General features: G+C 37.2%; 2 protein-coding genes and 1 long non-coding RNA gene across 5 annotated transcripts; 2 read left to right on the top strand and 1 right to left on the bottom strand.

The window, feature by feature from the left end:
- The first annotated feature begins 7,481 nt into the window (after positions 1 to 7,481).
- Positions 7,482 to 54,094, top strand: SESN1 (sestrin 1). Of its 3 annotated transcripts, none has more exons than XM_070953472.1 (10): positions 7,482 to 7,788; positions 37,901 to 37,966; positions 39,503 to 39,703; positions 42,932 to 43,114; positions 44,023 to 44,262; positions 45,804 to 45,951; positions 48,712 to 48,824; positions 49,538 to 49,728; positions 50,629 to 50,773; positions 52,551 to 54,094. In XM_070953472.1, the coding sequence occupies exons 1-10, from the start codon at positions 7,501 to 7,503 to the stop codon at positions 52,635 to 52,637; spliced, it is 1,662 nt and encodes a 553-aa protein (XP_070809573.1). In that variant the 5' UTR covers positions 7,482 to 7,500; the 3' UTR covers positions 52,638 to 54,094. The 3 variants fall into 3 exon arrangements, with proteins under 3 accessions (XP_070809573.1, XP_070809591.1, XP_070809582.1); XM_070953490.1 differs by having other exon boundaries at positions 7,652 to 7,687; XM_070953481.1 differs by lacking the exon at positions 7,482 to 7,788 and adding an exon at positions 33,183 to 33,314.
- Positions 54,095 to 54,535: 441 nt separating this feature from the next.
- Positions 54,536 to 98,722, bottom strand: ARMC2 (armadillo repeat containing 2). The gene is made up of 18 exons (XM_070953501.1): positions 98,700 to 98,722; positions 93,776 to 93,997; positions 92,400 to 92,472; positions 90,622 to 90,793; positions 89,075 to 89,273; positions 85,812 to 85,888; positions 78,466 to 78,558; positions 77,234 to 77,409; positions 75,333 to 75,435; positions 72,993 to 73,213; positions 70,503 to 70,648; positions 67,999 to 68,098; positions 65,385 to 65,694; positions 64,183 to 64,305; positions 62,424 to 62,537; positions 56,898 to 57,030; positions 56,575 to 56,735; positions 54,536 to 54,673 (listed from the first exon to the last, which is right to left on the bottom strand). The coding sequence occupies exons 1-18, from the start codon at positions 98,720 to 98,722 to the stop codon at positions 54,555 to 54,557; spliced, it is 2,565 nt and encodes an 854-aa protein (XP_070809602.1). The 3' UTR covers positions 54,536 to 54,554.
- Positions 98,723 to 125,052: 26,330 nt separating this feature from the next.
- LOC139323932 (uncharacterized) lies at positions 125,053 to 133,193 on the top strand. The gene is made up of 3 exons (XR_011601031.1): positions 125,053 to 125,249; positions 129,001 to 129,103; positions 133,022 to 133,193. It is a non-coding gene; the product is annotated as an uncharacterized lncRNA (long non-coding RNA).
- The last annotated feature ends 10,986 nt before the right edge of the window (positions 133,194 to 144,179 follow it).

Genomic DNA, 144,179 nt, shown 5'->3' on the forward strand with positions numbered 1-144,179 from the left:
GCCAACTATGCTGGCTGGAGAATTCTGGGAGTTGAAGTCCACAAGTCTTAAAGCTGTCAAGTTTGAGGACCCTGGTCTAGAATGACGCAGATCTGCTAAGAAAGGGTTAAAAAGAGGGAAGGGGACTTTTCTAGTTTCTGCTAAACCATTGTGATTAAACTCTGGTTTGTTGACTAACTGCTCCCAGTTTGATATGTCATATGAAGCGTTTGGCGCTTTCTGCGGTTCAAGCTCTGTTTTCTCTTTCTACCTTTATGTTATTTTTGAAGGGTTGTTTTTCATGTGTTACAGTAAATTACAGTTGTGCATTGTAACTTTTAAAATCACGGGCCTTCATCCAAATCCATTACCATTCTGAATAGAAATAAAAACAGTTTTATACGCTAACCACTAGTAATGAATCAGAATAATGTAAACCGCTTGTTTACACAGTCGGTTTGATGAAATTTACTCCCAAGTAAATGTACGTAGGAGTTTGGTCCTGACATTTATTTTTCTGAATTCTACAATCAAAGGCTACAATTTAAAAAAAAAACTTGCCTTAGAGCAAAATGCAAACCAGCTATTTGAGGATCATGTATTCAAATTCTGAGTTTAAAAGTACCGCATATCAACGTACAGTACAGGAAAACATTCCAGGGGTCTGAATGAAGCATATGGAAACAATATTATTTTCACTAATAACCCTAATTTTGACGATTGAGGGCTCAAAAGAAATTCTGATTTTAAAATGTATTTTATAAAATCTTATCTCAAAATATAGGATAAACCAAACTTTCTGAAAATGCTGAACCCAATAAATATGCTTTATTATTCAAATTTCCTTTTAGACTTTCTGATACTTATTTTAAAAAAGTTTGAAAAATGCTATTATGCTTTGCCTTTCAAAAAAACTTGTATCAAACCTTTTGAGATACTTTATTGGACTATGCACAAAATATGACCATATTTCAACCTTCAGCATTCTGAATCATTCACAGTTCCTGACCGCATTCCAAACAAAATTCATGTTAATAGTTGCAATATGAGCAGCAATATGAGGAAACTCCCTTCTCTTTTGGCTCTTGTTCTCAGGATCCAATACAACTGGCAATGAACTGTTTAGAAAGACCAGCTTGGAATGTGAACTTTTAAAACTTGTTTTCTATCCAGAATACTTGGCTGAACATCTGCACATATTATTTCAGTGGATACTTTAAGAATTCCTCCTGATAGGATAATTACTTGTTAGCTTGAGGAAACAAACAGTGTAAAACTTTGTTCTCTTCTTCTTTTCCTGTTTCCCAACATTTTCAAAACCACCCCCACTATCTTCATCTATACCATCTTAAATCTTCATCTGATCATTCAGTGACTTTAAAAGGCCATTTATATAATGTAAACATTTTATATAATCACAACTATACTGAGAATTCGTCTGAGAACAGTTGTGCCTATTTAGGACTCTTACATCAGTGTGAAACAAATCATATTACAGTGCAATATATTAGTAAATAACTAAAAAGTGGAGTATTGGACTTTTGGCATCCCCTTATTTTCTGAAGCAAGCTTGAAATGTCCTTATAAACAGTCCAGTTTTCTGAGAATATGTTCTCAACAGATTGCTTTTGGGGGCATCTAATAAGAAAAGTCACATGCTTGAAATATGCATTTAATAACACAAAACTATTAGTGCTACCCAAAATGCTTTTTGTTTTTTAAGCTCCTTTCATGCATCCAATGATGTCATAGAACTTGGGGAAGCTAAAGCAGTTAACTCAATCTAGCTTCTGCTTCATAGGGTATACTTTTATAGCATTTCCTTTAGGGTTATGTTGTAGGCAGGTTCCCATTGGAGGAACTGTACTGTAGGCAAGAAATTTGGACACCTTGCCATTATCTTCTCATCAATTCCTTTGAAGGCAACTTGCCAACACACACACACACACACACACAGCAACCACTCCAAGCATTTATTTTCTTTTTTATACCTTTGCAGCAAAAAAGAAGAAAAGAATAAGTGGAGTACTGTACTGGCTGACAGCCATTTGTCTGCTGACTAACTCCACGGGAAGAAAGAATATAGCAGTGAGACCACTAGTGTGGCAGCACAAAACTTTTTCCAAGAAGTTGAGGTTTTATTGAAATGTTCTTATTTTAAAGCAGCTTTCTCCCACTGGTATCCTTCAGATGTGTTAGTCTGGACATTTAGTTCCTTCCAAATGTAGCATATCAGTCATGCTATCTTGGAATCAAAAATACCAGACTAGGGAATGCTGTGCTGTAGTCAAATCAATTATTGGAATTCTGTAAAAGAAAATAAAAGAACTGAAGTTGAAGACATGGATGAGATGAAGACAAAATTTGTCCTCCCGTCTTGTATGTACAAATAGATTCTTTTTTTCCCTTAATTACAGCCCTCGAAGGAAGGGTGTTTTGTTTATTTAATCCTAACCATTAAAAAACAAATAATAGTAAAAATAAACCAGAGCAGCAAGCCTGAACCTAATTACCTGAAGTTATGCAACTTATTGGCACTTGTATCTTAGCAAATAAGTTTAGAATTGCACTATTGTTCAGTAACAGCATTAGAAATGTCTATATCAATTGAAAATAATTGGTTTAAATGAGCCTAATTCCAAATATTTGCTAATTAAAAAGTTGTCTTTAGATTTAAAAGAATCTACAAAATACTTCTTTAGTGTAAGGAATGAAAATGGTAAAGAAGGAACCAGTTGTTCTCAGGCTAGAGAAAACCATTATAATAAATGAATGGCCAGAGTTATCCAGGCCCATGGCAACCAATGTCATGGTACCTGTGTTTGACGGAGCAGAATGCCCACAATTAATCAACATCCACCATATAATCATTTTACTTTCAATTATTGGAATGTTTGTAAATTTAATGTTTCTACAGAAATCCCTCGTACACTGTGCCATGATGTTGACATTCTCTAGGCGTTTATTTTTTTGCTTTAGTCTTCCTGATTGATATTCATGGTAATTGCCATATGTTTCTTAAGCCTAATATTGCTTTCATGTTCTTTAATTTTGTTCTTTATGGAAAAGCCAGTTTGTTCAATATAATGCCTTTTCTTTATGGAAAAGCCAGTTTGTTCAATATAATTATATAAACACTAGGTTTCAGGACTAATCTTTATTAGAAGACAATAGTTGTTGCAATACTTGTCCACTGTCCCAAATCTTATCCTATACTTTTTTTGTCCATTACTTTTCTTCTCTTGAGGTGACAGAAGGTTTGTATATATTTCATAATATGTCCATTATATTTTTGTATTTTGTATTTTTGTAGTTAAATCCTATAACTGGAAGGGTATTGAATATATTTTGTTTGCTAGTTTTTAGCCATATTACTTAATGACCTTTTAGATTAGTGATGTACAGTATATGTTCTCTTTCTATATATGTTCTACAGTAGATAGAATAGAATATTCATTTACTAATGACTGCCAAACTATTTAGCAGGAAATCCTGGCTTTAAAATTAATAGGGCTTATATACCCTCATTTATTTTGAATACATGTTAGTTTTGGTTTATTAGAAGTATTAAAATAGTTATTTTAGTAATAATTGAAGTTTTACTTTGGAAAAATACAATTATATTAAATATCTGATTAATTTTAGAAACTGAAGCTATTATCTCCAGACTGGAAGTCTACTTGTACAGCTATTTTTCTGAATTCAATTTGGAATTTACATTAAAAGGGATGAAATGTGTGGTCCTTAAGATGTTGCTGAACTTCACCTCAGATCAGCCCCTAGCCAGCATGACTAATTATAATGCTTGCATGAGGTTTAATCAAACATGGAAGATTATATGTTGCTCACACTTGACTTTAAAAATATTTTTTTCATAATGTAGCCACCTTGATCCTATCAGAAATGTTTTCATGTGGTTTGGCAGGTTAAGTACTAGGATGGTAAACTGTCTTGCTATTTAAGCTTTAAGTTCTGGAGGAGCTAAAAGTTAACAGACAAATCATATGGAATACCACGAATGCAAATCTGATCACATAAATATCAAAAGAAATTGGCTTCCTTTACCTCTGTTATGAATTTATCCTCTCTCTTACTTATGCAATATAGAATATTTTGTTTGGATAATTTAATTCTCAGAATCTTATATTTAAAATGAAGGGGGCAAATAACATATTCTATTTTTAACTTTTTGGAGGAAAACTATCACATTTAATAGCAATAGCAATAACCCTTAGACTATATACTGTTCCATGGTGCTTTACAGCCCTCTCTAAGCAGTTTGCAGAGTTAGCATAGTGCCCCAAACAATCTGAGTCATTTTACTGACTTTGGAAGGCTGAGTCAACCTTGAGTCGGTCAGGATCAAACTCTTGGCTGTGGGCAGTGTTAGTCTGCAATATTGCATTCTAACTACTGTGTCACAATGTCTCCTATATATATATTATGATTAGTAATGTAATGTAGAGATTTTTAAAAAGGAATCTCAGACAGATCAGTACATGCATGTATTTCCCAACTGATGGGATATATTGGCTTGCAAGGTAGTTTCCGTATTAGAGATCCTCTCTTTCATAATGTGAACATGCTTGAATAAATCTGTGCTTTGGTTGTACAGTACTACCACTTCGGTAGCCTGCTATCTACAGTGTGCTAAATTTAACCTAAATTTAGGTTATACTATTTTTATTGTTAGTCAGGAATGTTGCAAATGGTATACATATCTCTAAAATTTGTAATCTAATCTACTTTTCTCATACAAAAAGTCTGTGGCCTGGGGGTTAGGGACTCCTGCTTTAAAATGTGTATAATGCAAGAGTAAATGGTGCCAAGAATGAATGGATGATGAATGAATGAATGAATATGACTGAATAGAAACCTGAGCAACTGGTATAAAATTATTTTGAGTTAATTTACATGAGAGAAAAATTGAGGCTGAATTGAAGAACAATCGTTTGTATATGAAGAAAAATGAATGAGTTGAGAGAAAGGAGAAACCTCAGAAAATCATGGCTGGAATTGATGAAATCCTTGAAACGAAAAACAAAAGGCAATATATAAACTGATTCATGATTATGATGGAAGAATGGTTTGCACTAGAAAGATATGAAAAGGTACACCAACCTATGATGGAGAATAGTAAAAATTACTATTTATTTTCTTTTGTTTTTAATTTGTGTTATTCTGTACTGTTCATTCTCTGTCTAGCAAATTGTTGCTTATCCTACCAATCATAGGTTATATATTTACAGTATTTTATTTTATATATTTATTTATAGGTTAATAAACTGTAATTGAAAATTATAATAGTTTTGACAGAAACTATTTCCTGTTCTGTCTCTTCCTACATACTCTATTTTTTTAAAAAATGGTAATGCACATATATCTGTTGATCATTATTGCACCCGTATCCCCAACCCATGGCTCTTACTACCAGATGTGCTGCAAGACGCTTCCTAGACATTTATTGTAATAGATAAACTAATATTATGTAATACTATCATGTTGATACAAAAACAGTCTTGCTTTTCTGCTGTTAACTTGGGCAAGCATACACTCCACAGTTGTGATGATGTATCAGAAAAAAATCAGCATTTGGTGATATCACCCACCTACACCCAGGCATGCAATGATTAAGTGAGAACCACAGTAATGAAGCTGAAATTATTCAAGACAGTTTACAGTGTCAGCCAAACTGTATTAGAAAATGAGAGGCTACTTAATTCTTCGCTTTTTCCCACTTTTTGATTAACAATCCCTGCATAGAAAAAGGACTGGACAGGCCTGACAATGATTTTATTAAAGTACTCTTTTCAAGAGCTCAATTATTATTGTTCTATTTCTATAGTATTTTAAAATTCAGATTCACAGTAAAAGTTTAGCCTGGTGAACTGATGAACGGGCCTGGTGGCTCAGCAGACTGATAGCATTGTGATTAACACCAGCTGTCTGCAATTACTGTAACTTCGAATCTCACCAGGCTCAAGGTTGACTCAGCCTTCCATCCTTTCTAAGGTAGGTAAATTGAGGACCCAGTTTGTGGGGGCAACAAGCTGACTTTGTATAAATATACAAAAGTATGAAAGCTATTGCTTAACGCATGGTAAGCCGCCCTGAGTCTCCAGAGAAGGGCGGCATATAAATTAAAAAAAAAAAACTTCCATACATTCAAACTGGTTCTTCGTGTTAAGGTAATATAGTCTCTGTATAATCTTCATTATCTAAAGTTTAGATTCTAAACCTTTCCATTAAACTTCTTAGAAACAGAGAATTACAGAATGTAAAGAGTACCTTTCCTGCTAAGCTTATTATATAAATGTCCCTTATAAAAAAATTAGCAGAGGGTACAATTATTTCTGGTACTTTAAGGCTAATACTTTATTAAAGAAAAGTTACAGTGAACTTGAAAGTTTTGAGAAAAACTTGAGTGAATTCGCCGGCTTCATCCTAGGCATTTCACTCAGATCCAAAAACGCTGACACTACCGAACAACAAAAGAAACCCATCCTCATTTTTAATTTTATACGCCCACGTGATTGAATCATGTACTCTATCCTCCCCGCCCCCTTTCCTCCCCTTTTTAAGGGATTTTTTTTTTCCCGGCCTCGGGTTTAGGGACTTTCTGGTTCGGCCCGATTGGCACTACAAATCCCAGATACCTCGGGAATACTTCACGTTGATTGGTTACTTCTAAAAAAAACGGGATTGGCTGGGGCGGCTCCCTGTCGCGTTCGCTCAGAGGCGCGTGTAACTTTAGGAGGGAAGGCGGCTCCCGGGCTCTTTGGCTGCCGCCTTCGGGGTCGGGGAAGAGAACCAGGGACTCCTGGAAACGGGTGCGGGGCGCGTAGGTTCGCCTGCTCCCATGCTTGCAAATCTGCTCAGGTAAAATTTCGTATCAGGTTCACACACACACACACACACACACACACACAATCCGCTTTCACACTGGTCTTTGCATGCTTGGCTCCACCCCACCTCCCGACTCCTATCTCCACTGTGCTGCCAAGGGCGAGAAGTAGAAGGGAGAGAATTTAAAAGGGGAGTTCGGGCTTCATTTTTTTTCTTCCCCCCGGAGGGTGAGAGTGGCTAGCAGACATAGGAAGGAAGGAAGGAACTAACTCTGCCGCATCTGGAGTCGTGGAAGCCAGCCGCTTTTTCATCCCCCTCCTTTCTGCGACGGGGGAGGGGGGGGAGCAGATTTCTCAGTCATTCCCCATGAAAGTTTGTAGTTGGCCCGGGATTATGGAAATCGAAGTATCCGCTGCCTGACAGTGGCAGAAAATTCGGCGCTTTGCTCCGCCGCCTACTTGGCCGAAAGCACCGCTTGGTGCTGCTCAGCCATGCAAAGGGACGGATTGTCTAGGGGTTGACAGGTAAACCCGGTGGTGGTGGTGGTGCCAGCCTCCCCTGTTCTTTAGCCGTTCTCCTTTTTTGATTTTTCCAGAGAAAGTTCACCATGAGGACGGTGCCCACAAACTGAGACTGGGAAGAGCGGAGGATCGTGGTTTTTTTTTTCCTCTAAGAATGGCTGAAGGAGATGGAGAGGTGAGGTGGGACGGGCTGTGCAGCCGGGATGCCAACGCAAGAGTCAGCGCCTTGGAAAACATAAAGCAGGTGGTCCTGAAGAAAAGCGAGGCAATGGCTCTGGACCAAGGCAGTGCGTCTCCTCCAGCTGCAGAAGGGCTCCTGCCCTCTGCAAATAGCGCCCCAGGTGAGCTGAACCAAATGCTTGCTCGTCTGCTCACGCTTTCCAAGAGGTGTCCCTTCAGAGATGTGAGAGAGAAGACCGAAGCCATTCTGAAACACGTTCAGGTAAAAGCATGGTTTATAACCTTCTGCTCTTGATTACGCTTGGTTTTCTTGCCTTTCTGACTTGGCACAAAAACATAATGGGAACTGGAGTGGCAATGATCAAACAGAACAATGACCTTGGGGGGGGGGGGGGAAATGTCGCAGAATTATAGAACAATGGTCACCCCGGAATGCAACTACTCTGAAAGGGTAAAATCCATTTTGGGAATCGTACAAAAATGTGCAGCTTTGTTATGGGACATGAAAATCAGTTTGACTTATCAGAATTGATCGTGTATTTATGTTATATTGCCCAGCCTATCATTCTTAATATTTTGGGATAGTTTTTTTTAAACATATAAATGATGCTCCCTTTAATGTTAGTTACTTTGCTACTGTATACCAACTGCCAAAAAAATAGCTTAGCTTGCCATTCATACAATCACCACCTGGATTTGTACAGTACTTGCGCATTACCTTCATACTGCCATTTCTCACACTGTTTTTTTAAGTAAGTTGAGAGCTTTATCATCTGAATCTGAAATAGGCATCAGTTTGGATTTGTACCACTTAGGTTTTAAACAATATCTTGTAAGGCGATAAGGCCTGGGTTGCAGAAGCCCAAAATGTTTTCAATTACTCTTGAGTAGGTAAGCCTCAAATCATGATTGAATTGCGGTACATGATGGGATAGCAAATGGAAAGTGATGGTACACACATGCTCATTAATATGGAAAGTCAGCATATAGAAATATAACCTGCAAAAATCTGAGAGATAAAGCTTTTACTTCATTGTTTAGCATCAAATGGAATTGTAAGTTGAGGAATACAAAGCTTTTATCTCATTATTTTCTGTCCCAGAAAAGGATAACTATCATTATAAGCACAACGTAAGGAGTTGATTCAAATTGTAAGTTATATAATTAAACTTGCAACACGTTCAGTATATGAACTTTTACATATAAGGTACAGGTAAAGGTTTCCCTCGCACATACGTGCTAGTTGTTTCTGACTCTACGGGGCGGTGCTCATCTCCATTTCAAAGCCAAATAGCCAGCGCTGTCCGAAGACGTTTCTGTGTGGCCTGCACAACTAAACGCCAAAGCCACACGGAACGCTGTTACCTTCCCACCAAAGGTGGTCCCTATTTTTCTACTTGCATTTTTTACGTGCTTTCGAACTGCTAGGTTGGCAGAAGCTGGGACAAGTAACGGGAGCTCACCCCATTACGCGGCACTAGGAATATTTCACTGAATAAATATTAGAGATACACTGCATCCCATGGTGATATGCCTGAACATTTCTGGGTGATTATTAACTTGTTGAAGATTTACAACAAAAATGTATTAGAATTGATCTACTTTTTTTCCCTAGTAGGTATGAGGTTTAGAAGTCTTTTGGATGAGAGATTTACCTAATTCATCATCCCATTCTCACATGGGAAATCTAATTAACAGTTCATGGGTAAAATAGCAAATGTGGAAGGACTTTAGTTCTGCAGATTCTATTTCCTAGAATATTGAGATATAACAACTGAAGAACAAAATAATGGATTAAAAGGTATATATATTAGTTCTGTAAAATACTTTGGAGCACGTGGAGGCACAGACATTTCACTTTTCCACAGCTATTTAAAGCAGTTTTTTCCAGGACTGAATGGCTGCCCTTTCAACCCACCACATGAGCTGGCAAAAATGTGTTTGTTTTAAGGTACTGCTGTCAGGTACTATGTTTGCACTCTGATGTGTTCCAGAACACCTTTGGGGATTCAGATTCAAAGTACTGCATTGCTCCAGCAGAGAGATATTTGGAATTAAGGAATCAAACACAGTTAACAATAATTCCAGGTCTATAGTTCCTTGGAAACTATTCAGTACTGAGAAAAGGAAGTGGCTGATTTTCTGATATGAGTAGCTATTCTTCCTGAAATTAACTTTTCTCCATAAGCCAAAGTTGTGTTTCTGTGCCACTATACATGAAAGAAAAATGAAAACTAGTTTAAAATGCTTATGTCAAGAAAAATGCATTAGCTAGTCAAATTGCACAACAAAGTACATCTGTCAGCAGGCTTTTATGTCCACTACAGCAACCGAAAGTGTATCACTCATAAGCAAGAGAATGCAAGTTAGGGGTTAGCATAGTAAGTAAGTAATGGTAGGTAGTTAATACCCCATTTAGAGTGTGGAATGCTATTAATTGTCAAGTTTAACCCAACAAGCAAGACTGAAAATATGTATGCAAATTGATATATTCATTTCAGAACTTCTAATAAGTAATTTTTTTATTAAGGAAAGTTTTAAAAAACTATATAAAAACCCCCCCACATCTCTCACCTTCAGTATTGCCTCCTGGCACATTCAGAGCATGCATGTCTGATATAGTTAGTTCACACAGTTAATCTTCCTCCTCCACTGATCCTGCACTATTGTTATTAGAAAGGAAAAAGGCACCTGATTTTGCAAGAGTAAAAGGTTCAGCCATATTACCCAATTGCTGAGCAGATTGTAAGCCGCCCTGAGTCTTCGGAGAAGGGCGGCATATAAATCAAATTAAAAAAAAAAAAAAAAAAACTGAGAAGATGCAAGTCCAGGTAAACAGTGACAATTGACCTGTTATTTATTTAAGAATTGCTCTTGAATAAAATACCAGGTGATCTACTTTCCCAGGTTTCCATAGTTATATTGTGGGAGTTCCCCATGGTGACATTTCCAAATAGTCTCTTTACTGTGTAGAATGTTTCTACATAAGTGATTTCCATGTTGAATGACATTGTGTATCAGGCTTACTTTTCAGATAAGTTATTTTTGGCATTGATGTGTACTCCCCACAATTTAGTTTGCCAGTTTTCTAAACAGGGAATTAACATGTAATTTCCACTAAATGAGCCAGGGTAGCGCAGTGGAGTACTGCAGGCTACTTCTGCTGACTGCCGGCTCACTGCAATTTGGCAGATCAAATCTCACCAGTTTCAAGGTTGACTCAGCCTTCCATCCTTCTGAGGTGGATAAAATGAGGACCCAAATTGTTGGGGGCAATATGCTGACTCTGTAAACCACTTAGAGAGGGTTGTAAAATACTGTGAAGCAGTATAGAAGTCTAAGTGCTATTGCTAAATGGCATGAAGTATCCTGATAGCCATTGTCATATACAAAGCTAACTCTAGACAGTTTGTAGCGATACAAGGTATAGTACTATTTAACAGAAAAATAATTGGGAGAAAAGAAAATCATATGCATATTCCTGAAAAGCTGATGTTTCAGAAAATGGCTTGTGTGTGTGAAGGAAATATAGAAGCATTGAACTGTGGAGCATGCATAAGTATATGTATTCTCTTTATAAGAAAGTGATTGGTTAGTGTTCCTGTTGTTGTCTACCCCAATCAGGAGAATATTTATGTTTCCATAACAGAGAAATCAGAACTGTTGAAGCTGAAGAGCTCTCTGATATTCCATGATATGGTTTAGAATCTAGATTGTTCACAATGGGGATTTTATGTTGGGATAAAGAAGAAATACTTCTTTTACACTGCAACACTTAATACTACTTTGGCTTCTTTCAGCAATAGGCTAGTGATACATAACTGGATTTACAACTGGATTACTTTGAACATACTTGCTGTTTTAACTCTTGTTTTTTTCTATTTTTCATTCTACATTTCAAGATCATCATTCATTTTTTATTATTAAATGAACCTTATTGGAATCATTAGCATTAGAACATTAGCAGCAAATAGAAATAAATGGTGAGGTTTATATAATAATGAGGATGGATTTTATATTACCACAGCAATAACTGAGTGAAACTTAGAAGACTCTGGTCATTTCCCCATTAGACTATCTTCTAGAGTCATTCAACCATGTTTGTGCCAAAAAAGTAATAATGACAACAACAGGATTTATATCTTTTAAGCAATAATTCAGTGATAATATGGAGATGTTCTAAAATCTAAATTACTATCAGTGAAATAGCCTATATGTTATTAGTAGGGATTTTGTGTTACTGACTTCACTGCTCATTTGTTACTTATCTGTGAGCAAGCTAATAAACATGAGTTTTAATACAGATCCCTGGGAAGTTCCACTGTATAGTTCAATCTTTCCAATCTTTGTTTCCTATTCTTCAGCTAAATACCAGTTCATGAAAGAACTGCTAAATTTTTCAGGCATTTTACTGAGAGACCCTTAGAAATCTCTACCTCCTCATTCAACCCACCTCATTGCACTGGAAATTCCCATCCAGAACAATTGCCTGGATTTCATGGTCCAAATAGACCTGGGGCAGATTCTGAGCTGAGATACAAAAGCAGCTCTACCTTCTTGAGATTAATTTTGAATTTGTTTCTACCCGTCCAACCCTCAGCTTTGTCAGATATTGAGTTTGGACTTCCACAACAGGTCTCTGGTTTGGCATGGAATAGTGGTGATAAACTGCCTATTACCAGCATGCTGCCTCACTTGAAACTGAAGAATTTACCTACATAAAAGTTCAATTTTGCTTTGATATATAGGGAGAGGTTCAAGATGGAGTATGGGTTGATTAAGGCCTCTTATATTAAAGAAGCTAAACCTGCTTTCTCATTTGAGAACATGTGGAATGTTTTGCTGGATAAAAACTAGGAACTGACTAGTCCAGCTTGCTTAGGAAAAAAGATACACACCTTTTGAGATTTTGAGCAGATGAGGGAAATTCTGGTAATTATCAGAATGATTTCTGTCCTCTAAAAAATTCAGATATTTTCTGGTAAATAATATCAATAAACTACTTTAAGCCTGGACTTATCAATGAACTGTAATCTTCTGTCTGCCCAGATTTCTTTTCTACTTTATTCTATTCTTGAGAGTTTTTGACAAGTGTCAGGTGAAAAGCTTTAAATCTTGCAAATATTCCTGCTGTTGTGATGCACAAAGGATTGCTGGAGAAAGTATGTTCAAGTGGCACTTATTGTTAGGATGGCACAGGCAGGAAGTGATAAAGAAAAGGGTATGTGTAAATCTAAATTGAGAGCAGAATTTTCCAAGCATTCTGCCAACTCAAAGCATTTTGTTTAATGTGGTACATTAACTTTCCAAATGAAACATTCAAGAATATGAAAGAACAGTCAACAGTATCTTGAAGTGTATTTTTATGAGTGGTTTCTTTCAGTACCCTAGATTCTGTTTTAAGTCTTGGCTATCTAATCCTGGCTAAAGAAATGTTTTTATTCAAAATAAAATATTTGCAGAAATGTAATATTCACTAGATTAAGCTCCTATCTTTTAGTTATTCTATACAGCATTAATTTTTCCAACTATTAATGGTTGATGTGTTAACCTATAGCATGTATTCCTTACATTTTTTCACAACTCAGAGCAAAAATCAGATATATTATGTAGGACATGGGTTAAAGCTATGTAATTTACTGAATGTATATATAGATGTTTAAAGCTGCCATTTTGTGCATACATAGTGTAAAAATGTCAAAAGTGTTCATATCTGCTTACAGATCTCTCCTGCTTCCATGCCACTGCTTCCATGATTTCATTTGAGAAAATACAGTTTTCAATGCAGTCGAATAGTTGCTTGTTGGGAAAATTAGTTAAATTGGGGAAATACATGGAGACAGATAGAGAAGACTATATATAGCTGTGACTGAATCATGTGCTTTCTTGCCTGCAAAGAAAGAGTGGTGCAGAGTGATATCACCACAAAGGGAAAGATAATGTAAACCTTCTCTGTGTACACTGAAGAGTATACATGAAAGAATAATGGGAGAATTTCTGTCTGCATAGAGTCAACTACCTCTATACACTCCCTAGAACATGTATTTTGAGGCCGACCACTTTCATTGCCTCCCACAGCAATTGTCAAGCTCAAGGACAAAAAGGGTGCCAATTGACTAAATCATTGACAGTTAAAGGGTTTACTTAAGAAAAAAGGGCACTGCATTTCTAGTTGCTAGTTCATAGTCATTATTATTTCACAGAGTTTGTGTTGTCTTGTTTTACCATCTGCTGGTTGAACTGCTGCCAAATATTGAAACGTGTTTACACAGCAGTTGGCTATTCTGTTCAAAAAGGTTTTGTCAGCTCCAATTCTCTTCCTGTTCCTGCTGAGAGGAAGAGGATTTCCACTCTTCCATGAAAGAAGAACATGTTGGGTTATCACATTGGAGAGACCATATTTGTCCATCACAAAAGGACAATTTCATCTTGAAGGGTTTTTATAGTTACAATACTCAAGAAATCATATAAAATGCTCTTCTTCCCATCCTCACATGAATAATAATAATAAAAAGTACCGGGGAAGGCACCGTGTCACCATAGGAATTGCTGGCTTGTATTGCAAGTACCACATTTCAAGAAAAGACAAAATTAAGGAATCCCTTTGAAACTATCCAATTGCACCTGCAATAAATATTCATTTATTCTGATCAGGGAATGTTGCTCTTCAAATGTTGCTTCTTGCAGAGGTTTTGTCAATAGATAACTATTCTTGTAATATTACAAGAATTATTATTAGAACTATTCTTCTAAATTAGATTCAGAAATTTTAAAAATATTCTTAATATCCCTAATGAATTTTGCAAGTTTAGATTCCTGTTTATGCCACTAGTCTGAAATATGTATAATTGAGCTTAGAAATACAGTAGTTTTTTGGCTGCTTGTGAGGTAAATGCTGTTGTTATCTAAACTAATATATGATTTTAACTTGAAACCAAAAATTATTTCTGCCTAGATTCCTTCTTAATTGCACTGAATATAGATTTCTAAGACAGACACAGAGAGTGAATGTAAGTTTTCCTTATAAACTAGTGAATTTGAAAGAAGTTTTCAAAAGATATGAACATCTTATCATAGAATATCCCATTGTATAATACAGTTTAAAGTAAATATGTGTACTTATTGAACCCTAATCCTAATCTCTGAACATTAGATAGTGAAGCAGATGCATTAAGAACCACCAGTGAGAATTACAGTTAGATGGATAGAACTGGATAGATAGACCAGTTTTATCCTGGTCTCTGATAAGACTTATGGATGTTCTATGAAAGTGGCATATGATCTGCCGGGGTATAATATAAGCTTCTAATCTGATATGGCAAGGATGAAAGGAAGCCAAGGCCATTTTACAACACAATAGAAGTACCGCAGCTTCCTTCTCAAACTTTATGTTGTCCTTTCCTATTCAGATTCTAATGATCGTTAAGATATGCTAAGAATACTTTTGATTCTAAAAAAAACAGTGTTAGGGCCAGGAATTATTCCCCAACCAATCAGCATGGGAACCATATAACTCCTAAGTTTTAGATTCTTGGGATGGATAAATTAAAGTGTTTGTAAGATTTTGTTTCTAAGACTTAGAAGGAACATTTGTGTGGTTATGGCAATCATAAATATGCAGAGTTCAGGGTATGTTTTGTATTACTGGTACAATAAATATAACTCTATGGCCATGTTTAGAGAGAATAGGAATAGTATTCACAAACATTTGGAGACAACCAGGTTGTATACTTATAGCATATACAGTGTAGAGCAAAGAAATTTGTTTGTTGCAGTAGTTAAGATGATGGCCTAGAAACCAGGAGACTGTGAGTTCTAGTCCCATTTTAGGCATGAAACCTGACTGTATAACTTGAGCCAGTCTCTCAGCCTAACCCACTTCATAAGATTGTTGTTGTGAGGAGGAAGAAGTATTATTATGCTTACTGCCTTGAGTTAAAATAAATAGGTAAGTAAAAACTTAGTCCTTAATTACAGATCCTAGAGTGGGATATTAAGAATTAACTATTTCCTAAATTGGACTAAAACTATTGTAGCTCCAACTTCTAATTAAATAAATAATGCTATTTGGGAATCCAAACTGTTATTTATGTTTATCGTGCTAAAACCTGTTTTAAGTGCTGCACATGTTTAAATATGTTTTTAACTTCAGATAAAGAATTTGCCTGTATAGGCAAGGGATACTTCATTTGTTCTCTCACTTGGCTGCACTGATTCTTTCTTTTTAATGAGGTGTTCCTTTTGTGTTTGTAAGATGTGGCCTGCCCTAGGTTTTCTTATAAATATTTTATTTAACAGTGTGAATGCCCACTGTATTTATGTTGTAAAATTTTAACATGCACTGGCATGCAAAGAGCTACCATAAGCTACATTGCCACTGTTGTGCAATACTGAATATTTAGTCTATGACTCACTTGAGAAAGAAGTAAGGTCAAAATTATGGTGAGACAAGCCTGAAGATTTGATTCCTTTGAAACAATATAAAATATGCATATATGGAATGATGAATGGGAATTTGGGTTTTTTTTTATTCTAGATAAGAAAAGTTAAATCCATGGCAATTGAATGGAAATTGTGAAAAGATATTCACATATATCCAATTCTAATATAAAATTAGTTTGTGACACACTAGTATTAAGTCACTTTGTTCATATTTAACTTGTAGACTATTTCAAAGTCTGAACATTTTGAGGTTGGATTCAAAATAGATGAGTTCCCACCTTAGCACAGAAATGTTCCTACTATATCAAAACTGTTTTAGGCTACTTGGAACATTGCTGTTATGGTCAGAGGAACATTGGAACATTTCCATTAAAATTGGAAAAACTTTTCAAAGTTCAGAATGGTTTGTACACCCCCACAATTTAGCCTACAATCATTGGTACAGTCACTAGTAATTGTAGGAACAAGGTCAACATCTGGAAAAGAAAAATGGTGTAAACTGTGCAGTTGGTGTAAATAATTAAAAGCTATTATCTAATACTTAAGAAGTTGAAGAAGAGGCCAAAACCAAAATAACAAAAGTAGAAAGACAAAAATCTAGACTAAAATCCACCCTTGGGTAGATCTGGGTAAAGATTCTGAAAAGACTTTCTTTGCTTAGTCTTTTTGCAATCTGTAGTCATCTGTTTTATGAGTAAAACTTGTCACTATCGTGAAAAGAAAATAACTGAGTTCATTCAGTTTCTCTTTTTTTCTTGGTAGCACTTAGACATCTTGGTTAATTTTGAAAGTGAAGCCGGTCAGCTTTGGTTAATTGGAGACTAAAAGGAAATATAAGGACTGTAAGCTAGACTTGAAAAAGTTGAAAAACCATTGCAGAAGAATGCAATGACAAGCAACTTCAGTATTATTGGGAATTAAAAGTACAGTATATGGATGAGTCCATGAACTAACAAAGAGTCCAGGTTGAGTCAAAGCATTTGAACTGACCTTACCTTCCATCTCTTAGGCTTGAAAACTCACTGGGTGACTTTGGGTCAGTCATTCTTTCTCAGCCCAGCTCCTTGCCTCATAGAGTTATTGTGGAGAAATGGGAAGCAAGACCACTGTGCATGCTTGAGTTGTACAAAATAAAAAAAGGGTGTGTGTGTGTGTGTGTCTTTCTATTAGCTGATACGTGAGTTGGTTAAGTTTAATAGGTCTCTGAAAATCATTCAAGCAAAGTAGACCTAGTTACTCAAAGGCTTGGTGCATCAAGGCTTCCTTAGGTGTTTGTATAAAAGACATGAAAACCAAGAGGTAATGTTAAGAATGGACCCAAAGTGAAGCGTCTTATCAAATGATCTGCATGCTTCCATTTTTTAACAATCTGGACAGCATTATGGACCTGTACAAATAATAACCCATGCCCAGAGCAATTTAAAACATGTTTACTGACTTTCTAAAAGGCAGAGTCATTATTGTGAGATAGGAGGCTATATGAATTTCTTATATAAATAGATAAATAAGATATGAACAAAGGGAAAAGGAATAGGGAAGAAGAAGAATAGTCAAATATAGATACTGATTTTTAAATATATAAAACTTACGAACTAACTTGAAACATTGTAGTTGTCCAGATGGGAATGACTACTAATTAGCAACAGATGAGGAAAAAAATAAAAATAAACAGTTGGTTTCCCACCAGAACCAATGGAATAAACTCGCTTTCCCTCCCTCCCTTTTTCCTTCCTTCTGTGGCAATGTTACTGTAATTGACGCTGCTAGTTAACAATATTGCCCTAATTCTTACTTAAATTTTCTAACCCTTAATAGTCAGGGGGAGGAGAGGGGGGAATGTGAATGTGAATCTTTTAGAAGTACTGCATGGTTCTCATGGTGAAAATTTGTATTTTGCTCATAGATTTATTTCTTTTTTAAAATTTGATTTATATGCCGCCCTTCTCCGGAGACTCAGGGCGGCTTATAATGCGTTAAGCAATAGCCTTCATACTTTTGTATATTTATACAAAGTCAGCTTATTGCCCCCACAAACTGGGTCCTCATTTTACCTACCTTAGAAAGGATGGAAGGCTGAGTCAACCTTGAGCCTGGTGAGATTCGAACTTACAATAATTGCAGACAGCTGGTGTTAATCACAATGCTTTTAGTCTGCTAAGCCACCAGGCCCTAATTAAGAGAGCCGCAATAGATTTTGCATCGATTCCTCATCTGTATGAATCCTGCTTAACTACTTAACAAAATACTTTCAGCTTTATCATATGGGAAGTATTATCTGCGCTGAGTGCTTCTGAAGGTCAACAAAAATGGATAACCAAAAAGGACACAAGTTCTATGACAAGTGGAAAGCTTCCTGGTGAAAAGAATCCAGTTCAATAACATTTTACTGATGGCCGTGAGGTTACTTAGAATGAAGCTTATTCTCTATTTTAAAAGTTTTGATTTTACATTCTACTATCTATCTAGAAAACAAAATCATTTTCATTGATTTACTGTAATAGTATAAAGGCCTTTTCTTTTTCTGTTTCTTTTTGCAACAAGCTCCTGGGTGGGGGGGGGCTTTGTGAAAATGGGGAGGGGGAAGCCAAAAGCAGCCTTTCTTTTTCAATTTTTTGCAGTGCGAAGCCAGCCCCTTACAGCTCAGGAACATGGTACAAAGGGGAGTGTTAGTTGCTGCATCCCTTCCTGCTGCTTTGTGCTTTTTTTTCCTTCTTATTTGCCGCATGAAACCAGTCCCGTACGCCCCAACGGCCAGGCCAGACATGCCTCATCAGCAGGAACAAGAAGATGGTGGTGAAGATTAGCAGGGATGGCAGGGGTCACCAGGTGCAGGGTAGCAAGGATGACTTTGATTGAGTGGGGTAGCTGCAGATTCCTGAGTTGTAGCATGTAGTCCCAGAGCCAAAGGGGCAGTAATATGGGGGAAATAGGTGGCTAGGGGGAATCAATCGGAGGCAGTTCCTTACTGGGTTCAGGGCTGGAAGGGACCAAGACATAAATGGCTTTGATTGAGGTGGATCATCAGCTAACAACTGATAAAAAAGGTAAAGGTTCCCCTCGCAAATATGTGCTAGTCGTTCCCAATTCTAGGGGCCGGTGCTCTTCTCCATTTCAAAGCCGAAGAGCCAGGGCTGTCCGAAGACGTCTCCGTGGTCATGTGGCCAGCATGACTAAATGCCAAAGGTGCACAGAACGCTGTTACTTTCCCACCAAAGGTGGTCCCTATTTTTCTACTTGCATTTTTTACGTGCTTTCGAACTGCTAAGTTGGCAGAAGCTGGAACAAGTAACAGGAGCTCACCCCATTACGCGGCACTAGGGATTCGAACCGCTGAACTGCCGACCTTTCGATCGATGAGCTCAGCGTCTTAGCCACTGAGCCACCGCATCCCTTTTAACGACTGGTAGATTACCTTAACAAAGGTAGCTAGGATTGCAGCTACTAGGCGATGAAGTCACATGACATTTTTTTGTTCAGCAACCCAAATTTCAGTCCTAATTATGGTTGTAAGTCAATACAGGTAGTCCTTGACTTATGACCACAATTGGGATCAGAATTTCCATTGCCTAAGTAAGATGGTTGTTAAGTGAGTTGTGATGATTTTACTACCTTTCTTGTCATGATTATTAAGCGTATCACTCCAGTTCAGTGAATCGTGTGCTCTTTAAGTGAATCCAGCTTCCCTTATTGACTTGACTTGTTGGCAGCCAGCATATGGCAATCACATGACCCCAGGATGCTGCAATCTTTGTACATGTATGCTGGTTGCCAAGGGTCTGTATTTTGACCATGTGATCCTAGGGATGCTGTAATGGTCATAAATGCAAGGACTAGTCGTAAATCACTTTTTTCGGTGCCATTGTAATTTTGAACGGTCAATAAAGGAATGGTACAGGACTAATATAGGACTACCTCAGTGGTGGGTTCCTCCCGGTTCCGCCCGGTTCCGCCGAGCCAGTAGCGGTGACGATATGACGTCACCGAACCGGTTCTGCCCCCCCACCCCCTGTGTTATTCTTACCTTTTATTTGGCCCCACCCCAGACTATTGCTGCCTCTTGAGTCCCAGCTGATGGCTAGAGGGAAAAAAACTGTTTAAACTCTTGCCCCGGGGCTTCAAAGGGCCGCCCTACAGCTGATCAGTGGTAAAAGAAAATAAATGGGTAGACCAGTGCCTGCAAAAATAAATGGGTAGACCAGTGCCTGCAAAAAGAGCCTGGTGGCACAGCAGACTAATAGCCTGTTATTAACATTCAGCTGCCTGCAATTACTGCAAGTTCGAATCTCCCCAGGCTCAAGGTTGACTCAGCCTTTCATCCTTTCTAAGGTAGGTAAATTGAGGACCCAGTTTGTGGAGGCAATAAGCTGACTTTGTATAAATTTACAAAAGTATGAAGGCTATTGCTTAACGCATTGTAAGCCGCCCTGAGTCTCCGGAGAAGGGCGGCATATAAATCAAATTTAAAAAAAAATAATACATGAGTAGATCAGTGCCTGCAAAAATACATGAATAGATCAGTACCTGCAAAAATAAATGGGTAGACCAGTGCCTGCAAAAATACATGAGTAGATCAGTGCCTGCAAAAATACATGAGTAGATCAGTGCCTGCAAAAATACATGAGTAGATCAGTGCCTGCAAAAATACATGAGTAGATCAGTGCCTGCAAAAATACATGAATAGATCAGTACCTGCAAAAATAAATGGGTAGACCAGTGCCTGCAAAAATACATGAGTAGATCAGTGCCTGCAAAAATACATGAGTAGATCAGTGCCTGCAAAAATACATGAGTAGATCAGTGCCTGCAAAAATACATGAGTAGATCAGTGCCTGCAAAAATACATGAATAGATCAGTACCTGCAAAAATAAATGGGTAGACCAGTGCCTGCAAAAATACATGAGTAGATCAGTGCCTGCAAAAATACATGAGTAGATCAGTGCCTGCAAAAATAAATGGGTAGACCAGTGCCTGCAAAAATAAATGGTAAATCGGTACAGCTCTGCAAGCAGTTAAAAGCCTGGTAGACCAACTAAATCCTAAATAATTGTCACATGACCATTCAGCCACGCCCACAAAATAAGTCAAGCCCACAGAACCGGATTAAAAAAATTTAGAACCCACCCCTGGACTACCTGTATGTGCCGATCTATTCAATATGCTGATAACCACTGGAAGCACCACTGCCAATTTATAATATAAAATTTCAACTTACATTTTCAAATGTTGGTCCTCTGATTTTCCCCATTTGTGTTGTACTCTACTGTCCCCTGGTATTGTTACATCAATTATCCACACTTTCTTCTATTACTATATTATTATCCCAGTATTTTGACTTTCTGTAAATTGTCAAAAACCTGGTTGTTCTCCCAGGTCTTGGGCTAGAATGATAGTTGAACCCTTTTGGGTTTTATATCCCCTATTTTGGTCGTCTGTATTCTTTTTCACTGATTGTTTTCATTCAAATTTATTTTACATTTTTAATTTAAGTTGCGCAAAGCTGCTGGGGAGCCAGGTGGCCTGAAATTGAATGAAGGCATTAAGTTATTACATATCCTAAAGGCATGCAAAGTTTCACAAGCCCATCAGTAGGAAATTTAATATAGAAATGTTGTGATGTATGAAGTAATAGCAAGAAAAAATATGAAAGGATTTGGGGTGATGAAGGAAGCGAATTATCAAATTTTTAGCTAGCAAATTCTTAGATGGATGGGAGATATCAAGGCAATCCAGGGTCAAAAATCCCAGAAGAAGGCAGCGGGTAGTCATTGGTATTGTTATCAACAAAGCTACAGTAGTCTTTGACTTACAACCACAATTGGAACCAGAATTTCCATTGTAAGTAGTTGTGGTCATAAATTGAGTCAGACCTGATTTTACAACAATTTTTACAGTGGTGGTTAAGCAAATCAACAAGGTCATTAAGTGAATATCATAAATACAAGCTAATTGCCAAGTGCCCAAATTATGGTCACGTGACCATGGGGGTGGTGGTATGACAGGCATAAATCTGTGTACAGGTCATAAGTCATTTTTTCCAAAATGTTACAACTTTCAACAGTCATTAAATGAATGGTTGTAAGTGGAGGACTACCTGTAATGTATTTGTTTATCTCAGTTCACCAGGAATCAAGCTAGACTCCGAGGACCCTTTACCTTCACCTTACATATTTATTCAGGGCAGCCAAAAGTGTCACTATGTCATGTAAATTAATGTGTAGACAGTAGACACCATTTTCAGTTCAAGTGATGACCTGCTTTTAGTATCCTAAATTATGTTTGTAAAAAATCATACTCTGGTTGTTTTCCTTGGCAAGAGAGGACTGGCAAAAGTAATGCACAAGCCACATCCTCTGCAAAGTATGTTTGCAAACTTTGTCAAGAAGAGTATCAGTGGAAGTGAGAGCTCAGTTTTTCCTTGTATTTGCTTTTTTACTCATAATTACTTGCTTTCAAAACCTTTTCTCCAGAGAGAATTCTGTCTGGGCATGGAAAACAACCCTGTTTTTAGAAAGAAAGAAAAAATATATGCCCACTTAAAGTAGTTTTGTGGAGGAAGGGTGAACAGGAAATTCAGCTCTTCACATTTTGGCCATATTATACTTCAAATTGTTCCTTTCCCCCACCTTCCTAGAGATTTAGCCACTGATCCAATTTTGCTGCTGTCATGTCTAATTTGGTCACAAAAGTTCATGTTGGAATATTACAGATCCTGAGGTAAAGTATGTTCTCTTTCTGAAATTCGGATGTATTTTAGAGGTATTATTCTATTAACTGTTGCTGTTTCTTTGTTTCATCGGTTTTTCATAATAAGCCTTAACAACACTGCTTAATCTTTTCCCTGAAGCAGCCATTCATCATTAAGGTTTCAGACAAAAGCAGAAAAACAAGCCTCTCTTTGCTGTAATAGGACATGAACGAATGGCAGCATTGTGGCTTAGATTTGTGATTGGCTGAAGGAGATCACACCCTTGGAATCTGTTTATCCCTAAAAGCAAGATAGAATCTTCTCTGAATTTCAGAGAACCTTTTATGCAATGCTTCATATTCAAACAAACATGATTACAGTATTTGCAAATTATTTGGGTGGGTTAGTAATGAATAAGGGGAATGAATAAGTGTTTCTTTTGAGAACAGTAAGTCCTTTGACTTGTTTGACAGTACAGTTGTATACGTGTGTACTTGAAAATAAAATCTATTCATTTCATGGTAATTTGCTTCCTGGCTATCACATATATAGGATTGCAGCTTCATGTTTTGGATAGGGGGTGGTGATATAAGCATGCTAAGCTTTCTTTATTTTAGAAAGAAATTTAAGATTATTTCTCAAATAGTAAAGATGGCCAGAGAGATACGGCAGTATAATAATTTACAAAGAACATAGTTGGTTACATTTTTGTGTATTCATGCACAAAGTTTAAGCCTCCGCTATTTACTAGCAAATAGTGCATTTGTAGAAGCAAGCAAATAATACAAACACTTTATTAATATTCTTAATTGGAAATTTTATGAAATTTTCTGATTGTGGGTGGCTAGTGTAGGCTGCAATTTCTCAAATATCCCTTATTATGCTTGATTTTAAAACAAGTGTTTTTATAAAATGCTAAAGTAATACTGCGATTGTGTGAGTGAACAGTGTTAGGTTTTTATAAACTGGCCTCTTTTTAATAATATGGAATTGTTTAGATAGCCCATAGCCCAGGAGGAGGCTTTGGTTATGATTCATGTTGTATACATGAGTGGCAAGTATTACAATTCTGTAGTTGTTTTTAGGGACACAGCTTCTTAAATTTCTCTTGCATTTAAAAAAACAATTTAGGAATAATAGCTGTCTAGGGAAAAATAACTGCCAATGGGCGCATATTATTTTTCCACTGAATTTTATTTAAATTGTTCTCACTCCAAGTTTCCAAATTGTTTCTGAGAATAATGCAAGTAAATTTTGTGCATAGTGACAGTGGTCTAGAATTCAGAAGGTTGCACATTTAAGATTATTTTCTTAAAAGTCTCAAATTTCAAGGCCAGACTTTGTTTGCTGCCATATAAAAAAACCTGGATTACAGGCATTGAAATATAGAAAAAGAATTGTGTATTGGTGCATAGAATATATTAATATTCTAGAATATATTAATAAAAATTATTTTTTAAAAAAAAAGAAATATAGAAAAAGAAAAAGAAAGGGAAAGGTGAAAAAACTACTTTTCTATTTTCTTCTTCATATTCTGCTTTAGAGAAGCAAAATAAGTATTTCCCATTTTATTCTGTTTTAGAAGCCAGAATATAAGTATGTATTTGTAGCAAGCAGAAACACTGATGCAGTGTTCTGTTACAAAATTATCAGATGCCATTTTGTAAGAGATTCTCTGTTTTACTGATACCATTAAAAAAAAAAAAGCTCAGGCCTTTTTTGATTGTCATACTAAATTTGTAGATCTCTGCTGAAGGAAGTTGTGCATTTTATTTTTCATTGAATTAAATTCTTCCTTAGCACAACTCCACTAAAACTGAGGGGCCTACCTCAAGCACACTTCTCTAGGACAAAATGTAAACATTACTGTGATATCTTTGTCCTACATATGCTAAGTCAACCCAAGTGGCTTGGACAGCTGTCTCTTAAAGACAAGTTTTCTGAAGCTTTTAGGACCATGGTGAACCATGTCCTGTGAATCTGACATCAAAGAAACTGCTCTCCTTGGAAGCTCCTTGGAGGGAGTTTGTAGTGGTAGAATTAGGGCTAAGAATTTGGAGTTTTAGTTACTTGCATATCTAATAATTGAATTAATTTTCTTTCCACTTTCAAAAACCCTTTATTCTAAAAATATTATCCCCTCCCCATTTTCTGTAAATGATGTTTTGTTTCTTACCTTACACTGTTCAAATATAAATGTACTTTTACTCATTTGATTAAAGGATTCATTCCCATTTTCTGTTGTGATCCTACTAGATTAAAATGTAAGTTTGTTAAAACGCTTTGAATTTTGGTGGCAAGCAATAAATACTGTTTATTATAATCTGCCTATATTTCCAAATTAATTAATTAATTAATTCTTCCATTCTCCCAAGGTTGGTAAAATGAGGACCCAGATTGTTGGGGCAACATGGTTAAATTACTTAGAGAGGGCTGTAAAGCACTGTGAAGAGGTATATAAGTCTAAGTGCTATTGCTATTGCTATTGCTATTGCTATTGCTATTGCTATTGCTATTGCTATTGCTATTGCTATTGCTAAAAGTCTATAGAAAAATTCTTTGGATATCAATATGATACCACATGATACTTTGAACATCAATACAATACAGTATAATTCTCTTCCCTCAGTATCAATATACCTTCCTCCCTGTCTTTCCCACCTTTCCTTTCTTCTTTCTTCCTTTTCAAAGCTTAATACATTCTTCAAACCAAAAGCAATACATAAGAGTTGAAAGGTTAAAAAAAGAAAGTGAGCCGCTTTTTCCAGATCTTAGTGGATGGGCAAATCTCATTTCAAATAGTGGTCTTTAGACAGCAGAATCTAAAGTCATGTAGGGTCTTGGAGATGGCAACAGCACATTAAATTGCACCTGGAAATCCATTGGTACACTTCATGTTTGGCCAGATGTCCAACTCTACACCCAATGGCTTCAAGTAAATATTAAAATACAGAGGTAGAAGTGAATTCAACTCCCAAAATTCCCCAGCCAGCAAGTTGAGGAGGCACACCTGAACAAAAACATTTCTCTTTTCCCAGGCATTTCAATTTATAAACATTTTGACTTGAAATACTCACTACCATGGTAGAATGGATTTTACAGTTTCAAATATTAATAAACATGTCACTTATTTATTAATTGTATTCTGCTGTTTTACAGATGTTAGTTTTTAGATAAGGTTTTAAATAACTTTATCTATTTACAAAATTTTCAGAAGGAAAAAGCATTGCAACTTTTTATTTATTAAGGAAGAAAACACACATTTGAAACAAAATTGGAAGCTTTATGAAATTTAATCTCATTGATGTGCACAAAAGGAATTTTCATTTGTCAGCAGAAGCTACTCATAGAGACCATAAAGTTATGTAAACCACAAACACTGTTGCAGATTGATGAATGGTGAATATTTATAGAATGGAGAACTAGAAAAATGCTTGTTTGGCTAGTAACATATTTGCTTTCTCCAAACTAAATGTGCCTCATTTTGAATTTCTAATGTAGTTTTAAATAACCTTTATTGTAATTCGTTGGCTTGCTCATTTCAGTAGAAAGTGTCTAAAGTGCTTACATTCTAATTAACCCTGTTAAAACCCTCATCACCATATAAATACTGTTGCAAAATCCTAATTAAGAAATAATTTATATTCTTACCCTTGTCTTAGCCAATGCTAGTTTGAGGTTTTAGAGTTCATTTAGAGTAGACCAGTTGAAATCATGTATCTTAAGATGTGTTAATGGAATTTAAATAATGATCTTCCTTGTTTAGGTAGACATCATTTGGATTTTTGATGCCATATTGATATGGATGCGACCTAGGATTAAGTTTCACACATTTGACTCTTGCTTACCTGATGAACCAGCAAGAACCTCATTTTTTTCACATATACCATTGACCACTGTTGTACCTCATCCTTTACTCATACCTTTAATTTATCCTACCCAAATGTAGCACTTTGCCTTTGTCTTTAAGCTCAGTTTGCTGGGTTTTGTCTATTTTTTCAGCTTATTCTCTATTTTTGTGTTGGCTTCAAATATGATATCCATATTTTTGAACCCCTCATTCAAGTCATTAATAAATATGATGAATTGCAGAAGGCCAAGAAGGGAACTCTGCAGTGCACCACTCAGCACTTCTCCCCAGCTTGACCTTGGACCCATTAATGTACAGTCAGATACAACTGTTTAACTAGTGCTATACTGATCAAATGGTAACACATTCCAGATATTTCTACCTGTCCATTCTTTCTGGACTGAGTCTTGCTCCCCCCAACAGTTCTAGCAAGAGAATAGAAGGTTGTCTGACTAGTGTTAAGCTATTTCCTTTGGCCCCGGGACTAAAGGATCTACTTAGCTAGCCCCTGGAAAACAAGGCAGTTCCCACCAACCTCTTCTTTCTTCTTCAAGCTCCCACCCTCTATTTGGGTAGAGGAAAGATGGCCAGACAGCAGCAGAATGAGAACTTCAGGAGAGGGCAGGATTTCCCCTTACTGGCATTGCCATTTCCTGACTGAGCATACAGATAGCTTATCATTGGGTATGCATGGAGGAAGAAGTTGAACCTCCGTCTGGATTTGATTCCATAAATACGGCCTAGAGCAGGGGTGTCAAACTTGATTTCATTGAGGGCCGCATCAGGGTTGTATTTGACCTTGGGGACCCAGGGTGGGAGTGTCCAGCTTGATGTCACTTGGGTCGGGGGCGCCGGTGGCGGCCCTGAACGCTCTGCCAAAAATGGGCTCCCGAGTACTGCCCGTGGTCCTCGCAAGCTCCATTTTCGGCTGTGATGGCCTCCTGCAACACACTGCCAGTGAAAATGGAGCTTGGGAGGGCTGCATGCAGCCTTCCCGAACTCCTCTTTTCACTGGCAGAGGGACCACAGGCCAGTCCTTTGCTTTCCAAGGGCAGCCCCGGTGGTTGGTTGGCCCCAGTTCGCACTGGCTCTATAGAACCAGTAGTAAAACTGGGAGGAGGCTCCGCACACTGACCCGTCACCAAAATACTTCTGCGCATGCACAGAAGAGCGCAAGTGAGCCAAGCGCAAGCACGCAGCCCCGCTGCAAACCAGTAGTAAAGTAGAACCCACCTCTGGGCGGCCCCCATGGGCCAGATCTAAGCAGCCCGTGGGCCAGATTCATCCCCCAGGTCTTGAGTTTGACACCTCTTGCCTAGAGAGAATTAGGCACCAATGAGGGATCAATAATCCTGGTGTATGGAAAAAAATGGTCTGGGATATCACTAATTGCTTCTGAATCCTTTACAGTTATAGTAGCTTCATCTGTCTCTGAAATGCTTAGGAAAACAGGGTTCCATAGCCCAATCACAGTACTCTGTGCTATCTACACAGTACTGTACTGCTACACAGTACTATCTTATCCTTTTTCTGTAGCACATGAGTTCTGTGAACAGTCTGAATGTAACACTAATCTCATTTCTGAAAACAAAAAAGAAGGAATCACTTTTCTCTGCCTATTGTATGTAGGTAGACTGAATATTTTAGAATTTGACCTTCAGTAACAGTTTAAATTTTTGTGTGAGATGCTTAGGCTGATGGTTTAATTTTTTTTTTTAAATTATAGGTTTTTAAGTTTTATATTGATCATTAATTATTTTTAAGCAAACACTCTGCTTTATTGCCATAAACATGTTTTCTAGAAAGTAAAAGTGGGTGTTCCCCACTTAAAATAGCTGCAGTGCTAAAGAGGAGTGGCTGGACAATTATACTGCAAAGTGTCAAAAAGATTCTGTGCAGTTTTACTAAATTTCAGTGGAAGCTGATTATAAACTGGTTGGAGAGAGAAAACTCGATTCATATTGTATAACTGATTCTGAAACTTTTTGTTTCCTAAAGAGCTTATGAAACTGGACTACAAAAATATAAACATTGAAGTGTCTAGGAACAAAGTACAAGTAGGTGTGCAATGAGTTAACTACTGAAAATGAAGAGTTTGAAAAAAGAAAATATTCAGAGGAATGAAATGAGTACAATGAAACAGTAACTTTTGTTTGCTAAGGTCCAACAGAAACACACACAGGGAGTCTTAATCAAAGGGTGGTTAAAGAAAGAGACTGCAGTTTTAAAAAGCTCGATTAAAAATCAAATAGTCTTGATTTTGCAGGCAGAGGAGACTATCTCTGAAGATTGGTAAGTTTGTATCCCATTTCAGTTTATGAAACTGCAGTTCTTTTTTCGTTGCAAGGCATTGCTAAGAAACTATTGGAGGAGGCTGGTTTTTGTGAGGTTTTGAGCTGAGCCTTGTACCTGTATCTCTGATTGGATAAGAACTGTTGCTAGGCTCTTAGTTCCTGGGCAAATTAGGAAGTTGAACAAGATCTGTTTGAAGGGCTGCCTTGTTTTTCTCAGTTGTCTGCCTCTCTTTCTTGCCTTTGTTCTTTCCCCAGAAGGTACGGTAAATGAGATATGTTCACATCATTTTTTAAAGTTGCAACACATATAGTAAAGCTGAGTAGTCTCTAATCACTAAACATTAAATACATTAAGCTTTAGAGCTGTAAATCAAAATGAAAAAAAATGTTTATTTCACCTGGCAAGGGCACTATTTAAGTTAAATATTTTTTTTTTCATTTTATAGCATATTTATAGGCTTGTATAGTTCTTTAAAGAAGAATAAAATTTTGATTGCATAAGCTGTTGAGGATCACTCACCACCCATTTCAACAGAGTTTTTATACATCTGATGAAGTGGATTGTGATCCACAATAGACTACACAATTGTATTTTTTTTTTTTTACACTTTAAGGGTTCTTTGTTCTTTCTGTTGGAGAATGCTACTTTGATTCTCCCTTTGAAAACTACTGAAAAGTATTTCTGCCACATACAAAAATATAGTGACTTAAAAAAAGCAGCTGATGGTTATTATGAAAGCTAGCCTTTATATGGAGTGGGTTTACATGGCTCAGAAATATATCAACACTAGGCCAAGGTAGCAATAATTACAATAATGTTACAATTATAACAATGCAATTAGATGGTACATATAATTAAGGCTATTAGAATACATAGAAACATGGCTGTCTCTTAGGAGGGCATGGAAATACAAACAATTTAATGAATATTATTAAATAGTTAAGCTAGTAGGTTTAATTGTGGCTCTAAATTTTCCAAATAAAATGTATTCTATAGGGATCATGGGGAAGGACGAACCATTATTGCTGAAAGCAGCTATCTCAAATTGAAATAAAATACAGGACTTTTGACAAATAAACTAAAAATGAATTATAAATAAGGCAGTTATAGATCTTAACTAATAAAAGAACTGTAAACTCAAACTGTTTGCTGCAGAATGAATCTTTACGCTTTCTGACAATAATACATTTTCCTAATTTCCCCAAATTTACATTCTATTTCTATAAGATGAACAACATTAGAATTTACTCTGGAGTTATTAAGAACAAGCCGTGTATACAATTTAGGATATGCTTTATACCCCACTCTCCTGTCCTAAAGGAAGATAAGATTTAGTTTATGATATGAGCTTTCTAAATTCTGCTTTCTAGATTATGGGTAACCGTTTTCTTAGAAGAAGAAAAAGAAAACATCCCTGTAAAAAACGACCTCTGTTATTTCCATAAATTAATAGTGAAGGAGCTAAGCTTTTTGTCTTCTTAACACATAATCTTGGCTTTTCCTTACTTTAACTATGCTGAATTAAGTTTTAAGTAATTATTGCATTAAACTGTAGTAACTGCATGAACATGGAGTAGTATAACTAAAGGTAATCCTCGACTTACAACAGTTCATTTAGTGACTGTTCGAAGTTACAACATCACGGAAAAAAGTGACATGACCATTTTTCACACTTATGACCATTGCAGCATCCCCATGGTCACATGATCAAAATTCAGATGCTTGGCAACTGACTCACGACGGTTGCAGTGTCCAGGGGCAACCTTCTAACAAGTAAAGTCAATGGGAAAACCAGTTTCACTTAGCAGCTGTGTTACTAATTTACCAACTGTTGTGATTCACTTAACAACTGTGGCATGAAAAGTCATAAAATGGAGCAAAAGTCACTTAACAAACTTCTCACTTAGCAACAGCAGTTTTGGGCTCACTTGTAGTTGTAAATTGAGGACTACCTGTATAAGAGGAAAATCTGACAATTTAGTACCTCTAAAATACTGTGGTCTCTTTTGTAGTGAGCTGCCAAACATTTTAGTCTATTTACAGAACTTTTCAGTATTAGAAGTTAAGCAATAACTTAAGCAATAACATGGGCATTTTTTTAAAGTGATGCTACACTTGCTCTCAAAAAGGAGAAGCCTACCTCAAGATGAGGATTTTCCTCACGGCTTTTCACACAAAATGATTGAGAACATTATCTCTCTGCTGTTGATTAATGGAGTCTGGCTTTTTCCAGGCTTTCATGGAAGCCTGGAAAATGGGCTGCTTAAATGTTTTCCTAACTTTAACAAATAGATTATTTAAAGGTGCTACATATTTTTCAAATTCTATTAAAAGCATGGAAAGAATCACCAATTAGTAGAGAGGTTCTATATTCGGGAAAGAACCAAAGCATTTCTTCTGAATCCTTTTTGAAGAATGTGCAGCTCTAGTTTCCATGCCCACTGTCTTTGTACATCTCCAAATCAGCTAAAGGAGGGGATTAGGGTTTCCCCCCCTAAAAAAACCCCATATGTTCCCGGAGTTAAAGCAAATGGAAATGAAATTCAAAGGGGAATTGTGGATGTGGTCTGTAGCTGCCACATAATGATCTGTTCTTAGAATACTTAAACACAAAGTATATAGCCGCAATCAAATAGATGCTTTCCCAACTCATCCATAGTGGTGGTGTTGTCTGAGGCAGCCCTAATAAGTAGCCACATTGCTCTGTTGAAACAATAATAATAGCGAAGTTCTCTTCTCATGTCACACTAAATCCAGCAATTTCCGGAATACATGGTTAATTCTATGTTTTAAAAACGTACATGTAAAAGATAATAATATTTCAATTTTGCAGTTTAAATAGTTCCCTTTCTTGGGAGAGAAAAGTGTTATTAATATTGTCCACTAACTATACAGAAACCCTCGCACAGAGTTTATGCGAGAACAAAGGAAATATGTGTTAAGTAAACTGAAATTTTAATTTCTGTAATTTATGTATTCTTTAAGCACGAAGAGACATGGCTCAGTTAATGAGCCCAAGAATTATTAAACAGATTGTCAAGAAATTTAGAGCACTTCTTAAATAAGATAATGTGAGCAGACCCATTGGTATGTACACCAAATATGTTTTTTAGTTAAGAGGGAAAAAGATGATCAATTTGATCCACAACGCTACATGTAAAATGATTGGTCTAAAGATATATGGGAATTCCCATTAGGTTGTTCGTAGGAAATTTTTGCTATGGCTGACAAAAACATAATGATCCTAACAACAATGTATTTTGCATATAAAACATCCTTTGGCATTCTCTAGGACAGGCTGGGAAAGATTCTTGTCTAAAATGCTGGAAAAGTGCTGCTGATTGGACCGATTTGCTATAAAAGTTGTTATTGATTTCAGTTGCATCATATAATGCAGGTGACATTTTATGAGGAGAAATGCTCTCTGGCCTGGAATACAGAAAGTTGTGGGACGGCCTTTGGGCAGAGTGCCAGGGGAATTCCCAGCAAATGCTCTTTCTTCTGCATCAGGTGTAGGTGGAAGAAACTGGTGCTTGGAAGTCACTTGCAAAGGGTGTGCTAAGTATATTATGGGCCTTGTTTGGTAGCAGGATCACCTTCACTATGCATTCCCTTAGCACTTGCTTTACATGTATTTTTTACCCCCCAACAAACATCTGCACTGGATAAAACCGAAAGATTTTCCATTCTTTCTTACTAGACGGTTTGGAGGTTGTTACGATCTCCAACACATTTTTTGGGATCCAAATCAAATACTTCAAATATTGCTACAAGCATACAGTATTTTTTTTTTTTTTAAGATGGGGTATTGATATTGTCTCCCAACCCAGCACTCCTGTATTTGGAGAATGCTGAAGCCCTTGAGATAATTTAACAGATCTGGACACTGGAAGGCTGGGGAGAAGAGTCCTTTTTTTTACTCTTCCGCTGTTGCAAACAATTCTTCCCTTTATTTGCAGAAGGAGCGGCCAAGTGATTCTCATCAGAGTCGGGCTTCCTCGCGCTGTACTGCAAAGAGGCCGTTTAAAAATAGCCTGCTCTTAATGTTGCATAGGAACAGGAGAGGAGGACTAAAAGGACCAGAGGCCTTGCTTGCCGCGTTTCTGCAGCTCTCGGCCGGCCTGCTTGAGAAGCTGCTTGAAAGCTCCACAGGCTTCTCCGCCCTCATCCCGGAGCCTTCTGCTCATTCGCTCCCCTCCCCGCCAAGGTAGCCTGTCGGGCCCCGCCCCAAAACCCTCCGGGCCCGCTCATTGGTGGGCGGCGGGCCAAAAGGCGGGGCTCCGTTTCTCTTGTTTGTACCCGGCTCGGGATGCCCCGCCCGCCAGCTGTTTTTAAAGTCTCGGCCGGCTTGTGCTCTGGAGCTCTTTGGAGTGCTAAGCGGGGCTCGTCGGTGGGGAAGGGAACGACGGCGGCATCCCCGACTCGCCTTTAGGCATGAAGCTGGCGAACAGCCCCAACCCAACTCGGCACCGCGAAGTAGGACGACCGTTTCGCTGTACTAGCCGTGGGAACAAGGTAAAAAGACCCGAGCCGGGACAGAGAATCCGGGGAAGCGCCGTGTTATCGTTTGAGGACTTGGCAAGGATCAGTCTTGTATGATTTGATGCCCTTTGGGTTTTTCGCTAGAGAAGCTTAATGGAGATGACAAATGCAGAAGGCAAGCATCAAATATTGAAAAAATAACCCAGACCAATTAGAAAGTTGGTTGGCAATGAAAGGGTTCAAAAATGACTGTTGACAGATTTGGACTCTGGTGAATCAACACCGGTATAAATCCAGGAATGGATATAGGGAGAGAATGAAATTGGTCCCTAGGATAGAAAGGTATGGTCTTGTTAGAATCTTTCTAAAGTATTTGAAATATTATGATTTTAATATTCTTTTTTATCATGAGGTTAAAAATATATCCTTAAACTGGTGGTTCATCATAAATAATGGGGATAGCAGTGAGGATGGGTAGCTTGGCTTAATTGGTAGTGCATTCCTGTTTCCCTGGTTTACAGGAAGATTTTTCCATACTGTTGCTTGTTTTGCCATCTAGTTTGCTTTTGGCTTAAGGCTGAACGCTACTTGTTCCTATACATAAAATATAATGGTACAATTGGAAGTGTAATGCTACTCAGATTTGCTTTGATGGTAATTTTGAAAATCAGATTTTTTTTTCCTAGTTTATGCTGTTAAAGCTCCTAATTCAGTACCACTTTTGATCCTTGTTGCCATTAAATACCTACTAACCAAGGAGAACAGACTGGGTTAATGCTTTTTTGCCATTTCAAATCCTAAAACGAGTGATTGGAAATTGCAGAGAAATAAAATGCAGTTAAGCCATGCAAATAACTTATTTGTGAGTAGAGCTTCTTGGCAGCAGACCAGACTGCTGTAAAAGATGGTGGGTTGTTTGTGCAGGAGCTTTGCAAGCAGCAGCTAAATGCAAGAATACTGTAAACTCATCCAGGGCCTCTAAATGTCCTTATTCTTTTGATAACCTGGACTTCTAATAATTAGCATTCTATACATTGTAGTCTCATGTTCCTTCTGTAATTGAAATGTTTAGTATGTTTTGTTCATGGATATCACTTTTGCAATCTGAAATGAGTTGCCAGTTCCATGAAAATATGACATATTGGGCTATAATGGTGTTATGAATGGGTGCTTACCATTTTCAAGGTGTCTATGTATAGTGTGGGTTGTTAATCAAAAAGCCTAGAAATAAGATTTAAGGACTTGTACATTAATTTTGGAGTGAAATAAGAAAAAAATAGAACAGGCGAACTCTACTTATGAAGACCTTTTACTAGGAAATTTAACATGTTATATGAAGTCAGTGGTGTACCTCATAACATTTTTTATAGACAATATCAGTTTTGTATAATCTCTTATACAATTTGGCATCAGCTCACTTCCTCAATTGGTTGTTTGGAGGCTGACTCAAGGAAAATCTCCAGTTGTGTTGTTGTCCAGTTGTAAAATAGAGAACAGTATGTGGGTGGAAATGGTTTCTGTGAATGTTCCCACCCCTAAAAATATTGCTTAGCTCCAGAGATCCAACTTGCCTGTCTTGTCCACTTCAGTAATAAGAGTAGAGAAAAATCTAATTGTTTTAGCCATTCATTGTACTTAAAGGGAAATGTACAAACCACCAATACAAATCTTACCACATGAAAGCATAATATGAAATCATTTATTAGAAACTGAAAAGAACCACAGAGATTTAAAGATGAATGTTGTTGCATGCCAATTTAAATATCTAAATTGACCAGAAAATGTTTCTGAGAGAGAGGATGAGGGGAATAAGGATGGATCCTTGTCCCAAGTGGATAAACATTTAAAAAAGGTGAGTAGGCAGGTATAAATGATGGGGGGGGGCATATATTGAATGCAGATGAAAGCCGCATATGAATTAAGGGGTTATTAAAAGTCTCATGGGAAACATAGTTTTGAGGGAAGAATTTTAAAAACTGGAAGATCTTTCAGAGCGTAAATATAAACATACAGAGAGAAAGGGCAAAGTTGTATGAGGAAACCAACACCTACTGAGGAAGGTAGTGGAGGAAATGAAAGTTGAGAGATGGTACAGCAAACCTTTTATAGTTTTAATTGTAAAGACAATAGATTCTGAACTAGTTAGAAGTTCAGTGCATGGACTAAAAGAACTGTGTTATGGGAAGTAATGAAACAGTTCTGGATGAAGGTTTAGCAATAGAAAACAAAAAGCAAGAAGGCTTCAAGAAGTGTAGATGAGAGACAGGCAAAACATGATAAAAAGTACAATACAATACTGTACTGTACTGATAAGACACCCCGAAGAAAGCTTTAAAGCATAACTATTTTGGGCTGAAGAATCGAGGTGGGGTCCAAAACCTATGTACTGATTCTCTAACGTTTCTGTATTTTTGGCAGCCTTTGACTTTTGTCTGTAGTGAAGAACTGCTATTCTTGTACAAACTGATAAAACCTGAAAGTAGAATAAGGAACATTGAAATAACGGGGCATTTCAATGTTTGCCCATACTGGTTTGAGAGAGGCTGCAGAAAAGATTGGGCGTCTCATGTTGCTTATATTAGACCTGCATATTGTCTTGCTTGCCTGTTACATTTATTCAAACTGATCAAAGAAAAAAAATAGCAATGCATTTTATCAAGTAGATAGACTACATGCCATTAAAAGATAAAGGATGTGCGCCTGTATTTTTTCCCCCCAATTCAGAAAGTCTGTGGATGCCAATGATTCTGTTAAGTGTCCTGCCACCAAGCTTATGTTGACCCTCTGCTTCAGAGTAGGAATCTTAACTGCATGATGCTTTCTGATATGGACGCTTGCAGTGCTGTTAGCCATTGCTGCTGGTGTCCAGTATTGGCACAGCTAGTAGATGCAGTGATGACCATTCTCTAGTCCTCCAGGTACTTTAGTGGTGCCATCAAAGTTCAAAAAGCAGTCGCTGACTGCCATATTTATAAACTCCAGCATATATTTGCACAAAGAGTAAGGATCCAGACTGGGATTCTGGAGCAAGGAAGTTGTTATATTCCCATAAAAAGAAAGCTGCTGCTACATGGCTTTGCCAGGGTAAATGAGCAGTGATGGTGGCAGCTGTGGTTGTGGTAACCTATTGGGATGCTTATAGCTACATCACAAATGCCATGTTTTCATTTATTGTAAATTTCTAAAATAATTGGTGTGTGTGTATGTGTCTGTGAGAGAGGAAATAATGTATAATTCATTTAACCATCCAATCGTCCTTTTTAAAAAAAAAATTATCCTGCCTTTATCATTTTAATAAATAACTCAAGGCAGCAAATATATCTAATATTCCTTCCTCCTCTTTTTTTCTCACAACAGCCTTGTGAGGTGGGTTGGACTGAGAGAGTACGACTGACCAAAGTCACCCAGCTGGCTTTTATGCCTAAAGCAGAAGGATTAGAACTCACAGTCTCTTCTGGATTCTAGCCTAGTAACTTAACCACTAGACCAAACTGCCTCTTGGGTCAGTCTTTCTTTTGATTATTTGGTAATTGACCAGAAGAGGGCTTGGTTCCTGTTTTCCAGAACCTGTTGTAAGGTAATAACTTTGCCCACATATTCATTTTGCTTTTTCAGTGGGCAGCCAAAGCTCCAGCAGTGCTTTTCAAAGGCCAAGTCTTGCTTTTTTTAAAAAATTGCTGGTCTCTACTACTTATTATTTTTTAATGGGTGAAGATACTTATATATCATAACTTGATATATATTTTTCTGAACGCAGGAGAAAAATAGTTTGTTCTGACACAGAACTTCTTTTCTGGATGAAGTGATTCTGCACGAAAAAAAAAAAATGATTATGTGACTTAGGTCTTGTTCACAATAACAAAGGCAACCAGCTTTAGTTTTGTGAATTCCATAAGGTTATCTTTTTAACTGCATTATCATACAATTGCAAAATTGGTTCATGCAGTGTGTGTATAAAGGTGTTTTTAAAAACGCCACTTGGGTAATCTTGGGTAATTCACTGCTTTTGTAATATGTTTAAAGTATCATAGCTGAAAACATTTTAGTTGTGCAATGGGGCTTGAAAATTAATTCAGCGAAAGTTTTGCGGTGGATAAAAGTTTCAAGTTGACTATAAATTCAGTCTAAGAAATTACTGTTTGTTCTTTGTCATTTTTAAATAGACATATAAAAAATCCTATTGCATGTATTCTCGTGGCTTCCCCCTCAAGCCCTGATAAAATTACAGCCCTGTTAACTTCCTGAAAGATACTGAGAGATTTCATACATACTCTGTTTTGCGGATATGCAGATGTACTTCAAAAGCCTCCAGTATCGCTGACATTACCCTGCTAGCAGCTGTGTACTGAACTCCTTGTTCTTGACCCTTTGCCAAGTACTTTATGCAAAACTAGGTTTTTTACTGAACCAGGTTTCATTGTTTTTAATGGCAGCAGAATGGTGCACTGTAAACAAGTGTGGCTTGTTATGAAGCATGGGCAGAACATTTCCACTGATTGCACTTTTGAAATACAAGGCTGGTTCTGTTTCAGTGGTGAAGCATTAATTGCTCTCAAAGCCGCAGCTGAAATGTTTATAACTAAAAAGTTCAGGTACTGTAGTATAATATTCTTTTCTAGGAACTTGGAATTAGGATCCCCAGACCACTGGGACAAGGACCAAGCAGATACATCCCAGAAATGGAGGTATTTAAGGCTTTCTGTTTTGCATGAAAACAATGAAATTGTGACATTTTTGCCAGGGTTGGAGGGGATTTTCAAAGTTTAATGTTGACTGAAGAACAGCTGTTAATCTGCAAATCTGTATTGGCCATCCGGAGTGCAACAAATCATTAGTAGTGTTTGGCAGCAGGAAAAGTTGTTCATGTAGAGCCTTGGTGGCGCAGCAGACTAAAGTGCTGTTAAGTAGCACCAGCTGCCTGCAATTACTGCAAGGTCAAATCTCAACAAGGCTCAAGGTTGACTCAGCCTTCCATCCTTTCGAGGTAGGTAAAATGAGGACCCGGTTTGTGGGGGCAATAAGCTGACTTTGTATAAAAAAGAACACAGCTTGGGGGGGCCCGAAAGCCCTACTAAGCAGGTATATACAAAAAGTATGAAAGCTATTGCTTAACGCATTGTAAGCCGCCCTAAGTCTCCAGAGAAGGGAGGCATATAAATTGAACAAATAAAACAATAAACAATAAATGTAATTTTAATACAGGTAGTCCTTGACTTACAGCAATTCACTTAGTGACAGTTCACAGTTACGACAACACTGAAAAAAGTGAGCTTCACAGTTACAACCATGCAGCATCCCCATGATCATGTGATCAGAATTCAGATGCTTGCTAACTGGTTCATACTTACGACGGATGCTGTGTCCCAAGGTCATGTGATGATCTTTTGCAACCTTCTGACAAGCAAAGTCAATGGGGAAGCCAGATTCACTTAACAACCAGGTTACTAACTTATCAACTGCAGTGATTCACTTAACAACTGTGGCAAAGAAAAGTCATAAAATGGGACAAAACTCACTTAAGAAATGTCTCATTAATAACAGAAAATTTGGGCTCAATTGTAATCATAAGTCGAGGACTACTAGTATTTAATTGGCCATTTTAAACTGGTTGCCCAATTCTTTTGGGCATCAACTATTGTTTAACCTGATCCATAATTGTAACAGACATACATGTTAAATAAATATAATTAGCTGGTGAACTTTAATTCCAAATTAAGATTCACAAGTGGCCTTCTGAGAGTGATTTATTTTCCACTACTTAGCAATTTGGAAGACTTTATTGACTATACATTGTTGATAATTAAAATATGCTTTCTATTTTTTTCTCAGCTAAAATGTGCCTCCAGATAATTAATCAGTCACATTATTAATTTGTAGTTCGCATACTATTTGCCATGTTTGGGCAATGATAAATTTCTAGAATCTCTTCTGTGCCCCAACTCAATGTGTGCACAGTATATAGACTTAACAATTTATTTGGACTATTTTTCTCATTCTCAAAAGACTTTGAAGATATATGGACTTCAACTCCCCGCATTCTTCAGCCAGCATTTCTGGCTGGGGAATTCTGTCAGATGAAATCCATACATCGTAAAGTTGCTGAGGTTGAAAAACACTGGCTTTGAATTATTAAATAATTTACAATTATTTAAAATATGTTATTTTTGCTCCTAGAAAATATTGTTGTTGTGGTTTCTCTCTCCCCCCGCCCTTTCACACAGATTCTTCAAGTGAGCGCTGAGGATCCTCAGATGTCTTCTTTGTTTGCTGAGTCTTTCACAACTTTAGGGCATTTGGATAACATTACATTGGTGATGGTTTTTCATCCACGGTATCTGGAGAGCTTTTTGAAAACGCAGCATTATCTATTGCAGATGGATGGTCCACTGCCTCTTTGCTATCGACACTATATAGGTATAATGGTATGTTGAATATGACCCATGAAACATTTTTCTTACAGCATTAGCGTTTCTCTTTAAAGTATATGACTATGTGGTTAGAGAATCTCAGGATCTCTGTGAATTTTATTAATTTGTAAAAATAACAGCATTCTATCTCGGAAATATTGTAAGATATCCTAATGAGTTTCTATCTGCACTAAATATTATACTCAAAATTACACAGTATCATACATGCAAATTCTTTATTGACATGAGCAACAAACAAGTTGACTTTTGTTTACATTGTCATGTTCCATAAAAGCAGCCAATTTAGTATCAGTGGTACTGAGCAAAGTGGTTTTCTCATTCCCTCTTCAATCTTTCTTGATCTAAATCTAAATCTACATGCCCTTTCTCATATTACTCACTTTTTAGCACTTGCTGAATAGAGAGCACATACAGCTCTAAAGCACCAAAGCAAAACTAATTTAAAATTAAGTGGACTTTTAGGAAAATGGATTTAAAATTATTAGATAGATTTAAATAAGAGAGTTCAAGGGGAAAGTTTTAAACGATTCCTAACTCAATACTGATGTTTTATGGCTGCATTTAAATTAAATCAAAAATGTTGTCCCACAGTCTGACAACCTGAACTGGCTTGGGCGAGCTCAGTTGTAAATATGGAAACTTCCTATATTTTTAATAATCTTGCCAAGGGCTCTATGATAATTTCAGTAGAAGAGTACATGTAGCTCGGAACTGAACTGTAGAGTCCTTGAGGGAACTGTAGAGTTCCCTGAGCTTGATTGTTTGCTTGCAGACATTTCATTATTCAATTAGGTAATATCATCAGTGCTAGTGAGTGTGGATTTGCTCCCTGTTTATATACAGTAGCTTACCCTCCCGGTTTTGATGGGGGTGTGGATTTCTACTTGGTAGTTCCTTGTTGAGGGTATTGTTTTCTGCTTGTTTGTCTGGTGTTAGTTCATGTTTATCTGGGTGTTGGCTGCTGGAGGAGATTGTTCTGGTTTTTCTTTACTTTTTAGCTTTTGTCTCTTGAATGACATGTAAATATGGTTTATTTCTTACAGTAGCTGATTTGACTGAATATCAAGTTTCCAGGAATTCTCCTAACATTTTTGGAATTGGTCTAGGATGCTCACAGTTTCCCAGTTGAAACTATGGTTGAGTCTGTCCATTTTTGGCTGCATGAGATTAAGGGGTTTGCATTGTGTCCTTCTGACTGGATCTGCTCTTCTAGTCTTCTGCTTGTCTGTCTTACATAGTGGCTGCTACAGTCCTTATACTGTATGTAGTAGATGACTTCCGTTTTTTCCTTCATGTTTTTTCCTTCATTGTTTTGGTTTATGTAAGAGATTTTGGAGGGCTTTAATTTAATTTAGTTTGCGTGCTATGGTAATGCCTTACCAACCACCATAATACTATGGTGGTTGAAATAGTCCTGTTGATCGTTTCTGAGATTTTTTGGTGTAATAGTGTTATCTTTTTCATAGCTTGTGTTGATTATGCTCTAGTCCAGGGGTGGGCAACTGTGGCCCTTTTACAACTTGTGGACTTCAACTCCCAGAATTCCTGAGACAGCCAAGCTGGCTCAGGAATTCTGGGAGTTGAAGTCCACAGGTCATAAAGGGGCCATATTTGCCTACCCCTGTTCTAATACATAGTCAAGCATAGTCAGGAACTTTTTGATAAAGCTGCATAGATATTCATTTTGTTGGAAGTTGTTGCATAGGCGTTCTGTTTCTTGTTCTGATGTATGGGCCTGCTGTGGTATATGTGTGTCTGAATAATGTTCTTACACAGCTCCTCTTGTAGGAGGTAACTTTGGTAATGGATTGTTCACCTTTCCACTATCTCCATAAAGCTAAGAAAATTGTCAGTCTGGAAACTTTTTAACAGTGAAATGGGTATATAAAACAATTGAAGTGATAGAGTACAGTTTTGAATGAATTCAAACCGAAATTAGAACTAAACTATTATATCTCAGTAATGATGTCTCTATTGTATGATAGAGAGAATAGCAAAGAATAATTATTTTGCATCATTGCAGTCATACATAGTCTTCCATTTCTATGACCAGTTTGCAAGACACTTTTTTGTATATAAAATCATTTTAATTCCTTCTGACTTACAGTGCATATTAAGTTATGCATCTTTTGCAGTTGTTTGTGCAGAGATTAAAGGCTCCCTACAATTTTTGCATCCTGAGAATATGAACAGGATTCTTGGCTCATTGAGGTTGTCCACATTGCATGCTTGTTACATCCTGGATGTAAAAGTAGCCAACTACTAAGTGTTGCATATAGTTAGTTCTTGTCTATCCTTGTTTAACAGTGCTTAAGAAGGTAACTTTAGATTTAAATGCTATAAATATTAGGTGGCATTTTTATTAACTGCATTAATATGTAGTGATGGTCCAACTTTAATCTAACTTTGGTATAAAACAATGTATCTTCTGGGTTACTGTGTTGTGAGGAGTTTGCAGAGGAAGAATATTTTATTGATCCAGTTTAATTTTGATAGCATACTTTAAAAGGCTCATATGTAGCCCTTTGGCCTGGATCCCATGATTTTTATCTTGTTTGTTGACATTTATGTAAAACTGTTAACAGAGATCACTTGAAGATCAACAGTCAAATGTTATTGCCTAGGATTGCCTAGGGAATAAATGCAGAATAGTCATTGCCCCAATGACTGTTAGGTAATGTATTTAACTCACTCAGGTGCTAGTTGTACTTTGTGGTTTTGTTCTTGCTGCTTTCAGCTTGTTGAAAAATCATTCTAACGACGATTCTGTTTTGTAAGCCACTATATATGCCTTTGCTTTTTAGAGGAAAATTTGGATATCATTTCAGTCAATGAAATTTCTTTCTAGCAATACTATCCTTAAATCAGGGCTGATCAATGTACAGCCTGCCAGATGAAACTGAACACTGTTCCCCATCAATCCTCACCAGTGTGATTATTAGTGAGAGATGAGGGAGTTGCAGTTCAACCTAAAATTTAACTGCAAGTTGCTTTCAAATTTAATCCATTTCATTGTGTTGCTTTTCAATTTTGATCTTGCATATAAGGCATATACAAAAATGAAATAATTAAAAGAATGCATGGGTTTTTTTCCCAGTGGTGTACGGTATTGTGTTATATGCATTATTTTACTTTTCCTAAGCAGTGTTCTCTGTAATTATGTTTTTAAATGACTATAGAACATCTCTGTTCCATAATTCTTGTTTGCACATTGTTTCCTAGGCTGCAGCAAGACATCAGTGCTCTTACTTGGTAAACCTTCATGTCAATTATTTTCTGCAAGTTGGAGGAGATCCTAAATGGCTGAATGGTCTAGAAAATGCACCTCAAAAGTTGCAGAAGTTGGGTGATTTGAATAAAATCTTGGCACACAGACCCTGGCTTATTACAAAGGAACATATTGAAGTAAGTATGTTTCTTGAATCTATAATGATCTTATATTTTTGAAATGGCTGCCATTATTTGTTGGTCCATAATTCTTAAGCTACCAATTTAATGTTTGTTACTCAAATTTAAGTTATTGCAGAATCTGTCTCCAAATCACTTTAATGAACTCAGCAGGGGTTTCCCCATCACTTGTTGCAATATTTTTTTTTAAAAAAAAGGTTCTCTTTTTGTTTTTACCAGTTCAAAATGAAAAGATCATCCATCCTCCCCAGAAATACAAAATTGTACCCATTTTGATTATATTTTCTCTCCAAAATCTTTGAGTCCCATAGCACTAATGACTAAATTGTTTCTGGATGTTTGACTTTTACAGTATTTAAAGTACAAATATATTGTTATTTCCTGCATAGACTTTATGCTTAGTCATCCTTCACCACTGCCTGCTTTTATTTCTAAATTACATTACTGTCCTAGATCCATAGAACAATTCTCATAGCTGTGTAATTCTCATAGCTGTCAAATGAAAAAGGATTGAAAAGTATTTAACATGGCTTTCTGCATTTTAAAAGGACCCTTTAGAATGGAACACACTTAACATTAATCTCTTGCTGTAGTATTTTTGATCCACTGTGGACTTACATTTAGGATATTACTTGTGGTGTGATGATTATAAGTTTGTTATGGAATATAGTTTGGAGTCCCAGAAGGGAGGGACTGCTTCAGAGGGCAAAAAGGCAACGGAGCTTGAAAAGTCTACTAATAGTTTACACAGTACATCTATAGTTATGCAGATAGTTACTTTAATCTGGCAAGAGTCTGCCTGTAGGTGAACAATAAAGTAACTCCACATGTCACTGTTGGTTCTTGGGGCCTGACCGAATTTGATGTAATGATTACATTCCTTCTCCCTGCTTTTTCTTTTAAAGCAACTTCTAAAAACCGAAGAACACAGCTGGTCATTGGCAGAATTGGTCCATGCTGTAGTACTCCTCACACACTATCACTCGCTTGCTTCGTTCACCTTTGGCTGTGGAATCAATCCAGAGATCCACTGTGATGGCGGTCACACTTTCAGGCTGCTCTCTGTTGATGGTTATTGCATTTGTGATATAACAAATGGCAATCATGATGAGTATAAGATGCACACCCCTGATACAGATATTACAGTGAGTATTATGTTCTGAAAGGTTGAGTGTATTTACCTTTTAAAAAAGCATCCGTTTGTTGTGGTGTGTATTTGCAAAGTTGTACAACTTGCCTTCCTTCCCTTAGTCCCTCCCTTCTCTTTTTTTTTTTTAATGGAGAGAATGAATACTTTAAACTATCAAGTAAATCTCTTTAGAAATGCAAGATGGATGCTATAGAGGGGCACACTGAAATGGAGTACATCTGTTACTTAACCATTGGAGGAAACTTCTGTATGACTTTGTAACCATAGTGTTTGAACACATGGACCCTGGAACACCAAAAGAAATTCAGAGAAAATTTTTGGAAGTCTCAGATGTGGGAAGAGGCTGCCATATTAGGCTGAAGGCAATCTTAACTTGAATGTAGTCTAGAACATAACATTTCATTTCAGCTGCACCTTTTGTACTGCTACTAATACTGTATATATTAACATATACAGCACTGCAGCAAATGCACAGTGTTAGATATAATTGCATGCCAGGAAACCCAATTGGCTTAAGATACACGGACTTGGATTTTTCTCAATATGAGCTAGAAGAAACATCAATGGTCAAGAAATGTTTTTCTTCCAAGAGTTGGTCTGACTTTTCTAAATTACCACCTGGAATTATCTGATATATCCTCTGCAAGACAAAGAATGATTATAAGATTGTTTTTATTTTTCAAGATTATATGATTGAAGATAATTATAAAGTTCTTAAGAAGCGAACAGTCTTCTCGCAAACAGTTTGCATTATGTTGGTTTAATTAAAACAAACAGAAATAGTCACTCTTAATTGTAAGAAATTTTGGGACTATGAAGCGTATCAGTTAGAAACATGATTTGCTGCTCAGTTGAGACTTTATTAATAATAATGCAAGGCCTCAGCCTTTTTGAAATTTGTTCTAACAAGTTCAAAATGGTTGAATTAGCTGTATTATAGCAATCACAATTATAGGATATTTAATGTTACTATCCTGTGATGTAGTGCCACACTAAGGAACTACTGCTAGCAATTCCTGCCCACAAGTACATTTATGCATCAACTTTACATATTCTCATTTTAGGAGATTTAAAAATTCCTTCAAGTGGTAAAACAATTTCCATGTATTTGCTATGCAGCAGAATAATTGTTCCTTTAATTTAAGCATTAGAAAAAAATGTATTTGCTTTCTTCTTAATTCTATAAATAGGCATTCTAAAAAAGTTGCAAATACTATGTTAGGTATAAAATAGAAAATCTGGTCTTTATCATAATAGAGTATCAGTGCTACATTGCAATTTTAAAACCCCTAACCTCTCTTTTAAACTTTTAAACTTTTAAAAATTTTTAAATTTTAAATTTGTCTTAAGAATTTGGGGTGTTTTAAATTTCGTTTTCCGGGCCAAATTATTTAATTGTATTTTAATGCTTTTTAACATTTGTATTATATGTATTTTATCTGGCTGTTCACCGCCCTGAGTCCTTCGGGAGTAGGGCGGTATACAGATTCAATAAATAATAATAATAATAATATATAAAAAATGTTGCTATTAAAGACTCCCGAGCCCTCCTGTGAAGTAGAAGCACTTATGGAAAAAATGAAGCAAATACAGGAATGCAGAGACGATGTTGAAGCTAGTCAAGAGGAAAAGGCCACCCGATTCGAGAAGGAGAAGAGAGAAAGCATGTTGGTGGTTTGCTCAGGTCAGAACATATTTCATATTTCTTTATTTTTTTAATTTCACATATATATTTATCAGTTCCGGTATTTATACTTCCTCATTATTCTGTAACATAAATAGTTCATCAGGGCAACAATAACTGCTTCTAAAACCAGGGGTAAAAATGGGTCAGAATTATCATCAACATCGTCGTCGTCATCATCATCATTCAAACCTACATTCAACCCAGCGCACTCTAAAACGTTCTGACCATCGGGCAGTAATTTTTAGAAAGTTTGTACCTAAATTACCACCCCTCAATACAATATAGGCCTGACATTGCTTCCTTTAAGAAATCAAGAATCCAACTGTCCTTCAAAAAGTTGTTAAATATTTCACAGCTCAGTATATACCTGTCCGACTTCTTAAGCAAGATGAACAATAATCCAGAAAAGAAGTGTCAAGTCTCAGAGATTGCCCATTGGTTCGTCAAAATGAAAAAATAGAACATCTTAACTAAATGGAGTCTTCAGATTTGCTGAAAAATATATTTCAGGTTGGCACAAATGGGAAATTTGCACAACCTGAGCCAGTTGGTGCAAAACTGCTGCCTTCCAAAAGTATTAGGTCTCCAGCCACAAAATTCCCAACTAACGTATCTGTTGGCTAGGTGACTCACAATTCAGGGAGCTTAAAGAACACTAGATTTGGTAAATACAGTGAAATCTTGATTTATCTTGATGAAAAAGATTTTATAAGGATCAGACCAATTTTCTGCACAAATTGATATCATTTGCATAATACTACACACACAAAGTAAATAATATAATTTGTCATTTGTGAAACAGCACCATTATGCAAATGACATAAATTAACACAAGTGGCATAATTAGTGTAATGGTATCAAGCAGATGATGCAAATTGTCACATTAGCACTTGCCAGTTTAACAGACATTCATTTTATAACAATCATCCTTAAAATTAATCTGTTAAAACTTAAGAGGTTTAAAAACGGAAAGCTGCATAATCACTAATAGGACAAAACAGTTTTTTTATAAATAAATGTGAATTTATTAGCTCAATGGAGCAGGCCAGCAAATTTGGCTTTCTCCATTTAGTCATTTCATTTTAAACCGAAGGCTCTGTATGGACTTAAAATATCTCTTTTCAAATGTTAAAAATGGTATTGTGTTCCACAACATAATAAGTTTTCAATAGCACTAGGAAATACTCAAAATGTTACATTCAAAACCAGAAATCTGCTCTTACATCATTTACAAAATGACAATTCCATGTGTGTAGGTATAAAAACCACAATGACTTAACAATTGTCAATAAGAGCAAACAAAAAAAAAATCTGGAAAGTGGAAGTTACAGTAAATCAAGACAGCAAGAATAGGAAAGAAATAACTGGAGGAAAAAACAAAATACAAAAGACCTACAAACAGAAGTAAAATGACTGTAGTAAAAGAAAGCAAAAGTAGTACCAATAATGATAGATCCCAAAGCTTCTGGAGCACCATTTGAATACCATCACATTGACAAAATCGTCATTAGTCAATTGTAAAAGGCAGCTTTACTTGGAACAGCATCCTGTGATGATATCTTTTAATGCCTTGGGAATAGGCGTTAAATAGGTGGATTAAAATGCCAAATCAAATCTAAATATTTGACTGACCAATCAATCAGGATCTATTACATGTAGGTCTTTATAGGCATCGACCAGCATTTCGAATTACACTCAGAAGCAAATTGGCAACCAGTGCAACTCGTGAAGTGGACAGATTACATGACCATATCAATGCTTTCCCATCACTGCTCGTACCACTACCTTCTGGATCAGTTGAAGCTTCTGGGGTGTCTTCAAGGGCAGCCCAAGTAGAATGCATTATAGTAATCAAGCCATGAGATGACTAGAGAAATGAGTGACTGTCTGCCAGGCTCCTCCAATCTAGGAAAGATGCAATGGGTGTACCAGATATAGTGGTACAAATACCTTCCTAGCCACACATAATTACCTAAGAACAAATTGTATATAGATAGGAAGGGTGTGTGTTGCAAGCAATGTGTGTATTTTGGCATGCCCAAGCCAAGGCTTCTATTCAGTTGGCTTGTTCTCCTTGCCCGTTGGTCCACAGAAGCAGCACAAGAAAGGCTGCTCACAACCAGCCTGTAGAATAACTAAGTCTTTTACATACAGTATTTGATAGTGGAAGAACTGACGTATTTACAGTATGGAACTTACAGGTCAAAAATTGCAGTGGCAGCAATTATCGTACAGCTAAGCTTTTATAGTTGGTTCATTGCCACTAAAGCCGTGAACTTTTCTAATATACTTGTAGACTGGATGTTAATTTTATCTATCCTGTTAATCTGCTTATGGAAAGGGAACAAGATCGTAAGCAAGGATCTTTGATGCTAATTCCTGGTCCTATCTACATGATTGACCCCTTTCACAGTAATTAAGTAGTGGGTTCATTCTCAAGGGCTAGTTTTCTCATATTTGGAAATAATTACAGAAGAAAACAAGCTTGTCCATTTTTCATTTGCTACCACATAAGTGACATTCAAATAAGTTGCAGCCCTCTGTTTCGTAACACATACGATCAACATGTATTGATCTTTATTGTTATTAAAAGAAAAGATTATATGGGGAGGAATTTCAGCACAGCATTTTTGAAGAAGCTATATTTTATCTGCAAAATGCTTTTCCCGTATTGATTACAGAAGTCATTTATTATAATTTGGCAATGGGCTTTAAGCTGTTCTTGTGAAACTACCATATTTATTACATATTTAACAGAAGATGAAGAAATAGCACCAACAAGAGATGTATCTCGTCACTTTGAGGATACTAGCTATGGCTATAAAGATTTCTCAAGGCATGGGATGCACGTACCTACCTTCCGTGTGCAGGTTAGTCACACATTATCAGTATCGAATTGTAGTGTGCCCCAGAATATTAGGTGTATAAATTACATGCTGTATGGTTTTTTTTTAAGCATAGGCAATTTGGTGCCTTGCAGCTTTGAGCATTTACTAATCATTCTCAGGCAGTATATAGGGGATTATTGTGAAAGCTATACAGATAGTCCTCAATTTATAACCATTCGTTTAGCAACTTTTCGAAGTTACAACATCACTGAAAAATATAACCTGCTACCAGTCCTCATACTTACAACAGTCATAGCATTCCCACTGTCAAGGGATCAGGATTCAGGCACTTGACAATGGGCATGTATTGAGACAGTCGTGGCATCCTGGGTTCATGTGGGAGGGATGATACTGTTCCAGCCGGCTTCTGACAAGAAAATTCAAAGGTGGAAGCCGAATTCACTTGACTGCAGTGACTCCCTTAACAAACCTATCAAAAAAGTTCATAAAACGAGGCACAATTCACTTGAAAAACACTCTGCATAGGGATGGAAATTCTGTCTCAATTGTGGGTCATAAGTTGAAGACTACCTGTAGTTGAAACCAGTGGAGGACAACAGAGTATCCATGCTGTTGGAATACCTAGCAATTATCTCATTAATTTGTATTTTAAAAATGCAGTGAAAAATATATATTTTTTCTACTTTGTCAAAGTTCGTGAGAACTTGCTTCCATGTATCTATTTTGCTTTTAAGGACTATTCGTGGGAAGACCACGGATATTCGCTGGTAAATCGTCTCTATCCAGATGTAGGACAACTGATAGATGAGAAGTTTCAAATTGCCTACAACTTGACTTACAACACAATGGCTATGCATAAAGATGTGGATACATCAATGCTTAGGCGCGCAATCTGGAATTACATCCACTGTATGTTTGGAATAAGGTTGGTCCGGATCAGCTTTAGTTATCTATTAATTTTGGAAATTTTGCTTCCCATATTGCTTGAACACATATTATGGAAATTTATATTAAGAACCTACATCAAAAGCCATGAGCATACAATCAATGAACTGGATAAAAACCTAATTGCATTGGTAACTTCTTACTAACAAATGCTTTTAAAGGCAAATTCTGGATAACAATTGTGCTTGAGGTAAGAACCTTGTATCCCGAGAAAGCTAACTTGCTAAAAAAGCTAAAGCTAAAAGTAATTCTAGAACCGTGATGGCAAACCTATGGTGCACGTGCCACAGGTGGCATGCAGCGCCCTCTATGTGGGCACGTGAGCCATTGCCCCAGTTCAGCTCTGCCATGCATGCGCGCGCGCCTCCCGCCAGCCAGCTGGTTGGGTCTCTGCTGCTTATGCGCGGGGGGTCACATGCACAGTGGCTACACACACATTGCATTTTGGGAGTTCAGGCGCATTCACACGTGCACGCTTTGGGCACTTGGTCTGGAAAAGGTTAGCTATCACAGTTCTAGAACAAAGATTTTGTGTTGCTCCCAAATCCATGACTAGAAGATACTAAGAAAGCTGTCAGAGAAAGCAGCAGATTCAAAAATGCAAAAGATAACTGCAGTACTCTGAAAGTCAATATCTGAACAGGACTACATAGAAGATGGAAACAGGGCAAACCACCAAAAAAGGGGACATGTGCTGCTTCCAGCTATTGAGAATGGACAAAAATACTGAGGGTACTACTATAATTGGGATTCTAGCAAAACCAGCTTAAGATCTACCAGAAAATATATGGCTGTGAAATAGCGAGGAATAGTGCAGTAATTATTATAACTGGCAACAATGTGATGCAAAACCTAAACATATTTGTTCTCCTGATTACAGATACGATGATTACGACTATGGTGAAATTAATCAGCTTTTGGATCGCAGCTTTAAAATTTATATCAAAACTGTAGTGTGTGCTCCTGAGAGAACCACAAATAGAATGTATGATGGCTTCTGGAGGCAATTCAAACATTCTGAGAAGGTATGTTGTATATGCGATGTTATACATCTGTGTGTTGTAACTTAGTAGGTTGAATAATATTGACAGTTTAATTTACTAAAGCATTTGTTTTGCTTATATTGACTTTATCTCTTTACACTTTTGCTAGGCTATACAATTTTTGTCTTTGCATTATTGCTTTTAGTAGAAATCACATTAAAGTACTGTATTGAAGAAAATTCTGTAGGTCCCTATGATTAGAGCTACCTTGCCTCACCAGATAAGATGTAAGTCATTTCAGGCCTAAAGCTTGGTGGCGTAGTGGTTAGAATTTTGAATATTGCTTAATGCACTGTAAGCCGCCCTGAATCTCCGGAGAAGGGCGGCATATAAATCAAATTTAAAAAAAAAGAAAAAAAAGAATGCAGTACTGCAGGCTACTTCTGCTGACTGCCGGCTGCCTGCAATTTGGCAGATCAAATCTCACTAGGCTCAAGGTTGACTCAGCCTTCCATCCTTCCGAGGTCGGTAAAATGACGACCCAGATTGTTGGAGGCAATAGGCTGACTCTGTAAACAGCTTAGAGAGGGCTGTAAAACACTATGAAGGAGTATATAATTCTAAGTGCTATTGCTATCATAGCCTAATGAATATTTGCATATAGGTACCGTGTTTCCCCAAAAATAAGACATGTCCTAAGGCCAATTGGGCTTTTCAGGACATGTGATAATATAAACCACCCCAGCAAAATAAGCCCCCACCACCAACTGCGCGTCCCACTCCCCCCTGCTGGGCATAACAGGGCTCCTGCCCCTCACTTAGCCACACGCCCCCTTTAGGGTGCAGTTTGGGGGTGGCAGGTAGGGTGGGCGAGAAGCATCTCGCTTCTCCCCCACCCCACCTGCCACCCCTCTCGATAAAGAAATGGTGGTGAAGGGAAGCAGCCAGGCTACTGTTGCCATTGGGATGGGACATGTTGGGCTGCGAGACACGCGTCTTACCTTTCCAGCACTTTCTCACGAGTTCAGCCAAACTCCTTGAACTCACAAGAAAGTTTTTTCTACAACGTGTCTCCCTGGACAGAAAGGCGAGGAACGTGATGGTGCTGGAAAGATAAGACGCGCGTCGCGCGGCCCAACACGTCCTGTCCCACCCCAAAGGCAATAGCAGTCTGGCTGCTTCCCTTCCCCACTGTCTCTTTATTGAGAGGGGTGGCAGGTGGGGCAGGCGAGAAGCAGGACGCGCATCTTACTTTTCCAGCACTGTCGCATTCCTCGCCATTCTGTGCAGGGAGACACATTGTAAAAAAACCTTTCTCGCGAGTTCAGCCAAACTCCTTGAACTCACAAGAATGACACCAGCTGTGCTGGTATGATGAAGCTCGTGGTGGTGCTGCAATTCGTGCATGCAATGGCACAAGCCTTGCAGAGTCCTGCTCCATGAGGAAGCAGCGGTGGCGTGAGACGTCAGGGCAGTGGCCAACGTGAAGAATGGGGAGGGGAGGCAATGGCAGCAGTCCCAGTCCCACGCTTACCGCCTCCTGCACCCCCAAAATAATAAGACACCCCCCCAATAAGGCCAAGCTCTTATTTTGGGGGGGGCGGGGCAAAAGAAAATAAGACCCTGTCTTATTTTCGGGGAAACACGGTATTGTATGGAGGCAACAGTTCTAATTGGCTGTTGCATAATATCCCTGCCATCATCCATCACTAGTACGTTCATGGATTCTCTTCTGGCTTCAGTTCAAATATTAGCATGCCTTAGAATACTGTAATGCACAAAAGACACTAAACCCAACTTTTTTTTAATTTTCTTTAAGGTTCATGTCAATTTGCTTCTCATAGAAGCACGGATGCAAGCTGAACTGCTTTACGCTCTGAGAGCCATTACTCGTTACATGACGTGAAAACTTTGGGCAGTAGTAATCGAAGGTGCCACAGGGGCAACTTGCCAGGGCTTGTTAAGGAGCTTTTCAACCAGCACGGGCTAAAAGCCATGAAATTATTTGTGCCATAGTGTTTATTATTATTATTCCTACTGCTACTACTAGTATTATTGCAGCTCCTTCCTTAGTGGGATATTACTGCTGATGTTGAGGTTGGTGGTAGGACAGTTGTTCAGAGACACAATCAAACGGATTCCAGCCTGCTCTAGTTAGCATAGGAGGCAATGACTTCTGGCAGACAACTAATTACCGAAATCTTCATGTATTGTCAGAAATAAATAAGAATCTGAAAGATAAGAATTTACTTTTGATATAAGGGTGAATAATGTTGTAAAAGTCCTGATGCTGCTGAACATGCTGGTTAAATGAAGAGACTAGCAATTCCAGTTATTAAGCTATAAACAAATGCAAGTAATGCTATCGTCTGAGCCTACATTGTATGTGATGTTAAGAGAACCTCCTTGCTGACAATGCAGAGCTGAACAGGATGTTACATTAGCAGTTTTGATTGTTAAGAGAATCTTTTGCTGTCTAGGTTGGTCTTATTATTTCAGACTGAGGCAGTGCGAGACTATCAAAGCTGCTTAAAAATCTGCAACTTTGTGAAAAAACTGAATAGTTGAGAGCAAGGATAGATAATCTTACTTCTTCAGTATTCCTAGAAGCTATCAAAGGTGTCAAAATATCAATTCAGGCCTCAAATAGTTTCTTACTAAAACACTCATTTCTACAGTCTGCCCCTTAAGTAGCAGCTTATGTAGTTAAACAAGAAAATAGCGTAAGAACAAGAAGAACAAAAACCCTGTAAGTGATTTTGATATACGTATGTGAGTGCGTGCATGTGTAAAATATATGGACACTTTTTGTATGAGGTCTTTGTTAGTATTACTGGGTTGTTTAAATAAAAAAAATAACATTTTCCTCTTTTTTTCAGACTTTTTACATTAATACTGGTATCATTCATTACAAAATAGACGAATGAATGCTGTATCTGGTGTGTATTTCTAATTTGTGTTTGAGAGAAAAACGACAAAAGTTAAACTGCAATTCTTGACAGTTCAACAGGAAGCATCTGCTATTTCCTTTATTCAAAAATGCAAGGCAAATGCTGATCCAAAACATATAAGCCAAATGTGCAATTTTAAAGTTGGCTTTGGCTAAAAATACCAATTTCATTCCCTGCTCTATGAATTTCATTTGTGAAATCAAATAACTATCTCACTTGGGGGCGGCATATAAATTAAATAATTAAATTAAATTAAATTAAATTAAATTAATTAAATTACCAGATTGGCTTATCAATAAAGGGACAAGGATTATAATCTTATCACATAAATACATTTACAATAGTTTAAAAGTAAAAATCTGCATTTATACTGTGATTTTCAATACATTTTTAAAATATTGGGTGGAGAATGTTAGTCTGAATCATCTAAAAATTCATTTTGAAATTGTTGACCAAATGCAATACTATTCTATACATTAAAACCTAACAAAATTATTTAACAATGAATGCTGTCTGAATTCCTTGATCTATACTTGATAACCATGGTACTAATTTTTGCAATCTTTTATAAAATCTTAACTATAAAGCATAACATTATTATAAAGTTAAATCAAAAAAATACTCAATTCAGATGTTGCAATTAGTTTATTTTTATGTTTCCTAAATGCCATTGGAAATTTAAGAAAAAGGTGTTCTACAATGAATGTCTATGCTACGTAGAAAAATTAGAAAACAAAAGGCATTTTTCATGGAAACATACTGAAATGTTTTGATATCTAATGATTTGCAAAAGTAGCTACAGAAGTGATTCGTGCATTGATTGATTCAATACCCATCTTGAAACGCAGTATTAGGAACTCAAGTAATGGTTTTCAATTTTGAATTCTCTGGAGAAGTTTGTGTGCCACAGGTTTGAACTCTGTTTCCCAATAAAGTTTGTGATATTCTCTTAAATCACTGTCAAAACTGTAAGCCAGGGCCAGTTCTTCATCTACAGCAAGAAAAAGAACACCTACATATCAGCATTAAATATAACTTAAAACAGTTTAAGAATTATTCACACATCTATTTGGATGTATCTGCTACCAACCCAAAGAAGAATCTAAAGCAGGGATGTCAAGCTCAAGGCCTGCGGGTCGGGTCCAGCCTGTGGGGTGCTTAGATCTGGCCCATGGGGCCACACTGGAAACAGCGAAGGATTGGCCCGTAGTGCCTCAGCCTGACCCAGGCCGACCGGGTGCTGATTTACAATCTGATGGCGGCTGGCAGCATACTGGAGGCAGCTGTGGCAGCCGAAAACGGAGCTCGGGTGGGCCATGCAAGCTCCGTTTTCACTGGCAGCGTGCTAGCAAAACTACTAGCAAAAGTGGCATTTGATCACAGACTAGGAGGCACTGAGAAATGTTTCCCCTTTTGCATTTGAGCATCCAAGAAAGGAGAGGAAAGGAGAAAGGGAAAGAGGAAAGACAAAAAGAAGGGAAGATGGGAAGAGAGTAAGGAAGGAAAAAAGGAAAGGGGAAGGAAGAAGAAAGGGAAAAGAGGGAAGGGAAAAGAAAAGAAAGAAGGAAGGAAGGAAGGAAGGAAGGTGATTATAATGAGAGGGAGGGAGGATCTGAGGGAAGTCCTGCCTTAGCACTTGGCCACCAGCAGCCCTGCTGCCATTTCGCCATTCCCTTGTTTCCTCCTCCTGACCTCTCCTGGTGGTCTCCCAACCTATCGCTGAGGATGCTTTTGTTACAAAGCTGGGTCTCCTTGCATGGAGAGGGAGTGGGCCTCCCTCTGACCCACACACTTTGCTCTCCCACACACACCATGAGCAACATGGCCAAGGAGAGTAAGCACAGCAGCAGCAGCCTCGAGGAGGTAAGCACACCCAGGCACCCCTTCGGAGAAGCGGGGCTGGGCTGTGGGGTACCGGTGCCCTGGGAGCTCAAAGGACGGGCTAGGCGCTTAGCCTCCAGCCTGTGCTGCCATCCAGGGGTCCCCCGCGTGGCCTGAGATGGTGAGGACAAAGGTTTGGCCCTCTCCCTGGTCTCGCCTTCCTCCGCTGGAGACAAAGGATCCCCCCAATCCCGCTTGGGCCACCACAGGCGTCCCCAACACAAATGACATCAAGCTGGCCATGCCCACCCCAGCCACACCCACCCCCGAGGTCAAATGGAACCCTGATGTGGCCCTCAAATCAAGTTTGACACCCCTGATCTAAAGAAAAGAATGTGCATAAAAATATTAAGATAAATATCCTGAGGAGTTTTGGTAGTTGGTTTTTTCCCCTGCCTTTAAGTCAGACTTGACTCCTGATTACTTCATTGAGTTTTCTAGGCAGTATTTTTGGAGATGGTTTGCCACTGCCACCTTCTTGAGGCTGAGAGGGAGTGAATAGCCAAATATTACCCAGCTAGCTTTCATGCAGGAATAAAACTCAGGTTTCTGTGCTCCTAGTTCAACAATTTAACCACTAGATCAAATTGGCTCTCAAATAATTGATAGTACCTTTTTTTTTAAAAAAAAAACAGGTGATTGGTAATATCATGAGCCATGGTGGCAGAGTGTTAGAATGTAGTATTGCAGGCTAACTTGCTGCTCACTGCCAGGAGTTTGATCCTGACCGGCTCAAGGTTGACTCTGCTTTCCATCCTTCCGAGGTCGGTAAAATGAGGACCCAGATTGTTGGAGGCAATTTGCAATTTGCTGACTGTAAACTGCTTAGAGAGGGTTGTAAAGCACTATGAAGCGGTATATAAGTGCTACTGTTATTGCTAGTAATGATTTCTTGCTAAGACACTGGAAAGGCTGTAAAGAAAATAATGGGCTACATAGAAAAAAAGTCATGTAAGCAACTTTCTATATGTCCTATTTCCATTCATTAAAGAAACAGCTTTTATAGCTTACCAAGAAATGTCATAAGAAGAACTAGTAGACCGTTTGAGTCATCATCTTCAAAGCAGGGGTCATTACTTGTAACATTCTCACTGTAGTTCCACAAAGTTTTGCATATTAAACCAGCCAGTTGCCAGTCTGTGGGCCCAAAATCTCTCAAGCAATCGATTAATCTGTTGTAATAATAGGTGAATAGCTGTTATTAAACCCTTGAAAACTAGAGTCTTTGTAGAAGCCTTGTAGGAAAATAGAAAGAACAAATATACTAGATATCCCCTGACCCTGTGTGAATTTCAGCAATATTTTTTCTGACTCAGCTACTTTCTAGAACTTACTTTTTAATTCCTCCTTCTTCATTCAAAATACTCCGCCTGCTTTTATCCACAGTAAGATTGAGGAGAACTCCACAGGCTGAAAAGCAGACATCTTGGTGCTTGGCATCAAGCAAAGCAATCATGAACTTGTACACTAGATCACAGAAGAAAAAAAATCAAAGAACAAACTTGCTTTTAAGAACACATAACTTATCAGATGCACCATTACAATACTGCTATGCCACTTCTAAAAGACTGACATACTGACTTCTCTTCTGTAGCAGTTATCAGTTATCTATGCAATTAATGAAAATGCCATATTTTTCAAAGGGTTTTTTTTTTTTTAAATAAACTTTATTGAGGTTTTTTACAGAACAAAAAACAAAAAAAAAAAATATAAAAAATAGAAAAAAGAAAAGAGGAAAAACAAACATTCAAACAGAAACATAAAACATGAAGTACATAAATATGATAACATTTTCAATTAGTATCGGATGTGCAGTGTTTTAACTATTTACATAAATAGTATTTGGTGACATTTCAACTCACTTTTAACCAATATTTAATACACCTTTAGATCTTTCTTTCATTTTGTCATGCAACCACTTGTACCACCTTTCCCATACCATATAGTAAACTGACTTCTCATCATTTAATTCATAAGTTAATTTAGTCATCTCTGCGCACTCGAGTATTTTCTTAATTGTAAGCTCTTCTGGTGGTTGAGTTTTCTCTTTCCAGTACTGTGCATATGCCAATCTAGCGGCTGTAATTATGTGGATCATTAAATGTATCATTTCCTTTCTATATGGTTTCTTTATTATTCCCAGGAGGAAAATCTCTGGTGTTAGTTCAATATCTTCGTCAATTATTTCTTGTAACCACCTCCTAATTTTATTCCAATATCCTTTCGCTTCCGGGCATGTCCACCACATGTGGAAGAAGGTGCCTTGACCATGGCCACATTTCCAACAGTTGGGATGTATATTGGAATATATCTTTGCTAGTCTGGCCGGGGCTAGGTACCATCTATGCAACATTTTGTAATGGTTTTCCTTATATGCCACCGCTCTAGTAAGTTTAAGATTTCTGTTCCATGCCTCCTCCCATTCCCCAAAATTTATATCACGCCCTATATTTTTCTCCCATGCAATTATTTGGTTCTTTGTGACATCTTCGAACTTACCCTCGCCTAATAAATAATTGTATAGTTTTGCCAGAATCTTTTTATTTGTTCCCATCAGGACTTTATCCAATCCATTTGGTCCAAGTTCTAAACCGTATTGTTCTTTATCTCTCTGATATCTAGATTTTATTTGTGAATAGGTCCACCAATCTAGGATTATTCCTTGCTCTCGTAGGATGTCATTTGGTTTAAGCCTCCCTCCTTCGTCCAAAATATCTTTGTATCTGCCCATTTTCTCCCTCTCCCACCTATTTGGGTGGGTCAGGGCCTCCATCGTTGAGAGCCAATTTGGAATTTTTTTGTAATATTTCTGCCTAATCTGAGTCCATGTTTGAACCAAGGAGTCTCTAATTTTATGTCTGTGGAAATGTGTCTTCCTTTTCTTCTCCGTGTCCCAAATGTGGGCGTGCCAGCCTTTTTGCAGGTCATGGCCTTCTAAAGTGAGAATCCTCTCGTTTTCCAGGGTGATCCAGTCTCTTAACCAAACTAGCTTAGCTGCCCTGTAGTATATTTCCCAGTCCGGGAGTCCAAATCCGCCTATATCTCTTTTGCCCCTTAAAATTTTAATGGAAAATCTCGGTTTTTTTCCCTCCCATATAAATTTTCTAATGATTTGGTCTAATTCTAAAAAAAATTTTTTGTTTAGATTTATCGGTATATTTTGGAATAAGAATAATATTCTGGGGAGGATGTTCATCTTAATTGTGGCTATCTTGCCCAAAAGTGATAGTTTTATTTTTTTCCAGCTATCTAGGTCTTGTTTCATTTTTCTAATTAGGGGAATATAATTGTCGTCTTTCAAGGTCGAACATCTAGATGTAATCCAAATTCCTAAGTATTTAATTTTTTTGGCAACCTGTAATCCTAATGCTTCTTCTATCTCGTTCTTCTGACTCTCAGTTGTATTCTTGATCAATACTTTGGTTTTAGTTTTGTTCAGTCTAAAGCCTGCCACCTCTCCGTATTTACTTAATTCCTCTAATACTTTAGGTCCCGATTCTATGGGGTCTTCAAGGATTAAAGCTACGTCGTCCGCAAATGCTTGCGTCTTGTAGGTCTCCTTCCTGATCTTCAAACCTTTTATTTCCTCGTTAGATCTAATTTTCCGGAGAAGAACTTCTAGGGCCAAAATAAACAATAAGGGGGATAGGGGACAACCTTGCCTTACTCCCTTACTAATTTGGAATGTTTTGGTCCTATCGCCATTCACCAGGATGCTCGCCTTTTGGTTATTATATATAGATTTAATCATCATTTCAAAATTTGTTCCGAATTTCATAATCTCAATTTGTTTAATCATAAATTTCCAATTTAGATTGTCGAATGCTTTTTGAGCATCAACAAAGATCAGAGCCATCTGTTTTCCGGGGTGCTCTTCATAATACTCTAGTGTGTCTAGCACGATTCTCAAATTATCCCTAATTTGTCTCCCCGGTAAAAATCCGTTCTGGTCTTTGTATATCCAATTATTTAAAATCTTTTTCATTCTTTCTGCCATTATACCCATGAATAATTTGTAGTCAGTATTTAGGAGCGAAATTGGTCTGTAATTTTGAATTTGTTTTAGGTCGGCACCTTCTTTCGGCACAAGTGTAACATGCGCCTCTTTCCATGACTCTGGGATTTTTTGATCTAACAATACATCATTAAAAATTTCTACTAATTTCGGTTGGAGTATTTCTTCTAATTTTTTATATATTTCCCCTGGGAATCCGTCAGGTCCTGGAGCTTTATTATTTTTCAATTTGGAGAGGGCTGTTTTTAGTTCTTCAATTGTAATCTTTCGGTTGAGCATTTCTTTCTCATCTTCAGTTATTTGTGGGAGCTCTGCTTTTATCAAATATTGTTCTATTTTGTCATCCGGTATCTCCTCTTCTTTGTATAGGGATTCGTAGTATTCTCTCACCCTATCCCGTTTTCCTTCCTCGTTAGACAATAGTTCGCCCTTAGAGTCTTCTAAGGTATGGATTATTCCCCTTTCATTTTCCTTTTTTAATTTATAAGCCAGCCACCTGCCCGATTTGTTAGTATTCTCAAAAAGATATTGTTTCGTTCTTTTCATTCTTTGTGCCAGCTCTTCTTGCTCCATAATATTTACTTTATGCTTCCACATCATCCAATTTTCTTTGGCAGCTTCATCTTCTGGGTTATCTTGGAGTTTTCTTTCTGATTCTCCTATGTGATTTAAATAGTCTTCCAGAATCTTCCTTTCTTCTTTATTTTTATGTGCAGTATATGAAATCGCGACTCCTCTCAGATAGGCCTTCATTGTATCCCATACTATTGCGCGAGATGTGCCTTTATTTTCATTTTCCTTAAAAAAGAAGTTTATTTCTTCTTTGAATTTTTGTATACAGTCTTTATCGCCCAATAATTTAGCATTTAACCTCCACCTCCGTTGGTATTTCCTCTGAGCAAGCTTCCATCTAATTTCTAGCGGATTATGATCTGCCCAATCATTTGGGTTAATTACTGCTGTTCCGATTTCTAACCCCAAATTCCTACTAACCCATGCCATGTCAATCCTGGACCACGACTTTTGTGCATTTGAAAAGAAGGTATATTGCCTATCGTTTGGATGCAAGGTACGCCAAATGTCAATTAAATCTAGTTCATCGACTAACTCGAAAAAAGCTCTCGGTAGATTTGTCCTTTTATTTTTTTTTTCTTTATTGCTCTTGTGATCCTTCTCCGGGTCCACAATACCATTGAAATCCCCTATCATACAGATTTCGTTATATGCCATTTTCACTAATTGTTCATGGAGTTTCTTAAAAAATTCTCCCTGTTTTTTATTTGGGGCATAAATGCCCACTATTAATACCTTGGAATTCCCTTTCTTAATTTCAATCATGAGGATTCTACCTTTTGTATCTTTGAATTTCAATTCTGCTTCAATTCCTTTTTTTACGTAGATTACCACCCCCCTTTTCTTTTTCTCTGCCAGCGAATCAAATGTTTGACCGAATTTTTTATATTCTAAATATTTACTCTCTTCTTTTTTTATGTGTACCTCCTGTAAACACATTATATCAACATTTTGTTTACCTAATTTTGTTAAAATTCTTTTCCTCTTTTTGTAGTCATTTAGTCCATTGACATTTACAGATATTAGCTTCAAGTCATTCATCTCTATACCTCTATCTGATTATTGGTTCTTGTTTGTTTCTTACGGCCCTTACTGGTCTTGTTTTCTTCTCTTTGGCTTCTTCTTCTTCTTCTGTCTTCCCCTCTGCAGTTGCTTCGTTCGTATTCTGTTGGTGTAGGGCTTCCTCCTCCACTACTGCTGTTTCTAGTTCTTCCTTGCTACCCTGCTCTTCTTCCACACCTCTCAACTGGTCAAGGAAATCTTGTGCTGTACTCAGGCTTTCTATTTTGATTTTTCTTCCTTGCCAGGTTATTAGCATCCCTTCTGGGAGAAGCCACCTGAATAGTATCTTTCTTTTGTTCAACTGTATGGCCAAAAATCTGTATCCCTTCCTCATCTCCCGGACTCTTCTTGGTATCTGTTTTAGGATTATTATTTCTTTTCCTCGATATGTTATCTGTTCGTCTCTTGCCATGTTATATAGAATATCTTTAACTTTTTTCCGTGCGAAGCGGATATGTACTTCTCTAGGAAGCTTGTTCCTTCTTGCGTAATTAGTCTGGACCCTGTATACGTCGTCCAGCTCCCTAATTATCGCCTGTTTGTCTTGATGAAGTGTATCAGCTATCAGTTCCGCCATCTTTTCACCTAGGTCTTCCTCTTTGTCCTCGACAACATTCTGAAATCGCAAATAGAAGGAAGCCTGGTCCATCTCCAATTGGATTATTGAGTCTTCTAACTCTTTATTTTGACTTGTTAATGTTTGATCCACAATATCCAATTTCTTTTCAGTTTGGTCAATTCTAGTTTCAGCTTTTTGAATTCGTTGTTCATTATTAACTATTGATGTTTGAAATTATTTTTCAAAGGGTTTATCCCAATAATCTCAACATGAACACTTGGCATGACTACTTTCAGCACAATTACTCTTGATTGTTTTTTTAAAAAGTCCCCTGATACAAAGCTGAACTCATGCATTGCTCTCTCATTATATTTTGGGCTTTTCAATTTTTTAAAAGTAAAAAGTATGTATTTTAATTGGAAGGCAATCAGAGTGTAGTATGAAATGACATTTGTGCCTTTGCAAATTCTGCTTAAATTTAACCATCTCCTTTTATGACCCTTGTCCAAGCATTCTCAAATAGAACTCTTTCTGTGCAGATTGTTTTAACAGCCATTTCTTTTAAGCAAAATCTAACAGGCAACATTTTGTGAATATATGATTTGTGTTACTTTATTTAACATGGTTATTTCTAATGGAATAGGAGCTCACCTTTTCGCTGTATAATAAAATTGCAGATTTCATGGTTTTGAGAAAGATTACCAAAGACACGAATAGCCTCCAGAATTCCATCCATATGACTGCTCATTAACATCTTTAAAAGCACTGTAAGTGGAAAATACACTGCATTAGATATATATTTTAAGGGATAAGTATCTTTTTCCAAAAACAGGACAGTTAAATATGTCTCAGAAGGTCAAACTAAGCAATGAGTACATCTTTATTTTAGCCTCTCAGAGTAGAGGGAAAAATTGCTGTGTGTTGTGCTTCAGCTAAAAGTGCCATGACACCTACATATAAATACAATTTATACAATGCTATGCATAAGTCGAGTTACCCTTGATCAAGTTTTAATACTAAAAACAGGACATCAACATAGTGTAGAAGTAATATCCACAGTCAATAAAACTGAAGTTTAAAACAGTTGGATACTTCAGCAAGACAATGTTCAAATCAACCCTACTTACAGAAAAGAAAGGTTTTTGCAATGCTTCACAGTACCCACAAATGAGTATTATTGAAAATCTATAGGGAGAACTCAAATGTGTAGTTCATGCAAGGAGATATAAAATATTTCTGATTTAGAAAAGTTCTCTGTGGAAAAGTTCCCAAAAGTTTTCTTAGGTTATTACCAGAAATGTTTGAAAGCTCTTTTTTTTTCTGCCAAAGGAGGTATTTCAAAATATCCACCGAAAAGGTGTCCAAACTTTTGCATCCACAATATTTACTGGGGTTTGTTTTAAAACTTTGAACCTGTTCACTACTGCACACAAATAATAGGTGTGCAGTTAAATTTGCACAAAGATGTTGTATTTAAACTTTGCACATTCAGAGGTTATGCCAGTTTATTTTTACTTAGGGATTCACTGAAACATACAATTGGACCAGGACTGTATACATTCCACTAACTAGGGAAGCCTAGTTAGTGGAAGAAACAGGAAAAAAAAGCTTTAAAATATTATTTCCCTTTATTTTCTACATTTTGCTGAAACTGCCCTCATAAGAATTATTTTCTCACTTTTAATCTCACCCTTGTAAAACTTGTCATTTCTCCTGCCTTTGTTCCTTATCTGCTGACAAACCTCCATTAATCATACTGAATATCCAGACAATCTTGGCATTTTTCTTACTTAATCAGGAAGTTATCTTTCCTCATTACTGCTAAATCTCTTGTAAACAAGACTCCAACTTTTTAAAAATACCATGCATATCAGAGTTGTTGTGTTTGTGCCCTTCCAAAAGATGCTGAACTGCAAGTTCTGGCAAACTCAGCCAGCACAGCCAATTGTGAGAGATGTTAAAAGAGCAATTCAGCAATATCTACAAAGACAGAAAATCCCTATTAACATATTGTGTGTTTGAAAATTTTGTTCAGTGAGTTCTGATATGACATCTTTGAGTGATGTGCAGTTCAGCTTTATTATCTATAGAGTCAAAGAATAATGTTTTACATTAGTCAAGCCTTTGACATGAGTTAGGAACAAAAACAAATGACAAAACTAGTGAAAGGGAGGTAATATGCTAATCTACCAGTTTACAAAATCAGCATGTTCTTCTTTATAAGGCTAATCAATAAAGGCAAACATGACAAAGATTAAGCCAAATTGGGCCAGCTTTATCATTACAAAATTGTCTGAAAAAATCATTAAATTAGATCAGCTCTTTTTGATGATTTTTTGTTCAAAAAAATCATAAACAATACTGAGTGTTACCATGTAATAGAGAGAATTAACTTTTAAAATATTCTTACGTTCTGCAATATGTAATTTCTTCTCTTGGATTACAGAATTCTTCACTTGATAAAAGGATAAATTGTTGATTGTTGCAATGGCATTAATAACCAATTCCTCACATTCATCAACCGACTTGCTCTCTAGTGATTTAGAAGAGAAGACTTCAGTCTTTTATCATGATACCGATTATGTAGCTCATCATAACTTCAGTCATTCTAGTATAAAAAGTTACACTGACATCATAAAATGAAGCCAAACAATTAACTGCTGTAATAAGGAACTGGCAACATTTCAATAAAATTCTGATGCTGAATTCAGCCTTTTTGTCTGAGGCCATTTCAAAGTGAAACTGTGTGTTTTTTATACAAGTAGATGTACACATTCATTTTACTGAAGTCCTTCATTCATTCATTGATTAGGCGGCACCAAGTCAGTGTTGACTATTAGTACCACATAGATTTTTTTTCCAGGAGAAGCCCTTCACACTGACATCTGAATACATGATATGCCCAGCAAGACCTTGGAAAGTTTTGAAAAAAGCAAAGAAAAAAAAATTGAAGACAAAATCCCTGCCAATTCTCTTTTCTAATTTCTGATCAGCTTATAAAATTGGTACCGTGTAGATGATGGTCACCATAGTTTTTAAAATGCACAGAATTAAAACAAAGAATTACAGGAATGCTGTCTCAATTATAATGGTCTTTATGGGCTACACAATTGCAATGCAGCAAGACGAATTGAAATCCATCATTTAAAATGGCCAGTTTATACAGTATACAACTAACACATATATTTCCAGGATGTAGATTAAACAGCAGGAAACTGAAAAAGTCAATGAACTTACAGATAAAAGATAAGATAATGGTGAACTTTTAACTATGCAGCTAGTTCTGTATCTCTGAACCTTCCAGCCTTTCCCAACCTGGTGCCCTCAAGTTATGTTAGATTTCAATTCCAACTGACATGACCAGATCTGGATTATCTACTGGGCATGAGTACCCAAGAACCTTTAAAAAAATTGCTCCAGAAATTCCCTAATATAATGAAAGTATTTACTTATAGTTCAGGAAGGTGGGCAAGCAACAATTCTAAGAGTGTCTGGTGCTTTCAGAAAATGTACATTGCTGCTGGGAAGTCTGACATAAATTAATGTCAGCCAAATGATTTTAACATTGATGGTTTGTCTTCTACAGATTATATATTCAAAAGCAGTTCTTACCAAGTACTGTAATAAGTAATGCCACAATGTGATGATTAGTTGCCAAACATGCACCTACATTTGGATGAATGGACAGATTGGCAATCACTCTTATCAGCTTGATGAGAATGTCTTCTGCTTCAGAAGGGTGTCTGAGGTTCTTTATTTCGCCATCTTTCCACAGTTTACGATTAGGAACATTTTCACAGTAAGTCTGGAAAAGTGTTATGAGTGTATCAATGCTTCCTTGCTCCTCAAAAAATTGTTCCCGGGCTCGATTGTTTTTTGCTGTTAAATTGCCAAGAATGAAAATGATACGGATAACTAAGTCCTGAAATTGAACATAAGAAAGAAAATAATTTGCTGCAAACGAAAACTGATAAATTTCATTTTAATAAATAATTCAATGTTTGAAAAAATAACCTAACTCACTTCTGTTCATATTGAATAAACAGTTCATTCTTAGTACAAAAGTGAAATAATACATAATGCAACCAAGCATGATTTTATTTATCTATCACATTTACACATACAAATAGCATAAAACATTCCTTGCAGAAGCATATACTCTCTAGCAATATTTTCAAAACATAACTTCTCACAATTTTAAGCCCACGTTTATAACACTGATTTCAATAAAAGATCAAAATCGAATCTCAATATACTACCCAACTACAAACTACAATGTTTATTTAACCCAGCAACATAATCATTAATTTGTGCAAAAGCAACACAGATTCAATAACTGTCTACGAAATAGTTGTTTTATTGTGTATTATTTAGGGATGGTGCTGCTGAAAATGTAGAAAACAGGAGAAGGGAATTAATTTACTTTTAGAATATCCATTCCTACTTCTTTTGCAAATAAATACTGTACTTAACGAAGAAAAACTTGTGAAAACTGATTCACTTTTATCTTTAAGTAAGACATAATTCTCTATTATAATATGTAATATTAACATAAAGATATAATTTTTGAGTGATCCCTTTCTGCAAAGTAGAATATAATAGATGCATTAAGCAACTAATGTATCAGAACAATGAACTTCAAGATGCTCATTTTCTAATGCTGTTAAAAATTATTGGCTACCTAATGAGAATTAGGAAGTACTAAACAATGATTAGTTAGGCTTATTATTAACTTCATTCTCATCTCAAAAGTTTTATATCTGTATTTACTCCAAACAACATTTACTAATAAGAATTTATTACTGAGACATCCTTCATTTTCCACATAAGAGAATCAGGGTTAGGACTTGCTGGTTAACAGAGTCCCATTATTCAGTTCTCAGGACAGATAAAAAAAGAGATACAATAGGATTGGAATAGGACTACATATATCTGAATAAATATCACTACTCAGTTGAATTGAGCACATTACCATTTAATAAAGTGTACTGATACACTCTGGAATAATCCATACTCTGCCTTGTGTGCATCAGTACTCCTCTGCAGTAATTCATAGTAAAAGAGGGGAAAAGATTCCACTATTATGGCATAGACATCCAAAACAACAATAATAATGGAATTAGCATTAAAAAAGAAGTGTGTATTTTTGAGCCAGTTTGATTCCTGCCTAGATTAGAACCTGCAAATTTCTTGGCAAGGTTTTCCAGAGGTGGTTTGCTATTGCCTCCTTCCCAGGGGCTGAGAGAGCACAACTGGTCCAAGGTCACCTAGCTGGTTTCATGCCTAAAGTGGGACTAGAACTCATGACCTCCTTGTTTCTAACCTGATGCCTTACTGACTCTTTCAGTATAAATTACATTAAAAACTGACACAAGTTAAAAATATATAGTTACGTCAATTTGTAATGAATTGGGATCTCCACATAGCAACATAGTCAAAAGAAACATTTAATCTGCTCTTGTTATGAAAAAAAATATTTGTTTTAATGCATTCCTATTATTCTAAAAATCATTCTTTTTTTCTTTTTATTTGTTGTTCTTTCATTCCATTTTTGGCCAAATACAGAAGTTTCTGGACCAAGAAGCTCCCAAGCCCTTAAATCTGTAGTTTCCCCTCTATTATTACATCTCAGTAAGTAGGAGGTTTGTACTATCTACATCTACAGATAGTCTTTGACTTACAACCATTAGCTTACCTTAATAAGTGTTCAAAGTTACAACAATGAAAAAAGTGACTTACAATCAGTTCTCGCATGTACAACAGTCACATTATCCCCATGATGGCATGTTCAGGCACTTAGCAACTGGCATGTATTTACAAAGGTTGTTGCATCCCAAGGTCATGTGATCACCATTTCTGAGTTTCCAAGTGGCTTTCAACAAGCAAAGTCAATGGAGGAAACTAGATTCACATAATAACCATGTGATTCATTTAACAACTGCAGTGATCGTTTAACAACCATGACAAAAAAGGTCAAAAAATCAAGTGGAACTCAATAACTATCTTGTTTAGCAACAGAAATTCTGGTCCTAATTGTGATTATAAGTAAAGGACTGTATTGCACCAGGAACCTATTTCTAAGTGCCTAAATGGCTGAAGGCATTCATTTCTATCTGGAAAATACACATGGAATTTGTTTCTAAAAATGGACTAACATACATACAACACCACAGGCACATTAAAGGATTAAAATATATAAAAAAACCTAGGAGATAAAAAAACTGACCTGCTTTGTTGGGTATTTGTTTAGCAGGGCTAAAAATAAGGCATAACATCTGGAGCAATCTGCCAAAGCTGTACAGCAGTCGTTGAAGGAAGAAAGTTTGCTGCATGTTTGAAACAATAATATAGATGAGGTTTCCTTTTATGATTTCCAACTAAAATCTAAGTATTTTGTGTTGGTTTAAAACATTATTCATAGTACAAAATGAAAAGGCCAACATTGTCTATTTTTGTAGAGTTCAATAGAAGTAACAATTAGAGAAACAAGCGGCAATGACTTTGATGACTCAAAAAAAATCAATTCTATCACAAGGAATAATAACAATCAAAAGTTTACCGTATTTTTCGGTCTATAAGACATACTTCCCCCCCCAAAAAGTGGGTGATAATGTGTGTGTGTCTTATAGAGAGAATATTGCTGAAGCCCTGCCCACCCGCTGACCCCCACCCTTCAGCCTCTGCCTCCCAGCAATTTGCCTCCTTGCAGCAAACAGCCTCATCAGCTTCAACAAGCCTGATTTAGTACTAGCAGCTGATTGGTGGTTGGATCGGCCTCCTGGAATACCGCCAATCAGCTGTTCCAGGCGACAGGGATCACTGCCACCCATTGCTGCTGTCGCCACCCATCACTGCTGCCTATCACCACCCCATTTTCAGCCTGTTCCAGACAGCAGGAATCGTCACCGCTTGTCGCTGATCCCCGCCACAAACAGGACGCCCAGAAGCCGAAAATGGGGCACACAGAGGCTGAAAATGGGATGCGTGGAGGCGGCGATGGGCGGCAGCGGCGATAGGCAGCGGCGATCCCCACAGCCTGGAACAGCTGATCAGTGGTATTCCAGAAGGCCAATCCAACTGCCAATCAGAGGCTCGCGCTAAATCAGGCTGTGCTGAAGCTGACCAGGCTGTTTGCTGTTTGCTGCAATGAGGCAAATTGCTAGGGGGCAGAGGCAGGTTTTTTTTCCTTGTTTTCCTCCCCAAAATCTAGGTGCATCTTATGGCCCAGAGCGTCTTATAGTGTGAAAAATATGGTAATTTAAGTTGCTAGTAGAAGATAACCCCAAATCCTTCTACTGTTTCTTTTGAGTCCCGCTATGATTTCTTGCAGACAACACAAACATCTTCAAGCACCTCAACAAGAAAGACAAAGCGGCGGCAGCTAAAGATAATGCAGCAGCAAAAAATATGAGGAAGTACCAATAAAGCAGAATATTTGTAGCTCAGGTTGAGATCCTTGGTGCTCTCTGAGCTTGGTTGTTTCCTTGCAGACGTTTCATTATCCAAACTAGGTAACATCACCAGAGCACTGAAAATGTTACCTAGCTTGGGTAATGAAATGTCTGCAAGAAAACAACCAAGCTCAGAGAGTACCAAGGACCTCAACACAGGAAGTGGCTGCTGTAAAGCAAAGTGGTATTTTTATGAGAAGGAAGACAAGATGTAACAACAGCAGTGAAGGCGAAATGAAGATGGCAAGTCCTGAAGCTCTCAACTGATGGCAAGAAGACCTTGATCTGTTTCACTGGACCATTTAATTATGGATTACTGAACAGAAGGGGGAGGGGAAGTCAATATATTATTGTATTCAGCCTTAAATGCTGCCTGCTGCCATTGGCCACTGCTATAGGAGACAGATTTCCTCTTTGATATAGTGGCATTCTTTTTCTGAAGGAATCACACAAGGGATGGAATATAAGAAGTTTTCTGTGTTAAACAAGCAATGCCCCTAATTCATTCCTATGGGGATGTTTTTGATGACCTTTGCCTTAGAGCAGGGGTGAGTTAAGTTAGTAACCCAAGGCCGTATCTATTGGTTGCTTGCACATACATATTCATCCACTCAAATACACCTTCACATACATTCAGACACAGTAGTATTCAGCATAAGATCTTTTGGGGAGTAAGCAGAACTTAATCCCTTCCCAATAAATCAACTCAAAATTAGTACTATACCATATCTAGCAGTGAAAAGCAAGAATATTTAAAAGGGACAATGGAAGAGGTCTTATGCTCTTCATGCTTAATGATTTTGAGGCCAATTTCTGTTTTGCTTATGCTAAAGTCATTTTAAAAATCCGCAATCTTGAGCACGGTTGCTAGGAAGGAGGAGGAAGCAATAACGTTTCTTCCTCCCTTCTCATAGCAATCCTTAGGCGGGTTACAGCATTAGAAGCAAGTAACAATAATCCTATCGGCTGGCTGGGTGAGGGAGAGAAGTACTAACACTCTTACAGAAACCACAAGTCAAAAAAGATAAGGTACTCAAGGGCGCCCAGAAGACTGTGGGTGGCCTACTTGTGTTTAGATTGCAAAAGATTTGTGTTTACTTATTCAAAAAAGTGAGCCAAGAAAATCGTTGAGGAATTAAACGCTATACTGATCCAAAGTATTTCAACAGAAATATAAACAGTATCTCTATGGAAGCAACCACTTCAATAGATAATGAAGTGGTTGCTGAAGAGGCAAAAAGATCTACACTGTATTTTTTAAAAAAAATAGTGGGGTTACCTGAATATTCTGGCCACATTGGTACATACATCCTTGTCACTCATACGTTTCTCCAATGTGAGGCAGAGCTCTGGAATTGCTCCATACTCAAGGAATTTGCACCTTGACTGAAGTAAGTCTACCAAGTTTCGTAAAGTGGCAGTGAGCTAGAGAAAATACATTTAAATATGAATTAAACAAACACAGTAAACATAATTTTATTAGGCATACCAGACATTTTTGAAAATGTAACTAAATTTTGCACAACGTTCCTCTGATGGCAGTAGTGTGAAGCTCAGTAGAAAATAGTGTAGGTTATTTAAACTTCAAAATATGAAACAATGATACAGGCTTTATTGTTAAAAACATACCTACTTGTAAGTCACTTTTTATCTGAAAGAACTTTATTCATTATTCGGAATTGCTACTTCTATTTTATTTATTGAATTTATATAATTGTCCATCTTACAATACAAGTGACTCTCAGTGGAGTAGAAATTTAAAAAAAAAAACAATAGTTCACAAATAACAGCAATAAATATTATTATTACTGATAACATTAAAAATTATAAAACACAGCTAAAACAAATCATGGGTGAAGTGATTATAATGAGAGCCATTTTACTAGTTTACCAATTCTCAGCCTGATGGCACAGCCATTTCTTGAGAAGCCTTTAGAAAGTTAGGAGTGATGGTGTCAGCCCAACTCAGAGGACGGGATATTCCACAATGCAGGTGCTATAGCTAAGAAGGTCTACCACGTAGGACCCATCAAATGTAGCTCCCTAAATGACAGATTCCGTACCATTCCTCTCTATTTTTGACTTATTTTTAACTCTCGCTTCACAACTGAACAGAGACCTACTAGGCTTCAATTCATCTTTCTTTGTGCCAAATGACCCAAAATATGTTTCTCTAAAAACATAACATTGGAATTCCAATTATTTATTTTGCATGTGCTATCACATGTATTTTGATACAAAAATTTTAAGTCATTAGACATAGTTATTTCTTTATATACATTTACAAACAATTAGACCATTTAATTAGCAAAGACAGTAACAAATCTTTCAGCATTTTTTAAACCTCAGGTTTCAGATTACATGAGGTACTTATTGTAAGTCACTGAAGGCCCTGCTTATTTCTTCAAACATAAATCCTTTTGTTTGAACTGGCCCTTTTAATATGAGATCCTGAATAATAATATTCAAGATGGCTCAAATGAGAATTTTTTATTATTTTAAACTTACATTTAACTGTTATTAAAATTCAGTAATAAATCGTTCCATGAATTACAAGATAATTCTCCTTCACCATCACTACAACATATTCATTACAAATATTGCTGTTTTGGCATTACATCCACTCCTGAACAGCAATAATTGTAACATTAAACTTTTATTTAGAGAAAAAAAAAAAGACCCCAAACAACCTTTCACAAAACAGACCAGAACTTGGGACTCTTTTCAAGTCTAATTTAAAGCTAAACAACTTTAAAAGGTGATATTGTCTTATGTGAGGGGCATGGACAGTTTCTAAAAATAGTATTATATAAATAAGTAAGTAAGTAAACAAATGAACAAATAAATAAACAAATAAATATTTACAGGAATCAGGAATCAATTTCAATATTTCATGATCAGCCTTATTAGCATTCCCATCCCCCATTAGTCCTAGATGGAACATACATCTTGTTTCTCTCTACTTCAATGATTCTTTCTTAATTTCATGTCCTATTGTTTGTTCCAAGGAAAGGAATGTTATGCTGACTCAATACCCTGAGCTACCGTGGTTGTTGTAATCTTATCAGCAAGAAGTAACCATGCTGCCTTAATCTTAGACAAGAGGCGCTATACAAATATTTTACATATAAAGTAAAATAAAATAGACGAATGCAAGACCCAGATTCAGCAAGTATACAACTAGAGCTACTGCACATGACAGAAACTGGCAGGAAGACACAACAGGATAGGAATGCCTTATTCACTATTCCTTTGGTATGTAGTAAGAATTTTCCAATAAATTCTAGTAACAATTTATCAGTTTACAATAACAGACATGATAGATCAGGGGTGTCAAACTGGCGGCCCGTGGGCCGGATGCGTCACGCGCAGGGAATGCCCACCCCAGCTCCGTGAAGGGGAAAAACATCATGAAACATCATGTGACGGCAATGTGACACGGCGAATTTGACACCCGTGTTATAGATCATTCTGGAACTATTAAGTTAAAGTGCCTGCTATACCTTAGGTTGCTTTAGCTAATTCAGAAAAGCTCATCAGAGTAGCACAAGGTTAGAACTGGAATAATATAGTTGCCTAGACTGAAAATGTGGAAAACATCTCAGAATAAAAGTAGTAACAAACCATTTCCACCATACTTCTAAGAAAAAAAACTTGGACAGTCCACCAAAAGTCAAACCTGGCAAGGGAACACATTAGAAAGCTTGAAACTTTTTTGTTGAAATAAATTGAAACAAGTGAATAATTGAAATAAAAATGTAATTCTGACCTGGACCAAGAGATGTCCTGAACTGGAAAATCGAGTATCATCTTCATTAATTTCATTAATCATTCTCATTACTTGCAGCAGGATTTCAATAGCTCCCTTGTTGACCATTTCATTAATGAGCCTTGCATTGCCAGAAATAAATTTTATAGCACCAGTGCAATAAAGAAAAGCTTCAGTGTTTGTTTGCAAGTCTTCAGTTCTCAAAATCTCAAGCAGAGAGTCTACAAAAAAAATTAATATGATGTGAATCTTCCTCTCTAGTGCAACCCGCAAACCCCCCCCATGAGGTTCAGGCCTTTTTTTTTTTTTTAGGAACTATCATATAAAGTAATAATAACTTCTCCAACTAAGCTGCCACAGAGTCACCATGAATGAGTTGGGCAGCCATATACATTTTCTAAATTAATTAATACATAAACTATTGATTATTGTATACAAAATTACCGTAGAATTTGTGATATAGTAAGCAATATAAAACTGATCAAAGAAATAAATAATTCTGCATTGTTATTTATTTAAAGTACTTTGAAATAAAGGCATTCAATGAGACTGCAAAGACAGTTGCTCAAGATTAATTTACTAGCTGCCATCCCAATAATTCAGATAAGGGATAAGGGAAGAGAAATAGCTGAGGAAATTTGTTGAAGAGAAGGAACTTGCAACAGTGGAGCTTACGTTTATGCAAGCTATTTCTGGCTGGTTTTTTTTTTTTTCCCATTGTAACTATGTGAGCATATCGCAAATCCAAGGCCTGGATTGAACATTCTCCCAAACCCAGGAAAGTTTTTGATGAGGGCAAAGCAATGGAAATTTCCTTTTTGCAAATATAGCCCTCAGTGATTGCAAAAAGGTCCATTTTTAAAAAGGAAATCAGCACACAATTGAATTTGCTTCAATGGAAGTTGCATATAATGAAAAGTCTTGGTCACAATAATAAAAATCATTAGAGGATAATTATTTCTGATTATTAGTAGGTACTAATCACATGTGTCTTATGTCAGCTAAAAAGTATCTTGTCTTCCTGATGGTAATACCCAGCTATGCACAGTTTTTACTTTTTGATTCAACTGCCTTACTTTAATTTAAAAACAAAGGGAAAAAATTAAAGGCAAATAAACAGAAATAAAAACAAGTAAAAATAATACACACATAAATACATACACATGAGAGAGAGATGGAGATGGAGACCAACTCAGGTCCCAAGTTACAAACTTTTATCACATGGAAGTAATATTGGACCACTCTTTCTATTACAAACACTTATCTTCAATCTAGCATTTGAAATCGGATGTAGCAGAATCTTTCTATCAAACATCTTTTAGCTACAGAGCACACACAATCCAGATTCACTTAACAACTGGGTTACTAATTTATCAACTGGGGTGATTCACTTAACAACTGTGGCAAGAAAGGTCGTAAAATGGGGCAAAATTCACTTAACAAGTGTCTCACTTAACGAGAGAAATATCAGGCTCAATTGCAGTCATAAGTCAAGGACCTGTACTTCCAACATCTAGATATTGATACCTAAGGCTTGCTAAACATTCTTTAGATTACCCTATAAACACAAAAGTATTTCCTTGAATTAATCACATATTAAGATGACAGGATACAAATCTAACATTCTTTTTTAAATTCTAGCCCAGTGACGGCTAACCTTTTCCGGACTGAGTGCCCAAAGTGGGCACGCTTTAACTAATCTTTAACTAAAAGATAATTTAAAAGTCTGATTAACAATAATCTGATTCAAAGTGTTTCCATTTTCTTGCCCCAAAATTCCAGATGAAAGAATTGTATGCAATGTATAAGCAAAGTATTAATTTCTCATGCAAATTAGGATTATAACAAGTTCCTTCCCATTCACCATTTAAATATGTCTTGCAATCTTTGATGCAGGAAAAATATATCATTTAGCCAAATCAGGTGGGAAGGGAGAAGTAGTCAAACAATATCTTTCTAATTGGGTTTTGGAATACGTTACGTAGATTCCATGTTGAAACAGAGATCAAAGAATAAGCCTGGTGATTAGTTTTCATCTCTCTCTCTATATTTTTCTTCGATTCCAGCTACAATTTTTATGTCCAGTTCCTACCCAGTAATAATATTTGTATTTCTGATTAGCTAATATTAGCTTCATTAGCTTCAAAAACATTAACGCATTTAGGATAGGCAAAATCAGAAACAGAAAAAAAATTAACACCAAAACGCAGAATGAAATCATATTTATACTGAATTATTTGGCAGTTTCATATTCCCCTGCCCACACATACAGCAAGTATATTATCTTTTCCACATTATAAAAGATATTCTACTCAGTCACAGAACAGAATATTTACCTACCCAGTATTTGGTCATTCTCAATAAGAGAATCATTTTTTTCACTTCTGCTGATTTTAAATACTAATTTGCAAACATTAAGCAGATTCTTCCCACTCACTTTCAGCTTTAAGGAAAAATGGAAAAAGAGAATACATATTAAATAACTACACATTATTTTTTAGCTGTTCTTTTAAAGGCAGCTCTCATATTCAGGTAGTCCTCAACTTACAACCATTCATTTCGTGACCGTTCAAAGTTACAACCACACTGGAAAAAGTGACTTGGTACCATTTTTCACACTTACCTCTGCAGCATCCCCATGTCCTGTGATCAAAATTTGGATGCTTGGCAACTTCATATTTCTGTGGTGTCCCAAGGTCATGGGATCACCTTTTGTGACCTTTTCACAAGCAAAGTCAGCGGGAAAGCCAGATTCACTTAACAACTGCATTACTAACTTAATTAACTGCAGTGATTCACTTAACAACAGTGGTTAAGAAAAATCGTAAAATGGGGCAAAATTCACTTAACCTCAGTCTTGCTTAGCCACAGAAATGTTGGGCTCAATTGTGGTTGTAAGTTAAGGACTACCTGTATGTACATGCTGCACTTAACTGAAACTATAAACATTTGCAGCCTTATCACAGCTTTCAAACATATTCCAAAACAAGTACTCAGATAAAAGCTCCCATATCAAATGATCAACATGTAACAGCCATTTATCTAATCCAAAATTATTGGAGACAGAAAAATCTGCAAGAAAGAAAGTTCAAATTTCAATACAATCTTAGGAAATGTCCTCCATTTATACACCAATACTACATCATATAAAACAGGGCTTCCTGTTACATCCAACGTACTGGAATGTGATTATAAAACCATCTGTGAGATGCTGATTAATCTAATGACATTAAATCAGTTTTCCATGTTATATGCATTTGGGTAATTCTAACTGAAATAATCCTGCTTTAGGCACTACATTACAGGAAGAAAAATGTAATCATTGTTATCCACAAATATATACTGCATACCCACACACATATAGAGAATCTGAATTTCCTTAATGAATAGATTTTCCCTTCACTTGAATCCAGCATACCATTTTGAATGTGTGAATGGAGAAGTTGTTGAAAGTAGGAAATGGCTAAAAACCTAGTAACAAGTTCTTATAAATTTCTATAGCTACTACATAGCTACTAGGTGATGATTAGGTCTTGACAAATGTCTTAGTTACTATGACAAACATACTTTCAAATAAATTAAATAGTATATCACAAATTACACGAGCATGATATGATAGTAACTGTTGCCAGCGCTTTCTAAAAATGTTATATAAATTTTTGAATGGTTTAGGAGAGATACCATACACTACAATAATGAATATTTGTTTTCCTCAAGTTTCTTCTGCTATCTATCCCTTCGATATTCAACCAATCAAGTAAGAAGTCAGGGAATGTGGTTTATGACTTATTCTAGGATTCAAGTAAATGTATTCAAGTAAATGCATTTGTTGTCATGCCTCGAAAGCAAAAATTCTCACAAAGTGTAGCTGCTTTTTGGTATAGGTTGAACAGTTTAGTTCAAAAAATTTGACTAGAGTGAGCACATGGTATTTTTGTCTAGTATCGTGTGCTATCACTTGAGCTGAAATTCTATATTTATCTACTTGGAAGTAAACTCAATTCTAAGTAGCCAAAGGAATAATTGCACTGTTAATCTCCTAGATTTTAAGTAAATTTAACAATAGAACAAAAAAAAAAAAACAAGTGTAATTCTAAACAGTGCAAAGTTGAGTTCTGCAACCTCTTGTGAAAAATGATTTAGTAGTTAACGTTCAGTCGTATTTCTCAGGATATAACTACCACTTTCATACAAGTATCATAGAATTACATTCTGTAACAGGTATAACAGATTTAACTTACACCCAGAATGATTTTTGCTAATTTCAAGCCAAGAGGATCGGAAGTAACATCAACTAATTTATATAACATCTTCAACAGTAAATTTCGCCTCTTGAATCGCTTGCCAAGCATATTTCCTTCTTCCAATGTTTGGTAAAGAATAGTACAGGCATCGCAGAGGCTTTCTACATTGTTTTCTATTTGATTTGGGGAAAAAAAAACAGAAAGTAAAATTAGTGATCAAGTATTTTAAAGAGGAAGAAAGTAACTTTTTTTAAACAAATACCACAAAACCTGCACTACCAACAAACACAGCTCTTTTAAATTTTATGGACTCAACTGGAGAGTTCAATACTTTCAATACTCCTCCTGAAAATGATCCTGGAGTAAAAACTATATAAATAGCTTTTGGTCAGTATCATTCTAATAGATGTTTATGTGACTATCCAAACCTTTCCCAGAAATAGCATGCATTTTTCTTCAACTAGAGGCAACTAGACTAGGGCCATCTGTAACCTGCTAGCATCTTTTTCATATGCAATAAAGTTTTCTCAGATATATGGGATCAAAAATATGGGGCTTCTTTGTACTGATGTTAAGATGAGGGAGCTGAAGGAGTGAAATGAATATATTACACTTGGCAGATGCTTAGGACATTCATTTCACCCCTTAAAACTCCTAAAACCATTTCCATGGCTCTACTTATTTTTGAAGTGTGGCCTCAAATATGCCACTGAAAGCCTACTGCAGATCTTGAGCTCCCCTACCTGATTCTTAAACACTAATCTAAGCAAGCACAATATACAATGCTAAGACATAAAAACTGAATCACAGAATTAGTGTTGCATTTAGCAATGGCTTGTATTTGTTATGATTAAAAAAAAAAACCCCACAAATATGGTAGTGTCTATGTTTTGGTCTTTTAATTCCCAATATGGGATTTGTCATTCAAAACATCTAAAATGTACCAGATAGCCTACTTCCAGTACATGTCATTAATATTTACAGCCTCTTTGAATGTTTATCGTATGCATTCGCAATAGACTTTTAAACCTTGCAAATACATCTTTATATCTCCATTCCACTTTGCCCCCAGTCCAAACTAAGAGTAGGAATATAGGCTATCTTGCCAGCAATGGGACTGTTTAAAATTGGTAACAGGAAAAATATTATTAGAAATAATGAATACAATGAAGCCTTGAAAAGTCTAGTTTATGGAACCCAAACAAATTTTATAGAACTATATTATTTACCAATCTCTAATATATGTAAAATTGGTAAAACTTTTATTTTCCAATAGCTTTCTTCTTCTTCTTCTTCCATTTCATTTGTTTCCAAACTATTTTCTGAAACATATATTATTGAAGAGATACATTAACAATGATTTTCAGATAAGTCACACAACAAAACTTATGGCAAAACATTTAATAAGACTGTAATTTGTTCTATAGTAGTATGCACCACTCAGGTAAAACATAAATATTTCAACAGAATTTTCTTAGTAATCTAACTTCAACAGTCTCAGTAATAAAAAGAAGAAAAACAGGAAACTTAAGCAAAGACAGACAAGTTCAGAAGTTCCTTCTCTCGGTGGTTTATTGATATAACCACAGCTTTGTATGCTGGTCACAAAAATGACACTGGTCTACATTTATTGGCTGCTGTTTTTAGCATGTAAAATTCAAGAGCCTTAGCAACACTGAGTTTCAGATAACTGAACATTAGTTATCTTAAAAATCTACCTACTATATAGAAGAGAATCATTACAATTCTAATAAGTACTGAATTGCTAGTTTTCCACTTGAACAAATTAACATTTTCTTTTGGTTCACAGAAATCTTTCTTTAGTAAAAGCACAAAAAGCTGAGGCACTGCAAAGTGCCTGTAAACACACAATAGATCAATCTGGAGAGTTTAGCCTTGCCAAATATGATCTGGCATGTCATGTCCAATCTCTATTTTCTTTCAAATAATCAAATTACATGTGTATGCATGCGTGCACATACACAAACACACAAATGGCACTCATTTTTATTTATAAAATTATGTGCTATAAATTTATATGGCTCAGTATGGCTTAAAATCTCTTCCATTCCTTCTTTCCAAGTTAGTAAGAAATGTAGCAAAGTGCCAATATCAATCTTCTTGAAAGTCACATGTAATGAATAATAAAAATTACATGGGAAACAAAATTACATGGATGTGCAAAATATTCCATGCATATTCCTGTGTTTGGAACAGGCTGTATCAACTAGTCCATTCCACACGAGTTTAGTCCAGAGACATACCTAGAACATGCCCAGTATGTTCTGGGCATGTTCTAGGGAGAGTGAAAATGGGAAAACATAAAAGCCACTGGTTAGTCAGATTGTGATTTACCTGATACAGTCTAACTCAAATGTCAACAGATAACACATTTGTCACTTTAACTGGTACCCAATAAAATGGATATTAGACAATATGGAAAATGATACCAACTTCCAAAGAGTTCCCACCGTCTGAAAGAATATAGAAAGGTAACAGTGATGCCTTCCATTCCCAACTCCCTCAAGTGCTATAAAAAAAACAAACCACAATCAATAGTGTCAAAAGCTACTGAGAGTAAGGAAAATCAATACTTCCCCATCTCTCTCTCTCTCTCCCTCCCCCACCCTCTCTCTCTCAGGACAGATAGTCCATCAGGGTGATCAAGGTCATTTCCACACCAAACCTGGTTCTGAATCAAAAGGGTTTAGACAAACCATTTTCTGTAAGGGTTTCTGAACCTGCAGTGCTACTGTCTTCTTTATGGCTATATTGGAAATCAGTGTCAGCTTAAATCAATTGAATCTAGGGAAGGTTACGGTTACATGAGCAAGATCCTTCACCACCACCGATTATGCCAAGGAGGGCCATAGAAATAAATAACCTTTAAAATAGCAGAGGAGCTTTCCTTTATAGAGAAATATTAATTCACTCTGAAATCACTGGGCAGGACAGATTTCATGGATGCCCTTATAAGTCAAGCTGGGGAGATAATAGACAAATTGAGGAGTGAACCAAACCATGAATGTCTACCTTGAGACAAAGAAAGACCTTGAGACCTACACTTCACCCATGAATGCTATGTCTTTCCCTTCTCTTTCCTCCTTATTCTTGGTACTTCTCTCTGTACTGGTAGTCCTCAACTTACGACACAATGGAGCCCAACATTTCTGTTGTTAAGTGAAACATTTGTTAAGTGAGTTTTGCCCCATTTTACGACCTTTCTTGCCACAATTGTTAAGTGAATCATTGCACTTGATAAGTTAGTAACCCAGTTGTTAAGTGAATCTGGTTTCCCCATTCATTTTGCTTGTCAGCAGCAAAGGTGATCACATGACCTTGGGCCACTGCAACTGCCATAGCTATGAACCAGTTTATTTATTTATTTATTTATTTATTTATTTATTTATTTATTTATTTATTTATTTATTTATTTTTCATATTTGTATACCGCCCTACTCCCGAAGGACTCAGGGCGGTGAACAGCCATAATAAATACAAATAGATATAGAAGTTAAAAACTATTAAGAAACAGATTAAGTAATTTAGGCTCAAAGATTAAAAAACATCCAAATTTATCTAAAGAGGTTTAAAACCCAATTTAAAAGACAGTTTAAAAGCCAATTAAAAAGGGAGAGTTAGGCCAGACCAGCTTGTTGGAATAGAAATGTTTTCAGGGCTCGGCGGAAAATGCGTAAGTCTTGGATGTTTCGTAACTCCGGGGGAAGCCCGTTCCAGATGGTAGGTGCCCCCACAGAAAAGGCTCTCCCCCTGGGGGCCGTCAGTCGACATTGTTTGGCCGACGGCACCCTGAGGAGTCCCTCTCTATGGGAGCGAACTGGTCGGTGAGAGGCTATTGGTGGCAGGAGGCGGTCTCGTAAGTACCCTGGTCCTGAGCCATGGAGCGCTCTAAAGATAGTAACCAAAACCTTGAAGCACACCCGGAAGACCACTGGGAGCCAATGCAGCTCGCGCAGGAGGGGGGTTGCCAAGCATCTGAATTTTGACCAAACGACTGTGGGGATACTGCAAAGGTTGTAACTGTGAAAAACGGTCATAAGTCACTTTTTTCAGTGCTGTTTGAACGGTCATTAAATGAACTGTTGTAAGTCGAGGACTACCTGTAAATGCTTACTTCTACCAACTGGGCCATCTACAACTATGGGCAAAGCCAGCCCAATTAGAATTCTGTCAAAGCGGAGTTCGGCATGATTTTTTGAGAAAGAAACGCAGGCTCTGCTGGAGGAAGCGCTTTATTGCTTCTCTTCCCTGACTAACAAGACATTTCAGTGCAAGACAGAAAAAATAAATGGCTCCTACCCAACTTCTTCCAACCATGTTTTCAGAGTTAGAAGACAGTCCAAATTTGATAATATAATGTGATCATATCATGTACAGATGGGAAAAGGGTTTACTAAAAATCAGTGAATACTAATTGGTGAGGAACATAAAAGAGAAGGTAGTAAAGTGCTCATGTAAATGCTGTGGGTTTCCTATAACCCCCAAGTAAGCAATTTACGAATAAAAGCACATGTGTGTGGGGGGGGGCACTCTTAGGTAATAAAGAGCAATTCAATGAAAAACGAAAATTAATGAAATTAATAATAAAATACAACCCAGCAGATTCTACAACATACATTTAATTGTTGCTAATAAAACAACAGGATCATAATGGTGTAATGCAAGTTTCTTCAAACCCCAGGGTTCCACAAAAGACTAAAGGCAAATTAAAAAGAGAGTCCATAGCAATTTTTCTGTTATATAACAGTACGGACCAGCTATAAGAGCCTTGGTGGCGCAGCAGACTAAAGTGCTGTTAAATAGCACCAACTGCCTGCAATTACTGCAAGCTCAAATCTCACCAGGCTCAAGGTTGACTCAGCCTTCCATCCTTTCGAGGTAGGTAAAATGAGGACCCGGTTTGTGGGGGCAATAAGCTGACTTTGTACAAAAAAGAACACCGCTTAGGGGGGGGTCCGAAAGCCCTACTAAGCAGGTATATACAAAAGTATGAAGGCTATTGCTTAACGCATTGTAAGCCGCCCTGAGTCTCCGGAGAAGGGCGGCATATAAATTGAACCAATAAATAAATAAATAATATATTGCCAGTTTTTGTGTTCAATTTGTCTTATCACTCTGTGTCTGTTTGAGGTAGGCAGAGGGATTCTCGGAAATCCTTTTTTAACTAACAGGTTGTATGAAGAACTCTGGAGAAATGATTTCAATTTTGGAGCAGAACTGGGGAGATTTTGGTTCAAGAAAATAACATTGAAAAAGCACTACTACTATTCCACTCTATAGCAGAACCCCTGAGCATAATCTTTGAAAAATCTTTCAGGACCAGCTCCCTACCCAACCTATGGTCACTAGCCACGGTCATCCCTATCTTCAAAAAGGGAGACCCCAGCCTAGTTGAAAATTACAAATCAATCTCTTTATTTTTTTATTTTTTATTTTACTCACATTTATGCTGCGTCACCCGCAAAGTCATGGAATCAATCATTAACCAATCCATTACCCTCCACCTAGAAACAAACAACCTACTCTCTAATAAATAATTTGGTTTCAGAAAAAAATTATCCTGTAATCTACAACTTCTACATTGCAAAACATATGGGCTACAAATCTCGATCAGGGCAAAGCAATAGACACAATTTACATAGACGCAATTTTCTGTAAAGCCAAACTCGATTGCAGAAAATATGACTTCAGCAACAGAGTGGTCAATGCCTGGAATACACTACCTGACTCTGTGGTTTCATCCCAAAACCCCCAAAATTTTAACCTAAGACTATCTACTGTTAACCTCACCACATCCCTAAGAGGTCTGTAAGGGGCGTGCATAAGAGCACCAGCGTGCCTACCATCCCTGTCCTAATGTTCCCTTTATTTGTATTCATTTTATGTATTCAATTCATGCTTATGCTTATATATATTATATAATATGTACTTGACAAATAAATAAAATAAATAAATAAAGTCTACTTCCGCCATGGAAACACACTGGATGACTTCAAGCCATTGGCTTTTCTCACCCTAATATATCCCCTAAGGACAAAAATTGCCATATACGAATATATAAGCTCCTGATGGAATATACAAGCTCTTGATGGAATAACAGGAACTTGGAAAGCAATAGAATAAGCTGCTTGGTCTAAACTGTTTATTGCTTCAAATTTGAACCATCGGTTTTAATTGGGATTAGAAATGCATCAGTAGTCAGCACTGATAGCTTAATTTTCTACATTTGACCATTTCATCTGACCAAGTGAAATTTATGAACTGTAACAGCAGTCTGATGTATAGCAGTCCTTGTGCATTTAATAATTTTCTCCTTAAGTCATATTACCATTATAATTGGTAGCAATTCCTAAAAGGGACATGTAAGCCACACCCAAAGATTTCCTTGACTATGCTAGTGTTGGGATCCCAGATTCTATAGAGCTGTTTCTGGAGCCAGATTAAGTCTCATTTTAGCCATCTTCTCCACCTTAAAATGTCTAGACACTAGGGATGATAATTAATGATACTTTATACATCCAAATTTCTGGATGACAAATCTCAAGTGTTTCAGATAAATGTTGACAAACATGAGGGATACAACGGAACTTCACATTATATTGTTTAATGATGTGGAATGGAATACAAATCCCCAATATCACTTTGATATAATTTCTCAACTAAGGACTAGAATTTTTGTAACACCACGGTTTCTAAGTCCTCCACAGATAAACCACTGGGCGACACTGCATTCCTGCTCTACAATTCTCATCATATTACAATGTAACAAAGATTGATTCTATTCTGTGATAAATTTAAAACACGATTATTCATTCTAATCAATATAATCTAGCACTGCTAGATTAATTCCAACACTTTGCCCAATAATTATGCAATCAATTTGCATAATTAAATCATCTTTTTAATTAAACACTTTGTCACTGCCTTCAAGTTTCAAGCACCTCACTGTCTTTCATCCCATCTCTGCCAATTTCCCAGGGCAAATAAAAGTCTAAGGATTGACCTTCCAATAATTTGTACAATTTACCATCATATATTATTTTTTGTTTACCTTAGACTCTTACAAAACAAAGATATCTAAACCAGAAGAAATATAAACATTATACAAAAAATGTCTAGTCAACCATAAGCTTTTATCTTCATGAAAAAACTTCGCTTGAAAAAGTATGATCAAAGAACAAAATCTTATTTATGTTAGTGTTTATTACATGTGCAGCATTCATCCAGCATCTTCAACTGTCCAAAATATCAAGGAACCAACATTATTCTAGGACTGGGAAAAATGTTTGGGATGTTTATTTATTAAATTGTTATCCCATCTTTATTATTATAAGTAATTCACAGCTGCAAACATACCTAATTCTCCTCTCTCCTCCTATTTTTCCAACAATAACAAACCTGAGAAGTGGATTGGGTTAAGAGGGAGCGATTGGCCCAAAGTCACCCAGCTGGTTTTCATGCCTAAGGCGGAACTAGAACTTTCAGTCTCCTTGTTTCTAGGACAGCACCTTAACCACTACATCAAACTGGTTGGCCACACTAAATTCAAACTGGACATTAAAGCACTAGCAGTTTTATTTTTGTGAATGACACCCATAAAACTAAAAATAAATAAGATTTTTAAAACTTAACTAAGAAAGCATACATTGAAAGGTTAAAAACTGTATTAATGTAAGATATTCACAAAAGCAATGTTAACCAGTATGCTTAGCTATCATAACGGAATGTAAATATTGGACATAGTATATAATTGTTTTCCTGAGCTGAACAATATGCTAAAGAAATAAAGAGACTATTTCTAGGAAAAAGCAATGGCACTTTTATAAAATATCATAAAAACTATGTATATTTTTATGCCAATCCACAGAAGAATAATTAAAGCAATAGTCACTTAGGAACTGAAAAAAGAATGAAAAAAGGTAGACATCTGAATCAAAGATATGAAGAATACCCCAGACTACAAGAAAAACTCAATCAATCCATGCTGGAAGAAAGACTGACAGACTATTCCACAGAGGCAATAATTACCAAGCAGAAACTCAATCTGGGGCATGCAATGATAGCTGAGGATGAAATGAGGATGAAACTAGATAAATTTACTAAATTGGTAAAGTTGAGAGATGTAGAAGATAGGAAGGCAAAGTAGATAGAGATAGATTAAATCAGAGATAACCCTGGAATGTCCATAGTATAACTGGATTTTCCCCAGGAACAAATCAAGATGGAGGGTAATTGTCCATAGAATCTCCAGGAGTCAGACCTAACTCAAGATATCCAACACAAATGAGCTTGAACAAGCCAAAGATAAGGAGAAGAAAGAAATTAACATTTAGTTTTATTTTATCAAATGTTTTGACAACATAATTCCTGCTTTGTATGTTATGACAAACCAGGATTTGTGAACAATTAAGTTAAGTCAAATTTTATTTTTTGACTTTTGGACACATGGGAAGAGTACTTAAAACTGAAACTTTGCTCTGGCTTGCCAAGGTTCATTCGCTTATAATTACATTACAATGAAAAATTATATATGGGCTAAGTATGTAATATGTACCTGATTTAGTTGCAGATTTAGTCATTTCAGTATAGTCTGGATATGATAAAGGAGACTCTTGTCTATTAAACTGGTCACTAAAAAGGGGGGGAAATTAGCAGTAATTTTTGAAAATGCCAAAAAGCCATCAAAATTATGAATACATGTATAATATTTACTCTGACCTTTCACCCACTAAACTGGGAATGCATTTTATTAAGTAGAGAGCCCCTTTTAACACTGATGACCTTGACACAAACTATGCTACTAGATCTCTCTGCATCCAAACAATTTGGATTTCCTCAGGAACCAAAATTACATACACTCTTTCTTCCTCTCTCTCATATGCCAATTGCTAAACAAACTGAGCAGGGATATTCATCAATATCTTTTATTCCATTTATACAAATTATTTATCATAACTTTTAATCAACCACTGTGACCAACTGCTGCAAGTAAATTAATAACTTTCTGATAGATTAAGGCAGGGGTGTCAAACTTGCGGCCCGTGGGCCAGATGTGTCAGACGCTGGCCACTCCACCCCCCATTTAACGAAGGGGGGGAAGTTGCAATCTCATGTGACGATGACATGACAACACGAGTTTGACACTCCTGGATTAAGGATTTCACCCTTCTCTTGCAAACCAAAGAAATCTCATGTAATCTAATTTGGTCAGAGGATGGCAACACTCATTACATCTAACTGCAACTCACAATTAGATGATCAGTGCTCCCAAGGGGTTTGTTTTTAGCACACTCTACCAAGAGTTGATACAGCACTGAGAATGAGTGGGCGGCCAAACCACCTGTTTCTCAAGCTAAATTGTCTCACCACAACCAGTTTGGGGAGCAGCTGGGAAGGAAAGGAGCAGAAGTCTGTTTGCTCTCCCCCTGGATAAGCTGAGGAAAGGAAATTGAGCATTTATTTATATCCTCTGGTCAATGGGTATTGAAAGCAATACCCAATCCTATATGCCACATGTATTTTTTTTAATTAACAGAGGAATATAAATGGGATAAAAGACAAAATATTTTACCTCCTCTTAGAGTTCTACTTTGTTTCCTCATATCAGAAATGAAACTGGTTCTTCTTTTATAAATGATTTAATATTAAATGCATTAGCTTCATTTATTTACATAATGTAGTTAACACGATTTCATAGTGTGTTTTAAATTTAACCTATCCATGTTGCAGTAAAAGAATTATACCACAAGAGGTCATCATTACTGAACATAAAAACTTCTGCTCAGGCTTCTGATGAGCCTGAGCAGCTACAATCATGTAACACAAAATGTAAACCACAAGATAAGGAACAAAGCATGGAAACCTTACATTCCATAGACATTAGTTGATCAGCAGTCGATATAAATGCAACATTTAGGTACTGACATTAGCTTTTAAAAGTTTTAAACTTTGTTCCTTTGTTTTTTCACAAATACAACATTTTCCAGTTTCACTTTGTAATGTGTAGAAAAATGAAAAACCTACATGGAGTTCCAATTCTACTTTTCAGTCTTAAGCAAAACACTTTCATTAAAAAGGCACCTGATTTATCTTAGAGAAGTTTGGAAATAAGGATAATTGATATCTATTATAGAAAGGAAGTTCTTAATTTTAAAATTTTTATATCTAAATCGATTTAAAACCATTCATTAGGAACAGTGTTACTATTTCATGTTTAAATAACCTGTTAAATGTTTAAATAACTGTTTAAATAAGCAACATTTATCACATACATACCTATGAAGTTATAAGATAAAGTCAGTTGAGACATTTAAAATTAGAGATGTCTTGAATCATTTAACCTAGCCTACCTATGAGTGTAAATTCTATATTTAAAAGGAAATGCACCTAAGATTTCATAGTTTACTGGTAGAACTAATATTGTCGGTGAATTATGCTTAAACAATTTTGGCATTTAAACAAGTAGCTTAAAAAGAGTAAGGAAAGGTAAAAATACATTGTCAGAGCATAATTAGGTTAGGTATAGGTAACTGCAACAAACTGACGTAATAATTCTAAAATGTAAAATACAAAAATAAATATACAAACAAATGAGTACGTTTAACTATTATCAGTCTGCAGGAGGTTTACTCTTAGCAATTATAAAGAAGAATATATGCCAATCCTCTTGCAACCAAATATTCACTTGGGTACGAAAACTAATTCTCAGTTCAGTTTTTATATACAATGAATAAAAACAAATTTTGGAACACTCTGAACTTTTTTGCATACTATGGTATTCAAATTATTTTAAAGCATATAATGAAATGATATAGATCCAACTCAGGCCTCAATCCTACGCATTCGCTCAGAAAGAACAGAGATCCGAGTGGTCCTAAAATCAACACTGTAAATTGTACACCTTGAAGTAACCTCAGTGTACTGGAGAGCAGGGGGCAGCAGCTATTGCCAGCTTCAATTGGTATATCAACTAGTTTGTCCTTTCCTGAACACAAACAGCTACTAATGATGTCCTTGTTTTGATAATTTTGAATTTAAATGGCTATAACCTGCTCTATACATTACTTTTGTAACTGAGGCAGAAATTAAAACTGCAGCTACAATGGAGCAATTGGGTATTTATATATAATAGTTCTGCTGAAATAACTACGCTGGTTTGTAAAGCCAGATTTAAAATTTTGCTTTTGACATGTAAGAACCGAACCAACTTGGGACTAGATATTTTGATGGCTTGATCATACTGATCCAGACATTAATTGACAGAGTCTAAAAGTCACTTCTAGTTGTCTGTTTATATTCCTGACCTGCCCATAATTATACCTTCCCTTGATCTTGGCCTCTTCCATATGGAGGAAGTTTTCTTCCTGTTTCTTTGTTTGTTTTTCCTGTATGGTGTTTTTTTTAAAAAATAGTATTCTTAACTTATTTCTAATTGTATATTTTGAAAGTAACTTAGAGACGTTGTTGTATAGGAAGCTGGATCTAAAAATATTTATCTATCTATTTATATTTCAAATTCTAGGCCACCCAACTTCTACAACTCTAGACAACTTAACACAGAAAAACAGTAATATTTGAAATAAAACTCCAAAGTACATATTATCCAGGAGAAGCAGTAGCTAACTTTCACCCCCACCCACAGAGATAAAAAATAGATAACACCCCACCCCGATCCTGCTTTACTCTAACCTAAGGCCTATGGAAATGTGTTTTTAATGCATTTAAGCTGGTAAATTGGGAGCCATGCAAATCTCTGGGAGAATGCTGTTCCAGGACAATATATGTGGAGAAAATGGTAAAGTTAAAAAAAATACTGACCTTTGCCTGCTGAATTGTGCTGGAAATGGTATGTTTCTCATTTGTGGAAAAAATTCTTCTCCTACTGTCTTATTATGATGGTCTACATAAGTTAGTGGAAGACAGGCATCCCTGACGCTGAACTGGACAGGTAGCTTTTGTGAAAAACTTTCATGATCACTCCTTGGAATAAAATGCTCTTCAAAATACAGCCTCTTACCTGTATTAAACAAAAGTTGCAATATTTTCACTAGGTAAAACATGCAGAAAGATAGCTTTTAACAACATCTGTTCAGAAATAACAGTTGTTCATGTATTTGCTGTTTTTTCTAACTGCAACTGAACAACTACTGGTAGTCCTCAACTTGACAACCGTAATGGAGTCTGCCCATCATACTCATAATCATGAAAGTCAAAAATCAGACCGTCCACGTGACTGACCTAATTTTAAGATCTTTTGGTGGTGGTCATTAAATGTACGCTGCCATTGTTCAGCGAACCAACGGACTGGTTTTGCCAAAAAACCGAAGTAAACCTTGGTTTTCAGCAAAACTACATTATAAAAAACATAGTCACGTGACCATGGGATGCTGCAAATGCCTGTAAGTAAGGGAGAGCACACAACATGTGGTCATGTGACCGGGGGTGGGGGAAGAGTTGCCATCAGCATTTTGAAACTGGGTTGTAAATACCTCCAGGAAAGTCTGTCATAACTTTGAACAGTCATTCAGTTCAGGACTACCTGCATAATGTACATTTATAAAGAACAGAGGTGATTGGTTTTTCCTTGCATCAAAGATTTTCTAAAGAAATATAAATGTTTAAAGTGTTTGTAAAAATCTTTCAACAAAATTTCAACTGTGTAAAACCTCCTGAAGAGGCTTTCCTCTACCCCTTTCTAGCAAGATCATTCACAGGCTGAAAGCATAATGGACTGATGGCTACCGTATTTTTCAGAGTATAAAATGCACTCCCCCCCCCCACTAAAGGAGGCTGAAAATTTGGATGCGTCTTATACTCCGAATGTAGCTTTTTCGAAGCTTTTTTTCAGCCCTAAGGAGGTGCTAGTGAGTAAAGCAATCTTCTGTGCTTTGCCTGCTCCCTCCGACTCTCAACTGTGCTTTAGAAGCTGTTTTTTATCCCCAAGTAGGGGATAAAAAGCGTGTGTGCTCAAAACCAGCAAACTAATGTGCTAAAGCTGACCAAACTAAGGACGCTAGCCAGATGAATACCTGGTAGGCAGATTTTTTTTCCCTATTTTCCTCCCCAAAATCTAAGCTGCGTCTTATACTCCGGTGCGTCTTATACTCCAAAAAATACAGTAATTTAAAGCTCAAACTAATATATGGAGATTATAATATCATACATACATCATTACCTGGGAGTGAATCTTACTAAATTGAACGATGCTTACTTCTAAGGTGGAAATACGTGTAGGGCTGCATTGATTAAATCGGCAATAGGTTTATTGATGGAAGAGTGAAATTTAGATTCATAATGAAAGGCTACCTTCATTATTTTAAAAAGGGATTTGTGTTATAGAGAAAGTTATGGATTAGTATTCTTACAGTCATTGGGAAGAAATAGTTTATCTGGAAGTAGACTTCCACAGGAAACAGTTTTGAACAACTTTGCGCGAGCATTGCTGACTTTTCTGATGTCCTCTGAATCCACTGGTGATAAAGGTGGAGAAACACAATAGTCTTCATAATTAGAGGCTGATGACAATAATTTTGGCTTCTGTTACAAAACAAAATTTAATGTAGCATATGAATAATTCAACCACATAAGTGCAAATTCCTAATTCTTTAGAAGATATTCTCACAATAGTTTATATTGGACATGACAGAATTTGAACCAAAACTAAAGAGGACTGTACTGAGTAAATTCTGTAAAAATGCATAGACATTAATCATGTTATTAACTCCCAACAGGCAGAGCTATTTCTCCAGTTTTAAGATTTTTTTTGCAACCATTTTTCATATCACTCGCATGATATATGCCGCAGTCTTATTATATTGGGTAAAATTGACAAAATGTGCCAATGCACACAGAATGCACTTTTTTTTAGGAATGCAAATGATATGGGAAATTCTTGTAAAACAATCTCAAAATGAGAAAAATAGCAAATGATTTCCAGCAGAGGGTGGGATCACAACTCAGGACTTAAGTACTCTATAACTAAGTCTTCTATTGATTGTATCCTCCCAAAATGCAAGAACCAACACCGTATTTTTTGCACTATAAGACACACTCCCCCCCCCCCAAAAAAAGTGGGTGGAAATGTCTGAAAAGCGAATATTGCAGAGGGGGAGGAGGGGGGTTGGTGCAGCAGAGACTAGTTCACCGCTGCCACTGTTCGCCACCACCAGGGAACGCTGGAGCCTTCGCTGCCGAGCAACTGATCGGCGGTTAGATTGGCCTCCCGGAATACTGCTGATCATCTGTTCTAGGCAGCGGGGATCGCCACTGAATGATGAACGGTGAACGGCGAAGGCAGCAATCGGTGCTGGTGATCCCCGCCTAGAGCAGCTGATTGGCAGTATTCCAGGAGGCTGATCCAACCGCCAATCAGCTGCTTGGCAGTGAAGGCTCCAGCATTTCCCGCCGGCGGCAGAAGTTCAGCTCAGTTGACCGGTGGTGGGCGCAATGGAGCAGAGCCCTGACAAGCCACATGCTTGGGCTGCAATAACATGCTGAAGCTGACCAGGCTGTCAGCTGCAAGGATGCTAACCAGATGAATACCGGATGGATGCTGGGAGGCAGAGGCAGATTTTCTTTTCTTGTTTTCCTCCTCTAAAGCTAATGTGTATTTTATGGTCTGGTGCGTTTCATAGTGCAAAAAATACAGTTCTTTGAATCAAAGGAATGGAGCTCAGGGTTGTTTTCTCATGAACAAGAGGATTCTTTAGCCTACCCACCATCATCACTGGGGAAGCCAATGGTCACAGAAAAAGTATGCTACATCTTTTATAGCGAGTGATAGCTAAGGGCTCTGGCCTAGATATGAACTATCTGGTTGCTTTAGGCTAATTGTGGAATATATTTTTCTGTTCTCAAATTGCAAATTCACTCTCCTGTTTTGAACCTACAGTTTATTGCCTGGTAATAACAATAAAGATGGCAACTCTTCAATCTTCTTTGCCCCTCCTGTGACCCGAGTACCTTCCCCTTGATGCATACCCCCAGCCAGGTCACAATCTTGAGCAGATGACAAAATCTCCAGTGGACTATGGCAGTAGGTTTAAGCATCACACTACATAATCCCTACAAATTACAGGTTTTCTTAGTGTCAAGATTTAATTGGGCATAGAGTGTAGAAGCATTGCCAAAAATAAATACGCACATGGTCCAGTGGGCTGAGGCGTGCACAAGAGACAGGTCTTGACTCAACTGACTCAAAGCTTGAAGAGTGGAGACTAGAATGAAAAACAAATCATAATAATCAATGTGTACACAGCTGTTTGTGTGTTTTTCACCACAAGATTTCCTTCTGTGTGTCACTAATGCAGTGAAAATATTTTTACTGCCAAGTTGCTTAATTTACCTCAAACTTCTTTCTTGGAATAACATGTAAAGGATAAAAATCCTTTGTTATAAAGAAAAACAAAATATTCGTTTTATCTCATAGATTCCTAGCTGGTAAATTCAGTGGAAGAATTAACGCTGTTATTGTTTTGGTCCCTTCTGTGTGTGGTGATGAATAATTACAGTGGTTAGCCATTCAGTGACAAAGCTTCTCCTATATAAGCAATTGTTTCTGGAATCATAAAACCAACAGAAAAAAAGAAAAGTTTTAGCCAGTATATTGCAGCAGCTTTAGCTTCCTACACACAAACCTAGTAATGGTTTTGGATTGGAATTTTCATTTTAGAAGTGAGTAACTTTAAATATTTCTAGAGGATCTATGTTGCAATAAGATATGGACAACTGCAAAATTGTTTTTTTTTTTTATTTTTGGAATTGAGAATTATGAGAAATATTGTCATGCCCCCGTCAGCGCCTAAATCTGCGGGGGAAGATGAGTTGGAACAGGAGCTGACAGAGATCAAGGGGGTGGCTTCGTTGGCTTTGAAAGAAATTGGGGAAGGGCAGAGCCAACCCGGGCAGGGCGTTTCATGATTAGAAAGGCTTGTAGACAGGGAGGAGCAGGAGAGATAGATCTTAGGCAATGAGCAAGGACAACCACCTTCTGATCCTAGAGCATGAAGAGGAGACAGAAGGCAAGAACAACACAGACTTAGCCAGCTATGAGGTAGGAGAGTGCCCTGCCCTCCTTCACAAGGCACAGCTGGGGACTGAGATGTAAGGAGATGCCGGTGGGAGGGGCATTTGTCGGGAACAAGCATTGAATCTGTGGAGCCTCATGTGCACTTGCCAACGCCTGGAGATTACTGTGCTCTGGATCTTGCCCAGATTGCCTGCTTCGCTGAACTTCTTGCTCTGGTTACTGTTTTGCTAACCTTGCTTACTGGACTTCTGGCCTTGGTTACTGCTTTGCTCACCTTGCTTATTGGACTACTCGCAGCCAGAGGCTGTTGAACATGCATGTGAGAGCTTTGCTCCAGGACTTGTAGTAAATGTTGGGGAGTTCTAAAGGGGAGTTAGACCTGTTCTCTGGCTGTGTTGCTTTCGTGCCACGCCCCCGGTCATCACAAATACTCAGGTAAGTTTCAAGCCTATGTTCAGTATGAACAAGAATATCCCCCCTCCTTTTCATACCTAAAAGCAGAAGGTGGTCTATTTTCAGGTGTTCTTGAAGAGGTGGAACCAAAAAGTTTCCTTCGCTCATCTCTTGGTGTAAATGGCCTTTGAGTTCTTAACGTCCTTAGTGTACTTCGTGCTTCATTTATGATCTCAGCACTAGTCTTTTGGACAGGTAATATAGGCTTATAGAACGCTTCTGAATAGTCTACATTTTTGTTCTTTGAAGACTGCATATTGCTGAACAGAAAATTATTAAAGACAGGATTATTTCCTATGTAAGTTTTTAGAGTTCAGATTACACAGTAATGTACATCTAATCCTAGTAGTTCCCAATATACTGGACATTAGTCCATGCTGCTTAGCCATCTGTCTGCACTGCAGATTAGCATAATCAGTCTAGTCTATACATAAGCAAAAACCATACTATGACAGGGTTCTCCAATACAGTACCCTGATATACATACATTTATGATATACAACTTCCAACTGTAATGAATATCCTTCAGCAAGAAATTAACAAATACACATAAGACATATATACCACAATAAACATTTCTGATAAGTTTGAAGCACATAGAGTTTATAAAATAAAATTGGACCCTGGCAGGTTCACAGCTGAATATCAAGACAGTCAGCCTATTAGTTAACTAGAGCCCTAAGCTATTCAAAGCTTTAAAGCTTAAGACCAACATTTAGAATTAAGTCTGGAAAACAACAAGCAAATGGAATCAGTGAAGATTCCATATTGGAATAAAATTCCATACTGGAATAAAAACATCGTAATATTATTTGTTAATTAACAAGCATAATTGCTGCATTTTGCAGCAACCTATGGAATTTCGTTCCAATCTCTGGAACCTATTCAATAGTAAAGCTATTTTAAATAGTCTTAATATGATCTAATCGAAATATGGAAAACAGATCAGATTCCTAGGTTCCCCACTAATGCTAATCACAGTGTTATGGATTTTTAAGGTCTCATTTAAATATCTTTATATTGCCTAACTTTATCTCATTTCTGAAAAAATGTGGGCTTTCATTTTCTTTCTCTCACATTAATGCTTTATGCGAAAAAGCATCTTGATTTTTGCTGTTCTGCACTTATCAGTGGAAGAACTGGACCAAGCAGGACAGAGTTAATAAGACAGAAACACAACAGAATGCCTTAGAAGTCGAAGTAAGAAATAATGACTGCACATCTAAATTTGATAAAAGACTTACAAGTAGCAAAGCAGCATGTCATCTTAAGTCTTCTAATACTTAATACCCCCAGAATAAATGTTATAGATCACTTAGACCTACAGTACCAAAGGTCCAATCAAACCAGCATACCCCCTCTCTTACTATGTTATTAAAGAAAGTTTACAGACCATCTGAATTGTTCAGAGATAAGAGTTTTTGAACCTGCAAAAAGAACAGCAATTGTTCCAACTAATACAAAGCTTCTTCTGATACTGGAGCTACAATTATTCTTGCCCTACTTAATGACAAAAAACCCACGCAGAAGTATAAGAAGCACAGAAAATCTTTTTACAAAAATGAAAGATACACAAAAGCCACTCATTGAAAGCATCTCTGTTACATGCTCTCAGTCAAACATGGTAATTCTCCAAGTTGAAATAAAAACTACACTGATATCGCTTTATAAAAGCACTTAAACACCTATTAGTTTATATTTTAGTGAGTGATACAATAATGACATTTTAGCAGGATTTGAATGATAAAGAGAAAAATCTAGTTTCAAAAGAAAGAAGGCAACACTATATGTATTATTAAACAGAGAATAAGCATTGTTGATTAGTATTTAAATATTAGTCGAGAAAAATGCTAATATCCTTTTTCTTCCTAGAAGAATAAACAATCAATTTAAAAAATAACTACGATCCCTTTCAGTATATATATATATCAATAAAACCTATTTTAATGCATTTATAATTTTTAAAAAGCACTATGTTAGTCAGCAATCCATTTAGAATATTTGATTTGTTACTGCCAAGACATAAAAAAGACACACCAATTTCAATGTAATTTCTGCAGTTCTTGTTTCCAAATCATTTCTTTTCAAGCCCAGAGATCAGAAATATATTTCATCACAGAGTAACTGGCTTGTTTTACATATCTGCACTTGATTAAACCCAAACCTCTGTAGGTAAATGTGTGTGAACTGGTTCCACTGGAATGCATTATGTTTAAGTAACAAGGAAATATTAAAACCTAGTTGTAATAGTATATCCATTCCTATGTTTACTTGCTAATGAACTTGTGAAAAATCTTATTCTACAGTTTTTGTAGAGAATTCAAATAAATTTCCTAGTATCAAGCTGTTTCTTTCCTTCTTTTTAGCTCCACTCACACAACTATTCCATTTACTTTGATTTTGTCCATTTCGTCTGTTTTTAGCTTCTGAATTAATTATTTTGCACCTTATTTAAGCAACCATTTAAATAATGAATAAGAAACACAGAATAAAAGCAAGCCGCCCTGGAAAAACTTAATTTTTTCCAGCTGCACTCAGTAGTGAGAAATCCAAGAGGGCTTTAGTTAGAAATTTTAAATAATAATTCTTCAATCAACAGAGAAGACTATTTTTTACGCTCAATAGATTTTTAGAAGCAGTTTGTAAATTGGCATCAAAAGCAGTATATATTTTATTTAAACAGAATTCTGACTAGATCTTATTAGGCATTTAGTATCCCTAAAGAATATCTAGCTAGAAAAATAGAACACAGTTTAACTCTGATGTGTTTAATTTGTATCATGGTGAGCAAAACTGGATATAGTATTCCAACTATGGGTTTCCTAAAGCAGTAGAAATCTGTATACTGCAACATACTGCTGGCTCATATTTAAGTGGTTGTCCACTAGGATTCCTAGATCCCTCTCACAGTTATTGCTGTTGAGCCAGGTACTACCTATTCTATACCTGTGCATTTAATTTTTCTTGCCCAAGTATAAAACCTTACTTTTCTCACCACTGAGTTGCATTTTGTTGTATATGGCCCAGTGTTCAAGTCTATCAAGATCCTTCTGGATCTTCAGCCCATCTTCTAAAATTGTACTCCTGAATGGTTTTCACTGTCGTGAATGTTAACACAAAACACAGAAACAATAAAATGGAGAAGTCGCTATAGGCTATTTAGTCCAATCTCATGCTCACATGAGATCATCCCTAACTGCTGAATGCTGACCATATAACCCCCCATTTAAAGATCATCAGTGATCTGTTTAACAGAGATTAGAACACTCCTGGGTCTAAATATTTTCCTTGTGTACAATTCAAAATTACAGTATAAGATTCCTAGTAAGCAAAGATATATAAAGTGTTAATTTCCTCATCACAAAAATAATTCAGCAGATGCAGACATTTCTATGTTTAGGTAGAAATATGTGGTGCCAACAGTAAAGAAGCCCTTGAGTCAAGCTAACTTTGGGATGCTTAAATACAGTTTCATTGGCAACAGTTACAGAAGCATCCCTTTCTTTGCAAAGTTTTTCAAATTCCCAAGTTTGGCTTATAGCTTCCAAATTCTCTGATGGTTTCATTTAAACACTACCAGCCTTGCTGAATTTTCATACTCAGATAAGCCAAACAAGTGGTGAAATTTATTTCTGAGCCATAACCATTTTTTTGTAATGCAAGAATTACAGAAACAAATAGATGACCTTTTTCCTGTCCCATCCTCTTTAGTCTCTTTGTTTTTTTGTTTTGTTTTTTAATAAATGTTATAAATTTTCTATTAATTACATTGCTTAGTGCTTAATAAACACTGTGTTGTCTGGGTATTTAATTTGCTTAGCAATACAGATTCTATTCTATCTCCACCCCTTTTTTCCAACCACTGCTAATAGTCTCTTTATTAAATAGCACGGAAAGATAAACCTCATGGCTTTAAATCAACACAGGTTATAGAGTAAAGAACAAAATCATCTTGAGAGGGACAATTGTGTTCATACCTTTCTTTCATCTTGTGATAGTTGAACGAGGATTTGAAAACTCATGACATACATCACCTAAATTCTTATCCCTCCTTGTAAGAAATTTAACGTAAGGTCAGCACCAAAAGGTTAGCAGCCCTTCTATTCTTCCCAGTTCAATTTCCTCTCTTCCCTCAACTGATACTTACAAGCAAACAGATGCTTGCTGTGCTGTTTTTAGTTTTTGTGGGTGTGAGAGGAGGTTATATGATGTTATGGTGAACTATTTTCATCAAAAGATATAATGTGGATTATTTGGTTTGACTCTGGCTTCTGTGCTTTATAAATCATACTTCGTGATTTAGGAAGATGGCAAACACTCAAATCATATGGTAGTTCCCCATTTTACACCTTCAGAATCTGCAAACATCTGAACAATAGCTATGGGAACTGAGGATTCTGATTCTCCACACATTTGGAAGACACTATGATGCATATGGAGAAAACAGATTGAGTAATACATGTGTGATTAAAAGAATCAATATGAGATTCAGCTCTCCTACCCATCATAGTTTTAAATCAATTTTCTATTTAAGCCTTTTTCTTAGATATATATTCCTCTCAGCCTATTAAATTCTTAATCCCTGAAGAAACGGTCCGATATGGGGGACTTCATTACAGTTTTGTTAAGGAAATGTCATAAAGTTTAACAGATGAGCTCAGAATTATTCCAAAATTACTCTCTCTATATATATATTTTTAATTTGATTTATATGCCGCCCTTCTCCGAAGATTCAGGGCGGCTTACAATGTGCTCAGCAATATATTGACAGGTGTTTCCCCAACATATTAGCCCATGGTTAACTAAATCAAAATTTACTTCATTTTCTGGACTGGTACAAGACAGTAAACTACAACATACATAAACCACCTCACCAGCTGATCATGCAAGATGCTAGACTAAAATGCAGCTGGCTAGGTGTGTTTCTGCATGGTTTGTGAGCATTGTCGTTGTCATACTAACCTGGCAACGTATCTGTTGTACATACTGCATTAACTTCTGATATAAGGAAGCACATTCACCATTTGCTTTGTTGCAGACTCGCTATTAGCTATTACTGACAAGCATTACGATGAAATGCAAGTTGATTCCAGCATTTGTCTAAAAGAGAAGAAAGGTGAAATAAATAGGGTCCTTCCTTTCCTACGTTTCCGAGACTGCCCCGCTTCAATTATATATTTAATGTTCACTATCTTCTAAGACTCGGTGGATCCTGGTAGCTGATGGTTACTGTATATAATCACTGAATCTCACCAACATCAGTCATTCCCATCAAAGTTTCACAGGCGAGAAGAGTGCGAAGAGGCACCTGCCATAGTAGATCGGCCAGATTCCTAACGCGCGCTGGCCATGGCAAGGGACACACAACTTATGCCCGCGCACGCTCAACCCACGCGCGGGAAACCGAACGCAATTCGCCAGGCTTCCGCGCGGCAAGCTCCCGGCGACCCGTTACCATAGCAACCGTACACGCACGGGCCTCCCTTCATTACAAGCCTTCCCTTGATTCTTCGCTGCTTAGCTTAAAGCTATCGCGGGAAAATAAAAGCTTTCGACCGAGAACGCTACGAGAAACGGGGGGTCGTCACGTACGCAAATCAGAGTTGCTTTTCTTCTCTCGCCGTAGCTGGTGTAGCATGAAAATTGGCCCCCTTTTTTTTTTATTAAATACTGCACAAACTCAGAAAAGCTGAGCATGCCCAATAGCGTCGACTGACGCCTTTGCCCTTCGCCTATTGGTAACTAGTGAGCCGGGAGTGAGCATGCTCAGTGGCATTAAGTGAAGCCTGTATTGTGCCCGTAATTTGTGCTCTTTTTATTTTGTGGTGCGCCCCCAAATAAAGGCGAGTAGTAAAATATTCAGAAGATGAACAGTACTGTATATTCCTTATATAACTCTAAATGTTACTTTAGCAGCACTATCTGGTGTCTATAATTATTTTTTTTCCCATAAATATTTCTCTTTTAATTGCCATAACATACAACTGCGATCATAGAATATTGTAGCCAGTATTACACAGCCCAAACTTCAGCAGATTCATTTGTCCCAAATATGAATTACGTAGCTTTCCCTTTTAATTTTAATCACATATAAAGCCTGACTGGTTCATGCTAGTCTACTAGTTTTCAAAATAATTCAGTTGGCTGTGTTCTCATTTAATGAAAATGCTTTATCCTAAAATAAGTTTATTGGCTTGTAAATAAACATTATTTACATTAGGATTGTTTCCCCCACCCCCCAAAAATAGCAGGATTTAAAATTGATACACATTATTAAGTCCATTTTATACATCAATCCATTAGTATTTCCTATCAGACATCAATTATACAATATTAATATTGAAAACCAACATTTAAATGCAAGTTACATAGGGTGGATTCAGGTTTATTCATCTACCTAGACAACAAACACACTAAAATCAGCAAGGTATAAGTTATTCATGACCAACTTATCTCACTGAATTTCACCAGTCAACACTAAGCATTAAAATCTGGAATCAAGCCAAGCCTAATGTTCACTTTGTGAACATTATTTTCTTGCTTCTCATATATATTCATCCATGTGTCTTCTCAATTAAAGAGATACCACAAAGGAAATTAAATACCATCTGCGATGAACTCTTTTTTTTCCCTTAGTATTCCATTTTGAAGCACTTTTTGGATTAGGAACCAAAGGGAATTTTTTTCCTAAAGTCATTTTAAACATCGAATGGAGGATTCATTATATTCTCTGGCATCCTCCCCAGAATCATTCCCTTACTTATGAGGTGGCACAGACAAAACCTCTGGGTCTAATGCCATGATGCTGCCAAAATAATGAACATGAACCTTTTCCCTGTGATTATAATAATGTAACATTTAATTGAGCCACTTTTGTGTAAGAGTCACCAAGCTTTCTTGGCTCTTTCTCTAACCTCTTTCATAGGCACATTATTTCTCTTTTCCCCATTCTCTAAACTGTCAAACTCAAGAGTTAATTTTAACTTTTGTGCTTAGCTTTCCTTTATAATTTTCTCACTTAGCAGTCGCAGTTCCTTACTGTTTAATTAAAAGGAAGTTCCAATCCTTTCCACCCCTCATCTACACATAAATAGGTAATTCCTTTGAGAATCCTGATGGCTTCATGGACACATTTACATAGTTTTCCTGGCAATGATACAGAACTGATCATGTATTTTAAAGCCAAGTTGTAAAGAATTTTGTAGACAAAAACACTACAGTAGAACCTCTGGTCACGACCATAATTTGTTCCATAACTTTGGTCGCAAACCGATTTGGTCGTGACCCAAACCTAATTTTGGAAATTTACAAAAAAAATGGCGTAGAAGAGGAAATCAGCTGTGAAAAAAAATTGTGAATTTTTTGGTTGGAACTCAATATGGTGGTGGTCAGAAGCATTCATGACCAGAGGTTCTACTGTACTTCGTAATCAGAAACTGATTATAGTTCAATATTCTCAAGTCTGTGTATAAAGGATCATACAATGGAAATGAGAACTTTGGAAACTAATCCATGAGAACTTCATTAAGGATTCTCATCCTAATTAGCAATGACATGTGGTTCTCTAACCCTGACACTATAATGAGTGAATGAAGTAACCAGCAAACCCAAGTAGTTCTTACTTAACAACAGTAACTAGGAACCAGAATTTCCATCATTAACTGAGCGAGTCGTAAAGCATGATATTACATAACCACATTGCTCAGTGATAACAATTCTGCCATTCTCTGTTGCCATCATTAAGCAAGGATTGTACATTGTTAAACAAAACTCAGGTGGCTCACAAGGAGACCAGCAGGCAGGTAAGTGGCTGCTGTCAGATGGGGAAGAGTACGTGGGTGGCTAACGAGGCATGGCCCAAGTACAGCTTGGCCAGCAATGGCAGCTGGTGGATGGGGGAGGGCGATTGAAACTTTGAGGACCAGCCATAAGTACCACTCATTCACGGACACTTTAATTTTAAATGGTCACTGAAAGAGTGGCTGTTAAACAAGCACTACCTGTAGGTTTTATATTGCACTCAGGTAGTCTTCACTAATTAGACTGGAAACTCCAATCCACTTATAAGTAAAACAAAAACCCAAACAAACTTGTGAACACACTGCACTTGTGAACACATAGATGTCCAGCAGTTACCATTATTAAGGACTGCATAGGTCATTAAGCTATTGACTTCCTTCTGACTTCCCCACTGACTTTGCTTGTCAGAAGCTGGCAAGGAAAGCAGTGAATCACAATCACATGACGATGGGGTGCTGCAAGATTGTAAATAGAAGGACTGGTCGTACCTACAACTTGCTCAGCATCATCATAAATTCAAATGGTTCCTGCATGGCTGATTTGTTAAACAAGGATCACCTGCAGTGGTTAGTACCTACAAGCGTCCTAACTACTGCAATTTGAACTAGTTTTAAGTTTCTGGGCTGTTTTCAAAAGCAGCTCCATTCATCTAATAATATAGTAATGAGAGTGTGAATTACAGTCACGAATGATGCATTGTCCAGGTAAACTTAAAATTGTTTCACCAACACAAGCTCTCCTGGTCACAGCCACTTCCAGTGTTTTTGTGGTAATTAAACATGTAGGAGAGCCCCCAAGGTGCAAATCTGCTCCCTCGGGGTGACTTCATTTGTAATAATCACTGGGGATGTGTCTGAGCCAGTGTTTTTGTAATTCTGCCTTGCTATCACAAAAGTTTAGCTTGTTTCTATCCATCTAGACTAGGCTGGATTCCCAAATTTTGGGATTTGAAGTCCACAAATCTTAAAGATGCACAGACCTTCACAGCCTCCAAGCTTGAGTTTAGGACTTCCACAACATTTTCAGCTTGGCCTGAGGTGGATCTGGCAATCATCAGCATACTGCTGTGACCTCACCCAAAACTAACTTTTCTTAGCAGCTTCATAAACAGCAGGAAGGACAGGGACATGTCCTGTAGCACCCAATGGTACAGTATATATTTAATGCTGAATGCACAATGTTTTCTGCAAAAGCTTCCCTCCTGGATTTCTCTTCAGCTTTCTTTGCTCCAGCAGTTTAAATTACAGGTAGGGAAGCCTTTTATCTTTTCTATTATTAAGCCTTTTCTATTATTAATATTAAGTCACCACACTATTCACTGTCAGAGTAAGCAACATTATGCAGAGCACAGAAAAAGAATAGGCAGTAATAAGCTTAAAGAAATGGAAGGCAGATGATAAAAGGGGATTTAGCTACATTAAAACCTCAATTTTACAGACCAACTGTGGGGAAGGGACCTCCATAAAAACAGAATGCCTGTTAAATCCAAATTGTCATCATTAACATATTTTGATCATTTGCATCAATTTACATCATTTGCATGAATACTTAATTGACATAATTTACATCATTTGTGTTGATTTATATCATTTGCAAAATTTCAAACTTATATGCTTACACAAGTGATGCAAACTGATGCAAATTATGTAATGATGAAAATTAAATCAGGATTGAGCCCTCATTTGTGGGATTGCCCAGTGTTCTCATCCCTCCTGCTTAAAATAACCTCAAATCACAGGGTGGAGTCAACTGTTAACTCAGAATCTGATACTTGATCCTGTGCAACCTGAGCAATCCAGTCAGTAACGTGTTTCTGTGTCTGGAAGTTGAGAGAGTCTGGGACAGTCTTACAGTCATCAGCTTAATCCTGACAAAACCAGATAAGGGCCTTTTCCTTCCTATTCCTGGGAACTGTCAGTCTTTAATTGTGGATGGGGTCACACTTCCCCATCTGAGATTAGTGCTCAACCTGGGGCTTTCTTGAACCTGCAGTTCCTGCTTATAGAGCGAGTGGCAGTTATGGCCAAGAAAGGCTTTGTAGAGATTAATCTTATTCACCCGTTATGCTCATTCCTAGATTTTATTTATTATTTATTTATTATATGTATTTATATGCCGCCATTATTCCGAAGGACTCAGGGCGGCAAACACAAGTTAAGAAACAAGTACAAAAAAAATCATAATTTAATCCAAATAATTAATTAGTAGTAAATAATAAAGCCCGGAATCTCTCAGCCTATTTGTTTGAAAAGCCAAGTCTTCAAGTCCCGACGGAAGGAGTGGAGATCAGGAGCCATCCGGAGCTCAGTAGGTAATTCATTCCAGAGGGTGGGAGCACCCACAGAGAACGCCCTACCCCTGGGCACAGCAAAGTGACATTGGCTCGCCATCGGAACCCTGAGGAGAGCGGCCCTATGTGAGCGAACAGGACGGTGAGAGGCAGGCAGGAGAAGGTCATGCAAATATCCCGGACCTAAGTCACGAAGGGCCTATTCTTATATATTGATTCTTATATATAGATTGAGAGATCTAACTCCTAGGTGGATTATTGCAACATGCAATTGAGGTTTCATGGGGTTGATCTTGGAAGACCACTTAGAAGCTACAGCTGCTCCAGAATGTGTAGGTAGTAATGGGCTTGATTCAGTTTATTCATGTGACACCACTGCTCCATGAGCTGAACTTGTTGCCAGTTGGCTTTCAGGTGTAATTCAAGGTTTTGGTTACCAACTATGAAGCCCTTCATGTCACAAGGCCTGACTTTTTGAGAGACCACCTATCTCCAATAGTTTCAGCCTATCCTGTACAATCAGGCAGATTAAGTATATGCCAGTCCCTCCCATTGTTATCTAGAGACGCCCAAGGAAATAGTTCTCTCTCATGGTGCCTGCTCTCTGGAACAGCATTCCTACATTCCTGATTTGTATGCTATCTCTCTCACAATGTTCAAGTAATCTTAAAAAGTCAATATTTCCTAAAGCCTTGGGTTAGGACCACCTTTAAAGCGCTCCATGGCTTAGGACCTGGGTACTTGCGGGACCGCCTACTACCACCAATAGCCTCCCACCGGCCGGTACGCTCCCATAGAGAGGGGCTCCTTCGGGTGCCGTCAGCCAAACAATACCGACTGGCGGCCCCCAGGGGGAGAGCCTTCTCTGTGGGGGCACCTACTATCTGGAACGAGCTCCCCCTAGAGATACGGAGGATCCCGGATCTGCGCACCTTCCGCCGCGCTTTAAAGACCTTACTATTTCACCAGGCCGGCCTGGCCTAATTTTCCCCCACTTTTATAAAAGATTTTAATTTTTAAATATCTTTTAGTATTTTATACATTCAATTTTAAATTGGTTTTAAAAGTTTGCGGTTTTAAATTTGTCGGGGCCAAAATTATTTAATTTGATTTTATTCTACTTTTAAATTTTGTATGTATGTGTTTTATTGTTTGGCTGTGCACCGCCCTGAGTCCTTCGGGAGTAGGGCGGTATAGAAATCAAATCAAATAAATAAATAAATAAATAAATAAATAGGACAGGTAGGATGTCCAGACCCTGTAGGATTTTTGTTTAATTGTGAGTCGGATTCTTTTTTCAGACTCTTGTGGTTTATGTTTTTATGATACCACTGTTTCATTGTTTTCAATAAATTGCAAATGGCTCAGAGTCTTGTGCAGTTGGACAGTCTCTTAAATAGATAAATCAGGTAGTCCTCAATTTATGAGCCCAAAATTAAGTGACACATTTGTTAAGTGAGTTTGCCCCATTTTACAATCTTTCTTGTCACAGTTGTTAAGTGAATTGCTGTAGTTCATAAGTTAGTAACCTGATTATTAAGTGAATCTGGCTTCCCCATTGACTTTGCTTGTCAGAAGGTTGCAAAAGGTGATCCCATGACCCCGGGACACAGCAACAGTCATAGATACGGTATGAACAAGTTGCCACACATCTGAAATCTGATCATATGACTATGGAGATGCTCCAAAGGTCATATCTGTGAAAAACGGTCATAAATCTCTTTTTTCAGTGCCATAACTTCGAACAATCATTAAACAAACTGTTATAAATCGAGAATTTCCTATAAATATTTTCATGACAAACTACAGAAAATAATAATATGGAATAAGCTATACAATAATGTAAAAATTAGGATTTGGTTTTTTTGTCACTAGTGATTTTTAGCAGTTTTGGCTGTGTTAATTTTATGGCTTGTTCACAATATACACTCCCTATTTTTATCCTAATAATCCCATAATAGAAATAGCTTCTTCCTACAGTTTTGTGTTACACATGGCCATGTTGCATAAATTTTACCACACAATCCACTTCTCTTCTAAGGAAGCGTGTTTATGTGAACAGACCATAGCCTGGATAATAACTGGTATATTCCTCCACCCAGATTACATAGAAAAAAGAAGGTAGTTGTATCATAGGGGGGAGGAAAAGACATGCAACTGATGCAAAATACGTGCGATACATGCAGTTTACTGATGAAACACAGATGGAACTCAAAACATTCAGTCATATCCTTCTGTGCAGACAACATTCATATAAGATAGCAATGAAAGGCTATCTGATATGAATTTTAGCTACCCTCTTGTCCTGGTTAATTCCAGTTCAAAAATTGTCAATGAAAAGACATTTCTTTCCAAAATAAAGAGCAGGGATAAAATGCAAATACACCAAACCTGAAGCCATAATGAGAAAAAAGTTAAATCTACTTGTCTGGTTCAGTTCTTTGATTGGAAAAGTATAAGTATTTCACATGCAGTTTGACCATGGGTGAAATTTAAAATTTGTTACTACCGGTTCTGTGGGCATGGTTTGGGGGGGGGGGCGGTAATGTGACTGGGTGGGCATGGTCAATTTTTTTTTTTTTTTACTTTTAAAAGCATTTTTTCTACAACCTTAAGAGGTTGCAGAAAAAAACGCTTTTAGAAGCCTCTGACAATCAGGCAAGTCAGCTGAGATCGCCAGAGGCTTTTAAAGGCATTTTTTTCCCTACAACCTTTTCGGCTGAAGGAGTTGCAGAAAAAAATGCTTTGAAAAGCCTCTGACGATCCCAGCTGAGGTGCGCGATCATCAGAGGCTTTTTTTTTTACTTTTAAAAGTATTTTTTCAGCCGAAGAGGTTGTAGAAAAAATGCTTTTAAAAGTAAAAAAAAACAGCCTCTGATGATCGTGCGGCTCAGCTGGTCATAGTGGGGGGGGGGCACAGGGATTTTTGCTACCGGTTCTCTGAACCACCCGCCACCATCGCTACCGGATCGAGTGATCCGGTCCAAACCAGGAGCATTTCACCCCTGAGTTTGACCCTGAGATTTACGCTGAGTGATCTATTTATGCTGAATAAAAAAAGTCAAGAACTGATTAGATAGAAACCTCTATTTCTATAACTTTTTCACTTACTTATTAAAATGCAATCTTAGTCTTAATTAGATAATAGTAAGTCACTACAGGGAAACGGTGGCTCAGTGGCTAAGACACTGAGTTTGTCGATCAAAAGGTCGGCAGTTCAGCAGTTCAAATCCCTAGTGCCGCGTAATGGGGTGAGCTCCCATTACTTGTCCCAGCTTCTGCCAACCTAACAGTTTGAAAGCACATAAAAAATGCAAGTAGAAAAATAGGGACCACCTTTGGTGGAAAGGTAACAGCGTTCTGTACACCTTTGGTGTTTAGTCATGCCAGCCACATGACCACGGAGACATCTTCGGACAGCGCTGGCTCTTCGGCTTTGAAACGGAGATGAGCACTGCCCCCTAGAGTCGGAAACAACTAGCACATATGCTAGCACATATGCATAGCACATAGCAAAAATCCCTCCCCCCGCCGCCCCATGCCCAGCTGAGCCATGCGATCATCAGAGGCTTTTTTTCTTTTAAATGCCTCTGACGAGCCAAACTCTGACAAGCCAAGCTCTGACGATCCCAGCTGAGTTGCCTGATTGGCAGAGGGTTTTTTAAAAACCCTCTGACGATCAGGCAACTCAGCTGGGATCGTCAGAGCCTTTTGAAAGCATTTTTTAACATGGTTTTACATGTAAAAAATGGTTTTAAAAGAAAAAAAAATTGGCCACGCCCACCCAGTCACATTACCACCACCACCACCAAGCCACGCCCACAGAACCGGTAGTAACAAATTTTAGATTTCACCACTGATCTAACCCTTATGTAAGATTTGGGAGCGTATATGTATATATTAAGAGAATGAGTCCTCTAAACAAGATCTTCTGGTTACTACCAACTTAAGAAGAAAAGCATACATCACCAGCAAGGATGACCTTAATTAGGCTCCAGAAATCTGAATGACTGCTAGTTGGCAGAAATGTAGTGATTATTCAGAATTTCAGAGCCCAGATATGGTAGTTCTATTGATCAGTTCAATCTGCAAAGACTGTAATTCTCCGTGTATTAATGAGAAGTTAAACATTTCGCTGGTTAAAAGCTAGGGACCTGGCATACTGGAAATTGTCTCATTCCACAATTTTCAGCAGTCCCAGGAGGAAAGGAAAACTTGACAGTAATCTTCGAGGAGAAATTTTAAGGAGATAAGAGGAAGAACAACACCAGGAGGACTGAATAAGCTAAAAAAATGAAGATGAAGAAAGAATTTTGATTTCAAAATCTTGCTCTTGATTGCTAAGAACCAAATTGCTAAAACGTAGCATAGATTTCCAGGCAATAGTTTAGGCAATCTCCCTCAAACTGTGCTCTTGAGATGTGTGCTAAGCTACGACTTCCATTTCAGGAAATGGCCCCTTTGTGCTTGTTCAAAGAAAATAAATACAGTTGGAAAAAACCCCAAACCAGCCCTGCCATATGTCAAGTGGTGTCGATCAGGTTTGCTCATTGTTGTTTGGGTTCTCCACACCAATTCAGCTTTGACTAACGTTGAAAAGGGAACCATTTTAGTATTCGGATGGGAGACCACCAGAAAATTCCAGGGCTGTTGACTATACTTGAAAGCTGAGACAGGGGGACGGCAGGAGGAGAATCCAGAATAAAAGACCACAGCATTGTCATCACATAACTGGAAATACCTAAATGGCAATCTCCCTTACTGCCAATCTTTTTCATCTCCTGCAAAGATGTGAAGGTCGTTTCAAAAAGAGATTGGGAGAAGATAAACCCATCCCCAACCTATTTACAATGTTCTACATCAGCTTCCTGTTGAAGACAAGCAGGAAATAACAGTTATCAATAGAAGGGAATATTTGTAGCTCGGGGTAGAAATGAGGGGTCCTTGGTGCTGTCTGAACTTGGTGGTTTTCTTATAGATGTTTCATTACCAAACTAGATAACTTCATCAGTGCTCATGATGTTATGATGCACTTATGATGCTATCTAATTTGGTAATGAAATGTCTGCAAGAAAATCACCAAGCTCAGAAAGCACCAAGGACCTCACAAATAACAGCCAATCATCACAAAGGCAATAATCCACAGGAAGGGGAGCATTCCCCAGGGGGAGAGCCTTCTCTGTGGGGGCACCTGCCCTCTGGAATGAGCTGCCCCCGGAGATTCGTAGGATTCCCGACCTTCGCACCTTTTGCCGCGCTCTCAAAACGCTATTGTTTCACCAAGCAGGGCAGGCCTAATGCTATTTTAATGGGTTGTCTTTATTTTAGCTTTTTCGGCCAAATTATTTAATACTTTTAATTCGTCTTTTAACTTTTATATTGTTGTGGGTTTTATCTCTGGCTGTACACCGCCCTGAGTCCTCCGGGAGAAGGGCGGTATAAAAATTTAATAAAATAAAAAATAAAATAAATAAAATTTGTAAACAAGTGTCAGCAGCAGATGCCCTTTCCTCTGCAGCATGCAACATGGCACATTAAGCTAAGCTAATAACACATGAGAAAATGTTCATAATAAACATAAGAATCAGATTCTGTGCTCCCGGATGTTCTTTCTGACATCTTAAATGACATCTTCCCTTTTATTTATTGTTAATTTGCTTGCTGAGGTTGATCAAGCTATAATCCAACCCTGCCAAAGGGCACCCAAAAGGGACATTTATCTCCTGGTGTTCTCCAGTTGTGCAAGCTACCACAAGTTCAAACTGGAGTCCTAATTAGATGCCATTTAAAAACAGTTACAATAAAAGCATGTTCGTAATTGCACACCCTGTCTTATGACATGGTTGCAAAGTAGAAGTGCCATTGCTATTACAATATAGCAATGAAAGAAGCAAAATTTTAAAGCATGCGCATTACGCCTCTACAGTTTGCATCATTTCTAAAAATGGTATATTCTTTGATGGAAAAGTAACTTAAATGCCATATTTCGTTTAAAATGAAAAATTGGTGTCTGTGAAAAATAAAGTATTTTTCTATCTAAATGTTAAAAACGTAATTTCTAAATGCAGCTTAATTTGCAAATAATAAAAATAGCTTTTAATGCTGAAGTCAAAAGTGCAGTCTCAATTTTTTTTTATTCTTGCCTGTTATGCAAGAATAAAACCAAACCAGATTTATATGGTGCTAGTTCAAAATGAGATGCAGAGGTTATTATTTGATTTATGTTTTTGTCTTGAAAATAGGTGAAGAAATGAAAGTTTTTCCCTCTAAGACATGGCAAAAATGTCAGGAGAGAGGTCTACTCAGATGTTATTATCATGCTGGCTTTTTGTCTCTCACTTCAGTTATGCAAAACTATAATTCACTTGCTTATTTGATTTATATAGCTGCCCATCTTAACAAGTGGATCTCGGCAGCTACATCTTAAGCCATAAAAATAATTAAACAATTAAGATAGTACAAAATAAATACATATGGCGTCAAGTAAAACTGTTACTATGGAGGTTAATACACAGGGCCCTTAACACACTCGGGGACCAGGCTTGGATACAGAAGGCCAACAGGATCAGGATCACTCTGGTATCTGAAGGGAGTATATTCTAGAGTAGGGTCCCCAACCCCAGGGCCGTGCCTGTTTGGAACCGGGTCACAGAAGTGGCGGGCACTAATGCTCACACACGCAGTTCCACTTGCATGAGTGGCAGGCACTTGCGTGGGAAGCTCCACTTGTGTGAGCGGTAGCTGCTTGCACATGAAGCTCCATTTGTATGAGCACCCGCAATGGAGCTGTGCGTGCTTGTGCGCGCACCTGCCACTCACATAGAACCATTCCCTCTCCCCCACAGATATTCTTTGCTGCCAAAACATGTCCCCAACCTGCTTGATTAAATTGAAAGGGTAGGAATAACTAGAAAAAGACGGTCCCTTAAGGTAACCCGGCCCCAAGCCATGAAAGGAGTTTAAAAGTGATAACCAGCACCTTCCATTGCACCCAGAAACACACTCTCAACCAATGCACTTCACAAAGCAATTGTGTTATATGTATTGAATTCTCATCTTTTACTCCCTTGTAGCCATATTCTGCACCAGTTGAAGCTTCCAAATGCTGAAGGGCAGCCCCACATAGAGCACATTGCAGTAGTTTAGATAAAGGTCGCAAAAGCTTGATTTGCCATGTTCTAGTCCAGCGGCCCCCAACCTTTTGGGCACCAGGGACCGGTTCTGTGGAGAGAGATTTTTCCATGGGGTGTGGTTTCATGTGATGCCTGCATCTCATGGATGGGACTTTGCTTATTTGTGAGGCCCTGTTTCTGGCATGCCGGAGCCCTGTGCAAGTCCACAGACTGTAGAGTGGGGACCCCTGTTCTAGTCCCCCAAATCTTTGTGGTCTGTTTTTTATATATATTATAAACTATTAGCTAATTAATTACTAGCAGTCCCAAGAGTTGCTTTGTAGGCAGGAAACAAATACATGAAAACTCTTATATATTTTGCAAATATATATATTTGGATCCTAAATAGTTAAACTGCAGGAACTTTTCCAGGCAGTTATCAAGAGTCAACAGTGACTTGAAGGCACCAAAAATATGCCAATATATCAGGGGTGAAATCCAGCAGGTTCTGACAGGTTCTGGAGAACCGGTAGTGGAAATTTTGAGCAGTTCGGAGAACCAGCAGTGGAAATTTTGAGTAGTTCGGAGAACCGGCAAATACCATCTCTGGCTGGCCCCAGAGTGGGGAGGGAATGGAGATTTTGCAATATCCTTCCCCCAGAGTGGGGAAGGAATGGGGATTTTGCAATATCCTTCCCCCAGGAGTGGGGAGGGAATGGGGATTTTGCAGTATCCTTCCCCTGTCACGCCCACCAAGCCACACCCACAGAACTGGTAGTAAAAAAATTTGGATTTCACCACTGCAATATATAAGACATTTGGAGTCCTAAGTTACACACTGCAAGGCAGGCAGAAGAAAAGAGCAGCCCTCTCTTCCATGCATACCCCTGCCCTGCTTTGTCATTTCTCAACACTCTAGTCAGCATCTTACCAGGGTTTTCTGGGCACATTTGTTAGAATACCAGTAAATCTTCCCTTTCAAGGATTTTACTGCCATTAGGAAAATACAAGAAGCTGGTGCAAGTACAAACAGCTCTTGACTTTTAATAGTTCACTTAGTTCAAACTTACAAGGGCACTGAAAAAAGTGAATTATGACTATTTTTCATAGTTACCTTTGAAGCATCCCCATGGTCATGTGATCAAAATTCAGATGCTTGGCAACTGGATCACACTTATGACCATTGCATTGTCCCAAAGTCATGTGATCACCTTTTGACAAACAAAGTCAATGGGGAAGCCAGATTCACTTAACAATCAGGTTACTAACTTAACAACTGCAGTGATTCACTTAACAACTGTGGCAAGAAAGGTCGTAAAATGGGCAAAGCTCTATTAACAAATGTCTCACTTAACAACATAAATTTTGGACTCAATTGTAGTCATAAGTCGAGGACCACCTGTAAAGAAGGGGAAGGGAGGCTTATGCCTTGTCCACTGGCTTGCGATGCATTCCACAAACATGTGAGCAGGCTTAAAGCTACAATTCTATGTGTATTTCCCGAATAATGCATGTGCTCAGCGATCACAAAGTCTAATAATGAGTAATCCCCAACTTCCTGCCAAAGCTGAAGTATTTTTCCCCTAATGTTCCCTTCAGGAAGAAGGAGTATGAGAAACTGGAGATGTACCAGGGCCTGAAGAAGGAAGTAGATGGAATGTGAAAAATAAAGGTAGGAGCATTTAGGACTGTGTTTCCTAAACTCGTACAGTGCCGCCAATAAATTCCAGGAACAACATCAGAACTTTCTGTCCAGAAGAGTACAGGACTAAGAACAGCTAAGATCCTGAGCAGAACCTTCAAGCTCCCAAGCCTTTGATAGAGGAGCCAAAGGTATTTTTTTTCAAGAGGCAACTGGACTTTCTGGTTTTTCTTTGAAGATATTTCACTACTCATCCAAGAAACTTCTTCAGCTGTGACTGGATGGTGGGGAATGGAAGGATGTATATTTCTTGCAGACAGCTGGACATTTGCATTCTTTAAGATTCTTTAACAACCCACTAAAAGAATGCAAATGTCCAGCTGTCTGCAAGGAATGTAAATCCTTCCATTCCCCACCATCCAGTCACAGCTGAAGAAGCTTCTTGGATGAGAAGCAAAACGTCTTCAAAGAAAAACCAGAAAGTCCAATTGCCTCTTGAAAAAAGCACCTTTGGGACAACCATGACTTGGATGACTAAGAATCTCCATAGACACTTTGATAAAGGACTCAAGATTGAAGAAGACACATACCACCCGTAAGGGCGAGATTTGTTTTTTTAGGGTACATTGCACTTAGATGTAAGTGATCTTGTAACCATTAAGATGTAATGAATTCAAAATTCATTACATCTTAATTCAAAATTAGTTATTAATGAATATGTGGGATTTCTGAAATTGTAATAAATCAATCTGGATTGATTATGGATTGACTGATTGTATTTTTACACACTGGACTTTTTGAAAAAAAATTCAAAAAATTAATAAAAACTAAAAACAAGTACTAGAACCAATAGAAACTACCAATAGCAGCTACCATTTTTTCCCCTTCTGTTCAAAGCAAGCCAACTCTAGAGATAAGTAGTCCTATTGCAGCCATCATTATTTTAGTCAAAATAATTACATATTTAATAGTTTGCCTTGCTCAATTGGCAAACTAGTTACTCCCACAAGAACACATTAAACAACAATACAACTGCCAATAAATATTGTAATAGTAATTTACAATGTTTTCACTGGAAGTGACAACATTTATTTATTTATTTATTTATTTATTTATTTATTTATTTATTTATTTATTTATTTTTTGTATTTCTATGCCGCCCAACTCTCTGAGGACTCTGGGCGACTTACAACAAAAACAATATAAACAATATACAATAAGAGACGTTAAAAAAACCCATACACACCGCTCATGGCCGGATCTTGCAAGATCGCAGTGGCGAGATCAACGGCCTGCCGGAAAAGCCAGGTTTTCACCATTTTCCGGAAGGCCAGTAGGGTGGGAGCGGTCAGGCCTCAGGAAGAGCTGATTCCAGAGAGCCGGGGCAGCCACAGAGAAGGCCCTCCCCCGCGGACCCGCCAGCCAACATTGTTTAGCTGACAGGACCCAGAGGAGTCCAACTCTGTGGGATCTTACCGGTCATTTGGAGCTATGCGGTAGAAGATGATCTCGAAGATAGCCTGGCCCTAAGCCATATAGGGCTTTAAAGGTAATAACCAACACCTTGAATTGTGACCGGAGATCGATAGGAAGCCAGTGCAGCTCACAGAGGATTGGTGTAATGTGGGAGTACCTAGGTGCACCCACGACCGCTTGAGCGGCTGCATTCTGGACCAACTGTCGTCTCCGAACACTTTTCAGGGGTAGCCCCATGGAGAGCATGTTGCAATAATCCAACCTTGAGGTGACAAGGGCATGAGTGACTGTGAGAAGAGCCTCCCGATCCAGGTAGGGTCGCAATTGGTGTACAAGGCGAACCTGTACAAAGGTCCCTTTAGCCACAGCTGCTAGGTATTGCTCTAATCTCAGCTGTGGGTCAAGGAGGACACCCAAATTGTGAACCCGTTCTGACAGCTTCTCCCCCCCAGGGCTAAGGATGGACAATCGAAATGGTCCTTGGGAGGCAATACCCACAGCCACTCGGTCTTGTCTGGGTTAAGTCTGAGCCTGTTGACTCCCATCCAGACTCTCACAGCCTCCAGGCACTGGCACATCACATCCACTGCTTCACTGAAATGATGCAGGGTAGAGATATGCAGCTGGGTATCATTGGCATACTGCTGATATCTCACCCCGTATTGTTGGATGATCTCCCCTAGCGGTTTCATATAGATGTTGAATAGAAGGGGAGAGAGGACCAAGCCCTGAGGCACCCCACAAACGAGGGGCCTAGGGGTCGACCTCTGTCCTCCTATCAACACCGACTGAGACCAACCGGAGAGATAAGAGGAGAACCACCGTAACACGGTGCCTCCCACTCCCAACTCCCTTAGTCGGTCTAGTAGGATACTAGACTGATTAATGGTCCCATCATACAGATTTTGTCCAGAAGCCCTAGATATTTTCAAGTTTGCTTCAGCTCATGAGAACCCTACACGTGGATATCCTACTTGCAACTTTAAGATCTCCAGAGCTAAACATGCTGCCAAGATCCATCTTCCTTTTAATCCCTCCACTCTTACATGGCATGATAAAATCCTATTTGTTCTTATAGAATTAAGGGGAAGATGTGAGCAAGCTTGGATGTGGTGAAACACAGGAAAGAATTTAATTTATATTCTGTCTCATACCTGCAAAACATTTAAAAAGACAGATGGGGTTTCTGAGTTGTGCCCTATTTGGGAATCAACATTTTATGGGCTTAGTGGTAAATTTAGATTCTCACAACCTCTATATAGTTTTTCAAGCATCCCAAGAACAGCTATGTCAAATCACAGTAAGAATGATATATTTATATTGGCTAAATGCTTTTGCTTACCTAATTTGTATATAAATGCAATAAAAGTGTATTCCTTATAGAAAAATAAAAACTGAAAATTGGAGAAAGTGGTGTTATTTTTTTCAGCATGACTCTTAAAATTTCCAATTTCTGTCTTATAATGATTATTTATATCCATTATAAATAGACAAACTTCATTTTTAGTTTATCTCCAGTTCGTACATTTCTAATGAAATTTGTATATAGATGTTGTATTATAAATCTACCCTGACAAAAAAAGGCTAACATGTCACTAGTTGAAAAATGCATTTTAAAAACACTATAGTATATTGAAATCCATGAAGAAGACTGCATTCCAAGGCAATTACGTATATTATATATACATATATAGCAGGGATGAAATCTACTTACCTTCCTTACCAGTTTGGAAGTACATGCGCTGCTCGCATGCACGCGCAGACCTTCTGCGCAAAACCACCTGTGCATGCGCAGAAGGTAAAGAACACATCACTTCCTGGTTAAAACCAGGAAGTAACAACACCCAGGTGGGTGGGCGGAGCTTCACTCCGCCATCACTACCAGATCGTCAAACCACCCGGCACAATCACTACCGGATCGCCTGATCCGGTTGGAATCAGGAGGATTTCACCCGATATATAGTTATACTGAAAAGGTACTTAAGATTTTCTAAAATTGGCTCACTGCAAAATCACCCACATCTCACTAGAAAGCAACAAATATGGTAGAAAATATTACTTTAATTAATTATTTTACATCTCTCTATGTACTGTAGATATGGAATTCTGGCTAGTTAAACTTTATTCAGGAAATGCTAAAGCATAATTTCCTTGGCTCCAAAACAAGCATTGTGTGTTCCTGCCATTGAAATAGCATCCATGTATAGAATGCATTTCCTCTGTCCAACTAATTTGAGTGCTTCTTAGAGCTTATTGGTGGATGTGGGCAACTAAGAGGGACAGAAAACTCCTCCCAAAACAAATCATATGAATACATGGCATGTACTTTGGGATGATTAAGTGGGCTAAATGACCTTCATCATAAAAAATGAACCACCTTAAATATTGCTGCCCCAATATTTCCTACTGACAGGGAAATGTTTTGTTTCCATTCTTTTGGTGAAAATGTAGTGAGATACAATATTTTCTTTAATTTTGCTTCAGGCAGCAAAATTAAGGCTTGCCTTAAACCTTATTAACAACATTTTAACCACGATTTCAGTACTCGCCATATAGCAATATAGTATTTTTGGTTGAATAAACCCAATTCAACTGATCCTGAATAGAGGGCCATTCACAAAACTAAATCTCAGAACAAGCTTTGTTTGGGCTTGATATGGTGGACAAGGAAGGCAGAGAAACAGGCAGCTTCAAGAGGAATGCATGGGGCAAGAATCTTAATATATCAAATGTACAAATTATCAGAAAAGGAAAAAAGTAACTAACGACAATTTTAAATGACCATATAAAACTCTACTTAGGTAAAGGTAAAGGTTCCCCTCGCACATATGTGCTAGTCGCTCCCGCCTCTAGGGGGCAGTGCTCATCTCTGTTTCAAAACCAAAGAGCCAGCGGTCCAAAGACGTCTCCATGGTCATGTGGCTGGCATGAATAAACGCCAAAGGCACATGGAACACTGTTACCTTCCCACCAAAGGTGGTCCCTATTTTTCTACTTGCATTTTTTACATGCTTTCAAACTGCTAGGTTGGCAGAAGCTGGGACAAGTAACGGGAGCTCACCCCATTACGTGGCACTAAGGATTTGAACCGCTGAACTGCCAACCTTTCGATCAACAAGCTCAGCGACTTAGCCACTGAGCCACCATGTCCCTTAAAACTCTTCTTATCCCATGGCTAAAAAGCAATCAAGATTAAGTCAATTATATTGACTATTTCTAAGAATATCGGGACAATGTGAGAATTCACATGCTTGTAAGTCTACTGAATTGGCCAAGAAACAACAATTAATACTTGTCCCTCTGGACCAGGATAGCAGAACTAAGGACACAACCAAGCATACCTCCCACATTTGCTCAAAAATACATTCCTAACCATTCTTGAAGGATGTGCCTGCATCACTTAACGTTCCTCTCATGCCCACCTAACAGACCAGGCATCCTTGTTTTCTATTTATCTGATCCAATGTTGAAAGCATGTTTTCCATCTTCTTCCAACACAGGCCATGAGTGCACATGATATATGGAACTTTCACAGACATTGTGGTGAGAGTGAGGCATAGGTTGGGATCTGTTCAGCTCCCATGGGCTGTTTTTTGCCACCCTTTCTTCCAGGCACTTGTGACCTTCCACCACAGCCGTTCAACAGCAATAGCAAGATAATAAACTACTACAGAGTCATAACAAGATCAGGCATCTGCTCACATAATGCCTTTGCAAAGTTCCATTGTGAGCCATTGTGTGGTCCCTCCTTATCTAAACAGGTCTATCAGTCTCATATGAGACCACTAGACAAATGTAAAAAATAAATGCTCTGACAGGTAACATTGACTGATGTGGTTGAAGTCCACCTGCCAGTGTTTGTCAAGAGACCCCTGTCAGTAGTTGTTAAACAGAGCAAGAGTGTGAACAATTGAGAGAACGTGAAAGAACACAAATGAGGTAGCAGAAAAAGAATGCAAGAGACACACATGAGTGAGCAAGACAAATAAGCAAAAGACGCGCTAATAAGAGAGACGAGTGAGATCAAGAAGTGAAGGACTGAATGAGCATTAGAGCAAGAGACTGTGAGTAAAACAGACAAGCAAGAAAGAAGAGAGAGAATGAGAGTATGAGAAACAGACAAGAGAGAGTGTGAAAGTAAGAAAGAGCAGTGAGCATAGATCATCCAAAAGTAGGTGGAGACTTCCAAGGAAACTTGTCCAAACTCACTTTCCATTCCCACCCCCCTCCTAGCCCCACTTGTTGGGGAGAATGATTGGTGAGTGTTTTCCCACATGTCAGGAAATCCACCAATCATTGTCCTATAACAAGGTTTGTAGTAAAGCGCCACTCTGGCTGAGGCTAACTAGCAAACTATGCTGGCAAACTTTTGTGCTGCTCCACAGATTGGAGGAAAGCACATTAAAGCAGATACCTGGATACTCCTAACAACCAATCAGTGCTTGGTTGCCGGCCAGAAACAAGTTACTCTTCCTGCCAGCATAATTTTCTTTCAAACATTCTTCCCCTTCCTTTCAGAAAAGATCACAATTGTGGGTACTTGTGTGATCACCATAGAAACAAGCTTCCTCATTGGGCTGACATTACTATAATACTGGGTGGTACCAGATCATCATAGTGTTTCCTAAAGGGCTGGAAGGTGAAACAAACCAAGCATCTCTTTCTCTCCACCTCACAGCTGTGAGTCTAGGCTGAAGATGCCATAATTAAAGATGAAGCAGGCACATAAACAGAGAGAACAAAAAGTCAGCAATTTTGTCTAAAAGATCCTTTCAAGGAGGTAGGTAAAAAGGAAACAAATTGATAAGAAAACATAGGGGAAAAATGTAACCTGAACCAAATAAAGGAAAGTGGGTCTGAGCACACGGAAACCCTCCCCACCCCCACCCCCCCAATCCTATCAACAGACTTGTAAATGACAAGGCAAGAGTAGCTGCTAGTCCTAGGAATCAAGCAAGCAAGAACTTTTGGGTATATTAAGGGGTCATGAAGCCCACCGACTCAAGCCATCTTTGGATCCAGACTTGGTGGCTTCTGTCCAACCCGCTATTGCCTAGCTGCCTAGTTGAAAAAGACACAGGTAAATGTGGATGAATGTGTGAATGTGAAAAAAAGTAAATGCACATTGTAACCAGTAAAATTTTACTGTTACTTTAAATTTACTGAGACTCTGTGTATTCCAAAGAACCTGATGGGGAGCCTTACAAGATCTGCATACCTCAACAGGCTGTGAGTGACATAGGCTGAACCTAGGTGTGCATGTAACACAGCATAACCCAGATAGTCCTTAGCTCAGGAAATCATCTTATTCACTGCTATGAAACAAGAGTTTTCCATTTAATAAATGGATCAAGCCTATTTTATCCTCTGGGGACAGCTCAAAGGTGGTTCTGTAATGGAATAGTTAGTACCCTTGCATGGAAGAATTCTAATGGAGAAGGTAACAATGGGAGGTTATGTAACTATAAATGGTATAAAGATTAAGTAAAAATAAATGGTTCACTTTCATATAGCTAGAAGTCAGTATTATTCCCTGAAATGGATGGACAATAAACATTAATAGCAGGCATGGGCCTTCGCCTTTATTCACAATTTAGGACTCATAACTGGCATTTCTGTCCACTGTCGATAAGGAATGCTGAACTTAATACATAGATTCATAGGGTTGAAGGGACCTTAGAGGTCTTCTAGTCCAATCTACTGTGCAGAACAGGAATACTTAGATCATCCCAAATAGCTATTCAACTTTTATTTGAAAACTTCTACTGATGGAGCACTGACAGTTCCAGGAAGCAGGCTCTTTCACTGTTTAAGAGCTCTCACAATCAGGAAATTCTTATTTTCAAGTTTCAATCTCTCTCTGTAACGTTTCCATGCATTGGCTCTTGCCCTACCCTTGAGCACAATGGAAAATAAATCCACATGCTCTTCCCTGTGAGAGCCCTTCATGTCCCAGAATGACTCAGTGCTTAACTTTATTCTAATAAACGAGCACTCCATGGTACACCTCAGTGGTAGGATTAATTTTTTTTTATTACCAGTTCTGTGAGCGTGGCATGGTGGGTGTGGGATGGCTTGGTGGGTGTGGCTTGGTGGGCGTGGCAGGGGAAAGATACTGTAAAATCTCTATTCCCTCCCCACTCCAGGGGAATGTTACTGCAAAATCCCCATTTCCTCCCGATCAGCTGGGACTCGGGAGGCAGAGAATAGATGGGGGCAGGGCTAGTCAGAGGTTGTATTTACCGGTTCTCCAAACTACTCAAAATTTCCGCTACCAGTTCTCCAGAACTGGTCAGAACCTGCTGAATACCACTTCTGGTACATCCATGCACACAAATGGTAGATTTGCCTCAACACCTTTGCATCTATGGGTTTTGTTTGCAACAAAAATATGTTACTGAACTACCTTGTTATTTTTGAGATAGTGACCAGAAAGTGAAAAGAAGAATTTTGAGGTGGTGTATCTTCAGAAGCCAAGCTTGGAAATCAAGGCAGAACCTTTCCCTGTCCACTTATGGCTGCCAGACATAAACCCTTGATCTTTCAAGCCCACTTTGTATCTCATATGAAACTGTAATTAGCTTTTAAACACTAAACCTATAAGGAAGTCACTTCACCAGATAAATTCTCACAATTACATACGCACAAGTATAGTGTAGTCCAGAGTACTATAGTGTAGCTATGCTGGCTGGAGAATTCTGGGAGTTGAAGTCCACAAGTCTTAAAGCTGCCAAGTTTGAAGAACTCTGGTGTAATACTTCAGTTTCAGGCACTAGACAGATCTCATCAAGTAATCTCATCAAGTAAGACCCTGTTGTTCCGCCAGGCCAGCCTATCAACACAATAGTTTTAAATTGGGGTATTTAAATTTTTTGGGGTTTTAAATCTGAGCCAATTTATTTAATTATTTTAAATTTTACATTGTTGTTTTGTCTGTGTTTTTAAATAGGCTGTACACCGCCCTGAGTCCTTCGGGAGAAGGGCGGTATAGAAATAAAATTATTATTATTATTATTATTATTATTATTATTATTATTATTATTATTATTATTAATCACTCAATCACTCACTCACTCAGTCAATGCAATGACCTTAAATTGGGCAAAAGAATAGTTTGATTGTTTTAAGCCATTAACAATTCTACTGTAATGAAAGTACTGGAGAGTTTTCCCAATGACTGACTTTTAATTTTTCAAATGTTATTCTCCACACAAGTAGTCAGTTCTGCTATTTGGGGATATATTTATTCTAAAAAATTATGTGAAGAAATAAACTATGCTAAAGGGAACCATTACGTTACACAGGATTATCATCAGAAGCAATTAACTTGTTCCAAGTTTTCCCAGTTATAAAGCTCTGCCCAGTTCAATGAATTTCCAGATACAATCATATGCAGAACTCATCAGGATGTAGCCAAAAAAAAAAAAAAATTAGTCCAATTTACTTGTTCTTGATGACAAGTACAAAGAACAAATCACTACTGCTTTATAATGGGGTGGAATAATTAAACCACCATGAAAGGAAGAAGGGTTGGACTTTTCGAACTTACATGCGGATGGAATTAAAAATAGATTATATTGTGATGGATCTTAAAATACACACCTCCATTCCTATAACTGGCCATAATTCTTTGCAGTGCTACTCTTGGACAAAATAGTGCCCTCAGAAATACTGGACTTTTTATTTATTTAACTTTCTATCTTTCTCTGTATGAACTTTCTATCAACTCAACTAGCATCCTAAGGGGAACCAGGGTGATGTAGTCAGCACATCTGGAGACACTAGATTAAGAGATCACTGCTCTGAAACAAACCATTAAGCAGAAGATCTATACTACCACGCTACCCTTTTTAGCAATGCACCGGCATTATTTTTCAAAGATACCATTTTAGAGCAAATGTACTATAAGAAGATCGACGTTTCCTTACAAACGTGTTTTACAAATTGCATCCTGCAAATGAATCCCAATGTTTTAAAAAATATAACCAAGGAAGAACGGTATCTTTGAACTACACGTAGTCCTCAACTTACGACCACAATTGAGTCCAAAATTTATGTTGCCAAGTGAGAAATTTGTTAAGTGGGTTTTGTCCCATTTTACTGGCACATTTGTTAAGTGGATCACTGCAGTTGTAAATTGGTAACATGGTTGTTAAGTCAATCTGGTTTCCCCATTGACTTTGCTTGTCAGAAGGTTGCAAAAGGGGATCACATGACCCAGGGACAATGCAACTGTCATAAATGTGAGTTGGTTGTCAAGCATCTAAATGTAAATCTTGCAACAATAGGGATGCTGAAACAGTTATAAATGTGAAAAATTGTTAAAATGGTCTTTTTTTTCAGTTGTAATTTTGAACTGTCACTAGAAAAGAATAACAGAGTTCCAAGGGACCTTGGAGGTCTTCTAGTTCAACCTCCTGCTTAGGCAGGAAACCCTATACCAGTGATGGCGAACCTTTTCAGCACCAAGTGCTGAAAAGGTTGCACAAAAACATCACACGCGCATGCACGCACTCATCAGGGCCAAGCTCCGGAAAAGCCAAACTTCTGGGTTTTAGCGTGCATGTGTGTCCGACAATCAGCTGGCTTGCATCCATGCACAGGCGTTTTCAGCACTGCCACGCACGAGAAGGGATCGCGCTCCAGAAAAGCCGAACTTCCAGGTTCTGGTGCGCACGTACACCCAACAATCAGCTGGCCAGACTGCATGTGTGCACCGGTTTTCGCCACTGCTGTGCACCCGAAGGACAGTTGATCATTGCGTGTGCATGTGAACCAGAAATCCAGAAGACAAGCAGGCAAGGCCGCGCATGCCAGGCGACATGGCTTTGTGTGTCACTTTGGGCACGCATGCCATAGGTTTGCCATCATGGCCCTATACCATTTCAGACAAATAGTTATCCAATCTCTTCTTAAAAACTCCCAGTATTGGAGCATCCACAACTAAGTGAACTGTTGTAAGCCGAGGACTATCTATACCTTGGTCTTACGGAAAGATTTGTAAGTTCCGTGCCGATGGAGGGAAGGGTGCCAAAAAGCATTACAGTATGGATTTACGGTGGTGATGTGGTCCTTCACATTTTGCCTCCAAAAGTCTATAGAGATTCAGTCACCCAGGTCATGGTTGTTCCAAAGGTGCTTTTTCAGGAGACAACTGAACTTTCTTGTTTTTTCTTTGAGGATGTTTCGCTTCTCATCCAAGAAGCTTCTTCAGCTCTGACAGGATAGTGAAGAATGGAAGGATTTATACTCCAGAGAAAAAAATTGCAGACTACAGGAACCAGGAGCACTTCTCAGATGACCCTGAGGACACAGATAAACCTCCAAGTACTTCACAACCCTCTAAAACAGGGCTGTCAAACTCGTGGCCTGCGGGCCAGATGCGTCATGTGCTGGCCACACCCACGCCTGGTTAACACAGGGGGGAAAAGGTCACAATACATCACATGACACTGCCGTGAAAGACACAAGTTTGACACCCCTGCTCTAAAGGATGCAAATGACCAGCTGCCTGCAAGGAATATAAATCCTTCCATTCCGCACTATCCTGTCAGAGCTAAAGAAGCTTCTTGGATGAGAAGCAAAACGTCTTCAAATTAAAACCAGAAAGTCCAGTTGCCTCTTGAAAAAAGCACCTTTGGGACAGCCATGACCTGGATGACCGAGAATCTCCATAGACACTTTGATAGAGGACTCAAGATTGAGGAAGACACATACCACCCATAAGGGTGAGATTTGTTTTTTTAAGATACACTGCAATCTCTGAGCGATTGAGTGCCCCGGTCCCCTTAGCTCTTCCCGTTCCCCAGGCTGCTTAGAGTCTCAGCGCCCGAGTCTCCGGCTGATGTTATGTAATGCCAGGTCCGTAGTAAATAAAGCCCCCCTCATTTGTGATCTTATTCAGGAGGGGGGAGCGGACCTGGCAGGTATCACGGAGACCTGGTTGGGCCATGAGGGGGGAGTTCCCCTCATGGAGATGTGCCCATCAGGCTTCCGTGCATTTCATCAGCCGAGAGCTCAGGGCAGGGGCGGGGGGGGGGTGGCGGTCATTTTAAAAGAAGGTCTTGATCCGAGGGAGACCACTGTACCTCAGATAGCCGGATGTGAGTCCCTTTTTGTGAAGTGGGGTCGTGGGGTGCAGATGGGTCTGTTGATCACGTACCTGGCTCCCTGCCACGTGGCAACGACCCTACCCGAACTCCTCAATGTTCGGGAGAAGGGCGGTATAAAAATTTAATAAATAAATAAATAAATAAATAATAAATAATGACTATGTGGGATTTCTGAAACTGTAATAAATCAATCTAGATCGATTATGGATTGACTGATTGTAAGAAAAACAAGAAAGTCCAGTTGCCTCTTGCAAAAAGCCCCTTGGGGACATTTTGCCTCTAACCATTCCGATTGAGTTCGGTCAGGTGTGTCTCTTGCACCGGGGCTCTATAACTGCTCCAGCTCGCTTTTTGCCTATACTTTTTCTGCCCCTTTGTAAGACCGCGCGTTTCCCCGGGCCCGCCTGGCCTCCAGCGCTGACATCACACTCGTAGGATCGAAATAGCTCCTCGTGCCATGTTTCTCCTGGAAACAAAAGACGCGATTGGCCGGCCTGACCGCCAGCCTTTTCCCTACCAACAGAGCTAAGCTCAACCCGTTCGGCCAATCGCAACAGAGCTTGCGCCGCGGCTGAAAACCAATGAAACGTCTGTCACTAAGGGAGGGAAATACATAGAGGCAATAAAAGGTCTGTCGGGTGTTCTGCTTATTTTCATGGCATGTCGGTGATTTTATTTTCCTTCTGATCCTCGCGTCTTGCAGAGCGTAGATTAAAGGCTTAAATGAGATCCTCTCGTCAGCCAGAAAGCAGAATTTTTTAGGGATGCGGAGGTGTACTATTTTCGGGTTGTAAAGGGGAGTGGGGGAAGGGGGCGGAAGTCAGCACGAGTGGGTTGTAAACACAGTTTTCTCGCGTGCGTTTTCAGTCTTTTAACAGGGGCTTTGGGCTAAATGGTAGCGCGATGTCGGGCGGAATGTATTTGCACTGTGCTTTATTTTCCTGCCATTTTAGTTTTCTTGGAGGGTTTAAAAAGGGGAAAACAAAACACAAAACAACCTAGTGCTGACTTGTGTGGTTTGTAAACAAACAGCTGGGTCTAAGTCCTACAGTGAATGTTATGCAAAGAAGACAGACAAAGGTAAATAACTTGTTTACATGGAAACGTGCGTTTGTTTGTGTGTGTGTGTATGTGTGTGTGTGTTATTCTGTGTTTTGGGCAAACGAAGGGAGGGAGAAGGAATTCAGTATATTGTATGTATTTTGGTGGCGTGTTTTTAAGTAGAATAAGGAAGAGAAACGTGCACCGTCTTAAGTTATATATAAAAAAATTGAAATAATAATTTGCATTAGTTGAGAACATGAAGTATAGTACACAGACACAGACAGACAGACAGACAGACAGACAGACAGACACACACACACACACACACACTAATTCACTCACTCATAACAAATCCAGGCTAATAATATTGATGCAGGCTAGCACTGAATACTTTTTTTTTTGCTTTATCTTGTTTTGTTTCCAATTGTTTAATGTGTTTAAATAGGTAGAATGCATGTAAATAGAGTATGTATAGGTAGATATAGTATGTAAATACAGTGCTCTATTTCATTTAGAATTTCTCCCATCAAGACATAATGTAAAAAAAAAGGGGCAGAATTGTTGGAAAGGGATTTTTAAATCCTAGAAATGAATGCATATATATGCAACGTTATCTGTATTAACACAGATTTAATTCTGCTTACCTGTCTTTCAGAGATGTGCAGTTTAATATGGATTAAACTGTAAACATAATGTTTGGTACACTGCACGTACCAAACGAAGTGGAGATAGCAAAGCTTTGGTACTTACTGTACGATCGCTAGAATCCTCAGGCAGGGTTGTGTACGTGAGTATTGCTGATAAATGATAAGGGAGATCTTTGATAAAGAGGGATGTGGGAATCGGGACACTCCAGCTACACCATCTAAATGATTTTGGTGGTGTTTTTCCCCCCTAGATTGTGTCCCTTTAATCCTTTTACTTTTTCAAAGAGGCAGAGATAAAGGCTATAACAATAGTTTTCCATAACCTTAACCTGGATAAAACAAACATTACTTAAAACAATATTAAAAGAACTCAACCAATATTAATAATAATGTATAAATTCTATTTGCACACATACAAATGAAATGTTAGGAGAACACCATGGCTAAATTAAAAATCTAGGGTTTTCTTCCATGACTCAGCTCAGCTTCTTGAAATGATAGGCCTCGATGAGCAGAAATACATTCCATAACTCAATGAAGGATCTGGGTTTGTAATCCCATGCCAGTCATATTTATGCAGTCTCCCTTACTTTGAAGTGTGCTGCAAACATCAACAGTACTTAGGACTAGATTGGCCACTTGGAAAAGTTGTTTGGAATGCTGAGCATTTATAGAGCAACAACTAGTTCTCTGCTTTTCTCTCTGTCTTCCCAAATGTGTTCATCACATTTGGGAAAAGCAGAAACAGGACTACACTGAAGGACATACGTTTACTAGGCATGTTTATGTTAAATCTATATAAACATATTTGTATTGAAATTGGTACAAAAAAATGAAATAGAACATGCATGTCTCTAAATGAATAAAGATCTTTTTCATGAAGCTTTTATCAGAATAATAAAGTAATCTTACTCTGGTGTTCTAAAAGACGACTTGGGGCTTGTTAACAGAACGTTCTCTGCATGCTCTTTATAAGTCTAGGAAATAATAATGACGTACAGTACATGAGAAGAGAGAAAACTTGCATTGGGGTGGAATGTGTGTAATGGACGCAAAGTGAAAGGGAGACCCCAGACAGCAGGCAGTCCTAATCTTCAAGCCTTCAATCTTAGAAACCTCTAAGAACAAACTTAAGCAGTTACTACTTTGAGTGTTGATTTCTTATCTAGGCACTTTGTTTTCTGAAGTTACCTATTACTCTCAGCATGAGGCATGAAATGCAGTTGGTACCTGCATTTAAAGATATGCAATAATTCCAAAGGTTAGAAATAAATTGGGACTGGTGATAATAATTCACAAGCTTTTTATACATTGCGAGTGATTAAAATGAAGAAAAATATAATAAGCTCTTATATAAGTGCATCCTATATTCTTCCTCTAAGAAAAAACAATGTAAAAGTAGCTATGCTACTTTTTTTTCCCTTGCAGTTCGTGGAAATGATTTTTTAGAAATGTGTGCATATAGTAAGTAAACCGAATGTATAAACCAATATTAGTTTAGTTCTGCTTTATGGAGAATTATTTAATATGAAATTATTTCAGATGCCCTACATGCATCATGAAAGATTTAGAAATATTGAAGGGCTATTTTTAATCTTGAACATTTCCTCATATAGTTTGGAAGACAAAAGATATGCATTATCTTCCTCCAATATTCCAGTCAATGGAAATTTAAAAAGTAGGAAATTGTATTTAGCAATGCTGATAGTTTTTTGCCCATATACTATATAATAAATATTTGTGATCTGTAGTTGTTGAGGCCAAATCACATTTGGTGTCATTCAGCAATATTTGATTACACCACTAGGGGACCTGTTGGCACTAAATATTAGCAGGCCTTAGGAAGGTTGGCACTGTTAATTTCTATTGCTTACAACCTAACTTCATTCTTTTGGACTATGCTTTTTACAGGAAGGTTTCTATAATAAAAGCTTTTTGGTAATTTATTCCTGCAATTTTTGGGAGGCGGTGTCTTCCCCAAAGGAATTACTTAGTGAGATTTGGATTTCACTGTGCTCTTTGGTTCTCCTGTTCCTTTTTTTAAAATTTAATCCATTTTGAACTTGAATTAAAGTGTGTGGGGGAGGGTATACGTTATAAACACCAAATTACATTGGGTTCTCATATTTCCATGTAATTTCTTTCTGTGCATTTTCTATATCACTTTTTCTTCCCTAAAGACTATTCTGGTATTTATATTGCCTTCTCATCACAAGATTTTTTAAAATTATCTAACACAATTCTTTCTTTGTTTTGTAATTTTCTATAAAGCTTTCCTACTCCAAAATAATACATAGATTTTTTAAAATCACTAAATATGCAGCTCAATTCATGACTACCTGGAAGCAAGTCCCAATGAGGTTAAGAGAAGAATGTTAGGAAACATTGGATTACATGCTGAAAAAATGAGAATACAATTTAAAGACAATTTAAACATGGGTAAATGCCAGCTAAGGTGACATAAATATAGGAATGGAAGGAAATATAAAAGCTTGCCAAAAATAAAATACCCTGGACATTTGAAAGAGTGAGGGGTCCTTGGTGGTCTCTGAGCTTGCTTGTTTTCTTGCAGATATTTCATTAATCTAACTAGGTAACCTCATCAGTGCTAGTAAGGAATGCTGTTTTCTGTCAGTTTATATTAGAACTTCTTTGCATTTGAAAGCCTGTCCATGTGGGTCTTAGAGATTCTTTGGTTGGGCTGTTTACTGATGGCTCTTGATTGGGCCATTGTTTACTTGATTGTTGGTCTGAAAGAGTTGCAGAGAGATGATTCTCAAACTGTAGTGCCACTATTAAGAAGGCCCTGTTTTAAATTGTGGGGCGCACACCTCATCTTCTGTTTTGAAATCTCTCTGAAACAGGTACTGAAATAAGGAACAATTTAAATGGTAAAGTGATAAGTACAATTTTCTCAGCCTCAGTCCAGACTATACTGATGATAGAGACTGATATAGAATTAAAGGAGCGGTGCGCTTTGCACGCTGGATGTTATGCAACGAAGACAGTTATATAAATGGAAAAGATGTCAGCTTTTCCCAGGACACAAGGAAGACTTTTCAAATATAGGCCATAAATATAAGAAACTCCACGCACCCTTCAGCATCCATTTGGCCTCTTACAAGTTTCTTTTATTTCAGATCAACAAAATGTTGCAGTAAGGCTGGCAGTAAAACAGAAGATGCACACCAAGGCACAGATTTTATTATTGTGAATCAGTCCTGCTATACAGGAAATACCCAGGTTAGACCACTGCAGAAGTTTTCCTTCATTAAAAATGACAATAGACACTTTCAGACAGATTCAGACTTCTACAATAAATTTCATTCTTCAGTTTACAGACGTTTTTTAAAACATATATCTGTCCCCTGTTTTATAGTTCTAAAAGGAAAAAACAGGGATGGAGAAAACCCACAAATCTTTAACTGTCATTTATCTTTAATACATTATTAGATTATAAATATTAGAATAAATATGGGTCTATGCATGATTATATAGTTATATACACGTTCTTTTTATGCAACTTGCACAAATGATATGCAATTTGACTTTGCTAACATTGCCTGTGTTGTGAAAGAATCTTGTTGCAAAGAAGTAATTATCTCTTGCACCCTAATAAAATCAGACCTAGTTGTATACAAATATCATTCATGTGCATTATCTTTTAAATCTATTCATTAGAAAATATAATATACATTTTATATATTTAATAAAGTAATTTTAAATTTTACCTCTATCATATACAAAATATAGCAATTCCAATACCATCGAATGGAAAGCTAACATATTCTTTACTGATGGAATTGGAAGTCTGAATCATCATCTATATCCTCTTGTTGTATTAGAGGTGAAATAATTATTTTAGATACTTTTTAGTAGACTTTGTATTGATTCAGAGGTAACAGATCAGCTTTCGTTTACACAATGCACCTACAGTTACTATCACTGAATTCTTTGCTAAATTTCCAATAATTGTTTTATAACAATTATATAATTTCCAATAGTTGCTTTAAAACATAGTTTCTGAAATGTATCCGTTTTATGTTAAATTATTTTAGTTTATTAATTGTTCTACAGAATGTGAAGAAGCATATAGATGTTATCCTAACAAATTACGAGACTATCTTGTCTTCCAATAAAATGCATTAGCATATATATGTTATACTAGCAATTACATAAGTATGCTCAGTTGCAATATATAGAATCAGCTTACATGTTATGGAACAGATTTCATTAGATTAGAACTTCTTTGCATTTGAAAGTAACAGTCTAGTTAATCTAGAAGCTAGCTATGCGGCAGTTGAAACATTGTCAATGATGCAATTTGGCTGCCTTCATAGTTTGGAAAGAGGAAGAGATCCCTTTTTCTCCTTAATTAAAATATGAACAACCCTGACCACAAAATATTTTCTAAAATGTTTAAATTTATTTTTAAATCTTGGATACAAAATGATTAATGAATTGGTTTTGTAATTACAGTGTCTCTCTTTTAATGTTTGTATCATTCTTCAGAAAGAAATATCTAAGGTTGGAGATTATTTATATTAATTTTATGATGAAGCCAAATTGTTCTCATTTTTCTCTAAACCTCCTTTCCTATATAATACAGACACTACATGTTTATTTTTTTCTGTTAATATATTTTTAATTTTTAGTTTACATATTATCCCCTTTTTTGGAAAATTTCTAAAATGTTTCTTTTGTCCTTTCCAAAAGATACTTCTCTCTATTGGAAATTCTGATCAGTCATCCAGCAAATGGATTGTTCTGTGCTTTGCACAAGTGTTGCCACAAAGTGCTGGTGACTAAAAGGGCATATGTTACATTGACATAACAACCATAGTGGTTAATGATGGTTTTTCCTCCCAGAATGCTTAATCAACTTTTGTAAAGTTGATTATTTACCAAATAAACAAAATCTATAATATGAAGTGCAGAGGGAAGATCCAAACCTAAATATTAGAACTGAGAGAGATTGTCTCAGAATGCATCTAAAAATTAAATGGTAGCTGGAAAATTTAGCTAAATTGAATACATGGCTCTTGTGAGACTTAAATAAGAGAACCAAGTCAATAGGGATTGAAGGAGAAACTGATTAAAGCCAACAACGTTTCTGTAGCCTATATTTTTCAACACAGATTTGGTAGTTGTACTTGAGACTGGCTATAATACTGAATGGAATTCTTCATTACCCAAAAACATATAACATTATACTTAAAAATTGCATATTTTTTTCCATAATGTTCAATTAACAAGTTTAATTTATAAACAAGTTATTATACAGATATTTTCATCATTTTATTTTTTAAATCGTCTAGTAGTGCCCATTGTATAATCTAGCCAGTTTACTGCAGTGCAGTTTTTTAAAAAACCCAGCTACATGTTATTGTTCTCAGATCATTTAGAAATTAATTATCAAAGTATATTGCAATCATCCTTTTAAGTGGAGTAAAGCTAAAATTATATTTTATTTAACTATTTGTTGACTTTCTTTTTGTTAACAGTGATAATGTGACACTTTATACAACTTGCTTTCTTGCGTGCCTCTTTTATCTCCATTTAATTTTTGATTTTATATGTAAAAACTCAAGATGAAAGCAGTTCCTTATCTTTAATTTGCCAAGGCATACTCTATATTCCTGTCAGAATATAACAATAACATTATTGTTATATTTTGACAGGAATATTTCTGATGCATGGAAAAATATTTGCTGCATAAATACAGTTATGGTTATGTAACATATAAACTATTCTTAATAAATATCCAATCTAACTTTTTGAATACTGCTGTTTTCTATATCTTGCTTACTTGCAGAAAGCAAAATCTAAATGTTTCTACCACATTTTTGTCTTTATTATTTTTCCTATTTCCAGCATGCAAGTGGAAATAATATACTAAATATTTGAATTTCTGTAGTTGATGAAGTAATTCAATACATTTAATGCTGTTTATATCCAAATAAATTTGAAAATCGTGGCCTATTATAAATCTTATAATTTGGAGTATGAAAAAATGGCCTTGTGGTAGGTTGTTTGCTAAGTCTTAACTTACACCCATAGATGGCAGTCTGATTTCACTATAGAAAACTTGGACTCTTAGTTCAAAGTGTACACAAGGTATGAGGGAAAATTATGCTGATTATCTGTAGGGTGCATATACCGTATATGTTTAGACTGGAGGAGAATGAACAGTTCTGTGTATATGAAATATACAAGAAGTTAAGTGACAGCTTATAATTATCTTCATTAATGAATGAGGATAAAATGCTCCTTCGTAAAACTTACTGTGGACCTCATTTTACTTTAAATGTTTAGTGGGAAAGACTGAAATGTGATTATGGAATTTCAAGGTATATATTAAAAAGATAAATTACTGAAAACGAGGACTCCCAATTCTTATAGTGATACTACTAACTACTTGTTTGCATAACCTAAATTTTTCGTCATTTTATGTAATGTCCCCAAAAAATAAAAATATTGCAAAGCACTCTTGTGCAAATGTTTTCCTATCTTTTCCTAAATAGTCACTTATAGAAACTATGTTATTTTTCTTAATTCAGTTCTCTGGACATTATTTTTTGGTACTTCTATAGGAGAAAAAAGAGCTAAGGCAGTATGTTGAATTAGCCAATTTAAGAGTGTTTGGGAAAAAACACCTTTGGTGAGATTAGGGCCTTTGTCTGTGCTTTAGATTATCTATCCAATTGTCTGTCTGTCTACACTTGTGTGTGTGTGTGTGTGTGTGTAAATATAAATATAAAACACAAAAAAATACAAACATTAAAGGAAAAAGGGAAGGGGATAAAAGTTAAAGAGTGACTAAAAATCATACATTAAAGCAGATATATATAAAAATGTGACCTCTGGCTTTCTTCAATACAGAGACAATAAAATATAACAAACTCCTCTAAATTCAAATGAATAACATCAATATTTTAAAACCTTTCAAATACAGATAATTAAGGTTAATAATAAATAATATTCATACATTCTTAATTTAAATTTCATCTAATGCATATATAAACTATATATAAATATATGATTTATCAACTGTATATAAATCATAACCATATACTTAACAATTCATGATATTTCTTTAACCAAATCAGATCTAATTCTCAATCCCAGAGTCAAAAATTCATTTTTCTCCTTTTCTTGTAGGAAATCTAACAATGGTTTTCCAAGCCTCAAGAAATTTAGCCAAGTTACTGTCTCTGATCAAAGGGATCACTTTGATCATCTCAGCTGGTTCCATTAATTTCAAGATCCATTCCTCCACTATGGGTATTTCATTCGTTCGTTTGTTCATTTGTTTGTTCATTCAGTTTCTATAGCTGGCCATCTCGCTCAATGATTCTGGTTGGTTTACAATTCAAAAAATACAATTACAATTAAAATATTAAAAACATTTTAAAACAATAAAAAAGATGTTCCTCTTTCCATCTTTGAATATATAATATTCTTGCAGCTGATGTCATGCATAAAAAGAAAGTCCTATGTTTTCCCCTGTTTGTCAGCCATCCCTAGGATCCCCACAAGTATTGAATCACAGATAGAATTCTTTATTGGCCAGGTGTGATTGGACACACAAGGAATTTGTCTTGGTGCATATGCTCTCGCTTTACATGAAAGAAAAGATACATTCGTCAAGAATCATAAGGTACAACACTTAATGATAGTCATAGGGTACAAATAAGCAATCAAATCATATTAGGAAACAGTTAATAAAAATCGTATACGAGCAACAAGGTTACAGTCATACAAATCTAGGGAACTGGCCAATCTTCACTTTTCCCAATGCTGGTAGTCCTTTGTTTAGCAACTATTTCATTTAGTGATTGTTTGCCGTTATGACAGTGATAAAAAAGTAACTTTATGACCAAAGCTCGCATTTATGACCTTTCCAGGTCTATAAAGCAAAGGAAAGCTGAACTAAAATCGTAATAAGCACAATCACAGTTTCACTTAGCAATTGCTTCATTTAATCAGTGAGTTGCTTTCCCCAATTGTGGTCACTAAACTAAGAGTACCTGTAACAGAACAGCCTTCTACTCACTTCTATGTGGTACCACTAGAACTAGCATTAGACTTATATATCACTCCATAGTTCTTCACAGCACTCTCTGAGGGGTTTACAAATGTCAGCATATTGTTCCCAACAATCTGGGTCCTCGTTTTACTGTCCTTGGAAGAATGGAAGGCTGAGACAACTTTGAGCCCCGGCAGGATCAAACTCCAGGCTGTCAGCAGAATGCTGTGTTCTAACCACTGCACCATCACGGCTCCATGCATCATGATGTCAGACACATCATGCATGTTTTGGAGAGATTGGTATATTCAATAAGCTGATATATTATTTTTTCCTCCCCTCCACACATACACCCTATGGAAGAAGAACAGCATAAATAAGATACGCATAATACAAGTCTCCTGCTTTATGTACCCAGGACATGCAGGATTGAAGGAAGGTGCTTCTACATCATCATCTACTACGCTGATCAGCCTTTTAAGCCATATGACATGCAAACTATTACGTTAGTTTGATGAATATACTACATGCTTGGTACTACACTCAGTGTGTTAGGTATTACATAAAATGTACAAATTCCATTGCCAATCAAGAATGCCAGTACAGATAATCCTTGATTTACGACCACAACTGAGCCCAAAATTTATGTTGCTAAGCAAGACAGTTGCAATACAGGTAGTCAACCTTACGACACCTACTGTTCTTGCTTGCTTCCTGCCCTTTCACTTGAGTTTTGCTCCATTTTAAAACCTTTCTTGCCACACTTGTTAAGCAAATCACTGCAGTTGCTAAGTTAGTAACATGGTTACTAACTGAATCTGCTTCCCCATTGACCTTGCTTGTCAGAAGGTCAGAAAAGGTGATCACAAGGCCCAGGGACACTGCAACCATCATAAATATGAGCCAGTTGCCAAGCATCTGAAATTTGATCAGATGACCTTAGGGATGCTGCAACAGTCGTAAATGTGAAAAACAGTCATAAGGCGCTGTTTTCAGTGCCGTTGTAACTTTGATCACTAAACAAACTGTTGTAAGTTGAGGACTATATAGAAAGGGCAGAAGTGAGCAGGAAGGGCAGGAAGGAAGGAAGCAAAAATAGCGTAGTCATGTTGAAAGAAAGTAAAAAAAATACAATATATACACTGTGTCTTCGTAAGATCTTTGCCCCCCCCCTCCAAAAAAATGGAAATAGGAAGCAGATGACTTGAAAGACAGTAATGAAGAAAAGGCTATTTTAGAATAAAGACATAATGACAACCTGAGGACAGAGAAAGGGTGAAAAACGTAAGAGGAAGACAGGGAAATATCCGCGATTTGTATTTAAAATAAGAGACTGCATCCACTTAAATGAAAAGAATAAGAATTTGAAGATGATTCATAAAGTTGCAAAGTGCCAATGAAAAGATTAACAAAAAGAGAGAGAAAAAAATGATAGGAAAGATTAACACTAGCGGTTGTCATCTAACCTCATTGTCCTGAAAGCCTTTGCTTTTGGCTTTCCCTTGCCAGGTAGTCTTACGGTGTAAAAAGGTGTACTTCTACTTGAATATTCCAAGAACATCAGTAGAACAAATATTACAGCCATGATACCAAAGCATTTCCATACACTTCATCAAAGATACCTAGAATCTGATGGTAGGTACTGTGCTTTCTTCTTTAGATATTGAAATTGAAAATGAGATTTTATGAGGATTGGGTGAGGGTGTCTATTGCTTTATATGTTAGAACCCCAGCCAACAAAAGAGAATAATAATTTTGAGGAAAATGTAAGAGACATGTATTTGTCTTAGTTTTCCTAGAGATTATTTTTTTAATGAAGTTTTCATACAGATTTCCTTTTTGCTATATAAATAAATACTAAAATTAGACACAAAAATGAAATCTGTTCATTTTCATATAATCAATAATGTTAGAATTGTAGGATATTTTTTTGAAGGCCCAAAAGACATTAGTGAGAAAATAAAATCTTAGAATTATTTAACTGGCCAAAATATATCCCTTTGTGCTATTACAAGCAATAGAAACAAAGTATTTAGAATTAAGACACAGAGCCAAGTTGTTGTTTAAGTACAACTGAACCATGACTAAATCTGACCTGGTAATAGGAGCTTTGCAGCTTTAAAAATGAAAGATGAATAGTTAATTATTATTTTATTCTTCACCAGCTTAATCCTAAAACGTCTTGTTACAAGCAGAATAATAAAATCATTTATATACTTCATTTATAAATGACACATTCTTCAAAAAAAGTTATTTGATTCATTTGTAAGGCTATTAAACAACCTAAATTAAGAAATGAACACAACATAAAAATAGAGATCTTTCTCTTAATTATTTGTGGCAACCATGTTCTATTAAATGTATGTGAATGTTAGTTTATAAATTATATTTATATAATTTATAATCTTGGATATATTAAGATGCAGTCAAGGGATCTATACTTGCAATTATTTTAATCCATAAATGCAATACTAAATACATTTGAAGGAAATTATACATTGTATTCAGCTAAATACAATTTATGTCTTAACATAAGCAGAATTGTTCTGTAAGATAATGTTCTGTAAGGTAACAATAATGCATGTCACATAAAAATAGAAGGTTTTGTAACAGGAAATTCTGAATGAGCATGGGCTCAAATGTACTTTAATATCCTGGTACGACCGCTTATTTATAAATTGTTGCAGAATTTTAAAATGTGTACATTTGTAGTTTTGATAGGCAATAGAAAGCTGCTTAAATTCTGAAGGACATAAGTTTTGGGTGCTTACCATTTTATTTGCATCTTAAACTGACACTGAATATCTTGAAGCTTTTAAATGTTCTTTATTGCTGATATTGATACAATGTATGAATTCTAAGTATTTCTATGAAAAAGCAAAGGTGACAGTAGGTTTTCTACTAAGATACCTTGATATATTTCCCCATCTTTGGAGAAAAAAATACATAGTGTTACATAGCTGACGTGTTCTGCAGGATCGAGTTGCACGATACAAAGCATCTCAGTTGAAGGCATATTCCTGCCTAGCTAAAAGAGACCTCATTTCATGTTCACTGTTACATAATGAAATATAGACGATCATGAAATAGCAGGAATAGGAATCTTGTTTATATGTAGCCATTTGTTTTACTTTCCAAATTGAAACCATATTGTAGGGGGCTTTTTTTGAAAAAATAACAAAACTGATTTAAATTTAAAATAGGTAAAACTGCCCATGTCTTCCTTATACTGAAAAAGCTATAAAGACTGGGATTCTCTTAATTTACACCGAGTTGAGCATTGCTCCTTTGGACCAGAAGTATTTGGGGAATATCAGACATAGCTCAGCAAATTGCCAGATTCACCGGGATATATTTCTTCTTATTTATCATCTTTTTGATCCACATGTCCTGCACAGAATTAATTACTAAATTTTTAACTGCTGTTCATTGGAACATTGGAAATTGAATCTGTGAAAATGTTGTAATTTTCCTTTTTTTTCTTTTTGTTCATGTGCATTTTTAAAAAATCATGTTCTTCAGTTACTGATAAACGAGAGATTTCATTTTTTGCAATATATCCATATAGTCAATAAGTTTATAGCTGTGTTACAACATACTAAATTCAGGTTTATGGTAAAAATAACACAACTGTATCATATCCATACGCATCCCAGTATTTACCTCAAAAATTGGTAGTAGTTTAAACCCTTACATTGATTTGCTTTTATATTAGCTTCTTCCTATTATGTACAATGGTGCCATGCTTTGAAAAACCTTCTAAAAAAATTAGTTGTACCTAATTTTTATGCATGCTTTAGCTTTAATCAAAACTCATTTAAAAAAAACATATTTAAGTACAGTTGTTCGTACCATTTAATGAACTCCTGTTTTTTTCAAAAACATTTAAAATTATGATGTTTTAATATATTTGCTTCTGTATATATAAATCAAAATAAGAAACCTGGAAATTGTGATGATAAATTTTAGTGTAGATTGCTATAGTTTAAAAAATATGGATTAGAGTTGATAAGGAAACATAATTATGGAGGATAAAATATCTAGTCGGGCTAAATAGTGTTTAAGAGTGAAAGCATGTTTAAAGGATAACAGCTCTGTATTTTAACAATGAAAAATAATATATACTTTAAAAACATTTTTGTTATGTTATCAGTCTCTGCAATTGTGAAAATTTTATTTCACATAAGAAAAATAGATCTTGCAACAATTTATAAATCTTATCTCTTTGAATTAAACAATTTTTGTCTTGAAATTTGCCAAAGCTATTCATATAAATATAGAAAAACCATATTCTTTCCCACTGAAAAGGTGAATCAATGACAAGACCGTAAATATTTGTGCAATATGGGCTGTCAGATTTTTTAGTTTAAAGGGCTTTCCGTATTTTAAAGGTTTGTTTCTTATTCCAGAACATTTTAGCTCCATTAACATAATCCTAATATTCATTTGAGTTTCATAAAAATTCAGACATTTCTCTTTAGAGGTCTGTTGTGCTTTTGAAATGTTGATCTGACAATTTAATTAAAATAAAATTTACAACAATTGTATCCAGGATTGAACAAAAAAATAGCTACCAGCCTTCAGCTCCTATTGCAACTGTACACTTATGCCTCACTTTTCTAGTTTAATTTTCCTTCCTGTTTTCTAATAGTGATTACTGACACACACACAAACACACAAAACAATAGCAATGACAATTAACACTTACATTCTTTTATATTTGCTGCTAAACCTGGGAATTCACTCTCAGATGCGTTAATTCATTATAAAAGTTCCCAGCCAAATATTGTTCTCACTTCATTCTTTCTATGTAGACACAGTGAGGCTAAAAACACATTGTTGTCATGATGGGCAAGCTTGAAAATATAATATTTTTGGCTACAATATCTACAATCCTACTTCAGCGGTGCCCATAATTTTAGATATGTCAGTCATAATTTTGATATTGAATGGATGATCTTAATTGTATATCACAAACTATTTTTGACTCCTACCTTCAAGGTAGAGGTAGTGTGTAGTAAGGTTGCTCTCCAGAATCATCTTTGTCATATTGAAATAGTGCAATATGGGTTTTGGGTTTCTTATCACCATTGCATCTTTTTTGTTTCACCATAGTATCTTACTTTAAATTGCAGTTCTTTGGGAACCATAGCATTTTTCCTGAAATACAACAGTTATTGAATAGCTAAATTGATATAATTTATTTTCTTCCACATATTTTTTTTTTAATTTGATAATATTTTTGTGAGCTCAATTTGTTTCAGGAGTTTGTATTAAGTACAATTATATTCATTTGGTGCAATAAAGTAAATGGAGCTCCTATAAGGTAAAAAAAGTAGAAGGTTGAAACTCCAAACCTCACTTTTAATGTTTCTTTGAATGCTTCCTTTCCAGCTTGCCAAATAACATAAAGTTAATGCGCATCATCCTTTTTTAAAATTTCAACAAGCTTCTACTTTTTTTAAAGTCAAGAATGGAATTGATGATAGAAAGTGAATAGTTTTAATCTGTGTATGCATACGCAGATAAAATTGTTCTAATAGACTGTGTATACCACTTTAGAAGAAGAAATCTTCGTAAGAGTGAAGAGCAAATTGAAATAAAATTAGTTTGATAGTTCTGTTACCCCAATTATCGAATGGCTTCAAGATTTCCAGGGTGCTTTGAGTAGTTACTGCAAAGTAAAGTAATAATGAGAATCCTGGATTCCATATTTATTTTGGGTTTAGTCTACAAAAAATGGTATGCATTAGTTTCTTGAAATTTATTTTAACATGGTAAAGCAAATATTACCGTACTGGGAATATAAGATTAAGACTGCAGTTTTGAATGCAATCTATTTGATTAAATTAGTTTATATAAAACATTGTTATTCTGAGATACACGAATAATTAGAATTTATAAAATTAACAAGAGAAGGAAAAACACATCATTTTAGAAGACAGCCATTTCCTGTTTCCTTTCTCATAGGTTTCTGCTGTGATCTGTTTAGGCTGAATTTAATGATATGTGTCTTCCATATCAGTCTGCTAGTCCTATGCAAATTTATATAGATTTAGTTCCCAAGTGAAATTAGTTCCTAGGTTAAGTTTGTAAGAAGAATTTAAATAATATTTTTATGAACTGCATGAAAATGATATGAAATCTTATACTGCAAATAAGATAAACTTTTAAAAACATTTTATCAGCAAATATAAAAAAAGTAGGTGGTTCAGAATTCCCAATTTTACAGTGCAAATGTGTGCAATGCACAAAATAACATAACTGTCCTGTAGATTTTTATTTTTACTATAGGGTTGCTCTCTTTGCATTATTGAATTAAACTGTGTGTTGCATTGAGGCTGTAATCTTATACCAATTTACTTAGAAGAGAAAGTCCCTCAATTCAATGGAAGTTACTTTTGAGTAAATGTACTATATATGGAAATACACTTATAGTATAAAACATAAATAAAACTGTAGCACTTTTGAATCTATAAAATTAATTCATATATTAAATTGCATTTATTCAGTTTTATAATAGAAAATACTGCATCTACCTATGTACACGCTATTAGCTGAAAGGGCCATCAGAATCAATGTCATAGTAGCTATTGTATAGGATAAACAGCGTGTTCATTTTTATCATCTGATCAGCTGTTTTGAATATCTTGCACCATATATGCACCTTATTTATGCACTTAATGGAATTTGCTATTCTCTGTCTCACACTCAACGATGGTGCGGTTTGGTTCAACAAGCTTTGTTCTATTTAAAGACAGAGGGCAGCAGAAACTAGCCAGTTATGAAAGGCCATAAGAAAATTAATTTTAATTAAGCTTTCCCCAAGCTTCCTTAATTTATAAGAGATATTGCAATAGTTCTGAAGGGCATCAAACTGGAGAAGGTGGAACAAATTATTCAGGCAAATCCAAATGATTTTGCCTTCTCTTGTGTTTCTTGTCAAGGAACTCAATATCGTAAGTGATAAGATATTGTGAAACTTTGCCAGTGGCCTAGCCTCCCAAATAAGGTACAGGTCAGTCTAAGCAGGCCCACTGGACAGCTATCAGCAAATGCTGATTGTTGTCACAATGTTGGCCTGTGTTTAGTTGGATTCACTTTGTCTTTTTCCAAAGTCACTTCGGGGATTGCTTCTGGTACTCTGTCAGGAAATCAAGGTACACTGTGGGATTGGCACATAGAGAAATGCAGCACAGGAACAATCTGGTTCAAGGTCTCAGTCATTCACCTATTCCAGGCTGCAACCAAAGCCTTGTCTGAAGGGCCCAACAGATTTTTTTTGGGGGGGACCCAAAGTCCCTTTAGAGCCTCATGAGGTCCATCAATCACCCAATGTGGCAAATCTAAAGAGCTCTGTCTCATTTAATCATCATCATCAGAAGAAAGTAAATCTATAAGAGGCTAAACTATATGAATAATCCTGACTTTGGCATTGTGCAGCTTGATGCTTCCAAATAAACCAAGAGAAGAGCACAAGTAAATTAACCACATGTCTCTTTTTTTTTTCTTAACAATGCTCTGAACTATGTATATAAATTTAAAATGCAGGCATACACATGCAAGCACAGTCCACCACCAATTTGTGTATCTCGAAAAAACAAGATGCAATCTAAGACTAATTCTGGATTTTTTTTCTCTCTCAAAGCTTAAGTTTAAAAAGATGTACATAAAAACTTCATTTGTTGTCCTTTTTCTCCCATAACACATCTCTAACTTACTACTGCATAATCTTTTTTGCAGTTCACAGAATGTGGTGTGAAAAAATGAGCCTGGCCAAAGTAACGGGATGTAACTGGAATAAAAACCACATTTTTCTGTAGCCACATTTTTTCCCATAAAGATGGTTTCCTCTGCATCATTTATTCACCCTCTGGTCTACAAATTTCTAAATTTAATTCAATCTTTTACTGAAAATCTGTCGTAGAGACCATAGAAAAAGCATAAACAGGGAACAGACGTGTGGTCCCAGCTTATGCTACTACATAATGTCGGTGGCAAATCGGCAGGCAATCTGCTGAAAAATATCAAGATGGAGTTCATGTGACTTATGGGTAGCCTACTTGAGATCTATAATAAAACAAACTTAGAAACAGGCAGCAGTTTAGAAACTCCTCTTGTACCAAAGAAGAAAGAAGGGGAGAAAAATGTAATCAAATCAGAGTGGTACGAACAATTTCAGAAATAAGAATTGCCTCATCTTTTATGTTCTAGAGCAATCTGTTCGAGAGTCAACTTTCCCTAGGGACCACAGGAGATGCTTTCATGCCCATGAAACTGACTTGAGGTTCAGAGAAGAGAGGAAACACAACATTCAAAAATCTCTAATTGTGCAGAAGCCTGTCAAGTCTTCCATTTCCTTGTAGACAGATTTAGTTGACAAAGGTTCACACTTTTGGAGCCTCGAAGGAAGAATAATGACCACACCTCCGATTTTCTCAGATGAAACTACACATAAAATATTTAATTGATTCTTCAGCAGTTGTGAGCCGGTGACAAAGGTAGAGACAGGTTGCAGTGGCCTCCTTTTAGCTGCAGTTTGGACCACACGCTCCACCAGAGGAGCCAGTCCGTCAGGCTAAAAAGGAGCTGAACTGGAAATACCAAGCAGCCATGAAGAGAAGGGTCCTTAGGAGGCACGACTCTTTAAAACCCAAGGCACATTTTAAACCTTCCCTCAGGCAGCTCATAGTTGATGTTTAATTATTTAGCAGACCACCTAAACTGACAATAACTTTGGCATCAATACATGAGGAATAGTCACAAAAGAACGAAACTTGTATCTTTTAAAACACCCTCTAATATACTGGATGCAGATGGGCTTTTCTTGATCAGAAAGCAGGCTTGGCTTGATGAGGCAGCAGCAGGGTTGTTCTTGTACAAAGGTAGCTATTGTAGACTCAAGCGATAAATAAAGAAATGCTTTTCTCCCTTTAAGCCTCTGTTTTTCCCTTTCTTACACTTAATGTGTCCCAGAACACTGGTGCCAAAGAGAAGAACCTTGTTTTGTATTGGGCCTTCGTTCTCTCTGTGTGTGTGTACACACACATTTGCAGGCAGGCATTCTTTTTTGCCTTTTAATGCTTTCAGTGTTATAGGACACTAGAAGGTTTGTGAAGCCCTTGGTGTGTTTGAAACACTTTGTGCCTTCGCTGTTTTTCCCCATAAAGTAAACAATGTTGTTTTGCTACCAAAGAGTAAACAATTTTTTGGCAGCTCAAGATGAGGCGGTAGCAGCTCCTTGGTGCTGGGGAAGTGGGTGCACCTGGTCCATGGCCTTGAATAGCTGCTGAGAATTTTCTCACACTCTGCCAGTGAACCCTCCACTTCATTTAGCAGCCCCTTGACAAGGCTGGCCTCTGTTCCCCAGGCAAAAGGGGCCGATGGGGGATTCTGAAAGAATTGGCCACTTGGATGAGTTTGGGACTGGTGAGAACAAGCAAAAGAATAACGTTTAAATGGCAAAGGAAAAGGCAGCCTTGTGCCAAGTATGAGCCCTGTGGTTGCAAGCTCCAGAAATCACTTCTGATGCTCTTCAGAAAATCCATGACTCTTGATAAGGGATCGCTTGGTTTGTAATTGAAGGCATAGGTGCTTCCAAAATGAAACCTATTTTTTTCCCAAATACTTCTCTAGGTAACTCCTAAGAACCTAATCTTGTGGAGGGATCTCAACTGCAGTATGTCACAGGCCAAAACCATAATTTCTGAATCTAGAGAATTGGCCCATTTTTAGAAGTGATGCTAATTTCCTTTTACAGTATGCAAGCACTGAAGATGAAGAACAGCTTGGGCCTGAAAACGATGATCAGACAATTTATAAAATATCAACTATACCAAACAGCTAGCTCAAATTCTGGGAATTGTAATTTGATGATAATTGCAGCTCTAAGTCAAAAGCTGTTTTTGTATCCACTCTTTAAATTGTCAACAATGACCCACTGTTCTATTTTTACATTTTTGTAGTAGGTAAACTAGATGCTCTATCAAAACCACAATTTTTGATATACTGATTTTTGATATACTGATCACAGTATAGATTGAAGGTCATACTGTTCAGAACAACCAGTGATACAAGGGCAAGATGGAAACTGCTGAAGTAAATTGTTAAAAATAAGCCACAAGCAAGATCTCCCGCACCCCAAAATTATTCTGTGCATTTAATTTTAGCATGGCTTGTTCCCGATCAATTTTTTGTACTGGATAATCCAGTCGTACTGGGTTGTTGTTGTTTTTTCATTTCTGGAAGAATCCGAATCCAGAAGTTTTCCAACAGCAACATTCACCAGTT

The sequence above is a fragment of the Pituophis catenifer genome, unplaced genomic scaffold, assembly GCF_029215685.1.
Source record: "Pituophis catenifer annectens isolate HBS135680 unplaced genomic scaffold, rPitCat1.0.hap2 SCAF_1, whole genome shotgun sequence".
Classification (NCBI taxonomy): domain Eukaryota; kingdom Metazoa; phylum Chordata; class Lepidosauria; order Squamata; family Colubridae; genus Pituophis; species Pituophis catenifer.

Bases quoted from the DNA above. Each gene is read 5' to 3' on its own strand.
- SESN1 (XM_070953472.1), top strand. From the start codon at position 7,501: ATGGCTGAAGGAGATGGAGAGGTGAGGTGGGACGGGCTGTGCAGCCGG. The intron at 44,263-45,803 runs GTGAGTATTATG...TTGCTATTAAAG, and splicing joins CCCCTGATACAGATATTACA to ACTCCCGAGCCCTCCTGTGA. The intron at 50,774-52,550 runs GTATGTTGTATA...ATTTTCTTTAAG, and splicing joins AATTCAAACATTCTGAGAAG to GTTCATGTCAATTTGCTTCT.
- ARMC2 (XM_070953501.1), bottom strand. From the start codon at position 98,722: ATGTACAACAGATACGTTGCCAG. The intron at 62,538-64,182 runs GTAAGAATATTT...TTCCACTTACAG, and splicing joins GAAATTACATATTGCAGAAC to TGCTTTTAAAGATGTTAATG. The intron at 57,031-62,423 runs GTGAGCTCCTAT...TCTGTGATCTAG, and splicing joins TTTTATTATACAGCGAAAAG to TGTACAAGTTCATGATTGCT.